Source organism: Pinus tabuliformis, chromosome 6, assembly GCF_031772625.1.
Source record: "Pinus tabuliformis cultivar Carrire ecotype Pingquan chromosome 6, CPIR1, whole genome shotgun sequence".
In the NCBI taxonomy this organism is placed as follows: domain Eukaryota; kingdom Viridiplantae; phylum Streptophyta; class Pinopsida; order Pinales; family Pinaceae; genus Pinus; species Pinus tabuliformis.
The window spans coordinates 1,880,208,184-1,880,352,362 of record NC_142292.1 but is presented as its reverse complement, the minus strand read 5'-3'; the positions used below and the strand labels follow the sequence as shown (position 1 = coordinate 1,880,352,362).

The 144,179-nt window shown below is 38.9% G+C and overlaps 1 protein-coding gene across 1 annotated transcript; it reads right to left on the bottom strand.

Moving 5' to 3' along the window:
* Positions 1–71,484: 71,484 nt before the first annotated feature.
* Positions 71,485–72,171, bottom strand: LOC149266682 (protein EDS1-like). Its single transcript, XM_089409022.1, has one exon. It carries the CDS (start codon positions 72,169–72,171, stop codon positions 71,485–71,487), a length of 687 nt encoding a protein of 228 aa, XP_089265148.1.
* Positions 72,172–144,179: the final 72,008 nt, after the last annotated feature.

Genomic DNA, 144,179 nt, shown 5'->3' with positions numbered 1-144,179 from the left:
TTCCAGATGCGGATGGCGATTGATTGCTATCGAGGTACCATTTTCAACTGGTGTGATGCTGTGTTGGCCAATGTAAAAGGCCAACTGACTAGAGCCAAAAACGGACAGCTAAAGACTTTTGGTTATGGGCCTTTAGTTGTGAGTTTTGGCTTAGAGAGGGTTCCGATGCTGATCCCACAACAGCTCACTGTTGGTGTTGGGCTTCCTCGAGAGCCCAAATTGATGCGATGGGTTGCGGTTATGGGCCGTCATCCTGATGAGGGAACGGAGGTTGTTCGATTTACTCCGGAGTACTTTCACTGGTTAGAAGACCAGGTCTTTTCTATACAGGATTTTCCTTATGCCGGAGTTGATTTTCGTGGAGATCCGGACATGGTTCTTCCACCGGGAGAACAATGGGATGATACAGGTAATTCATTTTCCATAAGTTTTTTAAACTATCTATTTTTTTTGTTTTATATTGTCTCAAAACTGATAGTAATAATTTTCAAAATGCAGATGTAGGCCCACGACGTCCAGCCAATCTCTGGCCTTACGAGAGGAGACTCCCAGTTGCACCGGCACCGGCTCCACAGGACGAGGCCACAGAGACTTTGGCTGAGTTGGAAAGTGACCTAGAGCGTCTTAAAGTAGATATACCAGAGACTACCATAGATGACATTCCAATTCGGCTTCAGCGCTATGTAGTCGGGGTCCCAGGACCTTTTAGGAGGTTCTTGTGTAGGGTGGCCCGTGCAGTGGTGTCATATAGAGATCATCACCAGTGATTGGATGGTCGTTTTGTAGACATATGTGACATTTGGTTTTTTTTACTTATCATTTTTGCCGATCATAAGGTGTTTTTCAACCTATGATCGAAGACGATGTATTTTTTGACACACTCCTATATATATATATATATATCATTATTACCGGCTTATCTTGTAAATCATGTTATGGAATGGTTTTAAATTTACATGTATGATTATTGCAAATGTCTATTTAACATTCGAGAAGCAATTGCATCTGCTAATGTATTTAAAGACCTTGGAATATGTTGATATTCAATGTAATCAAACTCACGTTCCAAGAGACGCACTCTCAAAAATAACCTTAATAACACTGGATTTCTAATGGCATACACTCTATTAAGCTGTAATACAACGAGTTCAGAATCTAACCTCACTATCAAACTCTGAATCCCAAATGAAATAGATTCAGACAATAACTCAATCACTGCACTATACTCGGCAATGTTGTTTGTTGTTTGACTGAGGCTTATCCCATGCATAGAAACTAACTCGTCAGAGGGTGAATAGATAACCCAAGATGTGGAAGAGATATTCCGTGTACTACGAAAAGCACCATCAGCGAAACCAATGTATGTTTGGAGAGGCATCGACATCTGCATCATCAAGAGTAAAACCAAGATAAGCCAGAATAATGACGAAAACACACTCTCTAAGCTAAGCACACTGTCTAAACTAACAAACACACCAGCTAGAAAGAAAAACTAACCTAACTAAAAAATTTTCCATACCCATATTTTAGGCATAATACCTCTTCAAGTAAATACCATTTCTGGGTTTACCTAAAGAGTCCCCGTCAAAGTCTACCAGCTCATAGGCCCCTTTTGCTAGCTTTCGCTTGACAATATAGGGCCCATGCCACATAGGAACAAATTTTCCAGCACCTAATTTATCATTAGCTTGATCATATAATAACACTAGGTCTCCTTCCGAAAAATTTCGAGGGGTCACATTTCGATCATACTGAGCTTTCATACGTTTTGCGTGAGTCTCGATTGCCAATGCAGCATCACGTCGATTCTCATCTAATTGAGCTAAGTATAATAAACTCTTTTTCTCTTCGGAAGTAGCTGGAAGTAACTCGATGGCCATTTGCAGTGATGGGATTTCGCATTCAATGGGTAGCACAGCTTCCAAACCATAAACTAGTTGGAAAGGAGTGAACCCTGTTGATCTTTTCACTGAGGTTCGGTACGCCCAAAGCGCTGAAAATAACATGTTGTGCCAATTCGACTGATGAATACCGATGATTCGTCGGATCATGATAACTAAAACTTTGTTGATGGACTCAACTAGACCATTCGCTTGTGGATAATAAGGAGTTGAACTATTGTGACGCAAACCAAGCTGGCCTGTAAGTTCTGTCATCATAACGTTTCAAAAATGGCGCCCATGGTCAGTGATTATCGCTTGTGGGACACCAAACCTAGCAATTATATGATTGAACATGAAAATTGCAGCTGTCTTGCCGTCTGCCTCGAATGTAGGCATCGCCTCGGCCCACTTAGTAAAATAATCTACCGCAAGGATGATATACGCATGCCCCCCGGCTGAGTGAGGGTTACATGTAATAAAATTGATACCCCATTTGGAAAAAGGACCAACGGAAATTATAGGGTGGAGAGGAGCAGGTGGAGTGCGCATCTTTCGATCAAACACTTGACAGTTGTGGCATTTTCGGACCGCAGTAATACAATCTTTAAACAAGGACGGCCAGAAGTAGCCAGCGCGCAATATCTTTTGGGTTGTGGCATACCCAGACATATGACCGCCACACACTCCAGAGTGATAGTCATTTAGAACCCGTTCAACCTCTTCGTGAGTTAAGCAACGTCGAAAAATAGAGTCTGCCCCATGGCGATAAAGAGTATCTCCAATTATTTTGTACTGTTGGGACTGGAATCGAACTTTCCAACGTTCTGACTTTGAAACTTCGGGCCGAAAGGATTGGGTCTGGAGATAGACGATGATATCCCCATACCACGGATCTAAAGTGCTGATTAGAAACAAAGATTCATCCGCAATGGGCTCCTCTGCCACAGTTTCCGTGTCAGCACGCGGGAAGTCACACATTAACTCCGCGAAAACTAAAGATTTCTTAGACTTAGATTTCTCAAACTCCAAGTCGAACTCCTGCAGGATAAAAATCCATTTAGAGTACTTGCCCCCTAGCAATTGTTTAGTCAAAATGTAGATCATAGGGTTGCAATCCGAAATGACTGTAGTTTTACGGAGTAGAATGTAATGAAGAAAACGTTGGACAACTTGAACAGCTGCCAATGCCAATTTCTCCACATGTGAGTATTTTAGCTCAGTTGGATTTAACGTCCAACTAAGGTAATATATCACATGTTCCGTTCCGAATTCGTCTTCCTGAACTAAGACCATCCCAATGGTGGAATGAGCGGCGGCGAGGTACAAAAAGTAATCCTGGTTGTAGTTGGGAGGATGCAACAACGGTGCATGGGTCAACGCGTGTTTGAGTGCATCAAAAGATTTCTGAGCTATCTCATCCCAAGAGAATTGAGCGTTCTATTTCAATAACTGTGTAAAACCCTTTGTAACCTCGGCGTAGTTAGGAATGAATCATCGTAAAAAGTTTGCTTTCCCCTGCAAACTTTGGAGTTGGCGAAGACTCGAAGGAGGAGGCAATTTGATGATAGCTTCTACCTTCGAGGGATCGACACGAATGTCGGCTTTCGAAACTACAAACCCCAGCAATCGACCCGTTTCTATACAGAAGACACATTTGTGTGGGTTCAACCGAATACGATAATGCCTACACCTCATGAAGATTACTCATAAATGGACAAGGTGATCAGCTCGATGTAACGAATGAGCAGGAAAATCATCGAGATACGGTTGCACAATGTGTTTGATGTCATGAAACGCATAAGACATCACCCTTTGAAAAGTTGCTCCGGCATTCTTAAGCCCAAAAGGTAATTTGCAGTAAGAAAATGTCCCCCATGGACAAATGAAAGCCGTTTTTGGTTGATCGGCAGGTAGAATATTGATTTGATTGTAACCGGAAAAACCGTCCATAAAGGAAAATATTTCGCTGCCGGCACAATCATCAATGATTTGATCGATATAGGGTGTTGGGTAGTTGTCCTTTGGACAAGCTTGATTAATGTCCCTATAATCGATGCATATTCTTATTGTTCCCTGCTTTTTGTTAACCGGAACAATATTCGATACCCAATCCGTTAACGGGATCGGATAAATGAAACCTGCTTTCAACAGTTTCTCAACTTCTGCTTTAATTGCAGCAGCTTTTCGTGGGTGAATCTGATGCAAACGTTGCCGGACGGGTTTAGCGTCCGGGTAAGTCTTGATCTCATGGACAACAATCGCGGGATCAATTCCTGGCATTTCCTCATAGGACCAAGCAAACACGTCTCGGAATTCTTGAAATAGGGCCTTGTATGTCTGAATTTCGTCATCTATACACGAGGCACCTATATGAATGTTCTCAACAATTCCAGGCTTAACCGAAATGTCAATGGGAATAGTTCGAGAGATATTTCCAAAATTCAGCTCTGAATCAGGATGTTTCATGGGATTCTGAGCTTCCTTGACATATTCAGCTGTAAAAATTGATGAGAAATCATTTTCAAGACGATCATCCTCAGGCAAAAACGAAGATCTGTGATGGAGATCTTCCCATGGTAAATCATCTACACACAGGACTTCACGAAGTTGCTCGTCAGATGAAACAACTTCGGGAAATGCTATTAACTCCGAGGTTGATGTGAAAAGTGATTCCTCACGGACCACATTCAGTTGGTCGATTTTGGTTGAACGCGGGTCGGTAAAAGACTGCATGGCTTCATAGGCAATTTCATATGGACTCAAAGGCATAGCATCACCAAATGAGTCTATCTCAGATTCAGAAGGAACGATCCAAGGATCATCATAAACAATGGTGTCTGATGTAATCATATGAATGGATGCAAACGAAGACAATGCGTTGATTGGAGGAAAAGGAAAAGTTCCCAGTAAACCGGCATCTTTAACTAATCCTACTCCAACATCCTTGTATGGGATAGTCGTTTTACCAACATGCTGAATACTCTCTGAAGAGGCTGGGTTGGATGAAAAGTAAGCCAGTTGGTCTATTGTTATGATCTTTCCATTATGTGGAAACTTTATTACTCGAAAGACCGATGAAACGACCGCTGTCATAGCGTAAGACCAACCTCGACCCAAGAGAAGGTTGTAGTCTAGAGGGGCATCAACCACTTCCACATCTAGACTAACGGTTTTTCCTTCAACCCCTATAGGCAAATCCTGTAGAATGCCAAAAGGATGAAACCCACGGCCATCAAAGGCCTTAAGAATTGTCGGGGATTGATTTAGTGAAGGAGAACCAAGCGATCTCCAACACTGTATCGACATAATACACGTGGAAGCTCCCTAATCAATTACAGTCCGATGAATAGGCCTGTTTTTGACTATCACTGGGATCTGGAAAGCCATTTGATGAGGCAAACGCAGTGTACTATTTTCTAGATCAAAGATTATTAGGTTTAGGTCCTGAACATCAACAGCTCCTATAGCCGACAAAAGTAATTTGCGTTGTGCTGGACACGATTGCAGCTCTTCCAAAGCCGACATTGCTGAGGGTGAAACAGCTAAGTCCTCAACAATGTTATAATTCTGGGCCGCTCTCGCATGTGGATTGAAAGCAAACTTTCGAAGTATACCCTTGGCGAGCGGTTTGATTAGTAAGTCCGGGTTAGGTTTCTCGATCTGTAGTGGATCGGAACCGGGAGCTGAGGTTGATGGATTAGAATGAGAAGATTCTGCTTCTTTGCCATCAACAGGACTTTTACTACCATAATCTTGTAATCGAGTCGCAATCCTTACATGGGACATCATCAATATGGGTTCTTCACTGGCACTCGAGGAAGAACCTATCATCTTACTATCCTGCTTTGGAAATGGATCCTTCAAGACAACAGGAGTTTGGGAACCTTTGACGATCTTCGCAACCTCCGCTCGATGAGGGCAGTCTCTTGTAAAGTATTCTTCTTCACAAATAAGACAAGGATAACAAGGTTTGCGCTTTTCGTCATTGGTTTCCGCCTTTTCAGTTTTCTCCTTTGGAGTTTTATCTGCTTTATTCTTCTTCTTCCCTTTCTTTTTCCCACTGGATTTTGATTTAGCTGGAGACGATTCTACAACGTGAATATCGGCGGAAACCTTAGCAGAAGAATCTCCTGTCGGGGAATCAGGCAAGGTTATGATAGGAGAAGAATTCATGGAGGATTTCTTCTTACTTTTAGTGTACACTGTACCAATCATACCATCAACGGCATGAGATCCCGAAGGAGCAGCAGCGATTTGATTTGACTTTGGAAGATCTGGGATCTTTTCGTGTAACGTACCTGACTGAGTATAAACTAAGTCAAGGTACTGTGCTTGAGCAATCACTTGCTCCTCAGTAACTACTCCGGCCTTAGCTACGTCTTCAGTAATCTTCGGTAACAATGATTTAACAAACCATTTAGCTAAGATCTGGTCCGGGATAAAAACTTTCACTAACCGCCTTCGACGTCTCCATTCATGAATATGATCGGAAATATAAGTGGACGTCGATTGTTTTAATGAAGTTAGTAACTCCGTGCCATTATCATATCTGACCGGCAACTGAAAATGAGTTAAAAACGAGGTAGCTAACTGACTAAAATTATAAAAAGAGGCCTGTGGTAACTCAATATACCACTTGGCCGCAAGACCAATGAGAGTGCGCTAGAAAAGACGTAAGCGGATCGAATCATCCGAGATGGAATTAGAGGCACACCAGAGGTGGTAAGTCATCACATGATTCGACGGGTCCTCTCCAGACTTACCCTCGAACTTGGGAATGTCACTGGGCAACTTATTCGGCATTGGCGGCCAAAACGGAAGATAATTTGTTGGATCGTTCGTTAGGCGCGACAAGTCTGGTAAGTCCAAAGTTGCGATAAACGGTAGCTGCCGATTAGGATCCCTAAAACTCTAAGTCACGAGACTAGTCCCAGGAGGAGGATATCTAGGATAACTTGGAATAGGAATCGCGTTCGGGATATTGTATCCTCCCGGAAAACTAGGATTAACCAGACCGTACTGGGGTTGCTGTGGTTGTTGATAAGTGTACCCAGGATACGGTTGATACTGGTAAACTGGCTGCTGGACAGCAGGACCGTATTGGTACTGTCCCTGGTACGGTTGATAAGTGAATTGTGGTTGACTAGTGACAACCGTACTTAAACCAGGTTGTCCTACAGGCATCTGAACCGTAGTTTGAATCGTAGATCCAGATGATGGTAAAGATGTCTGAGGAGTAGATACAAGAACAGTAGAAACCGGAGCTGTCGATACTCCAGAAGTAAGTGGGGTAGATTGAACAGATGTTGCGGCAGTTGCAGCAGTCATTTGGGATGGAGTACGAGGCGAAATAGGCCCAGACTGAGAAACTACCGAAGGTACAAAAGTTTGAATATTAGACTGGACTGGTTGATGGGGTGAACCAGAAACTAAGGGTTGTCCAGTTTGAGATGACAACTGTACATTTGGCTGCAACACTTGTTGAATTTGCGATGGATCCCACACTATGTTCATTCCGGGGTATTGACCCGTAACAGGTTGAGGATATTGAGATCCATAACCGGATTGAGGGTAGGATTGATAATTGAAAGGTACATTTCCCATACCTTGAAGATAAGATTGACCTTGGGGTGGTTGGAAACCTTGGTTCGAGTACTGACCTTGGGGTAGATACCCTTGAGGCATGTACTGATACTGGGGTTGACCTTGAGGTATAAATTGATACTGGGGTTGACCTTGGGGTACATATTGAGTCTGGGGTTGACCTTGAGGAATGTATTGTACCGTAGGCACGTACTGTCCTTGAGGTTGCCCCCCAGGCGTTAATTGAGGCTGCCCCCCAGGCGGTAACTGGCCACCTTGAGGTTGAGAATTGGGAATAGAACCTGACATCATAAGAATGCCTTCTACGCTCAACGACTTTGCACCATTGCTTCCAGTGAATAACCCATGTTCAATGGGTTGAGGAGATGCTCTCGAAAAAGTACCAGAAAGTGACTGATACCCAGAGGGAACAGAAGGACCACCGTACAAAAAAGATTCAGGCGATTGAGTAAACATGGACGACTGACCTGACATATTTACGGGAGTATAAATACCCCTAGGTGGATAAGGAGCACGAGGTGGTGAAAAACATAACCCTGAGTTGTCCAAATAATTAGTTAAAGAAAGATACCAAGTAGTACTTCTAGGCGGACTGTAAAAAATTGATTCACGCTCCCTTAGATCAATAGTAGGTTGATTTTCAGGGATCGGGATGCCTATTTCTTCTTTTGGAGCAAGTTATTCAATAGCTATCAAACCAGAAGGAAGATTTTCGGTGATGACTCTTTCTACCCTAGGTGAATCAGGAGCACTAGAAGTTGGAGAGACTAACCCCGATGTTGGAGTAACAGGTTCAGATATCTCAGGTTCTTCGCCTAAATCACTAGTAGATTAAAACTACCAGCAAGTTCGGAAACCGAAATAGCTTCAGGATTATAACCTGTTTCTAGAGTCTGGTAATCAAGATGAACAACCAACGAAGACTCTCCTTCTTCAGGTGACCCTACTTTACTGCCACTGGGAGTTACGAGGACTTTCAAACCTTCGTAATGACCCGGGACGTCTTCAGGAGGTTGGCCCCGAAGTCTATAGGACTTCCTCAACAAATCAGCCACGGTTACAACCTCAGGAGACTGACCCCGAAGTCTACGAGATTGTCTCGGTAGTTCAGCCACAGCTAAAAACTTTTAACTATTGCACACGCAAACAAAGTAAAATCTCAAAGCAAACCGCCTAAAGTCTCTAAAGAACCAAACAAATTCGAATCACACGCCTAAAGAATCTAGAGCGTCAAACCACACACAAACAGTAACTTTCCGGACCGAAAACACTAGTTGGTGATGAAATCCAACATCGCAGAATTCAGTACAGAAATGGCGGGTGGAACAGTTACCCCGGCAACCTGCTTAATGAATAGACTAGACCAAGTTCCTCCACTTTAACCGTCCCGAGTGAAGTGAACCCCCCAGAAAATCCAAGTGAGTCTAGCTGACGTCTGCTCCAGGTACAGTGGGATCTTCCCTCCACCGTCACCTTAGGTAGAATCCTAAAGATAATAGTCACTAAGGTCACCAACAGCAACAAATATACCTGGGGGAACAGTCTACGATCCGATAGCATGCAAGGGCAGAGTAACAAGCTCAATCCCCTTGCCGGCTCCTTGACAATAATCCAAGGTTTACCGACAAGTGACCTCGGGCTCCTCGACAATGGTTAATCCGAGGTTTACCGTTTGTAGTACGTGCATATCTGGCGTCGTTCCCAATGAAGGAGGATTGATCCCCTCACTGGTTCGGACACGATCTCGTGCTTCTCCTTTAAGAGGAGCTTTCCCAGAGCATAAATGTAACTATTGGATTTATCCTACCGCAAGATGAGCTACTTGTTTGTTTTTACTGTCTTGGAGAGTTAATTACTCTCCTACTCCAAGACACTCGCCTGATCTACGTTGGTGTTTCAGAGCCCTAGTAAATAAAAAGTTACTAAGTTAATTTTACTTTAAGCGTTAATTTTTATGGTTTTTCTTTAGGACAAAAGGTAGTGGAGATGAAACTGATGGTGTGTAGACTCGACTCAAATCCACTAAAAATATGCACCTAGGATGAAACAAAACAATCTTTCCTTTTCAATGAATTCCCTAGCTAAGAGAGTTGGAGAATGCAAAATTTATAAAGACAACTTTCTTCGCAATGAAAATCAAAGAAACAATCTCTTTATCTTTTCCAAAGCACACAACACATGACCACTAATTATTTCACGAAAACTTCCTTTCTCTTTTCAAAGACTTCAAATGCTACTAAAACGAACTTTCCTCAAAAGAGATTTTGTATTTTTCCTATTTTAACAAAGCATGTAAAACTACTTAACAAAAATCAATTTTAAGACCTATGAAAATCTAAGACAAATTTACCTAAAATCAAATCTAAGATAAATTTACCTAAAAGAAAATCTAATGAGGTAAAAGCCTACAAAATATAATTCCAGGTTGTTTTACTCAGTTACAATTCAACCAAGGACTAATTCATGCAGAATCATAAACTAGTCAAAAACAAAAATAAAAATCTTTTGTTCTTTTTCTTAAGAATGAAATTCACAGCTTAACAAACAAGCCTTCTCAAAATTCCGCAAAGAGACAACACAAAGGTAGGTTTCTCAAACAAAGGTGATTTTACGAAAGGCCTAACTCCTAAGAAGACTGAAAAGACCAGGGATATCCAAGGTTTTTACAACTTCTAAAGCCAGAGTCACTACAAGACTAATACAAAAATCAAACCTAGGGCTAGAATCTCTATGAACTTCACTAAAACCCTTGATGCTAACAAAACAAGATTAGATGAAAACTTTTGACAGGTAACCAGTGGATCTGGGCAGCAATAAATAAACTATAATCAAAATCTAATAGGCAAAAAAGGAAAAAATAGAAATTTTCTAAACTTTTGACAGGGTACGCAGGCAGCCTGTTTGCACAGGTGCGGCCACGCTCTGTGTACAAAGCAGAAGTGTGTACAGGTACACACTTGCTTAACGCAGAGGGTGCGTACTGCTCTCAAAAACAAGAAAAATAAAAAATTAACTGAATCCTAAGCTATTCCACCCAAATTCACAGTCAATCAGTCAAAAACCAGATAGAAATCAACTTTTCTCAAATCAAAGTATCAATCAAAAGAGAAATCAATCAAATCCATGGATTCCCCAGTGGAGTCGCCATTTTGTCATGCGGAAAGAGTCAATTTTGCGGACAAAACCGACCTCCCTAGAAGCTAAGGTTTCTAGTGACAAACAAAACAATCAAGCACTATCTTTCCCTAAATATGCATTAAAATAAAAGCAACCAGGTGTTTAAGGCTTACCTTTAGTCCAATGCTTGTTTGTAGCAGCCAAGCCTCGTCGATCCAGATGAGCTCCTTCTCCTTGAAGCCTGCATTCACTAACAAGCAAACGATTACATAGCACCTGAATAACTCATATAATAAAACATATTCATCATAAAGACCAAGGAGTTTATGAAACAAATTATATATAACAACTTGTTGAGAAAAATGAACTTAATTGTATTAATTGGAAACAAAAGAAACCATTACAACCAGTGCCTTGGTGTTGTGCAGGTCCCTCCCAGGGTCCAGCAAGAGTTCTCCTCTACTTTGATCAGCTCACCCACTTCCAAATGAAGCTAAGAAAGGATGGGAATCTCTCCTCTCAAGCTCTAAAAGGGAGTCCTAATTTCAGCAGCATCTACCCTTAGGAATGTTCAGCTTTCAACCTCCCCTCCCTCTGGCCCAATGCCTGTATTTATAGTGCTTTGGAGGAAGTTAATCAGGTCCACCATCAATGGGATAAGCCCCTCTTTCAAAGGGATGACTCCTCTCTTCATGGGATAAGTTCCTCTTTCATTGGGATGCATGAACCATCTGGAGGCGCTCAATCCACGTCAAACCATCTTCTAGAATGCTCTAGAATCGACCGCAAGTAAGTTTTTTGAAGTAAAACTTGTGCCTTTTGACCTTTACAGGAGTACGCACCCACCCCTTTATAGACAGAGCGTACAAGTACGCAGGTATTATGTACTTGAGGCGCATACACGCAAGTAAGAGTAAGAGAAACTGCGTAACCAGAGTTATATTGACTTTTAAAGACTTTCTCTCTTTTTTGGAGTTTGACATGAGGAGCAGAGGTATAAGATTTGCCAAGGAGGACAGTATGGTTATTGATGGAGCCATACTGACTGCAAATAGTCATGGTGACAAATTTTAGTGTAACAGTTACTTTGATTAAAATAAAATTAATTGATTGTGGATAACATCCTCCTCGCTCGCTTGTTAGTTGATCTTAGGTTGAAACATATGGCGAAAAATCTGGAGTCCACCGATCAAGGACTTTCTTTTGATGGGAATCCTAGTCCTTTTCCTCCTTTCAGAAATATTGGTGCTCCTTATATGGCTACATTGTCCCTTTTGGGATTTACCATTGGCTTGCCAGTATGGTTGTTTTCAACCTCCTTGGTTCAAAATGTCGTGATTTCTCCACAATCGAGTACACCTCCAACTGGACAAAATCAACCTCCAGTTGATCCTAAAGTTGACCCTTTGCCTTCTTCCTCGGTTGTTTCTTCCTCCCCTTCTTCCTCTTCGCCTGGTGAAAGTATTGGTACTACTAAATAGGTGGCTAAGAAGAAGAAGAAAGGGAAGAAGAAGAAGAAGAAGAAGAAAATTCAACAGAGGGGAAACCAAGAAACCATTGCTTTGAATGCAACATATGATGAGAAGCCATCCATCAAGCCTCACAAAGTTTGATATCCATGCAAAATTTGTGTGGGAGACCATATTCTTTGAAATTGTCGTGATATTCCTCAGAGCTTAGAAGAATGGTCTTCCTGTTCACATCATCCTGTGTCATCAACCTTTGGAGATCATGTTGGTGACACACCATAAACTAGTGGTAGTAAAGTTCATGGAAAGAAGGGTAAATTTAAGTTTCCATGTAGGTTATGTGAAGGGAATCACCCCATTCACCTTTGTCCCTATCTAGATGAAGCCAAGAAGGTGTTGCATAACCATCCTGCTTCACCACAATGACCTCCATCTGGTTACAGGAAACTCTCCCTAAATCCTTCACTAGTTGATGAATTGACTGACCAAAATCAATTGTTGGTCAAACCCACTCTCTCTTAAAGTGAATCCTATGAGTCTATACCCAACCCAAATCAATAGGTCGAGGTAATAGTTGACCTGATTTCACCTTCAGTAAATTGTACCCTTCCAGAAGAGAGTGAATATGATACTACTCAGGTTCTTTTTGTTTCTTAAAATTCTAATGAGCTTGGGGGTAGTCCTCCTGTTCCATCAAGACAGGAGGAAAATTCTCCAGTTCTCGTAACTCAAGGGGTTAATCCTCCCATTTCTACAGTACCCCCTCCAAGTAGTCTAGTCACTTCCTTTGATTGGAATCGACTGGCAGGATTTTTTCTTCCTTCTTATGTGCCCTTCCAAATCATAGTACAAGTTTGTAATATGATTGTACTAGACACTATTATAGATGAAGGTGCATCAGTGAGTATCCTTTCCTCAACTGCTTGGCAAGCGCCCGGTTCGACACTGCTTTTGCGTGTTATACAGAATCTATTGGGTTTTAACAGAGGAACTAGTCAACCATTATGGATCCTCCCTCAGTTGCCTATTACTTTGGGAGGAAAAATCATTTATCTAAACATGATGGTAGTCCCAGGCCCTTTAGATTACAACTTACTTCTGGGGCGAGACTATGTTTATGACATGGGAACTATTGTTTCAACACTCTTTCGAGTGATTCGTTTCCCGCATGAAGGCAGAATTGTCACCAGCTTTCATTTCCTGGTCCAAATATGTCTCCCAGTCAACCATCTTCCCTAAATGTTCCTTTTGTACCAATGGTATCATCCCCGCCATGGGTTAATTATGTGGCAACCTGTTTCATACCTACATCAACTAACAATCAATTTAGTGTTGTTGTACATCATGTACTGGGGGCATTGGAACCAGATCTCTCCTTCATGATCTCGTATGGGCCGTGAAACCAAGGAAGATGAGGATAGTTCTTTTACTGTGTCAACCTCATTAAAAAATGAAACAGGTCCACGACGATAGTTCCTGGTCTTGTGTCAACCTCGTTAAAAAATGAAACAAGGGTCTATGAGGATAGTTCTTTTACTGTGTCAACCTCGGTAAAAAATGAAACAGTTCCCATGAGGATAGTTATTTTACTATGTCAACCTCATTAAAAAAATGAAACAACTCCTATGAGGATAGTTCGTGGCCTTGTGTTAAAAGATGAAACAAGGAGTATGAGGATAGTTATTTTACTATGTTAACCTCGTTAATAAATGAAACAGGTCTATGAGCAGAGTTCCTTGTCTTGTGTCACGTGATGGGCCCCAGAAATGGGTAATTATATGGGCTAATTTTGCCTCTTAATTCAACTTAATCCACCATTCTCATTATTTTATTGCGTGTTTTTTATCATATTTATGCTAATAGAGTGAATTGGGTTAGTCATTTTGCCATGTAGTCTAATGTGTGCTTTATGCAGATTTTTTTGGTCAATTTTGGACGAAGTCAAAGGATTTATGGGCAAATGGCAGCAAATATTCGAGAAAAACAGGGAAGAGGATTTGTAGGGGAGTGTCTCCTTCATTTATGACCCCTTTCCTCAAATTCTCCATCAGCAACTCGGAGCACAAGTAGCCACCTTGATGCATCCAAGGGGCAGTCGATCAACTAAAGAAGGACTGTTGTTTATCTCTAGTTCTGGGAAGCTGAGCTCCTTAATTTTAAGTAGGCTGTTGGGGGAATCCATTTGTACAAATAAGGAGGCTTAGAGCCTTAGTAGGTTAGCAAGTCATTAGTAGAATTTTCGCACTTTTGTGCATCACTTGTTCAGCTCATTTTCGAGCTTCCTTTTTTAGAACAGTTTATGTAATGTGACTCTTACTTTTGATAATGGAGATGAAGCAGTTTTTGAGCCAGCACTGATCTCTTTCAGAGGGTTGAAGCTCTTGGGTTAGGTCCCAACCCAAGCTGCCCAGCACCTCTTGCTTTGTACTAATATCTTTTTGCTTCAGTTCATGAGTTAATTTCTGTTACATAGATTCATTTTACTTTGTTTAGTTTAGGTTGCTTTTGATGGTTTGCATAGCTGTTTTTGTTTTAGTTGCTCAATTAGGTTAATGCAGTGACAGACTAAGATTCAAAAAGGCCAACAACAAGCCCTGATATCCTTTCTCCCTTTCTAGGGCTATGATTTGAGGTCAAGGCACTACTGCTGCCACCAAAAACACAGTATTGTTCTCCCATGCAATTTCTAGTGTGATGACTTGATTTGGAAAGATTAATGTATTGCTTCAGATTTAGTTGCCTCAATCATTTCCTATTCCTCTACAAAAACCAATTCCATCTTCCTTCGCCACCAAACCTCTGCACAATCACAACTAGATAAATTACAAGCATAATAATTTCACATAAAAACACTCAAAAGCACAAAAAGATGTTTTCTTCTCACTTATTTTCAGAAGTAGCTTGAATAAATGTAATTTACCTTTTTCAGTAGTCAATGGCACTCATCACATTAGTTTCTATGTCTTTTTCTGCAAAAGTAGGGTTAGTTGGATAAATTAGGGTTTGCCTTACATTCCAGTCTTCTTTCTCTTTCGGCAAGTAGAATAGTCCTCGTAGAGTTAGCATTCTTTCGTCACAATTAAAATATTCTTCTGAGAATTCATAGAAGTTAGCTTAAGCTCCTAGTGATCTTGCGGTAGCTGACCAAGTGATAGCCTGCAGTAAGAGCTAGTACTTGTGCATATAGCACCATCACTTCCAAGTTTTTTACGAACTACCGGGTTGATAAAAATAAAGTAGGAAGCCCCAGGAGTTGCAGCATTATTGCTGCAATACTGGTGCTCACCACTTTTTGGCACTGTTGCTGGGGAAGCATCAGAGTATTTTGTGATTACTGCTTTCTTCTATTTTCTACTACAACATTCTGCTAAGTAGTTTATTTCAGCAAAAGTAGAGTAGTTGTTTCTTTCAATTTCTGCACTTCCTTGCTTTCATTTCAATTCTGCAATTTCCATTTCAGCAAAAGTAGATTAGTCATTTCCCTGCTTTCATTTCAATTCTGCAATTTCCATTTCAGCAAAAGTAGATTAGTCATTTCCTTGCTTTCATTTCAATTCTGCAATTTCCATTCCAGCAAAAGTAGATTAGTCATTTCCTTGCTTTCATTTCAATTCTGCAATTTCATTTCAGCAAGTTCATTTCAGTTAGTTGCAATTTGTTTGTTCAATCAATTTTAGTTTTGTAGGTACAAGAAGAAAAAAAACAAAAATCATCCAAAAAGAGATTTCCTTTCATGCCTCGTAGGAATAGAGATAATTCAAGGAAATTCCTACCCAACACCCCCAACACATCACAAAGTCACCCTTCTCTCTTCTTTGGTGGCAGTGATCCAGAAGAACCTATAGGTGAACAACCAGAAATATACGAGGATCCTATAACAGAAGAAGAGGAAGAAACCATCCCTCCTGAGACCATGGCTGAAAACGAAAACGTCAGAGGGAATGGGGAAAGATTAGAGGGTACCTCTCCCATCTGAGAGACCAATGGGGACACTAAAATGAAGAACATAAATTCTTCAGCCTTACCTCACTTCCATGGGTTGACTACCGAAGATCCTAATACCTTTTTGTTTGAATTTGTTGTTATCTGTCGAACCTATGACTATGCAGAAGATGAGCAGAAGTTGAAACTGTTTCCTTCTACCCTTAAGGATGCAGCATTGTGCTAGTTCATGGGGTTACCTGGCAACAACATCACAACTTGGGCTCAGATGGAACAAGCCTTTAATAAAAAATACCGGGACTACTATAGGTCAAAGGATACCAAGGAAGAAATCTTCCAAATGACCATGGGAAGCGATGAATCCTTGGAAGATTATGAAGAGAGGTTTCACCTTAGTTATTAAAGGGCTAGGTTCACACTTGACCCTGAATCTCAGAAGTTGGTCCTGCTTAGAGCAGTCCCGGAAGACCTTCTAGATACCCTCCATTTGCTAGCTGGGGGGGACATCTACCAACTACCTTATGAATACATAAAGACTGTGTTTAGAAACCATTCTAGGGTAGCCAGAAAGAGAGGTAGGGGAAGTCAACCCCTAGCCAGTACATCCTCATCTAGTTCATCCCTTAGAGGTGAATTTGGAAATCTGCTGGAAGATTTCAAGAGCGAGATGATGCAAACTCTTGCCATGCAAATGGATACCTTGCATATCAAAAGGAAACAAGAAGAAGCAGAAAGGGCCTTGGCCATTTTTTGTCCTAGGTGCACCAGAAGGCATCCTAGGAACAAATGTCCATTGAACTCTATAGAAGTGTGTTCAGTCTGTGAAGAAGACCATTCTACGAATCAGTGCCCTTCCTTGCCTGGACTTAAAGCTACATACCAAGGGGCTGAAGGAGCCACTGAACCACTCTATTTCATGAACCAAAGGAGGCCACATGGACCCAGACCTTACCAGTAGGGAATGCAAGGGACATCCCAGACTTATTACAACCCCAATCAAGCCACTTCCATGCCTTCTTGGGGTCCCCCTACTCATCCTTCCTGGTCCAAACCCCCTCCTTGGTCATATCCATCTCAATACCCTACTCAACCAGCTGCTCATTCATTTCATTCTTATGCTCAACCACAGCCTCAGTGGAATGCACCTCATCAGGGGTGGAGGCCCTAGTACAACTCTCCTCCCGCTCTTTTGCCTCCAACACCTACTCAACCACAACCATTACCTCCTGCTCCACCAAGGCAACCCCAAATACCTGCTCAACCGAACCCAAACCCGAATAACAAATAGGCCTAGCAGGTATATAGTGGAGAACCATTATGCCCGACCTATGCTATGGATATTCAGGAGATTAACCTATTATCTGGGAAGGTTCTCCTAGATAACCAGCCTCCCCCTAAGGAGGATGAGGAAGAAAAAGAGGAAAGTGAACCAAAAGCCATTCCACCCTTTCTTGAGAGATTATCTGGAACAACACAACCTACCCCAGAAGAAACTGAACTTTTGGAAGAATTGAAACAAGAATGTGTAAAGATACCACTTCTCCAAGCCATAAACGATGTGCCTATATGCAACAAGATGATCAAGGAGAAGTGCTTCAGGCATCCAGGTAGGCACAAAAGAGATGCTCCAACTATCAATGTCATAGGACAACAGTCCGACCTAATGTTGGGGTAGGTAATCTGTTTGAAATATCTAGACCCTGGAAGCCCTGTAGTTGATGTCCACATCAATGGCACCATAATCCCCCATACCTTGATTGATCTAGGGGCTGCCATTAATGTGATGACCAAGGACACTATGCTCAAGTTCAACCTTCAGGGCTCCCTGAGAAAGACCACAACAGTACTATAGTTAGAAGACCGCTCCACCGTGACCCCTGAAGGGATTGTGGAAGATGTAATGGTCTCCATCGATTCTTGGGAGTACCCTGTTGATTTCCTGGTTCTCCAACCAAAGGAAAAGCTCACTGGGTATCCTCTCATCCTGGGAAGACCTTGGTTGGCTACTGCAGATGCCTACATCAATTGTCGAGCTGGGAACATGACAATCAAGAATGGGCATATGTCCAAGCAGCTAGTCCTATATCCTCCTGCCCAACCTTTGTTAGAACATGATTTACCTCTCTGGTTGGAGGAGGAAGATGAGGATGAAGTCTATTCTGCACCACTGTGTGCAGTGGAAGCTACCATGGGGGGAAACCACAAACTGAGGATGATCTTATTGAAAACTTGATTCAGAATCCATCCCCCAGTGTGTTGCCATTAGAAGAGTTGGTTGAAGAAACCCAAGCCAATCCTTTAGTTTATCTTTGTGTGGCTGACCTGACCTCTCTCCAAGTTAAGAATATGGAATTCGGCCCAGAAATAACCTTGAAAATCACCTCATCCCTATCCACCTCTCAGGAGAAAGAACTGTGTAGCTTATTAAGAAACCACTTAGATGCTTTTGCTTGGAGCTATAAGGAGATAAAGGGAGTGCACCCTTCAGTCTATACTCATCACATTTACATTAAGGAAGATTGTAAACTAGTCAAGCAGCCTCAGAGGAGGATGAATCCAGCCCTTAAGGACATTGTCAAAGAAGAACTGCAAAAGTTATTGGATGGAGGTTTCATCTACCCCATCTCTGATAGTGAATGGGTCTCTCCTTTAGTGTTAGTGCCAAAGAAAAATGGGAAGTGGAGAATCTGTGTCGATTATCGGGAACTAAACAAGGCCACCAAGAAGGACCATTTTCCTTTGCCTTTCATAGATCAAGTGTTAGATGGCCTGGCAGGGAAGAATTTTTTCTCCTTCCTAGATGGGTTTAGCAAGTACAACCAGATCCAAATCAGCCCAGAAGACCAAGATAAGACCACTTTCACTTGTCCTTGGGGTACCTTTGCATATCAGGTCCTTCCTTTTGGATTGTGCAATGCTCCCGCCACTTTCCAGAGAGCAGTATTGAGTATATTTGTTGAACTGGTTCATGATGTAGTGGAAATCTATATGGATGACTTTACCCCTTATGGTTCTAACTTCCAGGAAGCTTTGTCTAACCTGGGAAAAGTTTTGGACAAGTGTATTGAAATGAACCTATCCCTCAGTCCTGAAAAATGTGAATTCCTGATGACTAAAGGGACCGTGCTAGGTCATGCAATCTCTCAGCAAGGATTACAAGTGGACCCCAACAAAATTGCCATCATCCAAAGGGTCCCACCTCCTCAAAAGGTAAGAGATGTTTGAAGTTTCCTAGGTTTAGCAGGGTATTATAGAAGATTCATTAAGGATTTCAATAAGCTAGCCTCTCCATTGTTTGGTCTTTTGGGGAAATATGCTGAGTTCATATGGACTGACAACTGTCAAGAAGCTCTGGATACCTTGAAAAGTAAACTGGTGGCTGCCCCAACTTTCAGAGGTCCAAACTAGGCCCTACCTTTCCACATTCATACAGATGCCTCGAACAAAGTGATACGAGCAGCCTTAGGGCAAGTTGATGAGAAGCTGCCTTACGCCATATATTTTGTAAGTAAAAACTTGTAGAAGGCAGAATTAAACTACACTGTAACCGAAAAGGAGCTCTTAGCTGTAGTCCATTCCCTAAATAAATTCAGACACTACATCACTAGCTATCAAACATTTGTACACACTAATCATGCTACAATTAGGTATTTAATGAACAAACCAGATGTAAATGCTTGCATTATTAAATGGTTTCTTTTATTGCAGCAATTTGATTTAACCATTGTTGATAAGCCGGGTAAGGAAAATGTTGTTGCTAATTTTTTGTCTAGATCTGCCTGCAGGTGAAGAAGGAATGGTGGATGATCAAATACCAGATGAACACCTATTTGCTATCTTAGTACTCTCTCCATGGTTTTCTAATATAGCAAATTACTTGGTTTCCGCACAGTTCCCGCCACACCTGTCCTCAAAAGAGAAGAGCAAGATCGTGAGGAAAAGTGCCCCTTTCACTTGGATTGGAGGCAATCTCTTCAAACTTGGCCCAGATCAGGTTTTGAGAAGATGTGTCATGGAGGAGGAAGTTTTTGACATTCTCCTGACCTGTCATGATGGGCCCTGTGGGGGCCTTTTTGTAGCAAAGAGGACTGCCTTCAACATTCTGCAAGCAGGTTACTATTGGCCCACTCTTCATCAAGATGTAAGGCGATATATCAGCCAATGTGACTGGTGTCAAAGGATGGGGAAACCTACTCCAAGGGATAAGATTCCCCCGCAACCTCAAGTGACTTTCGAGCCATTTGAGAAGTGGGGCATGGAATTTGTGGGTCCTGTCAACCCTCCTTCAAAGTAGAAATATTACATCATTGTGTGCACTGATTATATAACAAAATGGGCAGAAACAAAGGTGATCAAGGCAGCAACAGAAGAAAAAGTAGCTGAGTTTTTAAGAGAGAATATATTCTATAAGTTTGGATATCCAAGAGAATTAGTCTCATATCAAGGGAGTCAGTTTACCTCCAATATGATTGAAGACCTGCTCGCACATCACAAAATTAAGCATAAAACTTCCACCCCTTACCATCCACAAGCAAATGGATAGGTGGAAGTCACTAACAGAGCTTTGGAAGGGATTTTGACCAAGGTAGTGAGCAGCAGCAGAAAATATTGGGCAGATCGATTGGTTGAGGCCACCTGGGCCTATAACACCACCTGGAAGACCACCACAAGGTTCACACCCTATGAGCTAGTCTATGGGAAGAAGGCTTTGTTGTCAATAGAATTTGAATATAACACACTAAGGATGGCAGCTCAGCTGGACCTAGATCTCAGCCATGCACAAAAGGAAAGGTTACTCCAGCTAAATGGATTGGATGAACAAATATTGCAGGTCCTTCTCCACTCAGAGGTAGTCCAGCTTCAAAGGAAAATATGGCATGAAAGACACCTCAAAGAGAAACAATTCCAGGAAGGAGATTGGGTGCTGCTGTATGATTCAAGGTATAAAGATTTCAAGGGCAAACTGAGGACAAGATGGCTAGGACCGTACACAGTAGAAAGGTGCAATGACAATGGTTCAGTTCTGATCAGGACCATCGATGAAGAAGCCATCCCCATGCTTGTCAATGGGCATAGGTTGAAAATCTACAGGAAGCCCCTCTCCAAGCAAGAATTCATTGAAAATCTGAGTAAAACAGTGTTGGTAGTGGAGCAAGTCTCTGCCTCCACTCCACCCACACCCTAAAATAAAATAAAATAAAATGAGGAGAATAAAAGATCCCTGGGTGAAAACCTCCCCTTGGAGGCACCCAGGGTAGGCAGTTAGGGTGAAAACCTCTTGGAGGCGCCCTAACTATCTCTTAAAACAAAAAAAAAGAGAAAAAAAAAACAGGAACAAAAAAATTAACTTCTTTTGAATGCATTGCAAATTGCAGGAGGGCCACAGAAGAAAAAGGGACATGGCCAAGCCAAATACACCTTTGATAGACCATTTCTCCATCGCTATTGTCTTTTCCTAGTCCCTGGTCTCACTTGTTCTGGAAAACTATGCATCCTACAGGAGGCTCTGTGCATTCTACAGGAGGCTCCTGTAGAAATCACAGAGAGCTCGAAATCAAGTCAAGAAAAGGATCAAAGGGCTAGAAACTTGTCCAGAAGACCTGTGGACCCCCCTACCACCATTCATCCTCCTAACTCTCCATTCCATACCTGCACCACTGCATTTCCACTCGCTTCTTTCTTCCCTGCACAGAAAACACAGAAATCCTGTTTCTTTTGTTTTTTTTTTAAATGAAGAATAAACAAGAAACATCCTTAACTTAACTCTTACCTAGTGCATACCAACTGCTTTTCCTTGACTAACAGAACCTTCCTCAGCTACCTCTCCAATCCCTGCTCAAGCCTCAGCCAAAAGTTTTAGAGGGAGAAGCAATTACAAGAAATCCTGCAGGATTCCTGTAGCAGCTGATCCCCTTAAAAATCGAGCTCCAGAGGTAGGGTCAGTGTAGCCACAGATGTATAAAACGCGCAAGGAGCTTGGTCTTGATTGAAGATCACCAGTACAAGGTAGCCAAGCCACCAATTCAAAAGCCACGGGTGCCAACAACATAAATACATGGATAGAACGCCAAAGTCTGAGCATGAAACAACATGGTAGCACACAATTCTCGACTAACAGGTAAGTGACTAAACCCGTTCCTCTGTTGCATGGGTATAGTTTAAAAACTACATGGACAAGTGAGATGGTTGCAATCAGCACATGCGTTCAGTCAACTCAAAAAAATCTCAAAACAGGTAGTGGTGGAATCTAACGGGAATGATTGAAATAATTGCGGCAGGAGGGATAAAAGTTTCATCACGACACTGAAGTAGGGACCAACGGTCTGGATGAGGGTAATGTACCCTTCCTTCCACCTCACCTCATCACTGAAGAATGGTCCCGTAAGCTTAAGTACGCTACAATTGACTGCCTTCACCACCTTTGTTCTCATTTGTGTCGATGAGCTCTCGACTGTAGCAACCTACCTACCACCTCCAGAGCCTCGAAACAGTTGCTCTCTGTCAGTTTCAGAACCCTTCTGCTTATCGGGCTCTACAGGAGCATTATCGGACTCTACAGGAGCGAAAACACAGTCCTATAGAAGCCTTTCTACAGGAAGGCCAGTGAGTAGCACCGCAAAGGAAAACTCTGGATTTCATGACAAATTCGGGGTGAAAAAGGTAGGCTCAGTAAAACCCACTCTGCATTTGCACATATATACAAAAGGTGGTGTGATTCCAAGCGAGGTATTGAGTTGAAAAGGGAAGGAAAGTGAGAACAGAGTCTACCTGTGTTTTTAAAAAAATATATATACAGTTTCTCCATTTTCTCTTTGCACTGAAAGACTGTCTCCTTCTCCTCCATGGTATTCTCCTATGTAAAGATATGATGCAACTCTAGAAAATCAAGCCTATAAAGAGTGAACTTGCATTGGGTATATGCTTATTTTGAAAAAGAAAGAAACACAGTTCTGTATGTTCTCTTTTTTTAAGATATTGTTTCCCTCAAACAGACAGAGAAGTAATGTGAGTCTAAAGAACGAATTTTGGAAGGAATGAAAGTTGAAATTTGTTAAAAAAAAAAAAAAAAAACACAAAAACTCTCTCCCTGTTTCTTGAAAGAAAACCTCAGTTGTTCCTCTATTTTCGGGATTGAAACTTTCTGCCTCCCTCTTCAACTGAGATATTCCAGCAGAATCTGAAACATCATGACAGGGGGTTTTATGAGGAAGGAGCCTTTGAATTCAAATAAGTTGCATGAACGTCCAGAAGTGGTAGCCCTCTTCACTAGAGAAAATTGGATGCCTTTCCTTGAAAAGTTGCATGGGTATGATGATGAAGTCACAGAGGAATTTATATTGGCTTTAAAATCTCACTCAAAAACCCATGCCACTATCAGTTTCAGGGGTCTAACTATAGAAATCACCCCAGAGTTCATCATCAGGATTACAAGTCTCCCACTTGGACTACCCTGGAGCAAGGAAGAAAAACGACTGGGTCAAGTTGCCAAGAATACGTTTTTACAGCCTAATGAACATCTTGTGGAGGACTAGAATGGCATCAGGAGAACAAGTATACCTTACCCATGGGATGAGGCCAGTTATCAGATTATGAAATACATCTCCTGTGAAGGAAGATACAACATAGTTTATGGGTACCATTTCAGACTGTTACATGAACTCAGATATGGCATGGACCTTCCTGCATCTAGAAAACTCAGTATTCCATATTTTCTCCTCCAATCCTTAATAGAATCTAGCACCAAATTGAAGGCAGGGGTTTCGGACCAATTGGCTCACCATGGGCTAATTAAATTGCTCGTGGAGGATGCCCTCCACACTTTCACAATCCCCATAGCCTAGGATATTTCCAGAAACATGACTAAAGAGCATGATATAAAAACTCTCACCTATGACCTTAGTCTGTCTGAAAGTGAAGAGGAAGAACAAAAAGGAGAAGCTGAGAAGGGAATCCATGAAGAAGAAAAGAACACTCAAATGGAAGAAGAGGAACCCCACACAGAAAAAGAAGGAAACCAGATAGAAAAAGGGAAACATGACACCACCAAAGATGAGCCTAAAGCAGAGAAGAAGAAAGAATCAAAAGCAGAAAAGGGTAAAACCACAACAGAGAAAAAGAAGAGGCCAAGAACTGAAAGGAAGAAGCCTAAGATAGTTCAGAAAAAGGTTGCCACAGGAAAAGCAGAAGCTAAGCAAGTAGAGGAGCAAACAAAATCAGAAACAGTAGAAGCAAAACCAGTAGAAACAGGAAAAACAACAGATGAAGAAGAAGAAGCAAAGCAGGAAGAAGTGTCTCCTGAGACACTAGCAAGAGAGACAACAACTGTTCTTACTGCACTTAGTACTCCAGCCAAGCCCAAAGGAGAAAGGAAGAGACAAACATCTATGTACTTCAAGGCTCAAAAGAGCACCAAAATAAAGATGGGGAAGCCTCAGCCACCTTCAAAGGAGCCCATCATCATTGAAGATGTCCCTACTGCAAAAGAGGAGGAATCTCCATCCAAAACCCCCATTACCTATGAAAGGGGCAGCCCTAGAGCTTCTACTTGGAAAGAAAGGATCAAACTTATGGACTCTAAAACAGTCCTATAGGAGGCGCAAACCGCTCTACAGGAGACATTGACAAAGCTTCAAGAGACTGAGAATCTTGAAAAGAAGGTAGAAGAACAGACCCAGGAGAAAGATAAGGCAAAAGAGATACCAGAGCCTGACCCTCAACCTAATTTAGGCTCTTATTACAACCTTCTGGAAGGAGGGAAAATCATCCCACAAAATTTTGCAGTCCCTCTTTTCTTTGAGCTGGAAAAGGAAAGAGTAAGGACCCATACATGGATGCAGATTGCAAAATCAAAAGGGGTGGAAGACATTGGGCACATGGAAGACAAATTGAGAAAAATGGGCAAAGAATTGAGCATGGTCAGGCATACAGAAAGCATCAGAAGAGCTCAATTGGAGGTAGAAAATGAAATGTTAAAAAAGCAGCTACAAGAAAGGGAACCCCAGGCAGAAAATGAGTTGTTAATCTTAAAAAGACATTAGCAGGAAAAGGAACCCCAGGCAGAAGGTAAGATATTAATAAAACAACAACAGGAAAGGGAACCCTAGGTAGAAAATGAGGTATTAATCTTAAGAAGGCAGCTACAGGAAAGGGAAGCCCAATTAGCCTGCATGGCCAGCTAGGCTATGGAGGCACTATAGTGTAGGCAGCCAGCTAAATCATATGCAGTGTACCTCAAGGATCAGTGGCTCCAATTTCAAATCAAGACTCTGGCCTAGAGAGGCACCATACCTTTTCAGGATTATGGCCAATTCATGGATCTATGTGATCACAGTTCAGCTAAGGACAAAGCGAAGCTGGCAGAGTTTTACTTACACAACATGGCCCTTACTGATATGAACCTATGGGATCCCAATGCTGTGTTAGGAGACTTGCAGTTGATGGCCATGGCATCTTGGATGAGCCATGAAGAGAAAATGGCAGCAGAAATCCAAAAAATGATGGAAAAAACATTGAATGAACCTCTGATGATTAGAGCAGAGCCAACAAACCCCATGGCTCTCATCTATGCCCACCAACACCTTGCAGCTAATCCTCAAAGTGGCCCCACATATGTTGATGAGAAGGCCCAGGCTATTGCACATTTTGAGGACATGGAGAGATTGTTTGGAGATGATTTCATTCATGCCTGCATGAGAAGGTGGAACACATTACCACACAACCTACAGATCAGGGAGTATCACTCCACAAACAAGATGAGGGAAGCCATGAGGAGAGTGCCACTCTATAAGCACTCTATGCAAAGCTTGAAGGCCAATTGGATTGGCCTCAAATTTAGTCCTCCATTGCTGCTAGGACTGTTGGAAGGAGTAAAAGAGGAGGAAGAACAGAAACAGTCGGAAGAGGTGGATAGAAAGGCAAGATTCTATGATAAAGAGGAAGATATCACATCAGAAGCATGGGATGTCAGGGAATCTATCAGAGCCATCAAGAATGAAGAGTTGGACTAGTTGCTCAGAGGATGAGCAACCCATTCAGTAGGGGGCTGATGATGAGCCTCGGAAATGGGTAATTATATGGGCTCATTTTGCCTCTTAATTCGACATAATCCACCATTTTCATTAGTTTATTGCATGTTTTTTATTATATTTATGCTAATAGAGTGAATTGGGTTAGTCATTTTGCCATGTAGTCTAATGTGTGCTTTATGCAGATTTTTTTGGTCAATTTTGGACAAAGTCAAAGGATTTATGAGCAAATGGCAGCAAATATTCGAGGAAAACAGGGAAGAGGATTTGTAGGGGGGTGTCTCCTTCATTTATGACCCCTTTCCTTGAATTCTCCATCAGCAACTTGGAGCACAAGTAGCCACCTTGATGCATCCAAGGGGCAGCCGAGCAAGTAAAGAAGGACTGCTGTTTATCTCCAGTTCTGGGAAGCCAAGCTCCTTGATTTTAGGAAGGTTGTTGGGGGACTCCATTTGTATAAATAAGGGGGCTTAGAGCCTCAGTAGGTTAGCCAGTCATTAGTAGAATTTTCGCACTTTTGTGCAGCACTTGTTCAGCTCATTTTCGAGCTTCCTTTTTTAGAACAGTTTATGTAATGTGACTTTTACTTTTGATAATGGAGATGAAACAGTTTTTGAGCCAACACTAATCTCTTTTAGAGGGTTGAAGCTCTTGGGTTAGGGCCCAACCCAAGCTTCCCAGCACCTCTTGCTTTGTACTTATATGTTTTTGCTTTAGTTCATGAGTTAATTTCTGTTACATAGATTCATTTTACTTTGTTTAGATTAGGTTGCTTTTGATGGTTTGCATAGTTGTTTTTGTTTCAGTTGCTCAAGTAGGTTAATGCAGTGATAGACTAAGATTCAAAAAGGCCAACAGCAGGCCCTGATCTCCTTTCTCCCTTTCTGGGACTATGATTTGAGGTCAAGGCACTACTGCTACCACCAAAAACACAGTTTTGCTCTCTCATGCAATTTCTAGTGTGATGACTTGATTTGGAAAGATTAATGTATTGCTTCAGATTCAGTTTCCTAGATCATTTCCTATTCTTTTACAATATATCTCTCTGGATGCTTTTCTGTTCAAAGATTATCGTTCAGCATTTTCTGTTTATAGGTTAGAAATTAGGTTAAGCTAGAGAAATTTATGTTTTCATGGTATAGTTAGTCCTTTCTTTGATCCGTTTGTAGATGTGTAGATCACTTGCAGGACACCTCAGCTCACCATACATCCATAAAGAAGCCAACACGAGCTCACTTCAAATAGATTTCCCAAGTCATTGGCAACATTTCGCCAATCTGCCCTAACTTCTATGTTTCTCCATAAGTTGCCCTCTTTCCATTTGAACAAATCTAACCATCATGTTCCCTCTTTATCTTCCTTGACAAGCTCCAGACACCTCAAAACCTTCATCTAGCCTTCAGTTACCCTTTCCCATCATTTTTCCACCTTCAAAACTTCCAAAAATAGCTCTCAGCCTCCTCCTGTAGATCCCCTGCAGCCTCCTGTAGAATTCCCTGTAAGTGGTTTTTCGAAATCCGATTGCAATGGAAGTCTTCAGAAGGGTAATAGGGGCTTCTTAGGACCTCTCCACACCTTCCTCCACCTCTGCAAAAACCAAGTCCATCTTCCTTCACCACCAAACCTCTGCACAATCACAACCAAATAAATTACAAGCATAATAATTTCACATAAAAACACTCAAAAGCACAAAAAGATGTTTTCTTCTCATTTATTTTTAGAAGTAGCTTGAATAAATGTAATTTACCTTTTTCAGTAGTCAATGGCACTCATCGCATCAATTTCTATCTCTTTTTCTGCAAAAATACTATTAGTTGGATAAATTAGGGTTTGCTAGGGTTTGCCTTACATTCCAGTCTTCTTTCTCTTTCTGCAAGAAGAATAGTCCTCGTAGAGTTATCTTTCTTCCATCACAGTTAAAAGATTCTTTTGAGAATTCATAGAAGTTGGCTTAAGCTCCTAGCAATATTGCACCAACTGACCAAGTGACAGCCTGCAGTAAGAGCTAGTACTTGTGCATACAACACCGTCACTTCCAAGTTTGTTACGAACTACCGGGTTGATAAAAGTAAAGTAGGAAGCCCCAGGAGTTGAAGCATTATTGCTGCAATACTGGTGCTCACCATCAAGCTCATTAAAAAATGAAACAAGTTCCCAAGTTCTAAGTCGAGTCTTTGGTTAGATCTCGTAAAATGCCAGTCGAGTCTTTTACTTGATCTCGTAAATGAACCTTCATTCCATCCACCTGATAGCCATGAGTAGTCTACTTAAGTGAATGTAATGATCCTTGGGGGGAATGCACCTAATGGTAAAGTTAAGTTTCCCTATAGGTTATGTGAAGGGAATCACCCCATTCACCTTTGTCCCTATCTGGACGAAGCCAAAAAGGTGTTGGACAACTGTGCTGCTTCACCATAGCGACTTTCATCTGGTTACAAGAGACTCTCCCTTTCATCATGCTGGGGGCATGTAAACCAATCTCAAGCATAATTTTTCATTTCTAGCTTGTGTAAAAATGAAACTGAATCCAAGCATAGTTTTTCGTTTCGATCTTGTGTAAAAATGAAACTGAATCCAAGCATAGTTTTTTTGTTTCAAGCTTATGTAAACATTAAATTGAACCCAAGCATAGTTCCATATGGTTCAAGATTGTCTAAAAATGAACCCATTTCCAGTTTAACCCTCGTTATTTCCATTCGATCAGCCTCTTTTGTCAGATGAGCCTTGGTTGTTTTCATCCCATCACCACCATCTCTTTGGTCGATCATATGCTTTCACTTGGTTGTTTTACCCTTTTTTAGGAACAGTTGCAATGAGTGGTCTTATTAGCCAGCCTCTTCACATAAACAAACATGTTTTGAGAAGTTCCAACATCACCAAAACCAGTTGCTACCCTAGACACCACTCATTCCTCAAAATCGACTCTTCTTTAAGCTCTTTTCAGACTCTCTAAACATGAAAATATTGTCGAGTGCTTGTCCTTTCCAGCTTGTTAAAGGATTGGAAACGATATCTCTCTTGTATTATTTTATGCTTTTTCAGACTCCTGTAGCTTTCGCTTGCTCCTTATCTCCATTGATCAATTTTTTCACTCCTCTCCGTACTTAATCTGCTTGAAGAGTACCTACACAAAAATAGAATACAACAACCAATCAAAACATATGATAATGATCTATTGATTAAACATAGCATGGAATCAAGTACATGATACACATATGAAAGCATGAATGAATAACACAAGCATATGGAAAAATATTTGAACACTTTATTAGTAAAAGGAAGAGTTACAACCCATTGCTCGATTCAGCATCACTCCTCTAGTTCAATCCCATTCTCTCCTCATAACAGGCAATACATTTTGACATCCTTACAATACTTGGAATCAACTCAAGTCTCATACTAACAACATCTCCCTATAATTCAATGATTTCCAACCCTTGATCACTTAAATGAGTGGTCTTTTTATAGGTGAATGAAGGAAGCTATGCCATAGATAATGAATGCCCTCCCAAACTTATAATTTAGTTCCATGGAGGAAGGGATAAGGGATTGATGTTCCTTAACTCCCTTCATCATCCAAATACCAGCTCAAAAGAGTATATAGCCTTGAGAAACTTCTAGAGGTATCCAATGGATAAGGAATCTTTCAAACCCTCATGGAAATTCGCTCAAATTCGCCTAGCACAGGCCAAAGAGGGACCAAGTGCTTTGCATAGCACCCTATCAGTGTATAGTTTGCATTGCAGTGCACCCTAATGAAGGCCTACCTGCGTTGATCTTCTTAGAGGCAGATTCATGATGATTTTATTCATGAAACTTCTTGGGAAGCTAAGCATTCTGATGGTTGACTTCTTTAGGGCATGTAACAACTAAATTAGGGTTTGATGGGCCCTAATAGTACTGAACTGTAGGTTGGGGTTGATGTTCCCAAATGGATCTGTAACACCGCTGCGTTTGAGGCGGAATCTCAAGTAGGACTGAGTGCGGGGCCTGCATTGTGGTGCGCTATATGTCAGGTAGTAGGAAAACATGCCACATATAACTATCATCTGTTGCAGAAGTTTGTACAGACATCACAACAACTGTTCTGCAAATTTTGTAGGTCGGTAGGGCATGATGAGCGTAATTGTAGGAGTTATGAATTGATGATGGATAGAACTCCCACCTATAGGGTTCAGGCCGAAATGTAGCCCCCTGACCAGAGCACAGGGATGGCGTGAATAGGATTTCAGGGGCGCAGACGAGGCCAAGGCGGAGGAGGACCTGGCAGAGGTCAGGGACAGTTGATCTGCTACAATTGCGGAGGACCAGGACATTATTCCCGTGATTGTACTAACCCAACACATCCATCGTGCAATTATTGCACTCTGTTTGATCATGAAACGAAAGATTTTCCTACATTGATAGCAAGGATACGTGACAAAGGGGCGCTACCACCACAGCATACTCAGAACCTGCAAATGATGAGGTCTATGCCACGCGAAGAGGATCCAAATGTGAATATAGTGCTCCAAAGTGGAATCGAAATAGGAGATGATAAGGAGAAGCAGCCAGAAGACAGTACATGGGTTCACAAATCTCCAACAAAGGAAACTGAGTTTGATTTGGAGCATGCATGTGAAACCTTCATGGAAGTGAAGAAGAGCTTCGCTGAGGCCTCCACCTCAGGTTGCAAGGATATGCCTGATCAGGAGATAGACCCTTCTATTCCTACAACTTTCCTAGAGATCTGCATGAAGCTACTGCGCGACAACAAGGCTATGAAAGGGTTACAAGAGCTCATAAATAGATGCGCCGAAAACGCTCCGGGTGAGTCGTGCGTAGTGCGAAATATTGACAAGCATAAAACAAGAATGGGATAGGAAATGAGACTAACCACATAGGAGAGTATGAGATGTATTGGGTTATCTTGGACCTAGGGTCAGACGCGAACATCCTACCTAAACAAACTTGGGAACAGATGGGGAGACCCGCATACAATGGTCTCTGATTCAGCTAAGGATGGCGAATTAGCAGGAAATCATCCCCATGGGGTGGCTGTAGGGGGTGACTATGGATATTGAAGGTGCGAGCGCGCTAGCTGATTTTGAAGTAATAAAAATTGTGGACGACAACAACCCCTATCCTACACTCCTTGGAATTGATTGGGCTACTGATATGAACATGGTAATCAACCTAAAGAAGTGAAAGATATATTTGAAAAGAAACCGCTCTGCATAATAGTACCCCTAGATCTTGCTGAAGGTTCACGTTATACTGAACTAGTCCGTGATTATGAGAGTGATGACGATCTGGACTATATCTATAAGATAACAACATGAGACCAAGATTGGGTGAATCCAATAGTGAATGGACAAATTACATGGGATCATGATAGTTCATGCACCTCGGACTCTAATGAAGAACTAGAGCACTGGCAAAATCAATTACACGAAGTAACTACGCTGAGCTATAACATGATGACCCGGTCGCTATGTTGTGTGTCGTCAGAGGTAAGAAATCTGCCTACTTATGATGGCCTGGATGATGTAGATATTTTTTTTGGATGCATTTGAGAGGGAGGTACCAGAAAAGCAGCGCTTCTAGGCAATGGACTGGGCACTATCCGTTACGCCCGCAAGGTGGTGGGTTACACACAAAGGAAGCTTTGATGATTGGTGTGAATTTAGGAGAATGATGAGAACTCACTTTGGGAAGCTAAAGATGTGAATGATAGACAATTATGATGGGCAGGATGATCCACGCGTGCACTTGGCCAAATGGGCCCAAGCTTATGGAGAGAAGCCCCAACCTGAATGGGTGCACTTGTTCTGTTACACACTTGATATTGTCCCAATGAACTGTTATGTAGAAACAGAGCTCCGCCATACAGGTGAATGGGATATTCTGCACGGAGGATTCATATTGACATTCAGTTTTGAAGATGGGTTTGGAAGTTTTGATGAGGCACTACAAGAGGTGAAAGAAGCAATCATTAGGATACGACAAGATCCTTTAGACCTGATTCAGCCTGAATGGGCTACTTAGTTGAGTCATGCGCAAGAATGTTATAACGTAACTACTGAAGAAGCAGACGAGGATCCACGAAAGATTAACATTCCGGAAACAAAAGGTCACCACGAGGTTGAAGGTCTGCAGGTTGAGAATCGTGATATAACCATGCTGTTGAAAACTAAACAAGTAAACATTGGTACGGAGGCAGAGCCCAAATTCGCGAAGATTGGAGATTACTGGGACGATGCGATGGTGGGTAAGGTCGTTGAATTGCTTCGCAAATACCAGGATTTATTTGCTACCAAGTTTATGGATCTAAAAGGGATAATCAGGGACCTAGACATTATGAAAATCACATTGAAGCCCGACGCGAAGCTGGTTAAGCAAAGGCCTTACCGTCTCAATCTGAAGTACAAGGAAAAGGTTCGCTTAGAGCTAGATAAGATGCTCGCGGCAGGAATTATTGAGCCTATGGAAGAATCTGACTGGGTAAGCCCACTGGTGGTATAAGAGTAGAATAAAAAGGATGAAATAAGGATATGTCTGGACCTTAGAAAGCTAAATGACGCTTGCGTACATGAACCTTTCCCAACTCTGTTCACTGATGAAGTGTTGGAAAATGTGGGCGGCCAAGAAGCATATTCCTTCACTGATGGGTTCTCGGGGACCACCAGATCAAAATTGCGTCAGAAGATAGGAGAAAGACAACCTTCGCGACTGAGTGGGGTTGTTTACAGTACACTGTAATGTCGTTTGGATTGAAGAATGCACCTTCAATTTTCTCGCACGTAGTCATTGCAGCATTCAAGGAATTTATTCACAAGTTCCTGGAAGTATACTTTGATGATTGGACTGTGTTCGGGCTAGTGAAATGCCATGTAGCAAGCCTGCGCGTGATGCTGGATACCTATCGAAGATATCAGATCACGCTTAATATGAAGAAGTGCTTGTTTTGTGTTCCTTTTGGGACCTTGCTGGGTCATGTGGTTTGCAGACAAGGACTGATGGTAGACCCCACGAAGATCGCGGTGATACTGAACTTGGAAGCGCCAAGGAGTGTGAAACAATTGCATGCTACCCTAGGAAATACATGATATTATAAAAATTTCATCAAAGGCTATGCCCAGATCACTGTGCCCATGGAGAAATTATTGAAAAAGGATGTCACGTTCTGCTGAAACGAAGATTTTAAGAAGAGTCGGGATGTATTGAAAGAAAAGATGGTCACGACGCTGATCCTAGTCTTACCAAACTAGAAGAAGGAGTTTCATGTACATGTCGACACATCATGTATAGCGCTGGGAATAGTACTACCACAGGCCAGTGGAGAAGCCCTAGACCACCCTATCATGTTTGCAAGTAGGAGGTCATCTACGGTGGAGAAGAACTATTCCACCACCGAGCGCGAAGGGTTAGCCATGGTATATGCGCTCCATAAGTTTAGACATTACTTGTTGGGTGGCCATTTTAAAATGTATACAGATCACTCTGCGCTAAAATACTTGGTCAATAAGCCTGTGTTGGGGGGGAGAATCTACAGATGGCTGTTATTGTTCCAGGAGTATGATTTTGAAGTTATTGTGAAGCTTGGACGACTAGACGCGGGACCAGACCATCTGTTGCGCATCGAAACAGGGGAAGAGCCCACTAATTTGGAGGAAGGATTGCCTGACACGCAGCTATTTGCAGTGCGCATCATGGATGGTCATTTTGAGGATATAATACACTTCCTAATGACAGGGACTTCCTTAGAGGGATACATCGTCCAATAGAAGAAGGAATTAGTAGTGTGCGCAAAAGATTTTTCAGTCATTGCTAGGCATCTGTATAAAATGGGGTCTGATGAGATATTACGATGATATGTACCTCAGTTTGAAAGAAGCAGCATCCTCGTGAACGCTCATGGAGGCACCACAGGAGGAAATTATGCAGGGAGAGCGATTGCGCAGAAGATTCTACGTGTAGGGTTGTGGTGGCCAGCTCTCTATTAGGACTCAAAAGCGTATTGCAAGGCACGCGATGTATGTCAAAGGACTGGCAGGCCATCACGAAGGGGTGAGATGCCTTTGAATCCACAGATGACATCGCAACCCTTTGAGAAATGGGTGATATATTTTGTGGGACCCATTCAGCCCCAAGGAAAGATAGGAGCAAGGTACATTATCACTGTGACTCAGTATTTGACTCGTTGGGTGGAGGCATAGCCTGTGAAGGATTGCACAGGCACCACTATTGTGAAGTTCCTCTTTGAGCATGTATTAATGCAATTTGGTTTTCCAAAGGTCTTGATGAGTGATCGTGGTACACACTTTCTTAATGAGACGATTAGTGTGCTAACGGAGGAATTTTAGGTATACCATCAGAAGAGAGAGAGAGAGAGAGAGTATGATGAATTGTGGAGCCTTGGAGGAGAGGCTCGCACAGCTGGATGAGCTTGAGGAAGAGAGATTTCTAGCTAGATTTCACCAACAGGTCCAAATGCAACGCAAAAAGGCATGGCATGATCGACATATTACACTGCCCACCTTTAAGATAAATGACCTGGTTTTGTTATATGATAGTAAGTTTGATAAATTTCTACAGAAGTTCAGGATGCACTAGTTAGGGCCATATGTCATTAAGGAGATTACCGACGGAGGAGCAGTACAGCTGGTCAAATTGAATGGAGATCCCTTCCCAGAAAAGGTGAATGTTAGTTGATTGAAGCCATACACTGGCAGTCCGACCATGTGAATAGATGAAGGTAGCACAGTCTTAGCACCCCAGGCAGCTAAAAGGAGGTGCGAGACTATAAACTACATTGCCCGGGTTGGGGAGATGCACGATTGGAGGATGATGTGAAGCAAGGAAGTGTCATAGGGTCTGCGGTAGCGCGGAGGGAGCTGTGCTACCCAGGGAGAAATCACGCAAGTCAGGTGGAAAGTGACCATTAAGGTCACTGTTCATGATTTGACGGTTGAAATGCAACCAAATGGAGTGGGTGCCCTACAATTAAGACAATATTTATGGCTCAGATCCTTGAAAATATGTCGCCAATCCATCATTAATGAACCACATTTGGGGGGAACGGTCGGATTTGAATTCAAAATTCCCTATAAATTATAGAGTTATAGATGAGGTCCCAACCTTCAACTCTGCCAAAAATGAAGGAATAACAGGTGACCGCTGTCACAGAAGCAGTAGCAGCAGTGGATAGTGCAATAGCAGACTACACGCAACTATTTGAGCAGTCATTTGAGGTCCTAACAAGCTTGCAGGACCCCAATGTACAGAGGCTAGAGATGGAAGCGTGTGAGCTACAACATCGCTACGATGAGGTTAAGGGCACATTGTGAACCGTCGTGCTGATATAGAGACTAGCTAAGTTGTAGGAGGCCAAGCAACTGAAGGAACATGTGGACGCGGCGTTGCACAAGGAAGCAGTGCTCAAGGCGAGACTAAAGCGCTGGTTGGATGAGGCTTACGCAGTGATAGGGACTATCAAAGGCAAGCTTACGAATCTACAGGCAACGCAACAAAAGCTTCAGGCTGACCATGCACGAGTAGTGACCAAGCAGACAGTGGAAGACATGAAGCAGGCTGTAGATCAGTGCATGGCCGGGGTTGCGGTCATACAAGTCGAGCTGGAAGGGCTTCGCACAAAGATCTCCACGCCTACCAAGTGACTCGAGGGCGAGTCACAATGTTTGTGTTGGGGGCCTGTTGGGAACGAGATCCCCCAAAGGACAATTTTGGGGCTAAAAGCCCATATTTTGGTCAAATTTTTTAAGAAACTTGTAAAAACTCCACATTTTGTGGTCACGAAGTGCGTAGGTGTTATAAGTTATAAAGGGTTGTCCGCCCTTAGTTTTGTAAAGTAAAGTCGGCTGTAAGAGATCTACCCATGGTCCGCGAACCATGGGATTGTATAAAAAGAGCTAAGCTCTAAGTAGTTAGAAAAAAAAATGATGTAAGAGAGTCATAGCTCTGAAGTAAGAAGTCTAAGTTTCGGGTCGTAGTGTAGGTAGAGGCTCCGCAGTTGAGTGCACAGAGGCCTAAGGTAGAAATCTGTAGCTAAGTGTGCGGACCCCTGCAACTGTGTTCGTAGGGTGGATAGAGTATGTAATCACTTGGAAGAGATTGATAAAGAGAAGTATTCTACAATTTCTCTGTCTTTGTTCCGATTAATTCATCTTGTCATTCTATGTATGAATTTCCTTTACATTGCTTATATGGTGCCTGAACATGTATAATTATGTTGGATAACTGAACGCACATAAGAATATCTGTTTGCGTGGTGCTAACTGTGAGTATCTAATAAGACAAGTAAGATTCTTAAGATAACTTGACAATCTGTGTAATACATTGTCGTAGCAACGCGAAGGAGTCTACATCGAGGATTAGGGCTGCTCGAACGTCAGTCGTACCCTTTCGCGGAGGTATCGAAGGGAGGAATAAAGGGTTAGGTAGACAGAGCCCTAGGACTGAGTGACTTGCGCGAAGGCAAGAACAGAGGGAATAAACCGACATTACGACCATCTCAGGGTGCGGAAACTTGGTTCTAGCATCCCCCCATACTGCTTCGGGTGAGACTTTGGCCCACACTCTGCACGCTGATGCCAAAAGGGCGAGTAGTGTATGGATTTGTTTGGCTAATTAACGCTGAACCTAGGTTAGGCCCCTTTAAGCCAACAAGAAGTGCATGCAAATCCTCAACCAATGTTTGTAGGACACGAGGATGAACAAAGAGAAAATTAACGAAGTGGTTTTAGTAGGAGGTTCTTCTCACATTCTAAAGGTACAGGAACTCCTCCAGGATTTATTCCATGGAATTAAACTTTGAAAAAGTATAAATCCTGATGAATTTGTTGCACATGACACTACAATTTAGGCAGCTGTCTTGAATAATGAAGATATCCACTTAGTCCTTCTGGATGTCAGTCCTTTGAGCCTTGGAATTGAGGTTACAGGGGGTGTCATGTTTGTAGTTGTTCCAAGAAATACTCCCCTTCCAACTCGGACAGAGGTTTCTTACACTACAACGATTGACAATCAAGTAGAAGTGCCTTTTTGCAGTGTATGAAGGCGAGAGAGGAATGGTTACGGACAATAATATGCTGGCTAAATTTCCATTGAAGGGAATTTTGACAGCTCGTTGTGGAGTGCAAAACCTTCAAGTTGTCTTTGTTGTGGACACAAACAGAATTCTGCAGGTGTCAGCCTAGGACAAGGGAAGTGGAGTAAGAAATTTCATTACCATTTCGAATGATGGTGGTCGGTTGAGCAAAGAGGAGATCGAAAGAATGATCGGTGATGCCGGGAGATTTAGAAGGGAGGACGAAGAGGTACAGAAGAAGCATATTGCCAAAGATAAATTGGACAATTATGTTTATAACATGAGAAGCAGAGTGAAAGAGGCCCAGATCTAGGGAAAGATGAATGCCAAAATGGCAGGAGATATTGTCCAAATGCTGAATGGTGTAGAGGAATGGTTAGATGAGAATGAGTGTGCACATCTTCACGAGTTTGGAGATAAATTGACAGGTTTGACAAGCAGATGCAGCCTTTGACACACTAAGCACAACATAAATTTAGTGAAGCTTTTGAAAATGTCATAGCATGCTGATTTAGGACTTATAAGTTATGGTATATAGTTCCTATTTCATAATGCAGTAAACATTATATTCCATACTGACATAATGTTGTCTCTTTTGTCTATCTGCAAACAATACAAGCAATTTTAGCCCTTTTCTAATGGGAGGCTATGTTATTTATCCAAATTAGGATAAATTAAGATGGTTGTGAGTGCCAAATCATAAAACTCCAAGGAATGCTTGTATGCCCTTAAATTAACCTGGCAAAAATTATATTTCTGAATTTTTAAGTGACAGGGACTCTGGTTTACCAACTTGAATTTTAAAGTGGTAGGGATTTTTGTTTTTGATTTTTAAAGAGAAATGTTAGATGGCTTGTTTAGTTTCTGCATCAACTTTGCATGCTGCATGTTGTTTGTTTCTCTGAGTGAAATTTTATATTTTTTGTTTTCTTCCAAAAAAAAAAATGCTAATGTATAAAATTACCTTTTGTACTTACATGACAAACATGTATATACTTGTATATCAGTATATGGAACCACAAGAAACTCATCAAAAAAGAAAAAGTCGTATACGGCTTGTTACATATATAATGACCTCCAACCAATTGAAACAAAAATCAAATGAGGCACAAAACTTTAATGGCGAAATGACACAAGTATAAATGCATGGTAACAGTAAAAGGTCTCACGAAGTGTGATATAGTGAGCCAAAAGAAACACTGTCAAAACAGATCAGCTTTATCTATGACATAGTGAGCCAAAAGAAAGACTATCAAAACCGATCAACTCTATCTATCAAATATCTATGATAAAATTCAATTTGAGCCAATGCAATTTTCTACAAATTTGTGGTTCATTTGAGCCAATGCAATTTTCTACAAATTTGTGGTTCATTTTATAATCTGGTTTTCGTGGTTCATTTCAGCCAATGTTCATTTTATAATCTGTTGTGCTAGCTTGTGAGTTGTAGTTTTAACAAATCTCTTTTAAGGAAGAGGGGCCTTCCTCTTTAGTAGGGATCATTGTGTATATAGAGGTAGTATGATTACTTTAATTAATTTGCTAGTAAGTTGTGATGTTTTAAATCTTGTGATTTTAGTTTACTTTAGTTTAAAATTTCTTGTTTCATAAATTGTTGTTACTGACTAGTTGAGCTAGATTGTAGAATAATGGAATACAAATCGCTCATATTCCCTGATAATTATCATTGTGTCAATCCCTATTAATTGTGTGCTTCTACGGTTATCTAATTGTTGCTATAAATTTATAATTCATTGCTGTTACAAAATGTTAATTAGCTTCTAATATAAACTGATACAATTTATTATGCATTTCTATTACAAAATATTAATTAGTTTCTAATATAAACTGATACAATTTATTACGCAGTTGATTAATTAGCTTCTAATATAAACTGATACAATTTATTATGCATTGTTGTTACAAAATATTAATTAGTTTCTAATATAAATTGATAGAATTTATTATGCAGTTGATTAATTGATTTTATTTTTGATTGTTAGCCTAAGGCATTATAATTCTGTGTGGTTGAATGATTTTCGGCAAGTGAGAAATCAATTTCAAGGAGTGCTACTTCCTTTTTTGCAAAAGTTGTCCTTGAGTAGATAAATGTTTTTTCATTTTTGTAAGTGTGATTTCCATTTCTATAGTTTGCACATAGATTCATTTTTAGTGAAAATTTAAATTTGATTGTGAGATATTTATTTGAATTGATTTTCATTTTTCAAGTATGTATAATTACAGTAACATTTTGTTATAATTGAGGGCCAATTTTTTGTAGAAGGAAAACACATTGATAATTAGGAACTAGTCAATGTTAATTGGTAATGGTTGCTTGTTTATACTGTGCATGATACCCATGAAATAAACATACCTACCTTAGTTGATAATTTATGTGTAAGGGAATAAGTTTTTATTAAGACAATTAATTTTCCCAATAGGGTTGTCTATTTCAAAATAAGTCTTTCACAAATTTAATTTAATTATCAATCATTTTTAGGTGATGGTAGAGATTTAAGCTCCATAAAATATGATATAATGTTCATAGTAATATCTATAGATCAAGGTTTATACTTATCTCTAGTTTTTTTTTTGTTGATCAAGTTCATTATATTAGTTTTTTAGAAAAGAAGTACATATGAACATAAATTTCTTAGCTCTTCCAGCCTCACTCTGACCGGATTTTTTGGCTGAGAGAGCTATGCAGTGCCTTGAGAAAAGTTGCTTCTACAAAACATTAGAAAATAATCAGGCTCTAATGCCCAAAACACTATCAGAACCAAAAATCTACCAACTGCCATCAAAATTACATAGGAGGATTTGGGCTTTGGAAAAGACCCTCATTCGCTGGCAGACCTTCACCCTTGTGGACATGAAAATCTATGTGTGCTAATATGGCCTCTATCTTGTCCAAACACTCATAAACTTAGTTTTGGTGCGACAGAAAAAGGTAAGGTGTTCTAGAATTTCTTCTTTAGAAAGTTGTAAATCATATATGAAATTACCTCATTCTGGCCTTCATATCACTCTCTCTGAGAATGTCTAGGCTCTTTTGGATGCTCCACAACTGCTCTATAATGATCTTCATTTTTGGAGGTTGTTCTACATGATAAGGCAATTGAGGAGCTCCTTTGCCACCTCCTCTTCCATCAAGGCACCCTTCTCCTTGCGATCGTCCCTTTGCACAACCCTTCCTTCCAACTGGCCCTGGTGTCGAGTTTCGCATCTCAGCTTACCCCTTTGTAGTTACATTACTGCTCTGCTAAGGATGGTCGACCTTGATGTGCGTCAATCCCCACTCACCCACTGCGCCCCTATTCCAACTCTACCTAGAATCGTTGGGCTTGCTTGCCTCAATGAGGCTATCATCACCCACTACTAGACAAAATTCGTTGGGTCCCTAGCTTGCAACTCCCACTCGACGCTTCTCTTCACTTCTATATATCTCCTACACGATTCAATTCACCACCCCCCCCCCCCCCCCCCGTCTCTCAGGTGTTAGTAGTTGGGTAGCTTGAACTTGCATGCACGGGAGAGGAGTTCCTATGCACACACTACTTTGTCCCCTCTACACCTTACTCCCATAATCAACTAGTGCAAAATGAAAATCAAACTCCAACAACCGTATAAAACTCTCCAAGCCTCCTTCTCAATTGTTCTTGGTTTCCTCCACTTGGGGATCTCTACCCTTGTAACATTAACACACGTCCCTTCCATCGATCCTCCCTTCAGTGGAGTTGTGTGCTGAATTGTACCTCCAATCTATTCCCTGGTGTGATTGTTGAGCACTCACCCCCATCAAGGAATGCTTATTTACACATTAGTTATGTTTTTTTGATAAATTTATTTTGAATTGATTAATTAAAGATCATATCAACACGTCATGTTGGGCATGTAGTATTGATAAGCCATGGTATTGTAACAAAAATTATTTACAAATTAAAAATTTCCATAGTAAAGTAGAGGTAAATATATGTGATTAACAATATTGTTTCATGTTTTTTAAAATGTTTATATATTTTACAATTTAAAATAAATTAACATTTAATTAATTTTTATATATTTTTTTAAATCTAGAAAATGTAAAATGTATCACGAGATAAACATTTTAATATTTATTATGAATTAATACCTCATTTACTAATCATTTAATTTATATAATTATATTAATTTAAAACTTTTAATTACGTCGATAGGTGTTCCCTTTGTTAGCTTTGGGTGGGAAAAAACTCTTGATCAGGTGGTTAGTATTTAGCTCAAAAATCAAAGTTCTCAGAATGGTTCGAAACCTAAACGACCGCGTCCGTCTCGGAAAAATGATCCTAATGCAACTCATTTCATCGAAAACCGAGTTTGTATGAGAAATTTATTATGTTCTAATCACTTTGCTAAACAAGCGAAATTTGCGAAAAAAATGCCCAGTCACTGCACAGTCAATAGTTTATATTGTTGATGTGGCAGGTGACTAGGCATGGTCAACTCTGGCCAACGGTGAATCAGATGAACAAATGGCAATGTTTGGTTGGTTTGTACAGTGGTGTGTTGGGGCATTTCTATTGGTCCATTTCTAGAGCAAAGGAAGAATGCTACGTGACAAGCCCAGAGTCTACCACATGGCACCTCCCAAAGGTTAGCTGTCTACCCAGTGGAGCAAAATATATGGCGGAATTCGATGTCAAGCCCATGACCTCCTACACACAAACTTTATGCCTTAACCGCTTGCTCTACTGGATGGTTCTTAACCATTACGTTCTCCGTTTATATTTGAAGTTTAATGAAAATGGGGTTGGTGGTTAGGGGAGGGCCAGCGCACAGACCAGCCCTCGCCCCATGTGAACGCAAACATATAACTGCAATGTTTTTTGTTAACCCTGACAGCTATCCAAACCACACCACTCTACGACTCTACATGTGAATGATACCATAACTCTAACGGTGAGCTCCAATGGTTCCATAGAGCTCTGTAAAACAACATTTTTCCACATTGATCTAATACAGAGGCCCAAACCATGGAAGTTGGACCAAGGAGATGTAGCCCAGGAGGGGTGAACTCCTTCATCAAAATACTGTGTTAAAGTGTCTCTTTGATGGTTTTATATACTTTGAATGTTTGTTGTTCAATATTTGTTTCTAAAGCTATTTTTCTCATGAATGCCTTTTCAAACTTAAGGAAATTTACCTAATTGTATGCAAAAAAAACCAAGGAAACCTCAACACAAGAAGCAATAAGTAAGCATATGTTTATAAATTTGTAATTGTTATTAGCACAACAAAACTAATAATACAAAAACAGATCACGTTGGTATCAGAGCAAAGGTTGAATTGCTTGATTTCTTGAGTTTGTGCAATTAGGATTTTGATTGTTGAAAATTTGTGATGCTTGCAAGGTTAAAGTTGCAGAAAGGAGAAGGGAAGTTGTTGGTTGCAACTCTCGGGGTAATGCCTAGAAGAAGGAGAGCCAAAATGCCACAATCTCCACCACCCAAAGTTCCAATTCCAGCTACACTTGAAACTCCTCAATTTTTTCCTTCAACTGAGATTGAAGAGGTACAAGAAGCCCCAATTTCTGAACCTGAATCCATAGCCATTATGTCTAGAGAAAGAAAGCATGAAGGTCCCTCTTCAGAAGAGGAAGAATTCAAGAAACCTTTCTATACTTTGACTGAGTTGGTTAAAGTCCTCTATGAAGAGATGAACACTAGAATGGTTGGAGAGAGTTCTAAACCTCCACATGTAGAAGGAAGCTCAGAGGAAAAAAAAGATGAGAAGAAGGATTCCAAAGGGAATGGTGGAAATCCACCTCCATCTCCACCATCCCCATCATCTTCCTCATCATCTCCATCATCTCACACAACATCATCTTCCACTACCACCACTGAAACTGCCCGTACTCATTCAAAAACCCCAAAAGGAAAGACTCCATTACTGAAATTAGACATAAAATTCGAACTTCCCATGTACAATGGAGAGGTGAATGTAGAAAATTTGGAAAATTGGATCTGACAGTTGGAGGTATACTACAGAATTCAGAACCTTTAGGAAGACGACATAAAGATCCAGTTGGCTTCACTGAGGCTAGAAGGAGCTACATTAGTTTGGTGGGAAGCAAAGACTCAAGAGGAAATGAGAATCCATGGTAAGATATCCATCACTTAGGTTGAATTTTTTTCTGTAATTAAAATAAATTTTTATCCTTTATCCTATATTTAAAAAGATATTATGAGTTGGAAGAATTTTAGGCAACATAAAGGCCAAACAGTCCAAGATTATACACAGGAGTTTAGAAAAAGAGCTTTGTTATTAGGAGTGAATTTGAATTCCCAAGATACTATTCTTATGTTCAATTCAAATAACTTAGATGAAGTATGTGTGCAAGCCACACACCTTGAATCTAGAGGAAAGAACATTCAGGAAGAGCATAGTAAGAGGAAGCCATTCAAGGGTAAGGAGAATGAAAATGGTGGAAAATGGAAGGGAAAGAAAAATGCAAGTGTGAACAAAGAAGGGGATAAAATCACTTGCAAACACTGTTCCAAAGAGGGGCATGATGAAGCCCACTGCTGGAAATTGCATCCTGAATTAAGGCCTAAGGAACAAAACAATAAGGGAAAACAAAAGATGACTGCTACCACACAACATGACCCTGGTTTAGATTCTGGTGATGAGACCAAGATTTCAGCCATTGTTACAAAAGGATAAGAAATTGTTGCAAGAACTAGTTCATCACATAGTCAAAACAACACTCAAAATGAAGAGTCAAGAATAGAGTTGTTTCATGTAAGAGTGATTTCAAATCATACAAAGATTGATGCATTATTTGATAGTGGGTCACAATCAAGCTTTATTTCAGAAGACTTGGTTAAAAAAATAAACCTTGAAACTATACCTCATCATAAGCCATATCCATTGGGTTGGATAGTTAACAATGCAAACTTACAGGTTACAAGGAAGTGTTTATTCAAGTTCGCCATTACTGAAAGGTTAATTGATGAAGTTGAGTTAGATGTAGTTCCACTTGACATCTCAGGAATAATTTTGGGTAGTCCTTATTTGTATGATAGGAAAGCAGTATTTTATCCCCATGACAACAAATAAATATTTCTCAAGAATGGGGTGGTGTACATAGTGAGAGCCCATCGCAAAAAACTGAACATTTATTTGGTTAATGCAGGGCAGATGAAGAGACTAGTAAATGCAAGTAAAAATTTTGTGCTTCTCATGATCAAGAAAAATAACTATATTGATTATGAATCTTTTGAAGGTTGTGATGATAAATTGAAATATGATTTGTTCGATGTCGTAAGCAACCATGGCGATATGTTTTAGGAACCAAAGGGGTTACCTCCCAATAGGGGAATTCAACATGAGATTCAGTTGCAACACGATGTTCCACTTCCAAACATTGGCATGTAATGCATATAGATTATGGAAATTTTGGAAATAAAAAATCAAATTCAAGAATTGCTGAACAAAGGTATCATATGCCCATCTACTTCACCATGTTGTTTGCCCATTATCTTGGTGCCAAAGAAGGATGGAACTTGGTGCATGTGTGTGGATTTCCGTGCATTGAACAAAACCATGGTAAAGAATTGTTATCCACTCCCAAGAATTGATGCTTTTCTTGATCATTTTAGGTATGAAAAGTATTTCACGAAGTTAGATTTACGAAGTGGTTATCATCAATTTAGGATAGCTGAAGAAGACATTTGGAAAACTGCATTTACAACTAAACAAGGATTGTTTGAGTGGCTTGTTATGCCTTTCATCCTTACAAATTCTCTAGCTACTTTCATGAAGGCAATGAATGATGTATTGATACCATTTCTAGATGATTTTTTCATCATCTACTTAGATGATATCCTCATATTCAGCAAGTCAAGAGATGAAAATGTCATGCATGTAAACAAAGTACTTGATGTCTTGAGAAAAGAACAATTGTTTTCAAATATGTCAAAGTGTGAATTTGGCAAGACTTATTTAGTGTATTTGGGACACATTGTTGGAGGAGGTGAGTTGAAGATAGACCCCTCTAAGGTTGAGGTCATTCTGAATTGGCCCAAGCCTAATACAGTTACAGAGGTAAGAGGATTTTGAGGGGAAACACAATATTGGAGAAAATTTATTGCTAATTTTTCTTCCATTGCAGCTCCAATAGATGCATTGACAAGTGTCAAGAAAGTCTTCCATTGGCGAGATGTATAGTGGAAATAATTTGATGCAGCAAAAGATAATTTTATCACCAGTATTGGCACTTCTGGATCTTAGAAAACCATTCGAGATTCAAATGGATGCAAGTGATTATGCCATGGGAGCAGTTCTATTCCAACATGGTAAGCCCATTTCATTTCATTCTGAAATATTTAATGGAGTTGTAACCAACAATCCCACCTATGACAAAGAACTTTATGCATTAGTACAAAGTGTTAAGAAATGGAATCACTATTTGATGGGGAAGGAGACCATCATCCATACCGACCATCAACCATTGTAGTACTTACAATCACAGTCAAAGTTGCAGCAGTCACGACATTTCAGATGGATGGGTTTTCTACAACAATTTCATTTGGTTATCAAGTATAAAAAGGGAATCTACAATAAGGTAGCTAATACTATTTCAAGGCCTATTGTAAATTCCTCTGTTATGCTGAAGCATAATTCTGTTTTGCATGAAATTTACATAAACAATATGCAAATGATAGTGACTTTCAAGAAGTATATGCAAGCTTGAGTCAAGGAAATCAAATTAAAGAGTTGGATTATCATGTACATAAGAGTCTGTTGTATCACTTGGGAAAGTTGTGTATTCCACAAGGAGAAAGAAATAGTATCATAAGGGAGGCACACACTTCATTGATTGCTAGACACTTTGACGTAGGCAAGATAGTAGGAATCTTCAAAGGTATTGTTATTGGCCACACATGTTGGATAACGTTTGTCATTTCATAAGAGGATGTTCTTTATGTGCTACAAGCCTAGCAATAGGAAACTTGATTATACACTCCACTTCCGGTACCTTCATGTCCATGGGAGAGTATCTCAATGGATTTTGTAGGAGGTCTTCCATTGTCAAGGAAAGGTCACGATTACTTGTATGTAGTTGTAGATAGATTCCGCAAGATGTGCATACTAACACCATGTAAAAATAAAATTACAGCTGAACAAACAACTCATCTTTTCCAACAAAACATTTGGGTTTTGGTCTTCCCACTTCTATTGTAAGTGATCGAGATTCTCGATTTGTTAGGAATTTTTGGTCAAATTTGTGGGACATGATAGACACAAAGTTAAAGAAGAGTACAACCTTTCATCCACAAACAGATGAACAAATCGAGGTGGTCAATCGAACAGTTATTCATATTCCTAGAGGATATTGCAGAAAACATCCCAAGTTGTGGGATGAACAATTGCATTACATACAACATGCATATAACATGGCAAAGCATTCTTCCACAAATACATCGCCATTTGAGACATGTTATGGGTACTTTCCAAGATCACCATTGGACTTCATCTTTGAGAAAGATGTTGCCATCGATGGTCACAGTGACATAGATAAGGTAAGGAAGTTCATAGAGAAAATTCAGTTGATACATCATACAATGCATGAATAGCTTGAGAGAAATCAAAGAAGCTACAAGGCAAGGCATGACAAACACCGGGTTGATCACAAATTTCAAGTTGGCGACAAAATTTGGTTATATATTAGCAAAGAGAGACTTCAAGGGGAAGGTAAAAGGATTAAGCTAATCTGTTATGGTGCTTTTAAAATTCTGGAAAATATTGGTAACAATGCATTTAAACCTGATTTTCCTCCTTATATGCAAATATACTCTGTTGTTAATGCTGAGAATTTGAGATTGTTTGAGCCCCATTTGATTGATGATCAAGGAGAGCATGTTCAACTTCCATTAATAGATGATTTATTTCCATAATATCTAGATGAGATTCAGCAAGATCTCATACTTGAAAAAAGAACTAGGACTTCGAAGAGAGGGGATGTTGAATACCTTAGAGTGGGACTTGTTGGATACCTATACCAATAGGTTTCATATTTCATGATTGGCAAGAGAAAGTCCAAATATGCTCTGCTTTGAGTTCACAAAGATCCCATATTTCCTAAAGAGCAAGAAGGTGTGTAAAGTGTTTCAAACGTTGATGACCCTATTACAAATTTTGATGGATGATCCAACAGTTTAACCTGGATCGTGCCATGTTTCAATTTTGTGTTATAGAATAGAGAAAGAAGTCTGTCCAAACAGCCTAATCTTGGCAAACAAGTAGTTTAGGTAGAGAAGAAAAGGTTTCCAACAGCTCAATCTGGGACCTTGGAAGAGATAAGGTTAGAAGTAGATAGAAAAGAATAAACAAAAAGCCAAAGAAAAGAAAAGGCAAGTAAGGGTTTGCAAGTCCAAGTGCACCCTCCAAGGAGAAACAAAAAATGCTAGGTAAGCAGCTGGGTAGGTAGTTGGGGTTGCAGAAAGGTATCCCTATCATTGCAAGGTGGTGATGGTGGGCAGCAAGGCAAGAGATTAACAGCTGGGAGCATGACTAACCTCCCTCTCCCCCTTCATTTCATTACTAACATTCCCTTTCTTTTAGCTGAGATTTATGGAGAAAGATCATGGTTTTTAGGTGGTTCTGGTTCATTCAGAAGCCACATTTCTTGTCTAAAATCTTTTCATTTTGATCTACTCTCAAACCTAAATCAATTTCATATAAACTCAGTGAGACCCCCTTCATTTGCTCCCTTCATTCATATTAACACTAATTCTATTGTATAAATCCTCATATCGCCTCTTCCCCTAATATTACTAACACCAAGGTGTATAAATCCCAAAATCTTATAAATACCCACCCCTTTGGCATTATAGCCAATAAAGTCTCGAGTCAGGGATCAAATGACACCAGGTCATGTTGATGAGCCTAGGCCAGCTACCCCCTCTCCTTCATGAGCTAAATTCCCCTATTTTTACCCCTTTGCACATAAAAACCCCATAAAGATCCTAAATCCCCACCTTACCCGCTTCAAAGGGCAAATAAGCATGAAAACCCACTTTTCCGCCCTATAGCCAAGGTTAGCGCATATAATGTTTTTTAAAATTACATTGGAAAATCATATAAAACCCGATTATATACCCCCGCCAGCTTCCGTATACAGCGCACATGTCAGCTCATCCGATGACCGTTAGATCAGACCCTCCAGATCTGACGGCCCTGGTCGTGTCAGAGTCTGTCCGACGCCTGACAGTTAAACGTACTATCCCCCTGTCATCTCATTCGTCCGATCACCGTCCGATTATCCGCTGCAGATCCAACGGTTATCCTGATGTCGGAGCTCATCCGCTGTACGAGACTTATCTCCCGACGTCCGTATTTGAAGGACGTCATCCCACTGCTACGTGTCCTCACCACCACGCGTCGGAGGTACAGCCGATAGATACCGCCCCCGTACAAGAGGCGGTACGATATGAAACCATTAGCGGTTTCCGGATTCCCTCATCCCGCCTACCCACGTCATCACCGCATCAGCAACGCGTCAGCGCCACGTCACCCGATGACGTCAGCATGACGTCATCCGACCTTGACCCCACCAATGACGTCATGCTGACGTCAGCACGAATTCGCGCCAAAAACATAAAAAGGTCTATTTTAGCCAAAAGTTCGCGTTTTTTGGTCATTTTGTGTATTCGTCGTTATTCTGCTCTGCATGCAATCAACGTCCAAATTGTTTACCAACCTGCTAAACTGACCAGAAGACCTCCAGCGCACCAGTTCAACCTGCGGTCACGACCTCTGCTAGCTGTTTTACCAGGTATTCCTCATCATTCATCCTCTGTGCGCCTGCAATTATCTATTTAACGCTTTAAGAAGCTTAAAGGAAGCCGAAAATCAGAAATTTACTACTGAATTCCTCAGTAAAGCATTGAAGTTCCAATTATCACTTCGGAAAACACCAGCCGAGCCTTTTCCCAGTGGCATTCTGCTAAGAAACCAGGCCCTGTCTGCGCAATCGTGGCAGGCGCATTTGAAACCAAATTTTACCATTGAAAGGTGCCAGAAAAGCTAAGCTTCGCTATTAATTGCCATAAAGCAACATTTCAACTGCTGCAGACCCTGCATTCACCTTTTCTCAGGCACTTTCACCCTTCTCTGCAAAGAAACTCTGTTGTTATTGATCTACATAAGTGACACAATCCCTAAGCAAAACAGAAACCTCAAAGGAAAGTCATGGACCCCCCTGTAGCTCCCATAGCCCTCAATGTGGCTCCCCTAAATGTTCCTAATAGAACATTTGACACCAGAGCATTGGCAGACCTGGACTACAAGATAGTAGAGGAAATGATGAGCAGAAGCAGGTTCCATCTGCAAATATTAAACGAGATAAAGATCAAACATGAGAGGGGGACAGACATCCTGGGAATTTGGGAGTCATTCCTCCCAATATTCAAACTTCCTCAGGTTAATCAATTCCCTGAGCTTGTGCACATAGTTGCTGAACACTATGATGCATCCCAGAGAGCAGTGCTAGATGCTGAAGGTTCAATCCTGTTCCTCATTACCCCTGAAGCCATCAGGGAGATGTTGCAATTCCAGACAGAGCATAAGTTGGTCCCTCTGTCACTAGCTGATTTAATAGTACAGGGAGCCAGAACCACAGAGGCCCAAATCACTAAGGTCAACCAGCTCTTCATCAAGGCTGACACTTTGCAGACTCCTCCCATCAACTGCGTTTACCTCAATCAATTGGGCCAAGACCTGGTTGACATGATCAGTCCCATCCTGGGATATGATTCAATAGAACATATTGATGAAACAGTTATACAAATGATGCTTATGTTCTCCCCAGGAAGGAAACCAATCCACTATGATTATGCAACATACATATCAGACAAAATGCATGAACAGTTGATGAATTTGCCAAGAGAAAGAGTGTTTAGGTACACCTCCTACCTATATCATCTGCTCATATACTTCCAGCATGATAAATTCTCCTTCCCAAAGAAGAGAGTAGATGCACAGGGCAATCTGAGATCAGTAGTGTATTGGACATCTGTTTTCCACGTATCATGCTACTCTCCATACACCTACTGTGAGTTTATTGATCTTTTCATCCATCCAGCCTTGACTCTACTGATTGGTTCACCTCCTCCTAGACTGACAGAGGACATGAAAAGGTGCCTACATTTGTCAAAAGTATACAGTATTGGGGACTGGTATCTTTACCAACACCACACCGTCATCAGAATATATGGGTGTGAGTTACCCCCATTTAGACTACCCAAATTTGTGCCCATGAGGCTATTTGCCTTAGAATACTTCAGGCAGTTTGGCTATGTGGATATGTTCCACTTCTCAGGCAGAGGCAAGAAAGCACAGCTGAAAATCAAGAGCCAACTTGGCCATTTAGTCTACAATGAAAGGGATGAAGGGTGGAAGGAGGCAGATAGAATACTGGTGGGATTTGGTTTGAAGTACAGTTTTATATGGAAACCCTATGACCCCAACAACTTCATCACAATGAGGAGACTCAAATATAAACTGTCTGCTTACGGTCATCATAGCCTCCCCCAAATTGAAAAATATGCCAATCAAAGCAAGTGGAAAAGGGGAACTCTAGAAGAAGATATAACTCAAAAAGAGCTTGATCAAAGAGCTCTGAACAATCAAAAGAAGATGGCTGACCTTGAGTTTTATGCACAGGTCCCCTCACTGCCAAGCACACAAATTGGAGCAGCAGCCTCCTCTTCAACTACTCCACAGCAAACTACAAAAGTTGCTGGAAAGGTATCAGAAAAAGGAAAGGAAAAGGAAATGGAGGCAGAGCAAGAGCAACAGCAGGAACAGCAGCAAAAACAAAGTCAGCAAGCACAAGAACAAGCAGAAGGGTTACAGCAAGGGCAACAAGAAGACATAGGACAGCAAGAGGAACAGCAGCAAGAAAAACAAGGGCAGGAGCAGCCTGCCCAGCAAAAGGAAACAGTGGATACTCCTCAGACCACTGAACAAGTCATGCCTACAAGACAAGACTCTACATTTGATGCCTCGGTCCTCCAAACCCCTCAAAAGGAGGACACATTTGTCTTTAGGAAAAGGGAAAGAGAAACTCCCTTGACATCCTCTATCAATCAAGGAGAGAAAAGGCAAAGACTCAACGATTTTCCAGAAGAGGATATAGCCATCAGAGAAGCATTGGGCATGGGCCCACCAAGTCAAGAACTTTCAGCAAGTTCCTCCCAGCAGGAACTAGACAGGACAATGGGAGGGGAAGTCAGCTCCTCCAGCCAGCAGAAAGAGGAAAGAGTGAGCATAAAGCAGCAGTTCATAGACATTAAGAGTAGGAGTGACCCAATCAAAGTTCAATTATACAATCACCTACTTAACATGGCTCCTTCCAATCAGCAGAGACTCATGTCTGCTTTTGATGTAGGTGAGGGCAAACTGACATTGAGTCATTTTATGCCTACGGCACTCAAGCCACAGTCTTCTGCTGATTATCTCAGGACCAATTTAGAGGTCCTTGCCAAAGACATACACCCCATGGACAAAATTGAGTTGCATAAACAAACAGGGGAAATGGTGTATGCTTCATTGGCCGATAAGACCTTGGACAACTACAAGTTAACAAGCAGTCTGAATGCTACAGCTTCCCAGCTGGAGCTAGAGAGAGCCTCTTCTCAGGCCAAAGACAACAGGATCAAAACCCTGGAAGAAATCATCATAGAGATTGGGCACAATCCCAATGATATTAAAGGGATACAAGAGATCTTAAAAATCAGAGATGCTGATATGGCTGCACTAAGGAAGAAGGTTAAACTTCCAGCCACTATCCATCCACAGACCGATGAAGTGGCAAAACAAAGGTATGAGCAGGATTCCACTGCTCTGTTAATTTCTGTTTACAAAGAACTTCTGAAGGCACAAGAAAAATTGGGGCAATATGAGGCCACACAAGCACCTCTGAAAGGATCATCAACACAAGCGCAAGAGGGGCAAACATCTCAGCCCCCTCCACAGGTCATTAATCTTGAGGAGACTGCTCCTACTACTGCACCTCCACCTCAGCAGGTTGAACAACCAGCCACATCTACTTCAGCAGCACCCACCAGCACAGATCAGAGCTTAGACATGCAAAAGCTAAAAAGCGAAATACAAGCTTTAGAAGCACAAATGATGCAGCTGAATGAAACTAAGGAGCAGCTGGCCAAGGTGAATGAAAGGCATGACAAAACAAAAAGAGAAGTAGGAGAGAAGGCCAAAGAAATCAAAGCTCTTAAAGACAAAATCAAGGAGCTTGAGAAAGAGCTAAAGCTAGATAAAATCATAGCCGAAATCAGAGCAATGATATGGTCCAATATTGGTAAGTCCATCAATAACCAGTGGCCATACATTGAGACAATCCATGAGCAACTGGAGCTCATTCCAAAAGCGCAGAGGGAAATCAAAACATCAAGGGCCTTATTGGGGAACATGCCTGAAATTGCAACAAAAATGATCAATGTGCTCAATCATAAGACAAGTTCTCAGTTGACCATCATGGGAATCGCAAACAGAACTGATACTATCCAAATGATCAAGAGGGTTCTTACTCTTAGAAGTCTGGTGCAAACGTTAGACAGAAGAACCCAGGATATGCAAACTGAGGTAAACAGGTTCTTTGAGAGGTTTCGGGTATTGGAAAGTAAAGGACTCCCTAGCTTGCTGAACAATGGAGGGAGATTATTCACCCATGAAGAATATGCCAAGAGAGTGAATGTTTTTGCCTCATCACAGGTAAATGAGAAGGCCAGCACCTCAGAAGATACAGGGCCTATCACAGGACAGATTTTCTATGGTAAGATAGAAAATCTACTTTTTATAATGAATGAAATGAATCATCTATTTGATGTAGCCCCCAACTTTTTCAAGTATACAGAAGCTGAAGAGACAATGCAGGCCATCCTCGGGCATCAGCTTCCTACACAGGAATGGTGGACAGATGCCATCCAGAGAATTTTGTAAACATTAAGCCATGCATCAATTTCTGTTTTTTCTATAAATTTTGATGGAAAGAACAGTCAGCAAAATCAGCAGGCATCATAAAGTCAAAGCTGAGCCAACTCAGCAGATGGAGCAGCCAACAAAGCAGGAAAGACAAACGCAGCTGGCAAAGCCGAGAAATTCATTGCGCAGGCAAAAGTAAATGCGTACCTACAGGATCGATACATAGTAATGTAACCGACTCAGTGACTCCTTAAAGTCAAAACAATCATCTGACAGACATAAAGGGCATTTACTCTGCATTTAACGTTGTAATAACTCCCTGCCTACTTTCTGAACACTACTGAAGATATTTTCTCTCTCTCAGATGACTCAATGCCTGAGATATTTTGTATACTTATTTCTATATAAACCCCTGCGCATGATAGAGCAGAGGTTGTTGTAATTTTCCTTGAAGAGCTCTCGCTTGCTGTAAGATTCTCAGAGAAATAATACAAAGGGAGAATGGAATTTCCAAAGCTTGGTGTACTTTGATGCGTTGTGGTGAATGGTGAATGTTGCAGGATTCCAGACTGTTTTCATAAAACAATAAGTTTTCTCAAATCTCTGTATTACATGTTTTCGAGTCTTTTGTTCTCTTTTATTGTTCAGATGTTTTACACTTAATAGCAAAGTAGAAGAATAGTTCCAGGACTTAACCCATGATTACCCTGAACTCAAACTGAGCTATTATCCATGTTTTCCTCAAATACAGTAACAGAAGTGTAATTCTTAGTTGCTGCACTTTGAAACTGTATCTTTCGCTGTGATAGTCATTCCCAGGGATTCAAGTTTGCCCCTGTGACATCTGTCTTTTCTCATAACCAGTCGGTGGAAACATTTAAAAAAGTGAGTGAAAACTCTTGAATGCTTTCATTGTTTTTGTTTGTCTTACCTGTTTCCTGTTATTAATCAAAATTTGTTCTATAAAACATCTAAATGGCCCTGTAAGTTTCACCGGTTCATCTCAAAGTTTCTGGACACCTACAGCCACAGACTCCATTGCCCAATGACACTTAACTCTTTGAGGACTACATCACAGAGACCTGAAAGGAATTCTTCAACCAAAATATAAACAAAACCTGTGCTCAATACCTAGCCTAAAACATTATCATTACAGATACAAATCATAAAGAGAGAGCCCTCTCTGATCACAGTTTGGCTAGAAACAGTGATTAAAAGATTGGTTAGTGGTTACCCCGGCCGTATTCCCTTGGGAGTCATAGGGAACAACCTGGGTGTTAACATAATTGGCGACTCCGCTGGGGATATCAAGATTTTCTCAATTACTATCTATCTTCCAAAGCTACCATCAAGCCTGAAACTAGCCAAGAGGCCTTAGGACTGTTTCTGCAAAACACAGGGACAGCTTTAGGGAAGAGCTAACTAGGGAATCTTCATCCTAGCTTTGAAACATATATAGTCATTCCAGAATCCTTACCTAGTCCTTGTACATATATAACCTCCTGTATAAAGTTCTAAAAGAATACTTAGAAGCTGGCTCCCAAAAGAAACCCAAGGCACACTAGGGCAAACCCTGACCCTAATCAACCCATCGTTGTTGATAACCCAAATATCATTCCAAAGAACATAAGGAGACAGCAAAAGCAGGAGAAGCCTGCTGATTCAGATATAAGTTCAGACCAACCTATCCTCATTCCAACTCCTTGCAAAGTCCTTTTCCGTTCCACACCTAATTCCCCTAGTTCATCATCAACCCCTCAAAGTCCTCCTCCCCCATTCTCACCATCTGCACATACTCCCTCAAACAGTTCCCCGCTTATTACCCATCCTATTAACCCTGTTACACCTGTAATCCCTGCTGTCCCATTTGTTCCTATTAACCCCATAAACCCCATAAACATGGCTAACAGATATGCACCTCTGCAGATACCAGCCAATGCACCGGCTCTACCCCAAGACTACCAAACCAAAATTTCATTTTTTGACTCCCATGGCCCTTTGACAGCTGTCCAGCATGCTAAGAAGATGCAAGATCACTTTGAGACCTATGAAATAGATGATGACAGTGTCAGGATGAGAATTTTTGTTCAAAGCTTAACCGGGGATGTCAGAACTTGGTTTAGATCCCTGAATGCAAATTCCATTGCAACCCCTGAGGTCCTGTACCAAGAGTTTACCAACAGATGGGAGAAGAAGAAAGATCCTCTACACATACTCGGTGAATATAACACTATTAAAAGAGGTCCCCAAGAAACAGTTTTGGAATATTGTGCTAGGTTTAACAATGTATATAATGCTATCCCCCAGAACTTAAGACCCCCTCCTGATTTGGCCCTATATAACTTCCCTGATGGTTTTGATTCTGATATGGCCTATCAGCTGAAAGAAAGAGATCCCCCAACCCTTGCAGAGGCTCAAAGAGTTGCAGTCACTGTAGAGGCCAACCTAATTGCTAAGAGAAACAGGGCAAAGCTGGAAAAGAAGGCTGGCTTCAGAGAAGAGCCCTCAGGTTTTGATCAAAAGTTGGATGCTATACTAAACAGCATGAAGAGACTGGGTGAAAGAGTGGAATCAGTTGAAAGAAAGTCATCATGGGAGGCATCACAAAGCAATCCTCCTAGAAACCCAAATTTTAGGAGAACACAGAACCCAAACGTAGGAAAAACAAGTGCTGACCAAGACATTAGACCCCCTTTTCAAGAAAACTATGCAGAAACTTCCTCAGCCAATCAGCTCAATGAAGATCCTGAAATCAACTTAATGGGTCTGGACGGTAAAAGCCATGTTTTCTTAACACAAGAAGACCATGAGGAGGATGAAAGCAAAACATTCCAAACGAAATCAGGAGAATCCTTTGACTTTAAACAAGGATATGATACTGCTGTCTATGAAGTCCATAAACAATACAAACTAAGGAGTAGGACTGTAAATGTAAATCAGCCCGAAAAGATAAAGGAGAAACAGCAATCTAAAGAAACCTTAGTCACTGAACCTAATGACAACGCAAACGTGCCTACAAAAGAATTAGTGGTTGAGGAGGTTACTGAACTACTGTCCCCACTACAACAGCCCATGGCAACCCCGTCCTCTCACCCTAACCCAAACATCACCCCTCAAGACATGAGTATAAGGGGCAGGTTTCAGAATCAAGATGAAATCCAACAAGAAGATTTAATGAACAAAGAAAGAACTGCTACCCGTGACTCCAAAACCCAAGTTGACAAACCCTTTGACCTAGGAGCAGAGATTGGCAAGTTAAAGGTAGCAATTCCCCTCTCAGAGCTAGCCAAGCATGACGTATACAAGCAACAGATAAAGAAATCCCTACAGCTCACCAATAGTAAAGATGATGTAAATGTGCTAGATGACACTCCAGAATTACTGTTTGGCCCAGAGGTAGATGGAAAAACAGTAGTCACAGGGGTTTTACCTTTTTATGTCAGCCTGCATGTACATGATAAAATACTGCACAATGCAATGTTTGACTCAGGTGCCTCTCACAACCTTATGCCAAAAGCTGTCATGGAAAGATTAAACTTGGATATAACAAGACCATACAAAGACCTGTTTTCTTTTGATTCTAGTCAAGTCAAATGTTTGGGCCTAATAAAAGATTTATGTGTGTCCCTGGTTCAATTTCCCAACAAAACCATACTAATGGATGTTGTAGTTGCTGATATCCCACCCAAATACGGGATGCTCTTATCAAGATCATGGGGAGCCAAGCTCCAAGGCTCCCTGCAATTAGATATGTCATATGCAACCATCTCTGTCTTTGGGCAACCAAAAAGACTTTATAGGGAAACACTCATGAAGTATATGGTCAGCAGTGAAGAAAAGCCTCAAAATTTTCCAATATATGCTGTCCATTCGGACATAGACTCCTTCATCCTCTTCAATGACAGCGCAAGCCTCTCAAACAATGACATTAAGACCGAAACACTCATACAAGAACAAAACATTGATCAAACAAGTAGCACCTGCCAAACTTCAATCAGCCCAATAATACACATTAACCCTCCTCTAGTTGTTAAAGATTGTCAAACAAATGATGAAATTGTCCTAGGAAACAAATGGGAAAAGAAACCCCAACTCATGCTCACATTGCCATCCCATGAACAGAATTTTAAATCTCCTGTTCAGCAAGATATTCTGTGGGTTCTAGAGTTTGATGGCTCAGTCAACAAGTTAGGGGCAGGGGCTGGAGTATGGATACATAATAAAGAGAAAGATTATGCAGAAGGTAGGGCTTACAGATTGAAATTTAGATGCACTAACAACATGGCAGAATATGAAGCTCTGCTGTTGGGCCTAAAGCTAGCAAAATCACTACAGGCTCCTAAACTCTCCATCATGGGAGACTCTGATCTAGTAATTCAACAAGTGAAAGGAAATTTTGTTACCAATGACAAAAGATTGAGGTCCTATAGGTCTGCTGTAATTGAAATATTAGAGACTTTCTCCGAGTTTGTTATCACAAAAATTCCAAGGGGCCACAATCTCCATGCACACAGCTTGGCAACATTTGCCAGCACCTTCAAATTCCCATTGGAACCCAACAATTGTTTCACGGCAGAGGTCAAATATAGGCCTTCTATTCCAAACAATGTCAAAGAGTGGCAAGTATTTGAGAATGACATGCAAATAAACAACTTTTTAACCTTGCAACAAGAGTTCACAGGATTAAATATTGACCTTGAGACAGCAAGTCAATCACAAATGCTTGAGACAGCAAGTCAATCACAAATATTTGATGGAGCAAGTCCATCACAATTACAGTTTCAACAGTCTGCCCACCCAATGTCACCTAGAACAGCCAAACAATTACTCAGTCCAACCATTTTCAACAAAGAAAACATTCAGCAAATTAACCAAATTGACTGTGAAGAGATGAGTAGCATTGAGGCTGAAATCATACAACTCAAAGACAATTTCCTTCCTGTGGGCCTTACCCCACTAGAGGATATTTTTGACTCAAATGACATCCCTAGAAAGCCAAAGATGCAGCCATTGGATGCAAGAGTTGAAGAATGCAACATTGGTACTGTTGACAAGCCTAAAATAATAAAGCTATCTGCCTCTTTGCCCCCTGATCAAAAGCCCAAATACATTGATCTCTTTAAAGAATTTCAAGATGTTTTTGCTTGGGGTTATGAGGACTTGAAGTCTTATGATACCTCTGTCATCCAGCATACCATTCCCCTCAAGCCTAATCAAAAACCATTCAAACAAAAACTGAGAAGAATCAATCCTGTGCTCCTTCCTTCCATTGAAAAAGAGTTGCATAAAATGTTCAAAGCTGGTATCATAGCACCAATTAGGTTCTCTGAATGGATTTCAAATTTGGTCCCTACAAGAAAGAAAACTGGTGAGATTAGACTTTGTGTAGACTTAAGAAATTTAAATCAAGTGTCACTCAAAGACAACTACCCCTTACCCAAAATGGATCACATTCTTCAAAGAGTAGTAGGGGCTTCAAGGATATCATTGCTTGATGGATTCTCAGGCTTCAATCAAATCCTAGTACACCCTGATGATCAAGACAAAACTGCATTTACAACCCCATGGGGAACTTTCAAGTATGTGAAAATGCCATTTGGATTGAAAAATGCAGGGGCAACGTTTCAAAGAGCAATGGACATTGCTTTTGCAAAAGAGATTCATGACTTCTTGGTCATTTACTTAGATGATCTTACACCCTTTTCAAAATCTGACCAAGAACACTTGAAACATTTAAGACAGATTTTCATAACATGCAGGAAATATGGTATTTCCTTAAACCCCAAGAAGTCATTATTTGGCTTGGAAGAAGGGAAACTTCTAGGGCATATTATTTCAAAAAATGGCATAAGAATTGATCCAGATAGGATACAAGCTATCCTACAAATGCCTCACCCAAGGAATGTCAAGGAATTGCAAGGATTCTTAGGGAAAATCAATTTTTTAAGGAGGTTTATCCCAAATTTAGCAGAGTTAATCAGATTACTAAACAATATGCTAAAGAAAGATTCAAAGGTCAAATGGACTGTTGAAGCAAAACAAGCCTTTGAAAGTATAAAGTTGGCCTTGACTCAAACCCCAGTGTTAACCAATCCGCAGTTTGACAGAGACTTCATCATTTTCTCCTTTGCCTCCCAACATACTATTGCTGCTGTTTTATTACAGAAAGATGACCAAGGGAATGAGAAACCTATTGCCTTTTTCAGCAGAGCTCTTAGAGATGCTCCTCTAAAGTACCAAATAATGGAAAAACAAGCCTATGCCTTGATCAAAGCTATTAAAGACTTTAGGATTTACATCCTTTACTCCCATGTTGTGGCTTATGTACCAAGTCCTATTGTCAAAGACATTCTCACCCAAGAAAACTTAGAGGGTAGGAGAGGAAAATGGATTGCCAATATACTAGAATTTGACATTGAAATAAAGCCTACAAAGCTGATAAAAGGGCAAGGTTTGGCCAAATTAATGACAGAAGCAAATTTCCAAGCCTTAGATATCAACCAACTGGACAGTGAAACAGAGCTGGCGACTCCAAAGATCAATGTAGCCTTTGAACAATCTCCTTGGTACTCTGATATCTGTTATGTGTTACAAAACCTGTGTGCTCCCTCAGGACTGTCCAGAACTAAGTGTAGGTTCCTAAAAATGAAAACAGCTAGATTTTGTGTGATGGATGGAAATCTACTTTGGAAAAACCATGAAGGTATATTGCTGCACTGTCTAATAGAGAATGAAACTAACCATATCATGCAAGAATTCCATGCTGGAGACTGTGGTGGACATTTGTACTGGAAGTCCACTGTGGACAAGATATTGAGAGCTGGTTATTACTGGCCTACTATGTTCTCTGATGTGAAGAAATTCACAGCCTCATGCCACAAATGCCAACTGTTTGAAGGCAAAAGACAGCTGCTGCCACTTCCTTTGAAGCCCATTGCAACAGAGAGACCTTTTCAACAATGGGGCTTGGATTTCATTGGGGAAATTCATCCCTCATCTTCAGGGCAACACAGATGGATTCTAACAGCAACAGACTACTTCACCAAGTGGATTGAAGCTGCCCCATGCAGACAAGCAAATGATTCAGTAATCATTCAATTTTTGGAAAACAATATACTGGCTAGATTTGGCTGCCCAGACAAGATAATAACAGACAATGCTGCTGCCTTCAGATCCAAGAAAATGGTGAACTTCTGCCATAAATTTCACATTACTTTGGGCCATTCTACAGCTTACTATCCTCAAGGAAATGGCCTTGCTGAATCATCAAACAAAAGTTTGATAAATATCATAAAGAAAGTGCTGGAAGAGAACAAAAAGAACTGGCACAAGAAACTAGTAAACGCTTTATGGGCAGACAGACTAACAACTAAAAGATCAATTGGGACCAGCCCATATGAGTTAGTCTATGGATTAGAGGCCAGATTTCCTTCATCACTAGGAGTGCCGGTTATGAAACTTCTACAAGAAAGCCAAGCAGAGCCAAATGACATGCAAAGAAGGATTAACCAGATAATTTGTTTACAGCAGACCAGAGAACAAGTTTTCAGCAGAGTGCAGATACTACAAGAGAAACTGAAAAAGGCCTTTGATAGAAGAACCAAAGCAGAAGATTTCAATGTAGGGGACAAAGTTCTAAAGTGGGATGCAAGAAGAGAAGAGAAAGGGAAGCATGGAAAGTTTGACTCTTTATGGATAGGACCATTTGCTGTCCAAGCAGTGCAAGGTAATAACACCTACTTCCTCAAAAGTTTGACCGAAACTGACTTGGATGAAGGTCCTGTCAATGGCAGGATGCTGAAGCACTACTTTGACTATTCCCCATGAGTGGAACCTAAAGATTCATTGTATATATACAGATGTACATATTATCTTCTGTTTTAGATTGTAAAGAGCAGTTTTCCCAAGTAATTCACCAAGCAGCAAGAGGCTGATAGAATCAGAGGTCTTCCAAGAAAGAAGCACACCATTTTGACACATTGAGGCAGCTAGTTTCAAAGATTGGTATGGGCAGCTAAGGAGCAAGGCAATCTGACCTGCTGTTCTTGGTCTTTCAAAAGAAAAACCATCCCCATGTGGAGCCACTGTTGGATACCTATACCAATAGGTTTCATATTTCATGATTGGCAAGAGAAAGTCCAAATATGCTCTGCTTTGAGTTCACAAAGATCCCATATTTCCTAAAGAGCAAGAAGGTGTGTAAAGTGTTTCAAACGTTGATGACCCTATTACAAATTTTGATGGATGATCCAACAGTTTAACCTGGATCATGCCATGTTTCAATTTTGTGTTATAGAATAGAGAAAGAAGTCTGTCCAAACAGCCTAATCTTGGCAGACAAGTAGTTTAGGTAGAGAAGAAAAGGTTTCCAACAGCTCAATCTGGGACCTTGGAAGAGATAAGGTTAGAAGTAGATAGAAAAGAATAAACAAAAAGCCAAAGAAAAGAAAAGGCAAGTAAGGGTTTGCAAGTCCAAGTGCACCCTCCAAGGAGAAACAAAAAATGCTAGGTAAGCAGCTGGGTAGGTAGTTGGGGTTGCAGAAAGGTATCCCTATCATTGCAAGGTGGTGATGGTGGGCAGCAAGGCAAGAGATTAACAGCTGGGAGCATGACTAACCTCCCTCTCCCCCTTCATTTCATTACTAACATTCCCTTTCTTTTAGCTGAGATTTATGGAGAAAGATCATGGTTTTTAGGTGGTTCTGGTTCATTCAGAAGCCACATTTCTTGTCTAAAATCTTTTCATTTTGATCTACTCTCAAAACTAAATCAATTTCATATAAACTCAGTGAGACCCCCTTCATTTGCTCCCTTCATTCATATTAACACTAATTCTATTGTATAAATCCTCATATCGCCTCTTCCCCTAATATTACTAACACCAAGGTGTATAAATCCCAAAATCTTATAAATACCCACCCCTTTGGCATTATAGCCAATAAAGTCTCGAGTCAGGGATCAAATGACACCAGGTCATGTTGATGAGCCTAGGCCAGCTACCCCCTCTCCTTCATGAGCTAAATTCCCCTATTTTTACCCCTTTGCACATAAAAACCCCATAAAGATCCTAAATCCCCACCTTACCCGCTTCAAAGGGCAAATAAGCATGAAAACCCACTTTTCCGCCCTATAGCCAAGGTTAGCGCATATAATGTTTTTTAAAATTACATTGGAAAATCATATAAAACCCGATTATATACCCCCGCCAGCTTCCGTATACAGCGCACATGTCAGCTCATCCGATGACCGTTAGATCAGACCCTCCAGATCTGACGGCCCTGGTCGTGTCAGAGTCTGTCCGACGCCTGACAGTTAAACGTACTATCCCCCTGTCATCTCATTCGTCCGATCACCGTCCGATTATCCGCTGCAGATCCAACGGTTATCCTGATGTCGGAGCTCATCCGCTGTACGAGACTTATCTCCCGACGTCCGTATTTGAAGGACGTCATCCCACTGCTACGTGTCCTCACCACCACGCGTCGGAGGTACAGCCGATGGATACCGCCCCCGTACAAGAGGCGGTACGATATGAAACCATTAGCGGTTTCCGGATTCCCTCATCCCGCCTACCCACGTCATCACCGCATCAGCAACGCGTCAGCGCCCCGTCACCCGATGACGTCAGCATGACGTCATCCGACCTTGACCCCACCAATGACGTCATGCTGACGTCAGCACGAATTCGCGCCAAAAACATAAAAAGGTCTATTTTAGCCAAAAGTTCGCGTTTTTTGGTCATTTTGTGTATTCGTCGTTATTCTGCTCTGCATGCAATCAACGTCCAAATTGTTTACCAACCTGCTAAACTGACCAGAAGACCTCCAGCGCACCAGTTCAACCTGCGGTCACGACCTCTAATAGCTGTTTTACCAGGTATTCCTCATCATTCATCCTCTGTGCGCCTGCAATTATCTATTTAACGCTTTAAGAAGCTTAAAGGAAGCCGAAAATCAGAAATTTACTACTGAATTCCTCAGTAAAGCATTGAAGTTCCAATTATCACTTCGGAAAACACCAGCCGAGCCTTTTCCCAGTGGCATTCTGCTAAGAAACCAGGCCCTGTCTGCGCAATCGTGGCAGGCGCATTTGAAACCAAATTTTACCATTGAAAGGTGCCAGAAAAGCTAAGCTTCGCTATTAATTGCCATAAAGCAACATTTCAACTGCTGCAGACCCTGCATTCACCTTTTCTCAGGCACTTTCACCCTTCTCTGCAAAGAAACTCTGTTGTTATTGATCTACATAAGTGACACAATCCCTAAGCAAAACAGAAACCTCAAAGGAAAGTCATGGACCCCCCTGTAGCTCCCATAGCCCTCAATGTGGCTCCCCTAAATGTTCCTAATAGAACATTTGACACCAGAGCATTGGCAGACCTGGACTACAAGATAGTAGAGGAAATGATGAGCAGAAGCAGGTTCCATCTGCAAATATTAAACGAGATAAAGATCAAACATGAGAGGGGGACAGACATCCTGGGAATTTGGGAGTCATTCCTCCCAATATTCAAACTTCCTCAGGTTAATCAATTCCCTGAGCTTGTGCACATAGTTGCTGAACACTATGATGCATCCCAGAGAGCAGTGCTAGATGCTGAAGGTTCAATCCTGTTCCTCATTACCCCTGAAGCCATCAGGGAGATGTTGCAATTCCAGACAGAGCATAAGTTGGTCCCTCTGTCACTAGCTGATTTAATAGTACAGGGAGCCAGAACCACAGAGGCCCAAATCACTAAGGTCAACCAGCTCTTCATCAAGGCTGACACTTTGCAGACTCCTCCCATCAACTGCGTTTACCTCAATCAATTGGGCCAAGACCTGGTTGACATGATCAGTCCCATCCTGGGATATGATTCAATAGAACATATTGATGAAACAGTTATACAAATGATGCTTATGTTCTCCCCAGGAAGGAAACCAATCCACTATGATTATGCAACATACATATCAGACAAAATGCATGAACAGTTGATGAATTTGCCAAGAGAAAGAGTGTTTAGGTACACCTCCTACCTATATCATCTGCTCATATACTTCCAGCATGATAAATTCTCCTTCCCAAAGAAGAGAGTAGATGCACAGGGCAATCTGAGATCAGTAGTGTATTGGACATCTGTTTTCCACGTATCATGCTACTCTCCATACACCTACTGTGAGTTTATTGATCTTTTCATCCATCCAGCCTTGACTCTACTGATTGGTTCACCTCCTCCTAGACTGACAGAGGACATGAAAAGGTGCCTACATTTGTCAAAAGTATACAGTATTGGGGACTGGTATCTTTACCAACACCACACCGTCATCAGAATATATGGGTGTGAGTTACCCCCATTTAGACTACCCAAATTTGTGCCCATGAGGCTATTTGCCTTAGAATACTTCAGGCAGTTTGGCTATGTGGATATGTTCCACTTCTCAGGCAGAGGCAAGAAAGCACAGCTGAAAATCAAGAGCCAACTTGGCCATTTAGTCTACAATGAAAGGGATGAAGGGTGGAAGGAGGCAGATAGAATACTGGTGGGATTTGGTTTGAAGTACAGTTTTATATGGAAACCCTATGACCCCAACAACTTCATCACAATGAGGAGACTCAAATATAAACTGTCTGCTTACGGTCATCATAGCCTCCCCCAAATTGAAAAATATGCCAATCAAAGCAAGTGGAAAAGGGGAACTCTAGAAGAAGATATAACTCAAAAAGAGCTTGATCAAAGAGCTCTGAACAATCAAAAGAAGATGGCTGACCTTGAGTTTTATGCACAGGTCCCCTCACTGCCAAGCACACAAATTGGAGCAGCAGCCTCCTCTTCAACTACTCCACAGCAAACTACAAAAGTTGCTGGAAAGGTATCAGAAAAAGGAAAGGAAAAGGAAATGGAGGCAGAGCAAGAGCAACAGCAGGAACAGCAGCAAAAACAAAGTCAGCAAGCACAAGAACAAGCAGAAGGGTTACAGCAAGGGCAACAAGAAGACATAGGACAGCAAGAGGAACAGCAGCAAGAAAAACAAGGGCAGGAGCAGCCTGCCCAGCAAAAGGAAACAGTGGATACTCCTCAGACCACTGAACAAGTCATGCCTACAAGACAAGACTCTACATTTGATGCCTCGGTCCTCCAAACCCCTCAAAAGGAGGACACATTTGTCTTTAGGAAAAGGGAAAGAGAAACTCCCTTGACATCCTCTATCAATCAAGGAGAGAAAAGGCAAAGACTCAACGATTTTCCAGAAGAGGATATAGCCATCAGAGAAGCATTGGGCATGGGCCCACCAAGTCAAGAACTTTCAGCAAGTTCCTCCCAGCAGGAACTAGACAGGACAATGGGAGGGGAAGTCAGCTCCTCCAGCCAGCAGAAAGAGGAAAGAGTGAGCATAAAGCAGCAGTTCATAGACATTAAGAGTAGGAGTGACCCAATCAAAGTTCAATTATACAATCACCTACTTAACATGGCTCCTTCCAATCAGCAGAGACTCATGTCTGCTTTTGATGTAGGTGAGGGCAAACTGACATTGAGTCATTTTATGCCTACGACACTCAAGCCACAGTCTTCTGCTGATTATCTCAGGACCAATTTAGAGGTCCTTGCCAAAGACATACACCCCATGGACAAAATTGAGTTGCATAAACAAACAGGGGAAATGGTGTATGCTTCATTGGCCGATAAGACCTTGGACAACTACAAGTTAACAAGCAGTCTGAATGCTACAGCTTCCCAGCTGGAGCTAGAGAGAGCCTCTTCTCAGGCCAAAGACAACAGGATCAAAACCCTGGAAGAAATCATCATAGAGATTGGGCACAATCCCAATGATATTAAAGGGATACAAGAGATCTTAAAAATCAGAGATGCTGATATGGCTGCACTAAGGAAGAAGGTTAAACTTCCAGCCACTATCCATCCACAGACCGATGAAGTGGCAAAACAAAGGTATGAGCAGGATTCCACTGCTCTGTTAATTTCTGTTTACAAAGAACTTCTGAAGGCACAAGAAAAATTGGGGCAATATGAGGCCACACAAGCACCTCTGAAAGGATCATCAACACAAGCGCAAGAGGGGCAAACATCTCAGCCCCCTCCACAGGTCATTAATCTTGAGGAGACTGCTCCTACTACTGCACCTCCACCTCAGCAGGTTGAACAACCAGCCACATCTACTTCAGCAGCACCCACCAGCACAGATCAGAGCTTAGACATGCAAAAGTTAAAAAGCGAAATACAAGCTTTAGAAGCACAAATGATGCAGCTGAATGAAACTAAGGAGCAGCTGGCCAAGGTGAATGAAAGGCATGACAAAACAAAAAGAGAAGTAGGAGAGAAGGCCAAAGAAATCAAAGCTCTTAAAGACAAAATCAAGGAGCTTGAGAAAGAGCTAAAGCTAGATAAAATCATAGCCGAAATCAGAGCAATGATATGGTCCAATATTGGTAAGTCCATCAATAACCAGTGGCCATACATTGAGACAATCCATGAGCAACTGGAGCTCATTCCAAAAGCGCAGAGGGAAATCAAAACATCAAGGGCCTTATTGGGGAACATGCCTGAAATTGCAACAAAAATGATCAATGTGCTCAATCATAAGACAAGTTCTCAGTTGACCATCATGGGAATCGCAAACAGAACTGATACTATCCAAATGATCAAGAGGGTTCTTACTCTTAGAAGTCTGGTGCAAACGTTAGACAGAAGAACCCAGGATATGCAAACTGAGGTAAACAGGTTCTTTGAGAGGTTTCGGGTATTGGAAAGTAAAGGACTCCCTAGCTTGCTGAACAATGGAGGGAGATTATTCACCCATGAAGAATATGCCAAGAGAGTGAATGTTTTTGCCTCATCACAGGTAAATGAGAAGGCCAGCACCTCAGAAGATACAGGGCCTATCACAGGACAGATTTTCTATGGTAAGATAGAAAATCTACTTTTTATAATGAATGAAATGAATCATCTATTTGATGTAGCCCCCAACTTTTTCAAGTATACAGAAGCTGAAGAGACAATGCAGGCCATCCTCAGGCATCAGCTTCCTACACAGGAATGGTGGACAGATGCCATCCAGAGAATTTTGTAAACATTAAGCCATGCATCAATTTCTGTTTTTTCTATAAATTTTGATGGAAAGAACAGTCAGCAAAATCAGCAGGCATCATAAAGTCAAAGCTGAGCCAACTCAGCAGATGGAGCAGCCAACAAAGCAGGAAAGACAAACGCAGCTGGCAAAGCCGAGAAATTCATTGCGCAGGCAAAAGTAAATGCGTACCTACAGGATCGATACATAGTAATGTAACCGACTCAGTGACTCCTTAAAGTCAAAACAATCATCTGACAGACATAAAGGGCATTTACTCTGCATTTAACGTTGTAATAACTCCCTGCCTACTTTCTGAACACTACTGAAGATATTTTCTCTCTCTCAGATGACTCAATGCCTGAGATATTTTGTATACTTATTTCTATATAAACCCCTGCGCATGATAGAGCAGAGGTTGTTGTAATTTTCCTTGAAGAGCTCTCGCTTGCTGTAAGATTCTCAGAGAAATAATACAAAGGGAGAATGGAATTTCCAAAGCTTGGTGTACTTTGATGCGTTGTGGTGAATGGTGAATGTTGCAGGATTCCAGACTGTTTTCATAAAACAATAAGTTTTCTCAAATCTCTGTATTACATGTTTTCGAGTCTTTTGTTCTCTTTTATTGTTCAGATGTTTTACACTTAATAGCAAAGTAGAAGAATAGTTCCAGGACTTAACCCATGATTACCCTGAACTCAAACTGAGCTATTATCCATGTTTTCCTCAAATACAGTAACAGAAGTGTAATTCTTAGTTGCTGCACTTTGAAACTGTATCTTTCGCTGTGATAGTCATTCCCAGGGATTCAAGTTTGCCCCTGTGACATCTGTCTTTTCTCATAACCAGTCGGTGGAAACATTTAAAAAAGTGAGTGAAAACTCTTGAATGCTTTCATTGTTTTTGTTTGTCTTACCTGTTTCCTGTTATTAATCAAAATTTGTTCTATAAAACATCTAAATGGCCCTGTAAGTTTCACCGGTTCATCTCAAAGTTTCTGGACACCTACAGCCACAGACTCCATTGCCCAATGACACTTAACTCTTTGAGGACTACATCACAGAGACCTGAAAGGAATTCTTCAACCAAAATATAAACAAAACCTGTGCTCAATACCTAGCCTAAAACATTATCATTACAGATACAAATCATAAAGAGAGAGCCCTCTCTGATCACAGTTTGGCTAGAAACAGTGATTAAAAGATTGGTTAGTGGTTACCCCGGCCGTATTCCCTTGGGAGTCATAGGGAACAACCTGGGTGTTAACAGGACTCAAGGGACAAAAGCTTTCTCAAGCTAAATGGTTGCAAACCGAGAAGGTGAGGGAGTTGTACCCTCACTTTCTAAACAATTGACAGTATCTTTTGGGGTCTAAAAGGCTTCTAATGGGTACAAATGATCAGGTGCTCAGTATTTAGCTCAAAAATCAAAGTTCTTAGAATGGCTCGAAACCTAAATGACCGCATACGTCTCAGAAAAACATCCTAACGCAACTTGTTTTGTCGAAAACCTAGTTCATATGAGAAATTTATTGTGTTCTGATCGCTTTGCTAAACAAGCAAAATTTGCAAAAAAATTCCCAGTCACTACACAGTCAGCAATCCGTATTGTTGACATGGTAGGTGACTAGGCATGGTCAACGTTGGTTAATGACAAATCAAGGATGGATAAGTGGCAATGTTTGGTTGGTTTGTACAGTGGTGTGTTAGTGTGTTTCTATTGGTTCATTTCTAGACCAATGGAAGAATGCCACGTGGCAAGCCCTAAGGCCACCACGTGGCACCTCCCAAAGGCTGGGTTAGCTATCTACACAGTGGAGCAAAATATATGGCAGAAGTTGGGGTCGAACCCACAACCTCCTACACATAAACCTTATGCCTTAACCGATTTCTCTACCAGATGGTTCTTAACCATTACATTCTTCGTTTATATTTGAAGTTTAATGGAAATGGGGTTGGAAGTTAGGGGAGGGTCAGCCCCCCCCATGTGAACAGAAACATATAATGACAACATTTTTTCTTAACCCCGACAGCTATCCAAACCACACCACTCCGCAACTCCGAATGTGAACGATACCATAACTGTAATGGTCAGCTCCAAAGGTTCCAGTTCTGACTTACCATAACACCAAACCGTTTGCATGTGTCCAGTCCGCCGGAGGTTACGGTTGTGCTCAATTAACTCCGTGGTTTTCGCATTAATCACGAGGTTTAAAACTAATTCAGGTTCAACTCTAATTAATCGCAGTGCAACCTTGAGTTTAAAACGACGACAGATTTGGCTCCAAATTCGGGGCTGCCTCCAAAATTAGCATGCTAACTGCAGTCATTCCAGATTTAGCAGAGCTTTTCTAAGAAAAGGCTAACTGAGCTCAAAAAGAGGTGTTCTTAGCTAATTTGGACATTCTTAACACATTCATGTAGGTATCAAGATCCATAGAGTTTTAAAATAAAATTTTGCCACATTAAGCTAATACAGAGACCCAAGCCATGGAAGTTGGACCAAGGAGATGTAGCCCAGGAGGGGTGAACTCATTCATCAAAACATTGTGCTAAAGTGTCTCTTTGATGGTTTGTTTTACTTTGAATGTCTGTTGTTTAGTATTTGTTTCTGAAGATATTTTTCTCATGAATGTCTTTTTAAACTTAAGTAAATTTACCTGATTATATGCACAAACAACTAAGGAAACCTCAACACAAGAATCAATAAGAAAGCATATGTTTATAAATATGTAATTGTTATTAGCACAAAAAACTAATCATACAAAAACAAATCAACTGTTCGCCTAGCCAATGGGAGAGCTTGAATTTCTCCCTTCCAACCAGTTAAATTTTACCATATGTTTGAGTCATGTGACTAATGGAACTTTTCCATGTGTACAGATGGCTTTCAATGTAGTTTTTCCTATTGCTAGTTTCTACAGCTCCTGCCTCTTTCTGCAACTCTATTGACATTTCTTCCTCCGCCATAACTATTCTTTTCCCCCGGTTGTTGTACCCTTCTCCTTCCGGCTAGTTAGTGGAGCCCACCTGCCATACCTCTCACATTAAATTTCACTAAACCCTTCATTTCTATTCATTTCCCCCAAAGAGTGAGTGCCTGCTCAAGCACCTATAGCTCATTAAATGAACATCAGAAAAAATCTAAACTTCACTTTGGAGCCTTTACTATTCCTCTGTTATGCTACAGAGGATTTCATCTTAACATCAAGGGCTTGTTCATCAGGACTCTTAACTCTTGCAGCTATTGAAGTAACATGTTCATCGGGAGACTTTCGACAAAGTCGGGATGCAGGTAGGGCACATACATTTGTATTATAGAGTGAAAGCAATAAGATATGTTTTTTATGATAGGAAATTTATTTAAGATTTTTAATCTCCTTAAATATTAGTACCATGGCAGTATTTGGCAGTGGATCCAAAGGCCAATCTATGATGATAGGAGTTTTCCGGAAGTAGAACCTTGTTTAGGCAATCCTGCAAGAGGCACCATTTCTTCTCCTTCGGAAGCCTGTAAGTCTCACACGATAGTGTATTCAATAGCCAAGTTGATTGTCGTTTCGATAACCCTGTTTTTTCTCCAATATAACTTGATTATTTAGAAGTTGATCAGGACTACAGAACTACAGATAAAGACCCTACTCCATTAAAACCTAATATCAAATATTACACCGTAAGAAACTAACATGACTTCTAGGCAAGCTGAGAGGATAGCCTCGTATTCTTATCAAAGATTAAGGCCATATATTGCTTTTTCTATTCTGTTAAAGCTCTAAAAGTCCTGGACTTAAAAAGAAAAACAAGATTCACATATTTGCAATCTTTTTGCATATAGAGAAGCTGTATGCTTTACATCGTAGGTGGAGGACTTGAAAATAAAAAAGATTCATAGAATTGCAATTTTGTTGTATGTAGAGAAGCTAGATGTTTTACATCCTAGGTGGAGGAAATTTTTGTATGTCTTTCTCTTTATAACTAAAAAACCCATTATCAATATGAACCAGAGATGTATTAAGCTTCGAGTACTTAAAAGTTTTGTTTTTCTTTTGGTTCTTAATAGATTTAGGGTTAACATTCATCTATGCTTTTTTATCTCTTAGTGCTTAATAGATCTAAGATTAACAACCTTATATTAGAATCCATAATACCATAATGCTTTAAAGGCCTTTACTAGTATAGAAACTAATAGCAAATCAAGAAACATTAAATATATATATATATATATATATATATATATATATATATATATATATATATATATATATATATATATATATATATATATATATATTGGAAAGAAATTGAGTATTACCTAGACCCCAACACCAATAGCTTCTAGCTGCAATGCAATTCCCATCTCATAAAATGAAGTTGATTCAGGATTTGCAAATATTTTCCCACTAAAGGAATTTTCTATGACATTTTTCAAAACAGAACCATACCATATATGCTCTAAAAAACAGTGATGTATAATCTCACCAGAAGAAGCTTTTTGTCTTTGCATTGTCCAACTAAGAATTTTCAAAATTGTTTTAGAGTTTTCAATACAAGCTGCATCATTGCTTGAGAAAAACATGTAACTGCCAAAAGGCCTGTATGGCCTTTTCACATCTGATTCCCTTAGAGAATCAAGGACCATATTGAAAAGTTTCCTACAAGCGTCTTGAATAGAAGAATATTTCACTTTTCCTTGCCAGTAATGAAAAATAGTAGACAAAACCCCAACAATTGATTCAAATGGTGCAAGGAGCATCTGAGGAACAATATCATCCTTGGAAACCACATGACAAAAGTTGCGAGCCCAATTTTCATGGCCAACAACTTTAACAATATTTTCATCGCCCACTAAAGGGCAACCAAATGTGATACAGAAGGGAGAGCTTTGTCTTAACCTCTTTTCAAGTACCCATACTATGGCTAAGGTTGCAACTACCCCTCCTAAGGAATGAACTACAAATATAATGGGTTTAAGCTTGCTTTGTGTCAAGTACGTATACATCTACAACTGATTGGTCATAGAATAATACATGAACAAGATGTTACTTTCATATGAAATTTCAAAAAAATCATCTCTGATAAATGAAGAAGCAAACCCTCCTTTTATGAAACTAAGGTCACTTTGTCCTAACAACTATAGTAGATAAATCAATTTACCTTTGTTTTAAAATTTGTTTTCTCCAAACTATGCAAGAACAACTTAAGAGTTCCCTGATGTACAAGGGTCGGTTGATCATCATTACCCTTGATGCAATCAGAGAAGACCTTGTTTTCGGGTTGTATATTGCCATCTCCATATTTTCTACCTTTGACAATGAAGTCTTTGATATTATGAAATGAAGGGAAGGAAACATATGCAATGCCTTCATACTCATTCAGAGTAAAACTCTCTGAGTTACTTGCCAGACGTGACTCTTCCCAAGCCTTCGACAATACTCCACATGAAAGAAGGAAAGTTACCATCTCCTAACCAACATTGATCTTGCAACAACGTTTATGCTAATTAGCACCAGATGGGCAGCCAAGAATGGGTAATGTCAATTTTTATTTATGTGCATTAAATATGATTAAATCTTGAAGTTTTGCTCATCAAGAGATGAGGAAAATGGTGAAGTGAGCTCTAGTTCCTTCACAATTCAGATTTATGTGGATTAAATATGTCACTTATGCATAATTTTTGTAGATCAGGAGACATGAAGGAGATGACCAGATTAAAAAAAAAATACAACCATACCTTCATTACCTGAGATGAAGATGACAAGATATCACTAACGAAAAACCAATGTAGAAAAATATAGATACTCACAAGCTTCTAAATAGGAAAACTATGCCCACCTCCCTGAAACCATTTAGCTTGCCAAAAGTTGTAGGTCAAAGACCAGACTATTGGATCTGCCATTACTAAGCTAAATCAAACCCCTATTACTAATTATATATCAGATTACTACCACACCCCATTCAAAATTACAAATTAAATATCAACCTTTTGTTACTTAGTAAACAACATACATACAGAGGCGACCACACTCGAAATACCAATATATTAGTCTTTCCATTTGGATAACTTCTAAAATTAATATTTTTCTCCTTAGATTTATCCGTGCAAAGGGGTATTCACATCAAAAATAAAGAAAACTTGAGTAAACCCATCAAAATTCACACCACCATCTCGAATAAAACCCATCAAAATTCACACCAACAATAAATAAAACAACACCCAAAAATATTCTTCTTCTTTCTTTCCTATTCCAACACAATTCCATCAAACGTCAAACTCAATGCCTACAACTGCATAGTGCAAAAACCCTATACCATGATAATTACAGTACTATCTTGGTTGAAAACTTTAAATGGAAAGAGCCACATGCGGTTTTCAAAATGCCTAGCTTCATTCACAGGTGAGGTAATTGTTTTTGTTTTAATTTTTCAAAGTACTTAGATAATTCTTTGAGCAAGATGCATAAATCACCTGGAACTTGCATTTGACCTCATCCATGACCAGCTTAGTTTCATATCTACTTTTATTTCTATGACCAACTTCATTTCATGTTGTGCTGCTTCAATGAGGGTGCATGTGTAGCTCATAAGCCCCATGAGAATTACCACCCTATCACAGTTGAACACTTCTAATGTAAAGACACACGAGGATATCCATCTTCCCACCATTTATTGAAAGTGGCATGAGATGTCTCCTATGACTAGGCCTGGCTAAAGTCATCGACTGATTGAGCTTATATGTAGGGTCTTATAAGTTCTTCCAAATTTTGATCAGTAGACTCGATGTAATTTAGTTCTGAATGCCAAATTGACTAAATTCAGCCTTCTGATGTTCGCTTTTATCTATTTGGGTGTGGCTACTTTGGAAAAGTAATGGTTTAAGCAAGCATTTATGTGCTGGATACCATGGAAAATTCTAGTTTAAGAAGCATATCTTTGTTCCTTGTTCTTTTAATATTATCCCTGTTCAGCTGAAATCTTGGTCCAAAGGCTATTGTTTTTTAGATGATATTATATATCCCATTGCAGAGGCATCTTCTCTTTTTAAGATTAGGGTTAGAAACGTTGGATTTGAACACTTAGGAATTTTCCTCTTCTCCAAGTTCCTTCTACTGATTCCAATTATGGTTGCTTTAAAATATTTTAACTATGCCCCTTATGTGTTGGAAGAAAATTGCTAGAAACTCATTTGGTCCTACGTTTACATTTATATAAAATGAGCATCAACTCTTCTAGTGCTGAAGTTGGTGCCATATGTTTGATGTTGAGATGCTTAGAGATCACCTTTAGGACAGAGGAAGTAGGAATTTTTGTCTATATCTTTTACAGACTTCAGGGTTTCTCAAAGGTCTTTGTTTCTTTATTTTAGACATGGTCTTCCACCAAGGTCATGTTGCTTGAAAAAATCTATACACTTTGTTCGGGATTCTCTTCAGGTTCTATAGAATAATGTTGTGTTCTTGTCACCCTCTTTTAACAATTGCATTCTTGATTTGTGTTAAGAAGGTTTCCTCTATTTTAATTTTTCTTTTGTAATAGTTACTTCCAACTTTTGTTAAGTGTTGATTTTCTATGAGTCAATTTGTTTCCTAATCTCTGGAGCTGTGTAAGTAGTTTGAAGTTCTTGTTGCCCTTTTGTTTTGCGTCCTTTTTTTGAGACTTGCAAATTCTTAGCAGGAGATGGAAAAGAAAATAAAGTTTGTAATAACTTAAGCAACCTTTAGTTTTGAGATTGATTTAGTAGGAAATATTGAAGTTTTGACTCTAAAGTCTGATGCAGTTTCATCATGAAAGTGGCACATCCTCTTACCTGGATGAGGCTACCCTCTCGAGGAAGAGGGATCTCTGTTGTGCCTGGACGTCCTGGATCTGAACATGATACTACCACAAGGGCCTCACAGGTGGAGACTGGATGACTCCTCGTGGTCTCACGGATCTAGTCGCTGAGGTGTAGTTGTTTTGTGTGTTTTTGGGTGTCTCTGTCTGTAAGAACCAAGAGGTCATCATCTTGGTGGTGGTGGGGGTGGTTTTAGTGAAGAAGATCCAAGTCGAAGGACCTTCCTCATGTATGAGGCTAAGCATTGCCGATGTCGACATCTGAAGAAGATGGGAAGGGGGGTTTGGGACTCCTTGAGGAGACAATGATAATGAGTTGACTTACCATAACTATTGAAAATGGTTAATTTACCTTTTCATATTTCATTCCCTAGTTTTAGGTTATCAATATTTTTTGAGCTATCTATGCATTAATGCATGGGACAATATATGCTACTAATAGATTTAAGAAAAATCCAAAAAATATTGGCTGCCCTAGTTTTACATAATAATGAATTTACTAACAATAACTGTTGAAGTTTTAAAAAATTATTAATTTTCCATTTCATCTCTGGGACTTCATTCCCTACTTTTACTTTTTTTATTTTATTTTAGGTTTTTATAATTCTTTCTATATTGTCTTTCATATTTCTTTTACTAGTTTTAAAGAATATTTGTAAGCTATCAAAAATATTAAATGTGATTCTTTCAGTGTTTATTTGTATTTCTAGTTGTTTCATATCTTATATTTGGTGAGATATTTTCGCCAACCTCTAAATTATGGTTGTGTGGTCTTTTAGGTGCCAATAGTCGTCCTGATAATATCAACACCAATTTAAAGAGGGGACTGACAAAGGCTGCAGTTTGTCTTTCGTTAATTTAGGTACCTAGGCTCAATTATTTAAGCCTTTGTTAAAGATGGTGGAGGGACAGGAAGCTGATAAGAACATTTAGATATGGAAGATCAAGAAGTTAGTCAAGGCCCTGGAGGCAGCCAGGGGCAATGGTACAAGTATGACTTCTTTGGTAATACCGCCAACGGATCAAATATCATGTGTCACTAAAATGCTAGGTGATGAGTTTGGGACCGCATCAAACATTAAGAGTCATGTGAACCGGCAATCGGTTTTGGGAGCAATAACTTCTGCTCAGTAAAGGTTGAAGCTCTACAGCAAGGTTTCGCCTAATGGCTTGGTGCTGTACACCGGAACTATTGTCACAGAAGACGGAAAAGAGAAGAAGGTTACTATTGATTTTGAGCCTTTCAAGCCTATTAATAAGTTCCATACAGAGGCACTGAGTGAACTTCTAGAGTCTGATGATAAATGCTACCCATTTTGGTACTCTGAGTGGTAACACTCGTGAAGTGCTTCACAAGTTTACTGTAGGGGAGGGCAGTCAGCCCTGCGGTTTGCACGTTTTCGGATGGAGAATAAGGAGGGAAAAGAAAACTCCTCCAAAAAAACCCACCCAGTTAATAAATATGACCTTTAATACGTTAATAAGCCTGACATTAATAATATTTTGTTATTTTAAACAATACTGATAAATGAATTTTTATTCACCGTTTAAGGATAGCAAATAAAATCAATGGAGAGCTAAAAGAAAACTCCTCCAAAAAACCAACTCATTTGATTCTTCATTTAAATGCAATTTTAAGATTTATGTGAAGAAAAAATATAATAAAAATAAACCATAAAATTGTTAGGTAAAATTTTGGATATAAACTCATTGATAACATAATTTACTTAAGTTTACAATTTTCATTCAAAATGTTATTTTAGGATTTACATTAGGTGCAACTTAATTATTTGAAGTTATTGTTTTTTTTCTAGAACTTGATGGCAAATTTATTATGATATTGTGAATCTTCCTTGCTTAAAATGAACTTTTTAAACCAGATGGACTCAAGGCCTTCAAAAAACCTAGGGCACTCACTTTACATAGATTTCCAATGGGATTTTCTACGAATAAACAAGCTAATAGACAAATTAAGCTTTTACATTATTAATATAATGTGAAAACGTTAAATGGATATAAATAATATTTCAAAAAAAAAAGGTACAAATAAACTCCTACACCACTTGCAAAAAAGCATATATCTTTCTTGAGTGTCAACATAAAAATGGCTCTTAAAAGGTTATCAAATGTGTCATGGAAAAGCAAACAAGTTACCATATTATCATTTTATAATTAATAAGCATAACCATTAAAAAATCAAATTGTAACAAAAATTATTAGTCCCTCTTAGTTAGGGAATATAGTGTTTTGTACAAAGAGAATGTTTGTGTTTTTTGTAAGTTCAACATTGGTGAGGCTACATCATGGTTATGTCCAAGAATAACACTTGAGTAGGGTAAGGAATTGAACCAATGACTTAACATGTAGGAGCCCCTTAATAACACACCCGATCACAGTATATCCAAGACCCATGGACACAACGTGAATGATTGTTGAATTTGTATTAATTACTAATTTTTTGAAACTTTTTAAAGTTTTGTAAAATTATATATTAATCTCATTTTTATGTAAAGAAAAAATATTTATTGAATTTTAAACTTATATATTTAATTTTTTATTGGTTTAACTATTATGATGGTATTTAATTTTCACATTAAGACAACTCACATATTGCAACATTTTAGATACTCTATGCAACTTTAAATGAGTTGTTGTCCATGTAAATTGTTTGTATAATTATTATTATCTAAAGTGATCACTCTAAACAATGGTGTAATCCAAACTCTAATGGCCCTACTACCTCACCATTTTTTTTTTGCGAGCGTGGTTCACGGACACCTTCGGTCAACGGGTGGCGCTATGTCCACTGGAAAAATTTGGGCTTGACGCCCCATGGCCTACTGCAAGACCTGACCCCAAGAGCTTTCGCGAATTGATCCTGTGACCTCCCATCTAGCGAGGCCCCGTCTTGACCAATTGGGCTAACTCTTGGGGCTCCTACTACCTCACCACTTGTTCTTATACTAGATTGAATATCTTTCATATGTGATGACCACCATTTTTGTTCACTTTTTACTATCCATCTTTATTTTCTTTCTTGGCATTGGAGCAAAGGAAATGACGCAATGACATCATGCATAGTCTTTCGGCACACTGGACTTTTGAAGAGATACTTTCCCTCCAATCTCTTTTGACCTGTTGATCCCCTACCTCGAGTAAGACATCGGCAACCTTTCTATTTTAAATGTCATTTCATATATTCAAAAGATGTAAAAACCCCAAAACACTACACCTCTTGTGCAATGCTAGTTCTTAACTCTATTCTATTATTCTATTATTTGCTAGTAAGAAGAACAAACATAATTAAAAGAAGAAAAAAAAAAAAAAACACACTCTATTCTATTCTGTTATTCTTTTACCAAACCTATTATTTACTAATAAGAAGAACGAACATAAAAAAATTCAAACAACATGAAATAGTTGCATAGCATCGGGGGTAGCCTCCAAATAAAAGGAAAAAATAAAAATAACCACAGATAAGAGATGGAATTCAAGCCATAAGTAAATGTTTGTTTACATTGCAGCTGGTGAAAAAGGAGATAAGTGTCAAATGTGTTTTGACAAAACTTCCGTTTAAAGGTGGAAATGTGAAGTTTATGGAAATTTGAAATTCTAAAGTTTGATATAAAGGTTGCGAAGATGTGGCGCTGAAAATTTTAATAGTGAAAATTTATATTAAAGTGTAGAAATTTTAGTAAAATTTGTTAGATTTTTTTGGGTGTAGTTTAATGTACAGATGGAATAGAGTTTTTCAAAGGAATCTGACAAAATAATTTTTAAAAAATGTGATTTTTTATTGTTTAAAATGCTTTTTGGAATGCATAAATGGAATCAACAGCTTGGAAAACCCGGAAACACTTAACTTTACAGATTAAACAATTTAAATTCAAGTTTTTAAAAATCTTTGCCAAATTTTAAAAAAAATGTGATTTTTTATTGTTTAAAATGCATTTTGGAATGCGTAAATGGAATCAATAGCTTGGAAAACCCCGAGACACTTAATTTTACAGATTAAACAATTTAAACTCAAGTTCTTAAAAATCTTTGCCAGATTTTGATTAAAATTAATTAGAAAAATGTCGTGAAAAAATAACTATATCATTTTCTTATCTGTAAATTATAAAATTTTGATAATATTTAAAAAAAAAAAATTCAAATTTCTCATAATTATAAATAATTTTATAAAATTTTGACAATTTAATATGATAATATTATAATATCAAGTTTGGTTTTACAAAATGTGTGCCCCAAGACACATATGGCCACATCATCCATATAAAAGCTACATGCAAAACATCTAAGTAGACAAATTAGTGGTGCTCATGATAAAACGACACTGCACGAGCTATCTTGCGTAGTAATCGACCAATACGACTAGGCTCTATGATTGTGTGTTGTTGAAGTCACAATGGAAGTTGATCCACCATGGTCTCATCAATCTTGTGTATCAGTCCTTCCATGTGGCACTCCACCTCTAATAGGATCTTATCTACCTCAACATCTCGTAGCATATCTCGTCCTACCGCAACGGTATGTACCGGTACCATTGCCTCCTATTGTCGTTGTCTCTCTATGCGACATAGATATGTAGCACCTACTGGTCGAACCTGTCCCATATTTGCATGAAAACATCAAATAGTTTAGCCTCGAGAACATCGAAAAACACAAAATTTCAAAAACTTAATGGTTGAAGTATCTTACCTAAAGCATCCCATTTCTCACCCTTAGAAAACTCAAGCTCAGGATCATCACAGAAATCCATCCCTATGTAAGGATAATCATTAATAATGATGAAATGTCTGTGCAGACACCCAAATAAGGTTGGTGAAAAGTTGATCGTTGATGGGCCTACATGTCAGCTCATATGGTCTATCCACCTCCTCATCCGTGGGGTCCTCAGATTGATTGGCTCAAGTACAATCTGTTGAGGCTACATTAATGGTACCCGCTTTAGAGCAAAAGAGACTAAGATCACAACATATTCGAAGTTCTTCAACTTCCCCTCCTTTGCTTTTGTAAGTTGTTCCTTTAAATTAACCAAGACACCCTCACTTCACTTTAATATTGTTGGCTCTAGACACTCAATCCCATACTGTATGTACGATTTTATTTCTACATGTAGTGTTGAGCTACCTTCCAATCCTGCAATAATGAACAAGATTATTCTCAGAGGTAATTAGGTTACATCCTTTATGATGATCTTTCCATCCCTAGTAGGAATGGCTCAAGGTCTGCAATAGGTAGCAATATAGTCTTTCACCATCTCACCGCCACTTCTTCAACCTAGAAGAGAGATGGGAGAACTTCGCTTTGACAATCTTGTCATAAAGTAAATATCCTCTACCTATATCTCGAGTAGATTCTCCCCAAGCCTGAACGCCTGTGGTTGAATGTCCCATAAACGGAAAACGTATTTCAACAACTCCATCTGTTGCCTCATACCAGCAAGCTAGAAAAATTTCAATAACCCACAATTTTGAGTGCCTAGATGGTAGCAGGGTCATTTACTGCATTCAAATATTGTTCCTCATGTTCTCTTTCTCTCCAAATGAATGCCATTTTGTGCTAATGGGTACCTGGAACATCAACAAGGAATCCATTAAGCTCTTTCTCATGCAAAAAACCTAACAAAATTTGAGGCAAAACTGAAATCAAACTTAGAGAAATGTGCCCAATGCACCCTAACAGTGTTTACCAGAGCACTGCACCTCTTCCTGCAAGGTTCCTTTGCCTAGGTGCAATGTAGTTTTTGATAGATCGCAGGTGCATTGGCCTTAGGACATTTTTTATGAACCCCAAGGGCCTCAAAACCTTAAAAATTTTGCATGAAAACACAAAAATGGATTGTAGAAAGATAGAGAAAGGTTTCAGTTCCTACCTAGAAGCGACAACACTCGAAATGGTTCCCTAGATTGGCCACAATCAGCTGTAGAAGATCAAGGGGAAAATGGCTCCAAATACTCACTGTTGAAGTTAAAATGTGAAATGGTAAAAATGACAAGTCATTTTGAATATTTATGGTCATTTTCCCATTATTTTATTGATTTTTAGTATTTTGACCTAGATATGTTTCATTTTTACTATGAAACAGGTATGCTTAATCCTTCTTGTGGTGTTAGCAGGTTTTCATTATGTTTGAACATGTTACTTTGACCATAGAGTACACTTTTATCTCTTTTTCAGGCTCTTTAAGCCTACGAAAAAGGAACCCTCCTGGAGTCCTCTTTCAACTATTTTCTAACTCCCAAAATATGAAAATATTGTCGAGCGCTTGTCTTTCCAAACTCGTAAAAGTAAATGAAAATACATCTACTCAGTATAATTTAAACCCTTTTCCATACTGAGATAGACTAACTACAAAAAAGGAATATATTAGTCGAACATGGCTAAGAGGTTCTCTTGGGTATTGTTTTATACCTTTTCGGACATAAGGGACTACCTACAAAAAGGGACATTTGGAGTTTTCCTTTTCACCTCTTTTTCAAACTCTCTAAACATGAAAAAGATGTCGAGTTTTACCTTCACTAGACTCGTTAAAACATCAAATAGTGATGGACTTGTCGAACATGATGAGGCTAAACCACTCCTTCTCAGGGTTTGTTAAATATACTCAGAGGGATTCATCTGAAGGATGAACTTACAGATCAAGCATATGTTATCCTCCTCAAGCTTGTTAAAAAATAAAGAGGTACTAACTAGTATGGTTGGGGAAATTGGGAAAACAAGGGATTCCATTTTTCTAATGGAAACGAGTCGCTCTTGAACATGATACTCTTCCACTTCATCTTCGTGGTTGTTGGGTTGGATAATTTTCTTCTCTTTTGGTTATCATACCATTTTTCAGAGACTCCATTTCGGTTTTGGGTCAATGCTACCAACTCCATTCAGTGTTGTCAGTGTGTTCAAGAGAAATCATTCAGTTGATCTCTGTCAAAATACTCTTAATCCTTCATTTCATGTTTTCCTTTCTTGATCCAGTTCCATGTTTGCATCATTCTAATTATTTTGTCTCAATCATGATACTTGTTTCATGTCATTGATGGGGGATACATCAAGGCCCTCCTATGATGGGTCGCTTCCTGTCGACATCAGCACATCATCTAGGAAGTTCAATTAGAAAGACACCTTTGGTACCTTGGTGCTTGCACACATCAATGGCAAGTTTCCTTGCTCTTGGTGATAGGTTTACATCAATGACCTTTGACCAAAAGATTATGGCTTGTGTTAGACATCAATTCATACATTCACACCATACATATTGTACTATAGTACCTTGAGAACCATTAACATCATTGATCCAGGTGGCTCCAGAGAGACACACAGGACAAAGAGGGCTTATGAACGCTCGAAAATCAAAGCGCTTAGAATGACTTTGACCCAGGACCAGAGCGTAGATCTCGTCGTCCTGTTCCCGGAGGTGCGAATGGTTCATCAATCCGAGCTCATATGAGGGAGAAGTGGTCATTAAAGATCCACTTGTTGGAAGCTCCATCCAGAGCAACGCCTTAAAGACAAAACGTTGGTGCGTGAACCAGGTGAAGCAGGTGTTCGACAAGCAAAACCACTTCAAGGAGGTGACCCATTCACATTGATAAGTGAAAAATGGTTTCTAGACATGTTTTCATTTCATGGTCATTCTTTTGTAAATCATTTGTTGCATTTTAAAATGTAAAAGTGATGATGTGTTTTCCATCACTTGTTCAGTAACAATGATGTCTAGTCGTATGTTGAGTTGCATTTTACACTCTGAAAGTGATGTTATGTTTCCATCACTTGTCAAAACAATAGTATTTGGCCTTATGTATGTAAATCATGTGTTGCAGTGATGATGTGTTTTCCATCACTTGTTGAAACAACAATGATAGGTTGGCCTTGTTGTCATAGCCGAGGTCTTGTGTCCATCTTGATGTAAACTTGACTACCGAGTATGTGTTATAAACTCGTGGCAAGTGTGGGATGTTTGGGTCATTAGTTGGTCATGAAAGTCAAGCATGTAATGTTCAAAACAATGTACTACAGGTTGCAGAGGTAGCAGGTGTCGGCTCATCGCTTAAGGCTCCGAAGAACAAAGGTGAAAGAGATGGAAGCGAGACCTTTTCAGGACGCTTGTGATGCAAATAGGGTATAAAGAAGTTCCAGGTTATTGTTCATGCTTTTGGAGGACCAAAAGCTCCTTAGTGGGGAGGATTGATCCAGGTGGCTCCAGAGAGACACATAGGACAAAGAGGGCTTATGAACGCTCGAAAATCAAAGTGCTCAGAATGACTTCGACCTAGGACCAGAGCGTAGATATCGTCTTCCTAATCGCGAAGGTGCAAATGGTTCGTCAATCCGAGCTCGTATGAGGGAGAACGGGCCAGTCAAAGTTTTAGTCAAAGTTGGGCTGTGGGCCAAGTTTAAGTGTCCTACAATTTGACCGACCCTAAGGCATAAACCTAGTTCCTAGAATCAGTTGAAATTGTGGCCTCGTTAATTTGCCCAATGACCCTTATTTTCTAAAAGTTTAAAACCCACCTCTATGTTATAAAAAATCAAAAAAATTATAAGTGAGGTGGCGAGCCACCACCCCCGCCACCCCAAAAACGACATAACAAAGATATATTAAAAAGGGGGCAGGCGGCCATGACCCCGCTGCCCCCGGAACCGCAACAAATGTCTGTTTTAAAACATGGCTCGGCGGTCATCGCCCCACCGAGCCCTCCACCATATGCGCCACATATCGCCATGTATTATGGGGGTGGGCACAGGCCATCACTAGTGGACTCAGCCCATGCCCCAACCACCATATTTAATGTGCCAGCACATGGAGTACGGGACCGACGAGGGTCGAACCCGCCCGGCCCACATGGTCGGCCCCCAAGCGGGCGGCCCCAAAAATATAATGCGCCCAATGTTATACGCCCAAAATTAAAACATTACCATATACAACCAATGGCCCTATTAAATATTGGATTCGGTTTTAACAAAAAAAAATTATATATGGAGGGGGCAGGATTTGACCACCCGACCCCCCCTCCAACCAACCAACAGTGATACCAATCCACCCAACGAGTTTTTTGAAAACTCTGCTACAGAACTTATATAAACCCTTCATTTTTCCAATGCACTGGAAAGGAGGCAAATGGAGGAACCAGGAGTGGGCACGCAAATCGAGGCAAATTAATTAATTTTTAATGCAAGAACCATGAATTTTGTAGGAGGGCCAAATTTCCACTTTGTTAGATTTTGACAAATTTTATATGGATTCAGCACTTCTCGTCACCATGAACACAATGGCGATGTCTATGTCTCCATTGAAGTTCTGCATTTTTCGGTCATTTTTTAGAATGCACGTGGAACCATGATCGCTGCAAAAACAAGGAGCGGAACCATGAGCCTTGAAATTTTCCCGAGGAGGTAAAATTTTGCCATGTCGGAATATAGTCAAGTTTATACTTGTTTTTCATGGTTTTTTGCAGGGATCGCAATGGCGAGATCAGATTCGCCATCTGAGTTGCAGATTTCCAGTCCACCCATGGAGCAGAATCTTTGAGGAATCCCGGGGGAATCTAAAAGATTCCTTGAGCCCCAGATTCTCAATTTCTCAGAATTCAGATTTTGGACAGTCGATTTTGCACTACTCGATGCCACAAATCTGATGGTGCATTCAGATTTGTCATTCTCTCATTTCATTTTCTAGCCACTTTTCTAAGTGCCAGTGCAGATGTCCACATTCATGTGCGAGCAGTCATTTTCATGTGATCAATGCCGTGAGATCGATGGTCCAAATAGCTTCATCAATTTGACATCCTCTTCTTTAGATGGCCCTTTGTTGTGAGGTATATGATGTGTTCATGTACTTCTTCTTTATGCATTATGCTGCACAAATCCTTGATTGATGTTGATGCAGGATCTTGCTTCTTACATGTTTTCATGATTCCTTGCTTAATGTGATGCAGAATCTTCTATGTGATGTATTTGTTGTCATGATTCATCATGTTATGTGTTAAGATCCCTTTGTTGTACGTTTATGGGATACTCATGTTGTCATCATGCATGTTTTGCATTGAGATGCCTTTGTGCCATGTTGGCGGGATGCTCATCATGCATAAGTTTGTGTCATACTGATAGGAATCTTTTGATTGAGAGTTCCTGTAGCGGAACATCTCTTATAGCCACTCCTGCGTGAGGGAATTTTTCCTTGTATGATATCAACGTCACCTCTATGTACATCATCACTATTGACAGCACTTAATGCAGCGGCCTACACCATCTTGACACCGGGGCCTGAAGACGTAGTCCCTCCTGGATGAACTCCATTATCAACGTCTTATGTTTTCATGTGCTTGTGTTCCTCTTCTTTACAGCATGCATATGTATTCATTAATTTTCTTTTAAAATTTAATTTAACACATCACAAAAGTAAAAGGTCTTGGAAGGGTCCTTCGTCACACCCAGATTTGTGTCATACTGATAGGAGTCTTTTGATTGAGAGTTCCTGTAGCAGAACATCTCTTAGAGCCACTCCTGTGTGAGGGCATTTTTCCTTGTATGATATCGACATCACCTCTATGTACATCATCACTATTGACAGCACTTAATGCAGTGACCTACACCATCTTGACACTGGGGCCCGGAGAAGTAGTCCCTCCTGGACGAACTCCGTTATCAACGTCTTATGTTTTCATGTGCTAATGATTGTCATGTTCCTCTTCTTTACAGCATGCATATGTATTCATTAATGTTCTTTTAAAATGCAATTTAACACATCACGAAATTAAAAGGTCTTGGAAGGGTCCTTCGTCACACCCAGACCTGGATCAATCATCAGTGGTTTCTCTCACGTCCGTTAACGACTACCATGTTTGATGCAAGATCATTGATTCACATAGTTAGAATTGTACATTGGTTGGTTGTGTGAACAAGATAGAAGACCCCAGATCTAGTTTCATCCATCACGGCTAGGATTTCATGAGTTGTACAAAGATCACAATGTATGATGGTCGTCATCATATAGATAACCATCCAGTCATGAGTCCACCAATTACATTTGTGGACGCATCTTTTGATAATTATACATGTTATGTTAGCTTATGTGTTGATTATGAGTATGCCTCCCTCATCAAACAAAGATGTCATGTTGTAAATGTATTGTAACAAATGAAGCTTGTTGGTTGTCCATGATCCTGACATGTCACAAGGTAAAGCACTTCAGACATCATTCATCATCTCTCACTTTGCACTTTAGGGGGCATTCTATTATAGGCCATTTTGTCACATTTGATCAATGAGCCTCCTAATCGGATCAATGAACATCCTTTTCCCCCTTGTCACCATATTGCACAAATCCCTAAGCATGTTCCCTTCATCCCCCATTGTTTCATCCCTAAACTGCTTCATCTGAGCCAGTTTAAGGACCAATGCTCCATATAAGCCTACTTGGGTGTGTTCACCAGCAGGTTCCTCAACTATGGTCTGTGTTTGTCACCAATAGGTTGCTCCCCTTTGCACCTGTGTTGGTTCAATAAATACGAGAGAATGATTGGGATTTCCGAAGCTTCCTCATCTAGTAGTTTCTAGAAGTTGTTTCAACTTCTTACCTTGGATAATACATTCGGATCCTATCCTTCCCTACTTTGGAGCTTTCACCACTTATCCTTTGATCCTATCCCTCCATCAAAGGTGGATCTCTTACCCTATATTGGTAATTGGATAAGAACTCCCAACTTACCCTACTTCTCAATATATTCCCAACCTTCTATGAAGTTGGGGGTTGGCTTATAGAGAGTGATTTTGCCCTTATGCTCCTGTAGTGAGTGGTCATCATCTCATGCATTTAAGGTGATTGGAGGTTCATATTGTGACAAGGAAAGGACAAGTCAACAACTTGGAGGAGCCCTTCTAGAAGATCAATTGCTACTTATAGTTGTAACCTCCTTCCCTTTATATTAATCCAAATAATTCATTGTTTTCCTATATGTGATGTTGTTATTTCACTTATTTCAATAATATGTTGATCTATTTAATGATGTGCTTTGATGATACTGCACATATATCATATTTTATTGGCTTGTATTATCTGACTGTGCAAGTTCTAATTTTCGCATTTGGAGCTGGATTTGGAGCTTCCAAGCTATATAAGGATGAAAGTCTACAAATGATTCTAGGTAGGCCTCACTCTGTCATCTATTTACTTTAAGGAAAAGAATTGTGTTCCTTGTCTCTCTATTGTTCTAGGTTAGCCACCGAACCAGGGGAGATACTTTTGTCCACAATCGTAAATCTCGTATAACATTACCTATAGATGACTTGTATGTAACTCTATCAGCCCATAATACATACACAAGAGCTTTATGCTAGATTTTCTGATTGTCATCTATGGTTCTCTTAATAATTCTTAAAAGGTTCTTATTGGTTTATTCAACAAAACCATTACCCTTAGTATAATAGTTAGATGAATATTTTAGTTTAAATCCCTTTTGCACAAAAAATTCAGTAAGTTCATCAAAAGAAAAATAACTATCATTATCGCTTATCAATGTGCTCAGGAGACCAAACCTATTATTTATAAATTGTTGAATAAAGGAAATTACTTGTTCAGTGGTGACAATTTTGAGAGGTATGGCCTCCACCCATTTTTTGAAATAATCAATGGTGGTGAGAATGAACTTATGTTATTTAGAACAGTTAAAAATGGTCTCACCAATAACATCAAGGCCCCATTTCTCAAAACCTTGATTAATGATGACATGTTGCAAGGGTAATGTTTCTTTATTATCACTTTAAAAAGAAGTCATGTATATTCTTCATCTATGGACGTATGAATGAAAACATTCAAAACACGTAGGCCCTTAATATCCTAAATGGAGTATCTTATGAGATATTGTGTCACCTCCATAGTGACCACCAACTGGACCATCGTGTTGTTCCTGCAAAACCTTGTTAGCTTCAGATTTTTCTAAACACCTTAAAAGCATGGAATCATAATTTTTCCTAAACAAAACCCCTTTAATAAGTTGGTATTTATTTTATTTTAGTCTCAAAACATATTTTTTCTTTGAGTCTAAATGAAGAGGGTTGTGTCATGAGTCAAAAAATAAATTAAGTTTGCATATTGAGAGTTAGAAGTGTCAGCAATAGCACATACCTAATGTAAATCTTCAGATAATTGATCTTTTAAACTATTTTTTGATTTTGAATCTAAATATTGCATAACCAGGTTACATAGACCTTGGCCTCAAACAATATTAGCAAGAATAATTTCCAAATCATATTATTGTAATGTAGAGACCCAATGAACTCTCTTTCAACCAAGATCTCTTTGAACTAAGAGATTTATGACAACATAATTGGGTACAATTAACTTAGTGTGTGATTTGATCAGGAAGGGTCTAAAATGATTAATCAATTTGAATACATCATAGGCCCGATTTTCAACATGTATATAATTCAATTTAGCTCCTTTCAATCCTGAACTAAAGACTACAATTGGTACCTCTACATCTTAATCATTTTTTTGTGTCAGAATAACTGCACAAGATTGATCAAAGGAAAAATCATATAAAATAAACTATTTGAGAAAAAGGAGGGATCTTGTAAAATGGATTATTTGATGTAATCATGGCCCTTTTTTTTTATCACACTCGATTTTATTGTTGCATTCCTTTTAATCATATTTTGCAGAGATAATAATATATCTGCAAAATCAGGGATGAAATGCCTTCTAAAATTAATTTGACCTAAGAATACCTGCATGGATTTCTTGTTGTGTGGAAGTGGAATTTCTGATATAGCTTTAACTCTATCTAGATATATTATTATTCCATTTTTTGAAACAATGAATCCTAAAATTTTCCTTCTGATAAACCAAAAAATGACTTCTTAGGATTCAAAGAAATACCATATTTTCTGCAACGTTCAAAGATTTGTTTTAAATAATGAATATGATCTTTTATTCATTTAGAAAATATAGTCATATCGTCAAGACTAAAAACAAAAATTTTATTAGTTAATCCCCATAAAGAAATATCCATCACTCTCTGAAAAGTTTCCCCAACATTTATGATACCAAATGGCATCTTCTGGTGGGCGTATGTTCCCATTTAGTCTTAAAAGTGGTTTTCAATCTATCACTGGGATGAACAAGGATTTTATTGTATCCTAAAAATACATCAGTAAAATACTTCAATTTAAATCCAACAACAACTTGCGAGATCTGTTCCATGGGAGGAAATGGAAAATTATATTTTTTAGAAGTCTTGTTAAGGTTTATGAAGTTAATGGAGATTCTAGTACCTCCATTTTTCTTGCACACTGGAACATGATTTTTTACCCACTTTGAATTATTGACTGGAAAAATAATCTTGGCATTTAAAAATTCATTTAATTCAACTTTGATATGAGTCTCAAGATTAGGGTGAATCTTCCTTAGTTTCTACTGAATAGGCTTCTCATTGCGTAGCATTGGTATGGTGTGTTGAATTATCAAAGTATCATATGTATTGAGATCATCGTACTTCCAGGAAAAGACATCTTTTTATATTTTGAATAAGTGAATAAAATCAAGTCTTTCATCTGGAGAAATCCCTAGACCAAAATTGACATTTTGGGGATTTTTGTGTGAGCTAAGTTTGATGACTCAAATCTTAAAGATGAACTAATGATTTTACAATTGGTAGGTCTTTTAAATCTATCTTTTAGATCATAGAAGTCCTCTAATTTTACTACAAATTTAGGGATTGAGTTTCCAAATTTTCTTTCAATGGAGGATTTATTTAATTCTCTATCATGGGAATCTTCATCAATCACTTGATCATCATATGTTCCCTTATAACTAAGGAAATTTATGACGTATTCATCATTGTTAAGGACTCTCCAATTAGTAATTTTATCAAGTATGAATATTCAAAATATTAACTCAATTGAAAAGTGATCAGGACTAAAGTCCTCAGGTGGTATTAACATAGAAGCAATGTTTGTTAGAAGATTGGAACTTTCATTTTGTAACCTGGAATGGGACTAATATTGATTGTAAGGAAATGACTAGTCAATTCTTGAACAAGTGATTGATAATTCTTCAAGTGACTAGAGACATAGTCGATAGTGTTTCTTACCTGTTTAATGACAATTTCTGAGTCACCAAAGACTTTAAGTTATTTGACATGTAGGCTTATTGCTTTTCTTATCCCTTAAATAAGTGTTTCATATTCCGCAATGTTATTCGTGCATTCAAATTCTAATTTGCAAGTGAGCATAATATTTTCCTTGTTAGGGTTAATGAGGATGCATCCTGCACCTGCACCGTCACTAGCTTTTGATCCATCAAAATACAATGTCCAAAAAATATTATCTACAAGTTTATTTACACATGAATCTATAATATTTACACAATGAGAAGTATCATTCTATGAAAAAAATCAATTTCTAAAAGGAAGAATCAAATGAATAGAGAGATAATTACGCAGAAAAAAAAATCGTAAAATAAGATTCTAAAAAATAGTTACCCAAAATATTATTAGTAAAGGTAATAGGTTCATTCTCTTCTTCCAAATAAATGATAATATATTTCATGTGTTTTTCCTGATCAAATCTGAACTAATTAAGATTACCATTGTATGGAAGCCAAAGATGTGATCAGACAGTTGCAAAATATCCCTTTAATTTTTCTAACCAATCTCTGCTCAAAATAAGACCATAAAATTTAGGAATATTAGCTATTAAAATGTCAATGATTTGAAAGACCTTAGGTTGAGATGATAACCTAATTAAGACTTCTTTTATTTCACCTAAAACCTTAACTTTTGATCTATCAAGTTGCACTATTTGAGTGGTTGATTCTTTTGGTCTAACATTCAATTTTAAGTAGACAAAATAAGGCATAATGTTGGATGAAGCACCGGAATGGACTAAACAATTATTCACATTATTATTAAAAAAATCAAAAACTAGAAGGAAAGGTGGTGTATGAGAGTTGGATCTATCACCTATAAGGATTACATCTACATGCTTCATTTTGTCAAAAGATGAAGGAGACTTTGACTTGGTTTTGGTCTTTTTAGTCTTAGTAGTTACAACAGTCATCGAAAGAGGAGAGTTTGGAGTAGCATTGAAATCATTTAATAAAATTTTATGTTTTTTCTTAAGAATACTAACCTCATAAAGTGAAATATTAGCCTTTGTTGTCTTCATATTTTCTACAATATTATACTCTATGCTATCAGAAATCATGAAAATTTTGGGTGTGGACTTATCTGAAGTAGCACTTTTAGTAGCAGGAGGAATAGATCCATTGGTTGATGTAGAATATTTCTTTGTCGGAGCAGAGGAACTTGCAAGAGTAGTTTTATTTGATGAAGTAGCACTTGTAGAACATTAGTTGGTTGTAAATGTGTTAGAATGTTTTTTCTTCTGGTAATAAAAGGAAGGGATTATTCTTCATGATCATTTTCTTAAAGTGAACCTATAAAATCTAAAGAAGCATCTACATATGTTACTTCCTCTTCTTCTTCTTCCTCTTCAGTTTGTTATGCTTCCTCGTTCTTGTTAGAAGCCAGGGTCACTGCTGAGAAGGGGGGAGGTGAATCAAAAGTGAACACCTTCGATACCTTTTCACCAACACTAAAAAAACATTACATATCATTAAAAAATTTAAGCTTACAAACCATTATAAAATATAAACATAAGCATCAAATCAAGAAACCATAAGGACATAAAGATATCTCGTGGAAACCCTCAAGAGGAGAAAAAACACCATTTTTTTATTTCTTTGTTGCTATTATTTTATTATTCATCAATAAATTTTATTTACATTATTTAGTTCTCCTCTACTAGCTAAGAGACGCAACCCCTTCTACAGATTGTTGGTCAGCACCAGCTAGGAAGCGACCACTCCCGTAAACTATGTAGGTCACCACCCTCACTAGTTTTCCATTAACCACTAGAAGGAAGCCTCTACTCCATATGCATGTTATATAACCTCTACTTGAAGGAGCCACCACCCCTATCTAGTTCAACCACCACTGAACAGAGGCCACTACCTCCTCAATCTCTCTAGGGCCACATTTCAGAATGTTTCAAACTGGACCCAAAATACACATCAAAATAAACACATCACTGCAATGCAACACTCTCCAAACAAAACTATTCTCTCACATCAACTCAACAATGAACATATGCAAGATTTTCAAAAAATACATCAACAACATCATAACATCATTATGCTATTATAAACCATCACTTTAAATACTCAAAAGACTCATCCATATAAACATATGACAACAACACAATTATGATCAGTCTACAACAGCCTTGCACACACAAAAAAAATATAATTTTTCAATCAACATGTACAACAATCATTGAAGCATGCCACTTGCATGAACAAACTATTAGCTATCAATCTATGCCCATAATTGATCTTCTACAAGTATTCGCTATGCACTCTATCTCCCTTCATTCACACTCTTCGGCTCACACTTTGTATCTCTACAATATCACTCTTTTTCACTTTGTATCCTACCATATTTGTCATGATATATGAAAAATGAATCAATTACTCATCACTGAAACAAGACACCTATCTGCCATGATCTGTACAAATAAATACAAATCACTCCATCTCTTACTCTCTACATGGTTTCTCCTCTCTAGTAGGAGAATGTGTTCTTCCATCAACCCTACTTTTGTTCAAGAATTGGATATAAATATATGCAACCTCCCATTATAGAATAAACAAAGAAAATCAAAGTAGACTAAATCAACAACTCTCCTCGAACCTTTTTTTGAATACCATAGGCAAAAAAATTGGTTTTCCTGAGTTGTTTCTCTTTTTCTCACCCAACAAACCATAATTGACCCTCTGCCTTCGGGAAAATAATTATATTAGGGGAAATGAAATCATTACTTACAAAACATATGTTACTAATGCAAGATTCATTTAGATAACCTTTGTTACCTTTTCCAAGCATCCTTTTCTTCAATCTCATTAGCTCCAACCTTCCAAAACTTGTTCATGTGGGTCTTCACTCACCTCTTCATCTTGTAGGACCTCTACAAACCCATGTCAAGTCTCTAATGATCATGATAAAGCCTCAAAACATGTTCAATCAGATAATCATGTCAATCCTCTAGGCTTATTCAACTTCCTCTGCAAGTAACAAGACATCATCATAGGCCTTCACCTATCAATTTACAACTTGACTTTAGGATAAGGACATGAAAATTTGAGACATTGTTTCATACACACGGAACTCCTTTGCAAATATAAATGGAATCAACATAAGACACTAACATCATCAAATTAGTCAGGATAAGGAAAGCCTGAGTACCCAAACCTCTACATGGATCATGAGGGCCTAGTTGGCCAACCACCTCTGCATCAAGTCAATGGTAGATCATCTTTAGTAGATCCTCACTTGGACCATGAACCATAAGGATAATGAGGGCCTCCATAAGAAAGTTGACATAAATTCCAACAAATTTAACCTACCATCATTCCAACACTCCTTTTATTCTTCGTCTTCTTCTTCATCAGTAGAAATTTGCACTGGAGGAGGAGTTTATTGTATCCTTCTCAAAGGTCTGAAAGGTCTTTTGGAATAACATTACTCTACAACTTGTTTCTTAAGATAAACTACTTCATTGGACATATTTTTGATCTATTTATATAATCATTTCATATCAAATGCATGAAAAATAATCTTAGCCTTTAACAATTTGTTTAATTCAACTTTGATCTGAGCTCAATATGGTGTGTTGAATGGTTGAATTATCATAGGTATTGAGAGCATTATAGTTCCAGACAAAGAAAACTTTATACCTTCTAAGTAAATGAATAAAATAAAGACCTCCATCTCAAGAAAGCCTTAGACCTAGATTAAGATTTTGGGGATTTATTTTGAGCCATGGTTGATGACTTCAAATATTAAATATGAACTAACAGTTTTAGAATTGGTAGGTCTGTTAAATCTATCTTTTAGATCTTAGAAGTCCTCTAATTTCATTACAGATTTAGGGATTGAGTTTTCAACTTTTCTTTCATTGGAGGATATATTTAATTCTCTATCATTGGAATCTTCATCAATCACGTAATCATCATACATTCCCAATTTGTTGAAATCTTCGTGAAAGAATAATGTGAGGGTAAAGAAATAAAATGTCCCAACTTGATTAGAGAATGGAGAAGTGACCCAAATAAGCACAAGAGTCCTCTGGCCTATATTCCATTCGATCATTAGCTATCAATATATTAATAAAATTAAGGACTTTCCTTGAGTTTATTAAAGAAACATTAATGCAAATACAACACTAAAAATTTAAAGGGTCCCCATTTTTTATTAGGATGTTAATATAAAATGGAGGGGTTTTTGTTTTCCACGATAGCCTACTATATTCAAATTTACACTTTAGATCATCTTTGTCAATTTGTGAATAAATGTAATTATTTTGATATAACTAATGACAATGAAATTTGCAGGTTATTTCACTCTCACATTCTAAGGGCAGATTCCCAAATGGTTCAAAATGTTAGGACCAACTCAGTCCATGCATTCATGCAACCATTTTATGAAGGTTTTTCTTTTAACCCATCATAACTAAAATTATGAATATTTGTGTTTAGAAATTGAGACTCTTTCTATGCATGGTGACAAATATTCTAATGAATTTTATGATAGGTTTATCTCATATTGTTTTAGATTCCATCTTGAAAATATTCCCTCAAAAATTGATTTGATTGAATGGCTTACTACTCTTGTACTTAACAAGCACAATGAAACAAATAGTTATCAGTAGGAAATGCAAGAACCTTCATTCATTATTATTTATTCTAATTCTATTCATCCTATTGATGAACGTGAAATTATATCACCACCATAGACTTTAGGAGTTTGTTTTACGCATTTTCATACTTCAGAAAATAATTATAAAGATCCATATATGAAATATGAAAATTTCCCTTAAACATATTTTGCTGCTTGGATACCAGAACTAAGCTAAATAAAATTAGAAACACAAAATTTCACTAATGGACAACTAAATAATTTTATTTCTTCTAAAACTAATCTTCAAATTATTCAAACTAGCTTTTTACTCAAGATTTTCCTAATAATCAATATTCTCCTATAGAAGACGTTTCGTATTTCAATGATGAAAATCATTGAATATTTATTGAAGCATCTAATCCTTTATATTCTGGAAATCATTACTACATGTATCTAGTTTTTTTGGATTTGAATACATATAAAAATGATTTAGGTATTTTTGATGTTCAAAATCATATTTCAGACTCTAGTAAAAAAGAAATTTGTAAGAATGAAGTATGTTGTGCATTTTATGTTGGCTTAATTCCAGGTCAATCTGAAAATGATATTTGTATGGAATAGCTTGCTATATAATCACATAAATTTCATGATTTGCAAGAGGAGAAGGTAGTCTTGGATGATTATCATGATTTTAACAATATTTAATTAGTTCCCACACAAAGTAACATTCACTGATTTCTATATTCTCATGTTGCCTCTTGATTACATTTTCCTAAGAACAAATCTCATTATGTCAATTATGTTTTGAATAACTTGATTCACCACAAGTTTATGACGAGATTCATGAGGATTTTCGATTAGGAACTTGTTGTGATCCATATTTAACAAAACGATGTGCCTTCCCTCTTAATGGTTCTGTCGTTGTTGATTATTTTGGGCATTCGACAATTACCTTGAAGAATCATTACCCCTTTTCCCTCACTCATTTTAGAGTTAATAAAGGATTATTTTGGGCATTTGACAATTACCTCGAAGAATCATAATCCTTTTTCCCTCTCGTATATCTATCATTATCATTCATTAGAAAAGCGTAGTCTCTTAAAACATTTGAGGGATAACACAAATTATTTTGATCTTCTAAAGTCTTCGGAAGAAAATCTTAATCATATTATTCAAGATATTTTTACTAATTCTTTCAATTATACATATCAAGATAGAATTGAATTATGGCTAAAGGAATCTTACAATAAGAAATTTCTTGTAAATAGGTTTCTTTTATTGTCCTTATTAGGGACGGATATATAAAACTTTGTTTTAAATTTACATAACATAATATTGGTTTTATTATTATAACATAATATTGGTTTTATTATTATTACTAACTTATGTTGTATATATGACTACATGATTAAAAGAGCTTGATTGGATCCATTAGAAGTATGATTTCAGTTAGTTTTAATTGTTGTGTTAAAGTAGGAGTAGGAGTAGGAGTAGCTTAACTTGTTTTTCTTTTACTTTTATACGATAGAGTAATTATTGAATGAGAAAATGACAAGAATTTTACAAAAAAGACACCTCAATTTTCTAGTAAAGATTGGAAAGAATTGAAAGTATATCTTTAAAAAATTTCAAACATACCACAATATTCATAGTGATGTTTTACAAATATGCTTGTTATGAATTATTGATTTCCCTCTTTTGTAGGCTTGACACCTACCCTATTTTAGTTTCAATAAATTTGATTATCTGAAGGCATCAATCTTGATCATGAGAAGAGGTTACTTCTTTAAAACACAAACTTCGGAGAAAATCAAGACCTATAAGGTAAATTATAATGAAATTCTCCAAGGTAAGTTTCATATGTTTACTTTTATCCTCTAGTATTCTTTTCATTTTGATTTTATTTTTTAGCCTTATTTAATATTTTCTAATCTAACATTTGGTTTTGTAGGTCTTTGTTGAAGGTTTGATTTTATTGTTAGCTTGGATAAGATATCCCTTGATTTACTTTGCAGATTCTCTAGTTAGATAAAACAATTATAATCACACTTTACATTCAAGGAGTCTATTTTACTTTAGTATTTTGTTTAGATTTATTTCATTAAAATGAAGCCTTATCCTTAGTATCTGAACATTAAGAATTTTGCAATTAATCTAAAAGAAGAAAACGTGAAAAGAAAAATGCCTTGATAAAACTCTCTTTTTTAGAATTTTGGATCATAACTATGCTTTTGATTTAGGATTTTGTTTTTTAATAAAATTCCTAAATGATGTGAGAAAAAATTGTATTGTTCCTATCATTAAAAAATAATGTGAAAATATCTATATTATTTATATTAACATGATTCTTCTACCTTTTATACCTTGAGGCCTATTTATCACATGGTTTCTCTTTTTATCTCTCGTTCTCTCGATATTGTGATATTTCTTATAATTTATAGTGTTTTGCTTTTAGCCTTGATTGGTTTTCTTTGCTACGATTTTACTTTGGCCTTGGATTTGATTTGATTTCCTGATATTTTCCAAAATATATATGGGCGAAATATTTCCTATGCAACACGAGTTGGTTTACATGGGAAAATATTTACTCTATATTTTCAATAGGATTTCATTTATCTAAAGATCATCCTTACAAAGTTTTCACTTTCTCGTACATCAACCATGATCCATGGGGAACATTAAGATACCATCTAAGTGTTACAAGTTCATCCATATAAAGGAACAAATTTACTCTAGTCTTTGCTTTGAATCTCTCCCACACCCCTCCAAAATTAAATCCTCTACTTTGTTAAATGAAGAGAAGGATAGTGGGGTCAAACTTAACTAGTATCACATCTATTTCTTCAAATAGAAACCTCTTGTATCACCCCTCTCTTCATCCAATTTTCAAAAGACATTCTCCAAATATGATAATCAAAATGATGACATGTAAGAGAACTAAAAGAACATATGTGTGGGAAGTACAAGTAAACCGATCAAGGTTATGAACACTCATTGGTAACAGGTCCATGCTTGTATTGCACTGAAACAACTTCATCTAGGCTATGGATGCTTGCGGGGAACGAATCAAAAAAAATGCAATTTTATATTAAATAGATATTACATATTAATCCTCAAAAAAAAGAAAAAAAAAATCTCCTATCTATCTTCTCTATCCAATCGTAGAGAGAAGATAAAATAATAGTTATCCCCTATATTTTGGATTCATTGTTTTAGAATTGGACATTCAAGTACTTTAATTTCCTAAGAACTATCTTATGTTGATTCATCTTCTGTGGGACCTTTCGAAATGGTATCATGTGTGAAAATATTTCAAAAAAATTATTTCAATTTTTAATAAATTTAAAACTATTATCTAAACTAGAGATAACTACTTTGTCTCCCATATTGACAATTTTTAAGACCTAAAAAACTCTTTTTCAAAATTATGGGGCCCTTCATATGATTTTTTTAATGTCATCTTTTGATTTCTTTGCTCTACGTCCTTTTGGGTAATTTCAATTTTCCTTTATTTTGATTTTAATGTGCCATTTGCCCTTCTTTTCCTACCGTTTTTGCACCATTGACTCTGTTTCTTCGACAACTTTTAAACAATATGAAGTGTGTCTGATTCTGTGCTCATGATTGAAATTTATGATCTCTTAAAATTTTGTTATTTTTTAATGATTTGGTGATAATGTGGCAACTTCTTGTCTATTTCATTTCAACCTAGAGTACCTTGTAGCATTCCCATAATTCTTTATAAAGAGGAAGAAAACATGTGTATATAGCAGTAATAACTATATATATATATAGAACTTATGTATAGTTTTAAACCTAACATGTATATAACTAATGATGTAAATATATATAAACCTTGGGAAAAGTGCAATAACACGTTTAAATTTGCAACGAAAACATAAAACGTAAAACAAAGGTTTTCATGGCTTCTGTGCCCAAAATAAAGTAGCAAGTAATTGTGTACATCACACGAAATGCTTGGATCATGTGCATTTTTTTTTTACCAATATTTGAGTTACTAGAAAATTCCACCAAGCTCTTGCACTAATACATGACCTGTATATTTCCAAACAACAGATTTTTTGGCAAAGTTTCATGCTGGCAGAATGGATCCAAGATATAGTGTTAACTCACCTCTCGCATGAATCTCTATTTTTTTTCGTGAGTCAAAGCATACTAGCAAGTTGAGCTCAGTAGAGGAGGTTTCCCAAGGAATTGAATTGGTTAAATGAATTATCAATTACCATACGAGATAAAACCCGAAAGAGTTTATGAAAGTGCACATATTCCTTTTGAAAGGTGCATGATTCTAATATTAGCATTTTACCAAAGTAAAAACTCCAAAATAATTGTGTACCAATCCTCGAAATGCAAACTCCACCAAACGAATGTGCCAATACAATACATGCCTAAGGTGCACAATTTCCCTCAACGATTTGCATCAACATATGGTGGGATTACGAACGATACTTTCACACAGGGTATTTCAATCAACAACCCACATTCATCCACTGATTCAATCAACGATGGATATCAACAATCCACACTCATCCACTGATTCAATCAATGATGGATGTCAACAACCCAAGCTTCCAAAACATTGCTCATATCTCAAGGAACAATATCAGCACATGCAACTTGTTGGAGAAAAGGAAAACAAATCAGATCATTATTTTTGGTGGAATGAGTTATGAGTCAGTTTTGGAAAAATGCTTAAAATAGTTTTTCTAAAGATTCCCAGGTACCATTACAAAATGTTGTATGAAAATGGAGGAAAAGGGGGATCCGGATATGAACACTATAGCAGAGGGAATTGATTGCACTATTGTAAACAAGGAACCTATTTTGTAGCTTGTCAAAGGGGAATTTTTTTAAGAAAGAAACCTTTAATTGCACTTTTGTAATAGGGATATTTCTCTATGGAATTGTGGAGTTTAGACCTCTGAGAGGAAAAGGATTCTGCACTATTCAAAGGTTTCTTCCTCAAATAGTTCGAGATTCACGCAAATCTACAAGAGAAAACATTTGGAGCTAATAATAAGTCTTAATTTTTTATGCATTGTTGTATTATATTTGCAGGTTTGTTGTTGCGACTTTCATTATTGTTAAATTATGAATTGATTATATTCTAATTAGTATATGAATAATTGATGTAAGCATTGTTGTTGATCTCATTTCAAGTTATTCTAATTGATATTCTGTAAAGTTATCTTTGCAGGGTTGAACATGTTCTAATGAGAGTTTCATACCGAGTTTGAAGAGATTTTCTTGCATTTATTGATAAGTACTTAGCAGTAAACCAGAATCTTGTCTTACATAAATTGTTATTGTGTTATAAGAACTACTTATTTAATATGATAATAGATCTAATATCAAATCCATTTGTTAATAATTGAGTTTAATTATATGCATGTAGTGTTAATAACTATTTATTGAGATCATCTCATAACATATCTTTCTGAATTGCCACAAACTATATGAAATATTTCTATAATTTCCTAGCACATCTTAACCTTAAATTCAATTACAGTCATTCCCTCTTTTATATCTTGCTCTCCAGAAGGACAAGTACTATTCATTTTCCTAATCAAGATGGAATAGGTTTTGTATTGCTTGCATGGTATATCAGAAGTGCATCTGCATTTAGGAATGTATTCTGGAAAGTTTCTTTTCATAGGAAGAAATTTCCATATGCCCTAGTTGGGTCCTCATTTCAGCTAGGAAAATAGACAACCTCTTGCAAGAATTTAGAGAGAAATCAAGTATTTTCCATTGGCTTACGGATGACAACAAGCAATATCATATTTTTGTAGGAAAAGGGAATTGTTAGACACACACACACTGTAAGGCCCCTATAATACTAGTGATTCCCCCATTACTATTGTCATTGTATCCCTTATTGTTATTATTGTGCCCCTATTGTCCGCATATTGTTATTAGTATGTCCCATAGAAACCCACTATTGTTATTTTTGTGCCCTTATGTTATTACTGTTATGTCGACTTGATTATATTGTGACCCTTTAGAGTCCTATATATAGAAGGGAGGTTTATTCATTTGTATCATCGAAGAATTGTTCATTTGTGCAATGTAAAGTAGGTTGCCCCCTCGTAGAGGCTGAATTCTAAGGCGTTGATCTATCTTTTCTATCTTTTTGTGAGCTGGTTTCCTAACATTTAGTATCAGAGCTTTGGATTCTAGGGTTTCGCTACTCCAAATAGGTCATCGTGGACTTTTCGCTATAACATTTTTTCTGCGATGTTTCAGAAGCTACAAAAAAAAAACCATTTGAGCTTAAATCGTTCTGAACTTCAGGTCTGAATTTCAGAGCTTGTCTCACTATATTTGTGGAGATATGATATGAGGACATTAGGGCTTTTGCAGACTCCCGAATTACATTCCAAACAGGTGACCTGGGGAAAATCATCATAACGTTTGTTTTGAGCATCAGATTGAAATTTCATAAGATGTTTCAGAAATAGGATGGCCTGTAGTTTTCTGTGTATCAGTTTCAGGTACTAAGGTCGAAACAGTGACACGTGGCACGTCGTACAAGTTCGCTCTACTGAACTAGTTTATAATCAGGTCACCGTGGGAGATTTGGCATAACTCTTCCTTGGAGAATCCAATCTTGATCAGACTTGTGGGGTTAGAAAGAGGACTCAAAGGGCTACCGCAGGACGAGATTTCAGATATTCGAGATTCGCAGTTACAGAGATACAACAGATTCAATATCGAGCTCTTACAAAGTGAAAAAAAAAGGTGTGTAGTTTTTTTAAAATTTTGCATAAGATTGGTTTGAAAAATTAGTTTGAAGGAATTCAAAGGGAATAGTGAATAATTATTAGCATTAATTAATTCCCTGAATAAAGAAATTGGAAACACCTAGTAACCAACTTGAAAGCTCTAGCATGACTCGTGAAGAAGAGGAAGAAATGCAACATGATATATCAAAATTACAAGCCCAAGTACAACAAATTTCACTCTCACTAAAGGTAAATGAAGCCAAGATGAATGGCATGGAAGCTAATATGACTGGAATTCAAGTTAATATGGATGGCATGGAAGCTAAGATGAATGGCATGAATGCTAAGATGAATGGCATGGACGATAAGATGGAAGAATTGAAGATAAATTTGAATAAGTTGCTACAAGAAATGGTTACTAATGGTGAAAGGGTAGTAAAGGAAACTCATGATGAGAACAAAATAAATGTTAATCATGATTTCATAGACTCTAATGTTGGATTGAAGACCCACCATGTTCCAAAAATCGATATGAGTAAGTTTGATGGCAAGGATCCCGGAACATGGATACTACAAATGGAGCAATTTTTCGATCTCCATAATGTGCAAAACACAAAAAAGGTATGTATTGCAACTTTAAATTTGGAACCAAATTAGTTTGTATGGTATCGATGGCTTTGCTCTCGTAAACAAATTGTCACTTGGGCAATTTTTACAGAAGAAATGATAGCACATTATGAGGATACAAAAAGCAACACCATTTTTAGCCAATTGATAAATCTCAAACAAAAGGGTTCAATGATGGAGCACATTGAGGACTTCCAAAAATTGAACATAAGGGTAAAAGATATTCCAGAGGAGCATAGGATTGATGTGTTTATAGGGACTTTAAAGGATAATATCCAACGTGAGGTTCTCCTTTGGGAACCTGATTCATTAGAGAAGACATTCAAGTTAGCATGAAAAATGGAAAGCAAAATTATGGCAACCAGGAAGCCTACCACTCACAACTATAAAGATGGAAGTGTTGTTGCCCCTAGCCTTCCACAAACTACAAGGTTGACACCACAACAATTGGAAGAAAAAAGAGCAAAAGTTCTTTGTTACAGTTGTGATAGCAAATACACTAAAGGTCATAAGTGTGCTGAGAAGAAATTATTTTACATAGATTGTGAAGAGGAGGAAGAAAAGTAACAAGAAATGTCAAAAGAAGAGGATATACTCCAGGAACAAAGCCTAGATAAAGAATAAATGAATCCGACCATATCTTGTAATGAATTGGCTAGAATTACCACTCCTCAAACTATCAAGATAGAAGGACATATCAAGAAGAAAAAGGTAATAGTGTAGATTGATTCGGGAAGTACCCATAATTTTATTCATTGTAAGATAAAAAAGGAATTGAATTGCTTCCTATATCCAGCACCAGAGTGTCAAGTGATGGTTGCAAGTGGAGGAACCATAAATTGTTCAGGAAACTTCCATAATATCAAACTATCCATGGGATAATATGTATTGAACAGCCCATTGCTTTCCATTCCAATGGGTGGTTCTGATGTTATACTAGGAGTCCAATGGCTACAATCCTTGGGTACAATAGCTTTTAATTTTCAATAACTTTTCATGAAATTTTGTGTGGAAGTAAAGGAAGTTGAATTAAGGGGTATTGCAGGGAAACCAAGAAAGATAATCAGCTCTAACGGTATGACAAAGCTTCTAAAGAAGGAACAACGAGGTGTAATTGCACAATTATGTTCACTAGAGGTTCCCACATCGAAATCATCTATTTCTCCAGATCTCCAAAAAGTCTTGGAAAACCATTCCAAGGTATTTGAGACTCCGAAAGGTCTCCCACCTATTCATGATCATGATCATGCTATTCATTTGATTCTAGGAAGGTTGAATTATACCAGCCTCTAGAATTTCTACAACCATACACTCAATTTCACTCTTTTGGGCATAGGGATATCTGTACAGCCTGATGTTTGGAGGAACACTTCTAGGAAGTGTCCCAATACATCTAATACATTTAGCTGAAAAAATGATTCGTTATGGTACAAAGATTGTTTATAACTATGTAATAATTCCCAACTCAAACAAAAGATTCTTATGGAATTTCACACTTCTCCCTTAGGACGGCACTCAGGATTTTTTAAAACTTACCACAAGGTTAAGAAGGGATTTTTTCGGGATGGCCTTAAATCAGATATTCAAAAGTTTGTGGTGGAATTTTTGGTTTTACAACAAAATAAAGTTGAAACAATTAAGACCCCAGGTCTATTACAACCTTTATCCATTCCAAGCCAACGTTGGGAGGAGGTTTCAATGGATTTTATCACAGGTTTACCCAAGTCCGAAGGAAAGGGTGTCATCATGGTGGTAGTTGACAGACTTACCAAGTATGCACACTTTTGTGCATTATCACATCCATTTAAAGCCAATATAGTTTCTACTGCATTTATGGAAACAATTCAAAAGCTACATGGAAACCCAAAGATTATTGTAAGTGATAGAGATCCCATTCTCACTGGAAACTTTTGGATAGAATTATTTTCTTGTCTCGGTACTCAGTTAGCTCATAGCTCATCTTATCATCCTCAATCTGATGGGAAAACTAAGATAGTAAACAAATGTTTGGAAGGATATATTCATTGCTTTGTATCTGATAAATAGACACAATGGGTCAAATGGTTGCCTATGGCTCAATGGTGGTATAACACTTCCTTCCATACTGCAGCAAAAATGACCCCATTTATGGCACTTTATGGATATCATCCACCATCCATCACATCATATTTAAGAGAAAATTCTAAGGTTCAAGCAGTGGAACATCACATCGAACATCAACAACAAGTTCTCCAACTCTTAAAGGATAATCTCACGTTGGCGCAAAATAGAATGAAACAATAGGCAGATCAACATCACAGCGAAAGAAGTTTTGATGTAGGTGACTGGGTATTCCTATGGCTACAACCATATAAAAAAATGTCCCTCAAGTAAGCTAAGAAGGATAATAAATTATCACCAAAGTATTATGGTCCATACAAGGTGTTGCAAAAGATTGGTACTATGGCATACAAATTGGAGCTTCCTGCAGCTTCCCGAGTGCACCCAATTTTCCATGTTTCATGTTTAAAGAAGGTTATAGGTGAAAAGATCCTAGTTCAAACAATATTGCCAGAACTTGACGAGGAATGAAAAATCATATTAGAACCAGAAGCAGTCACAGAAACAAGAACTCGATAGCTACAAAATCTATCAATTTCGGAGTATCTCATCAAGTGGAAGAACTTATCCACTGAAGATTCCACATGGGAGGATGAGAATTTTATACAGAAACATCCAGAACTACTCAAGCGTTGAGGACAACACTTTTTGAGAGAGGGGCATGTTAGGCCCCTATAATAATAGTGATTCCGCCATTACTATTGTCATTGTATCCCTTATTGATATTATTGTGCCCCTATTGTGCGCATATTGTTATTAGTATGCCCCATAGAAACCCATTATTGTTATTTTTGTTCCCTTATGTTATTACTGTTATGTCGGCTTGATTATATTGTGACCCCTTGGACTCCTATATATAGAAGGGAGGTTTATTCATTTGTATCATTGAATAATTGTTCATTTATGTAATGTAAAGGAGGTCGCCCCTATCTTTTTGTGAGCTAGTTTCCTAACACACACACACAGATATATATATATATATATATATATATATATATATATATATATATATATATATATATATATATATATATAGATATATATATATATATATATATATATATATATATATATATATATATATATATATATATATATATATATTAGTTTAGATAATATTAACATTAGCAATATATTAGTTTTAGGAATATGGTAACTATACCCATTTGAAACCAGTTGGAATCACTAGTCCAAATGAAAAAAAAAAATTCTAATTAGGGCTCTAATGGTGCGATTTTCCAAATCTTGATGAGGTCATTTTTGGAAATAAAAAATCCCATATTTATGCTATGAGAGTGGAAACATGGGAAGAATTAGCTCACTGGGCCATTTCTAGTAGGACCAAGATTGGTGAATTAGGGTTTTAAACCTTCTAGAGGCAGTTTGAGGAATTTTTTGAAGTTTTTAGGGTTGAACAACTATTTATTGTGCCAGACCCCTTGGTACTATTATACACTAAAATTCAATTCCAATGAAATAATAAAGACTTCAAATGGCATTTGTATGCATAATTTATGTCACCCAGAAGTTGACCACCGTGATTTGAGAGGATGTCACATCAACACCATCACACATAGAGAATGGGTTAGCCATGTCACAATGATGACAAATAATTTAGAATATTTAACTTTACCTCAAATTATGATTTGAATGACTAAAATTTAACCCCTGGTTGGCTATCAAGTTGTGTTATAACATGTCCACTAGAAGGAAAATGGTTTCAATTCTATTCTAGTGGCTATTTTTTCATAGTTGAGAAAAGTAGCCAAGAATGGATAAAGAGAGGATAAAATAGATATGGTTTGTGTTATGTAGTATCCCATGGGCCATACGTATCACTCTATATTTTCACAATTTTTCCATTTAGAGAAAGAGAAAGATCAGTAGCCTCACCATCTAGCTGTGCTTTCTCAAGAAAGAGTTTCCCAGATCATATCTTGGTGACCTATGGTTTATGTGTGATTGTTTTTATCTATTCTCTATTTTCCACATTTTTATGTTTTGTATGGTTAATAAAATCATAATAACTTAGTAATATAGAAAGTATAAGGAAAATTAACCCTCATAGTATAGATTTTTGGATTTCAATAAATTTTTATTATATTTTTTGTGATGAACTATCCAGTGGAATATCCACAACAATTTATAGATGATATTGGTATTAGAGCATGTTTATTTAGGTATATTGTGGGGACTTTCAAGGGATCCATATTAATTAAGTTGCATGTAAGAAAACCCCAACCATGGCTGAAAAATCTATTAAGAACCCTCAAGATCTGGCAAAGGAGAGATTCATAAAGGTGGAAGAGTAGGCCACAGATATCAATTATAATATAAACCTTCTCATGGAAAATATGGAAAATAATATTGAATCAAATAAGGCAGGAGTTCTAAATTGGAATTCCGATAAGAAGGAACAAGGGATCAAGAAAAGCTAGAAAATGAGGCTAAGAGAGAACATGAAAGAGAACAACCCAGTTCAAGTTTCATGAACCATTCACATCTCATGTTCAATATGAAAGAAAAGGTATAAATTAATCCATATCAAGGTGGGATTTATGCTTTGCAATTAATTCACTCATTACAAAAGTTATAGGTTTCTTTTAGTTTTCATCACATAGAGGAAAAAATGGAAAAATTCTTTCACCCATTTGAAACTAGAGGACCATGCCCTAACCTAGTGGTTAATCCATATGCTAAGGCTAGAGGGTGGTCATCTAATGGCTACATAGGAGGATTTTAAAAGTATATAAATTCCTATTTCTACGCCATTAGATATGTAGATGACTAGTGGATTTAGTGGCATTACTTTAGACATAGATAGGGGGTAAAGTGTATAGGAGTAGGAGATATATTTCTTGAAGAGAGAAATAATGATGGGCATTTCTCCCAAGAAGTTTGATGATATATATTGTATCGTTGCATTATATTTCATATATGTATGTGCTTTTAGAGTAGAAAAATTGGAGGAATCAACCCACAAGATGATTTTTATTAGTAAATATCACTTTGGGAAATTGGGGTCTGAAACCTTTTGGAAGCAGTTTGAAGCATAAAATGTTGTTTTGGAGGGGTAATTTTGTTTTCTTAAATGTTTCAGCCCCAATGATATTATACAAATAGATAACTTTCCAAAACACAAGAATCACCTCAAACGAAATATATATATGAAGGTTATGTCACCTAGAAATTGAACTTCCTATTTTGACCACCACGATTTGAGATGATGCCACATCTAACCCCATTATTCATGGAAATGGGGCTAGCCACATGATCATGATGAATAATACTATAAAATATATTTTAACTCTAAGTAAAAGTGGAAGGAGTCAAAATTAACCACTAGTAGGTTATTCAGTTATGTTATAACCAAGTCACTAGGATGAAAAGGGGTTCCATTCTATCTAAGTGTTTTTTGTTCCATAGATGAGGAGAGTAGTTGAGAGTGGACAGAGACAGAGAAAATAGATAGGGTTTATGTAATATGATAGCCCATGGGCCATAGGTTTCATTTATTTGTACTTGCATCCATTTTAGTTTAGAGAAAACGACTATGGGTTTCCTAGATCATAACTTGTGAGTTTTATTTAATTGTTCTATCTTTCCAATATTTGATATATTGCATGAAAAATCATAACATGGTAATTAAAAAATCATAAATATAAGGAAATATTTACCCTCATAATGTATATTTATAATTTTTCAAATATATTTTAGTAGATCTATTATGACAAACTATCTAGTGGAATATCAACAATTTACAAATTGTCGGACATACTCCTCAAGTATATGGAGGGTCTACATAGTTATCTATAGAAGAAATTTACGTTATTCAAATCAAAAATGATGGATGAGGCTTGTATATAGGCATAATAAATGGAAAGCATAAAGCATAGGAAAAAAGAAAGGGACTTAAAGTAGGTCAAAGAAGAACGAACATCGGGAAGCTTCCAAATAAGGGAAGAAGAAGTGGAAAGGAGGGAAGGAAAAAAAAGAAAACTATCATAGAACACAAGCGAAAAGATCCAAACAACCGCTATAACTATTTTAAAATCGATGGTCATACATAAGAGAAGTGTTGGAAACTACATATAAAACGTAAACCAAAGAACCAAAAAGAGTATGGGAAGAAAAGAAATCTCATGGCCATAGATTCAAGTAATTAGGAAGAAAGAAGCTCAAATGTGGATTACAATATTTTTTACACATCAATGTAAAGGAGGTTGAATATAAGTATCCTTTAGAAATAGGAAGAAAAGGATATGTTGGACATGGAATCACCCCACAGCATGGTTTAGGGCTCAAAGCCGAAGTTTTGTGTAATATTGTGGTAAAGACTCTGCGAATTGCGAGCACGGAGCGCGAGTTGTATGTTAGAGTCATAGGGATGTCCGCCCTAAGTTTTAAATGTAGTGTTGGCCTACCCATGGTCCATGGACCATGGGATTGTATAAATAGAGTGGGGCTCTAAGTTGTAAAGCAGTTAGTTACCCAACGGATGGAGTCGGAAAGATAACGAAGCATAGAGCAAGAGTCTAAGTATCTTGGGTCGTAGTAGTAGGGAGAGGCTTTGCATCTGAGTGCACAGAGGCCTAGTAGAGTCTACAACTAAGTGCACGGACCCCTGTAGCTGAGTGCGCAGGGTAGAGTCGAGTCTATAATAAAAGGAAGACAATAATAAAGAGAAGTTTTATCTGAATCTTGTGTATTTGTTCTTGTGTTATTACCTGTTTGATATCATTTGCAATTATACTGTTTATTTACTGCATGCATTTGTATGAATGGTGAATATTGTTAAGTATAACTGAAAGCATAGAGATAAGCTAAGTTAATCAACTAATATCGGGTTACTAGTAAGGATTTGGGTAATAACACTGTTTGGCCCCCGAGTAGGGTTGTGCGAAGGCAACATCCCAGGCTGCGAGGTACTGATAAGCGCGCGTAGCGACGTGCACACAGGGTCAAACCGCGGACCACTGGAACCCATATGACATCCCTAGGGTGCGAAAACCTGGTTCTAGCACCCTCCCATACTACTTCGAGTGAGACCTCAGTCCGCACTCAGCGGACTGTTACCGAAAGGGCCAGTAGTACTGGGATTTGTTTGGCTAAATCATCTTCGAACATGGATCAGGCCCCAACAAGCCAACAAATGGTTCTGTTGCTTGGGCTGGGATCTGCATAAGGGATGTTTGATGTCATGTCACTGGAATCCAACGAAGAAATAAATTGAAGGGTGGTTAGACAGAAAGATTGACAAGTTCACGGTGCAGTCGCGAGTATCAAAGGAACAGTGGTTGGAGCACTACTTATATATGGAAATACACAAAATTTTCTTTGCATCCTTTCCCTCTGAGTTGTATGAGTGGATTGCGAAGCTAGCAGATAGTCATGGAAGGTGTAGGCTCGACAAACCGATTGTATGGACTCTAGAATTAGTGTGTAGACTAGAAGCATCAGAAGATAATATCACGTGTGTTGCGGACCATTGGCTTGATCGAATTATAGGAGGGTTTATCATCGAGTTCACGGTAGACACGACAGTCAGCTACAACAAGGCAGAACGACGCTTCCTCAAAGGACCATGAGGTAAGTACATTAAATATTTGAACACTTGGATTAAGATGTTATTGTGTGAAAAGCGGGTTATGCGAATAAATTGATGTTTGGGGCTACGCGAAGTGGGAGGATCTATAGAAATGAAGGTAGCGCAGAGATAGAAAATAGCCTCTTGATTTCGGCACGGAGGGAAAGCGAGGAAGAGCTCACGGAAGTTTCTCCGAGGAGCATGATTAGTTTGGTAAGGCAGCGAATTTTGCGCCTACCACCCCCACCTACACCACCACCGGTTTCACCATCGTCACCTCCATCTCTGCCCACACCACCTCTGCCACCACCACAGTTCGGCATGGCGAGCGCGATAAAATTGCCGGTATTCAGGGGAGTAGGGAACGAAGATCCGGACCAATTTTGGTTCATGGTCAGGACCATATGGGAAGCACAAGGAGTCATGGATGACAATATAAAGAAGGCAACGTTGGTAAGTGTGTTGCAAGATTACGCACTAACATGGTACATTAATCATTCTAATGATCATCCAAACGCAGGGATTGCAGATATCCAGGTCACGCTAAACAGGGAATTTATCAGGCCAAAGTCGAAGACACAATCGATTATCAGGTTTAAGGAGATCGTGATGCTTCCAAGTGAGACCCCATGGGATCTGGATCAGAGAATAAAGAGTATGATTCGCGAAGCCAACATGACCTTGACAGATGGGCAACACCCCACATGGTTTGTAGCGTCCCTAACACCGCATTTAAGGATGGCACTGTCGTAGAAGAAGTTATTCACCCAGGCCGAAGCTTTGGAAATTGCAATGAGACTGCATGAGACCCCAATACAAGATCATGGCCTGGGATTCCAACAAATCCACGCGCAACTGAAAAATTTGTGTTTGGAAATGCAAAGTTTGAAACAGGACAAGACAACTCGGCCAGAGGCGCGTGAGGAGGTATGGTGCATAAAATGCAAAGGCCAGGGGCATGACAAGGACCATTGTCCAGTCTTCACAAATTACTTGGTGGGAGGAGGTTTGATTCCATTAAGACCAGAGGCACAAGTAGGACCGAGCGCGGTGCCTGCATTATGGTGCGCGATTTGTCAGATAGGAGGAAAACTCGCTACGGATAATTTTCATCTATTGTATAAGTATACACAGACATCCCAGCAATTGTTTTGTAATTTTTGCAGGTCGATAGGCCATGATGAGCGCACCTGCAGAAGTTACAAGCTGATGATGGATCATAATCCTAATTATAGAGTACAAACCAAAACATGAGCCCTCGATCGAAATGCAGGAATGACATGCGCTGGATTTCAGGGGCACGGACGAGGTCGAGGTGGAATGGGACTAGGAAGGGGTCACAGACAACTAATTTGTTACAATTGCGGAGGACTAGGAACTATGCCTACAATTGTACGAATCCAACGAGAGCATCATGTTTATATTGTACTTAGTTTGATCATGAGATAGAGGACTACCCTACATTGATAGCGAGGTTGCGCGATAGAGGGGTACTCCAGCCTCCCTCGACTCAAAATTTGCAAATGATGAGGTCCGAGCCGCCCAAAGAGGACCTGAATGTAAACATAGTGCTCAGAAGCAGTATCACGACACGAGATGACAAAGGTAAGCAACCTGAAGAAACTGCGTGGGTTCTCAAGGCTCCTACAAATGAACTTGAATTTGATTTGGAGTGCGCAAAGGAGACATTCATGGAAGCTAAGAAGAGCTTCATGGAGGTCTCCACTTCAGGTAGTAAGGATCAACTAGAACCAGGGATGGATTCTTCAATGCTCACTACCTTTCTGGAGACATGTATGAAACTGCTGCGCAACAGCAAGGCTGTAAAAGGACTGAAGGAACTGATCACTAGGTGCGTAGGGTTAGGAGAACCACGCGTAGTCTGAAAACTTGGAAAGCATGCATTGCGAATAGGAAGGGAAATGAGATTTACTGCGCAAATTGGAGAGTATGAAATGGATTAAGTAATTCTAGATCTCGGATCAGACACAAATGTACTGCCAAACAAACATGGGAATGCATGGGCAGGCCTGCATTGCAATGGTACCCTATTCAAGTACGAATGGCGGACCAACAGAGGATCTTACCCATGGGAATATTTCAAGGAGTAATGGTGGATATTGAAGGTGTGGGCGCGCTGGCGGATTTCGAAATGATAGAGATTGTCGATGATAGCAATCCCTATCCCACACTACTGGGCATAGACTGGGCCATTGATATGAACAGAGTCATAAACCTGAAGAAGCACAAAATGATTTTTGAGAAAAAGTCACTACGCGTAGTAGTACTACTAGATCCTGCCGAAGGAGCGCGATACACAGAACCAGTGCGCGATGATGATAGTGATGATGATCTTGATTGTATTTATAAGATAACCGCACGAGAGAAAGATTGGGTGAATCCAACTGCAAATGGTAGGATTTCATGGGACTGCGAAAGCTCCTACACATCAAATTCGAATGAGGAAATAGAACAATGGCAAAACCGGTTACACGAGGTAACCACGCTCAATTGCAACATGATGGTTAGATCATTGCACTGCATGAAAACAAAGGTAAGGGATCTGCCTATGTATGACAGGTTGACAGTGGTGGATGAATTCCTAAAAAAATTTGAAAGCACATTGCCAGAACAATAGCAGTTCGATGCTCTTAAATGGGCAATGCGTGCGACGCCCGCAAGGTGGTGGGGTATGCATCAGAGAAGTGTTGAGAGCTGGTGCGAATGCAGAAGGGTGATGCTTATACGATTTGGAAATCCTCAGCTACAGATGAGAGCCGGTTATGAGGGGTGAAACAGCTTACATGCCCACTTTTCCAGATGGGTACAGGCATATGGTACGCAGCCCACACGAACGCACACCGCTATCACGATAGGAAACAGGAACAACAAGCAGAAGTAGGCAAGGCAAGTGCATGAACGATGAAGCATGATAAAACCTAGCATGCCAAAAATCACACACAGGGAAGCCTTTGACAAGGTGTATGAAGTGTCGAACAAGGTCCACCATGTGAGACGCACTGACTGGTACATGTGTGTACCAGTCATTGTATGGGCTTATAGGACCATGTGCAAAACTCTGACCGCGCAAACGCTTCCGAAGCTGAAGTATGAAGTAGGGGTTGTAGTCCCTATGGAACATGCAAAGACGAGTCCGCGCATAACAGCACCCGTAGACATGATGTTCTGCGGAGACCGGAACGAAGAAATCACATAGTTGCACGAAACAAAACATATAAGACTTGAGGAAGAAATCTGACAGGGAAACTTTAGACTTTGCGAACTTGAAAAAGACTAGGTACGGCTAAGGGAGAAAAGTGCTTTAGTAGACGCAGAGGTCAAGAAGCTGGAAAACGAAATAAAGGAAGCATTTCTCGTCGAAAAATCAAGGATGGCAAGGCAAGGTGTGTACAGTCATACTGACAAATTGGAAAGCTATCGTTGTGAATTGGTTAGTCTGCTGCCGTGGCTGAGACCGCATCTCACCAAACGTAGTGACCAAGGTAGTGCAATGCAAATAGTAGAGTGCGCAATGCCGATCACTACAATGGAATATGGGGATTCTCCGCGAACCATGGTGGAGGACGAGATGAAGCCCCACACGGGTGGTGCGCCCACCTGACTAGCCGTAGGAAGGATAGTCTTAGCGCTCCAGGCAGTTGAAAGGGAGCGCGGGACTATAAAATATTATGCCTGGGGGCTACGCGATATGAGAGATGTGCACAAGAGCAGGACATCATAGGGTTCACGACCATGCATGGAGGGTTGCGCTACCGCGCGGGTTGGCTGGGAAGTGACCGTTGGTGTCACTATTCATGATGAGATTTATGGGCAAGATTTGGGAAAATCTGCCACCAAGAAAGCATTAATGGCCCAAAATTGGGGGGAACAGTCAAATTTGAATTCAAAAGGTGCTATAAAACTCAAAGGGCTAGCCAACAGACAACACTTGGTCATTTGAGCATTGAGCAGTTGAGCAGAGCACAGAGTGTTGAGAGCCGAGTGATAATAGAGCCCCTGAGTTCGTGACAGACAACATACAGTGTAGAGATGATGACGGCCACTAAGGATGGGTTGGGAATTGAAGAAGGAACCGTCGATAAGGCCGCGCAGACCCACATGGTACAGGATGTTCCCAAAGTTGTTGGGACAATCACAAAAATCCCCAAATCACCACGGATGCTACGGCTGAAGAAGGATAAGTAGGCAATGGGACCAGTATGCATGTCCCCGAGGAATCCGCGGCACAACAAGTTATCAATGGAAAAAAAAGGGAAGGCAGTCACGATTGAAACAGATGAGGAGGAAGAAGATTTGCAGGCCCTGATTTCCACCATAGAAGAAGAAGAAGACATGGAGGAGGACATCCAACCGTTGTGCTCTGCAGTGAAACTGCCTGCGTATGTCCCTCTACGGAAAGGGAAAGCCAAAGTACCAAAGGATCTAGATGCAACAAATAGTTCACTCCAGACCCCGCTCCTCCCCGATGGTATTGTATTTGAGGGCTCGCACCTAGGCCGCGTGCCCACCATGAAATTTGAAGGCTAGGATCTCGTGGATAGCGAGAAGTTCCTGCACCTAGAGATGGTGAATCTGATGAAGCAGAATATGGAGGGGGCGGTGATAATGTTAGAGCCGCGAAAATGGCTGCACATGTGGAAAAGGTCGGGTTGTTGCATTTGTTATGGATACCACATTTCCACTGCGCGCCCATCACCATTTTCGTCATCAGACAACTGCTCTGCTTGGTGCATGATGGGTATCTATGGCTGGAGGAGCCTATTCCCATCACAGCGACCTCATCCACCAAATTTCTCGGCTTCCCTGTAAGGGAAAGGACCCCGCGACGATAGCCGAAAAAAGTAGTGATTTGGCTCTCACAGAGGCCATGAAGGCAAAGTATAAGTTGGAGAAAAAGAAGAGGGGCTACGCCATCTCCAACATCAAGGATAAGGGGGTGTGCATAGCCACCCAACTCCTGGCCAGTAAAGTGATGAGAAAATGTTGCGCCGATGAGGTACCAGTGCCAGTGGTCGCGTTGGCCGAACAATGTGCAGAGGGGGTCTAGTTCAACTGGGCCGAGTTCCTCTGCGAGGAGTTTTTGTTAAATTGTCACGAGGCCCAGGAGCAGGGTAAGACCTTCCACTATGCATGGTTGCTCTTATCCATATTGCTGGTAGTAGGTGAATTGCTAGAGGATAGTCAGTTCCCGAACATTGACCGAGACTTACCAGAGGCCACGAAGTACGCTTCGCTCTGGGCCACCAAGGACGCGAAACGGATTCGCGATATAAAAATTTTCTGGGTGCTCATGGAGGTGAGCATCTGAATGTGGATAATTAGGAGGCCACGCTTGTCACCTATGGTGCATAGTCTGCAGAGTTTTGTAGACTTCAAGGCAAATATGCAAAACATATACATCAGGGTGCAAGAGGACTCGACAAAGCAGTTGACAAAGCTACCATTTGTAGCCACTGACGACGCAATCTTCACTGTATTGGAGACATGGCCCCCCAAGTGGTGCACCCCAGATTTGTTGGAACTGGAGAAAGAGGCAACTCAGAAATAGAAGGAGGATGCCAAGCTGCGAGTCACCAAACTAGCTGCGAGAAGGTGGAACAAAAATGCGGTAGCTGAGTAAGAGCAGTCCGCGAAGCGGCACAGGAATCTGTGGAGCAGAAGAAGGTCGCATAAGCAGTAGCAACAGCGTAGACAGCAAAGGTCGCAACGGTATAGGAAAAGGAGGCCCAAGCAACTTCCTCATGGAAGGTGGCATAGGAAACAGATATAGCAGAAGAGACCGTGGACCCAGGGACCACGTCCACACAGCTCAAAAGGTCACGCATCACAAAGAGATCGGGTCCAAGGAAGAAGGTCAAGGCCTCGAAGCTAGCCATTGACCCAATCACCTTAACTAAAGGTGATCTCCATGACATCGGTGAGATGGTCTACGATGTCACCAACGAAGCGCTTCAAGAATTTATGACGGAGCACCAGACTATGTTGGGGGCCCTCAGGGTGCAGCTACAGGAGTTACAAGTGTGGCCCCCTCAAGAAGGTACCCTGTCTACCCACGTTGCAGTAGGCACTTTAGCAGCAAAGCAGATGCTGCGCGCGAGGATGGCCAACACAATAGTGTTGCCAGAGGGAGCGTTAGTATCATCAGATGCGATGGATTGAATGTCGGTTAGCATGATGAAAGGCCTTGGCCTTAATCTAGCTACCCTTCCCCGAGAAACACTCTATCAGCTACAGGATGGAATAATAGCAGAGTTGCATGCTAGGGAGAACCACGCGATCCAAGTTCTTAGTGAACAGAAGATCAATATGGAGCAACTCAGCTTGCAACGTGACAAGTTGGTGTCACAAAACCAAAGGTTAGTTCAGACAGTAGATGACGCTTGTTGACACATCCGAGAGTTGGCTATCGCAACAGATCTACCAGTAGAAGAGTGGATTCATAGTTTGGCAAGTGGAGTCCGCGATGCGAGAGAAGAGACAAAAAAGGTTTAGCTAGAGCTGAACCTTCATATTGTCGAGCTACGGTTGAAGGCGCAACCTTCCACTCCCCCAGAGATTAGAGAACAGCACACCAGTGCTATTACAACAGGGTTGGAAGAGATTGGAGGTGCAGTGCGCTACTGTACCAACATGTTGGAACAGGCACTTGATGTCCTCACGACATTGTAGGAGGACCCCAACATCCATTGGCTGGAGATAGTGACACACGAACTCCAACAACAATACAACAACATCAGAGGGATTGTGCAAAGAGTAGTCCTTACTCAGCGGCTTGCAAGAATGCAGCAAGCCAAGGCATTAAAGGAGTGGGTGGATGCGGCGCGCCATAAGGAAGCAGTTCTCAAAGCGTACATCCAGCCATGGATTGATGAAGCCTTCACAATCACGGTAGATATTGAAGGAAAGCTCGCGCAGATTCAGGGGATGCATGCACAGATGCAGTGCAGCACACTGGAAACAGAGGTCTCAGAAGGGAGAATGCAGCAGGTTTAGCAAGTAGCATCTTAGTGCATTGCAGACATTAGCACCGCATGGGAACAGTTGGAGGGACTCCGTGCCAAGATCATTGTGGTGATAGAGTGACTCGAGGGCGAGTCACGATGTTTTTTTTGGGGGCCTGTTGGGTATGGAATCCCCCCACAGCATGCTTTGGGGCTCAAAGCCCAAGTTTTGAGTAATATTGTGGTAAAGACTCCGCGAATTGCAGGCGCATAGCATGAATTGTATGTTAGAGTCATAGGGTTGTCCACCTTATGTTTTTAATGTAGTGTCAGCCTACCCATGGTCCGCGGACCACGGGATTGTATAAACAGAGTGAGGTTTTAAGTTGTAAAGCAGTTAGTTACCCAACGGATGGAGTCAGAAAGATAGCGAAGTATAGAGCAAGAGTCTAAGTATCTTGGGTCGTAGTAGTAGGAAGAGGCTCTGCAGATGAGTGCGCAGAGGCCTAGTAGAGTCCGCAGCTAAGTGCGCGGACCCCTGCAGCTGAGCGCGCAGGGTAGTGTCAAGTCTGTAACAGAAGGAAGACAATGATAAAGAGAAGTTTTATCTGAATCCTGTGTATTTGTTCTTGTGTTATTACCTGTTTGATATCATTTGAAATTATACTATTTATTTATTGTGCACATTTGTATGAATGGTGAATATTGTTAAGTATAACTAAAAGCATACAGATAAGCTAAGTTAATCAACTAATATCGGGTTACTAGTAAGGATTTGGGTAATAACACTGTTTGGCCCTTGAGTAGGGCTGCGCGAAGGCAACATCCTAGGCTGCGAGGTACTGATAAGCGCACGTAGCGACGTGCGCACAGGGTCAAATTGTGGACCACTGAAACCCATTAGACATCCCTAGGGTGCGGAAACCTGGTTCTAGCACCCTCCCATACTACTTCAGGTAAGACCTCAATTCGTGCTCCACGGACTGTTGCCGAAAGATCCAGTAGTACTGGGATTTTTTTTGGCTAAATCATCTCCAAACCTGGGTCAGGCCCAAACAAGCCAATAGGAAATGACCAAACTCTTCCATATAAAGATATAGGTCAAGAAGATAAAAATTGATGCTATGTTCATACCAATATCATAGGAGAATCTCATTTTAAACAGAGTTGGTCATTAAATTGGGATTGTGGGCTCATGATTATAAAATACAATATCCAATAGGATGGGTAAATAAATATTCATAAATAAACATAACCAAATAATGAAAAATTGGATTTTCTATGAGTGTTGATTTTATTAATGAAGTAGAAATGGATGTACTTCCACTTGAAGAATGTGTAGTGGTGTTTGGAAGTCCCTATATGGATATGTGGATGAAATAGTCATGCATATAATTAACCAATAACACCCCATCAATGATGGAAAATCCTTCACCATCAAAGTGCACAAGAGCAAGCACAAAGTTTTGCTAGCAAGTTCCAACCAAGCCATGAAGCTAATAAGATCTAGAAAGATGTTAGTGAGAGTAAATTCATCCATAGAGGGATGCACTAAGGAGTAGAGACAAGAAATAGAAGATTTTTTATAAGCATAGAGGGGAGTGTTATAGGAGCCTAAAGGGATACCACCCAAAAGAGAAGTGGAGCCAGAGATTTAACTATTTCCAAACTCTTAATTTCCAAACATTGGCATATACAAGATGTCTATTATCGAAGAAAACAAAGTGAAGAATTAGTTACACCAACTATTGGAATAGAGTCTCATTCAAACAAAAGCGTCACCATGTTGGTCAACCATCACGATTGTGGGAGAGAAGGATGTCACTTGGTAGATATGTATTTATTATCGGGCATCAAACAAAATTACACTTTGTTGTAGTGTTTTCTTCTCAAAGATGTGCGAAAATAATCCACTTAAGATTGTGGATGACAAACAATCTCAACAATATAAATGGCTGCTAAAAATTGTAGATATGCAACAACTAATAGAAACAAACCTGCCAAAGTCCTGATCTATGCCACACTCATAGTTAAACAGCAAAAAAACAGTAATAACTCCAATCATCCAATGGAAACCAGATATACAAAGAATAGATTTGATGATAACACCTGTGAAGGGAAAAAATAAATGTTACCAATCCCCCTCTATGGGATGGGTTCTTGGCTATCCTCAAACGTCTTCAGCTTGGGTAGAGTCTCTCTCCTCTATAATGTGTAAAACCAGCAAATAATGGTGTGCGACAATGAAAATAATTCGAGTTACAACAGTGAGTGCAACAATGAAAATAATCAAAAGTGAATAATGAGTGGAAAACCCTTCTATTTATAACAAAACATTGAGTTATCCTCGAATAATGAGAAATAATAAAATATTATTGATCCCATTCTTGGAATAATCACTTGGAATATTTTATTATATTTGGTTAGGAGGGAAAAAGTATTTAAACTTTTATTTAGAAATAATAAATAAATAAATGATTTATTTATCATCTCAAGAAATTAGTTAAGAAATAATAAACAAATAAGGATTTATTTAATTATTCCTAAGGGATTTAGTCAAATTTGACAAAGAATAATAATTAATTAGTGATTAATTAATTATTATTAGATAAAAATAAGATAATTAATGATTTATCTGTTTATTTTTCATGATTGGGTCAAATATGACAAGGAATAATAATTGAACAATGGTTTAATTAATTATTCCTAAAAGAAAATCAATTAAATAGTGATTTATTTAATCATTCTTCATGGGTTTAGCTATAAATTACTTAACAAAGGTGGTTTATTAAGTAATTTCTCATAGTGAAAACAATTTTAGTATGGTAAAATTTGCATTACATGGTGTACTTCGATCCATCTAGTAAGTAAGGCTTGATGATCAATTTTTTGGTGATAACAAATTCCCCCCCAACGTACGAGTGTTAGGAGCAAAATGTATGACCGAAGTACGTTGTAAAGACACAATCACTAGACAACATAGGGGAGTCATAAAGAGAGAGAGAGAGAGAGAGACCAATGAAGCTGAATTGAAAGAGGATAGGGACATAGGAGGCGAGACTAAGGCAAGTCTCCTTTTATGTTGGGGTACCAGACCTCACTGAGGTGGGGGAGGCACACCCATTTCCACCAAGATAACTTAGTACAAAAATAATGGTTCGCCTAGAAATATAAATTGAGCAATGAAGTACATGCTGAATGGTACATGACATGCTGGCGTAACATAGCCCAAAAATAATACACTGTGTCCCATATACATAATGAACCTGGAAAAACATGAGCTAGGACTGAATACAATAATATCTTAGTACATGAGATACAAAGGCCCTTCCCTCAAAAAATGGGTGGGAGGGAGGGTAAAACAACTGAAGAAGCATATTGAAAAGGGAAGGGCTATGCAAAACTAAATGTATCATTTGAAGGAGACATGCATGATATGAACACTGCGATTAGTAGGAACCAAACCCATCCACTCTGTAGAACTGCATTTGAGGTTATATCATAATATGAATGCATCCAGGCATGTGGGGAGCTACTTGAAGGGCCACCCCCTCATGAGGTCTGAAACATCTCACACATACCCAAGAATCGTTGGTACAATCGCTGCATCACTGGACCATCAAGTGTATGAATCACGAACATGAAACAGCCAAGTCAAAGGGCAATAATGAGTCGCTCTACTTGATCCAAGGTGCTGAACAAGAATGGAAGTTGGAACCAAGATACACCACCCTCTAGGACGTTCTTCTAGAATAAATGAGCTGATGTCGAAAAATAGGGCCTGTGATAGGTGAGGAAATCAGGATCCTCTACTAAGGAATGAGGGAAAATAGTAATGTGATTGATGGACTGACACCAGGGATAATAGAAAACGTGGGACTGAGGGACAAACAGATGACTTCCCTTGTCAGAGCATACACTGAATGGTTGACGTGGCAGCGATTGACTCAACTCCGGAGGGGGTGGGGACAGTATGACTGGAGGCCAAAATGGGGACCACAGGATGTACGGTATGCAAATATGGATGGAATATTGTGACATGGTATATTGGGACATGAAATAGAATCCAAGGATGCAAGGGTGAATCATCGTGGATGCTCTGAGCAAGGGTGACTTGATGACGCTGCCACATAGAATAGGCTCAATGGGGACCATGAAAGCATGAGTAAATGATGGTTACTCATGACGCAAATCGACACATGGTACGACAAGTATTAAGAGGAGGTGGACCTAAAAGTACAAGTGTCGCTTTATGAAGAAATTCAATTTTGAGAGGCAATGAAGTCACCTTTCTTGGAAAAATGGCTTCCTGGTGAAGTGTCAAATCATCAAATGAAATGATGCAGCCTACCTAAATGCATGACAGAAATAAATCTGTTCAACTCAATGGGAAATGCTATGGGTAAAATTTCTTAAGGTAGAGTGCATTACGAGGATTAGGAAGGAGTTTGCCTTCAAAATCGTCCAAGCGATATGCCCCCTTATGTAAGCCCTTACGAATGATGTAAGGTCCTAGCCATAATGATTGGAACTTCCCATGCCCCAGGGTATCATGGGCCTGGTCATACACCAGAACAAGATCACCTTCGTGGAAGGCACGGAGGTTGAATTTTTGGTCATACTAAGATTTGGTGTGCTTTTTGCCGCTTCAATGGTTTGCAAGGAAACACGACAGTCTTCAGAGACGTGTTCAAGAATGACAAGTCTTTGTTCTAATGTTTGGGTTTCAGGGAGAAGTTCAATAGCTAGGTGGAGGGAAGGGATCTTACACTCGATTGGCAAGACTACCTCCTCGCCAAAAACAAGGTGGAAAGGAGTAAACCTAGTGGCAGTTTTAATAGAAGTCCTATAGGCCCACAAAGATGAGAAGAGCATAAGGTGTTAGTTGGTCTTGTGCTTATTCACCCTCCTCTAAAGCATCGTTCTGAGAACATTGTTGACTGCTTCAACTTTTTCATTACCTTGGGGGTAATAAGAAGATGAGTATTGGTTCTAGAAGCCCAATAGTGAGGATAGCTCATGCCATACCTCATCTTCAAAATGTCGGCCATGGTCAGAGACCAATTTTTCGGAACCCTGAATCGAGCGATAACAAGGTTAAAAAATAAAAGGGTCGTGGTAGTCATATTGTTATTAAATGTTGGCATGGCCTCAGTCGATTTGGTAAAATAATCGACTACCACGATAATATACTTATGGTTATTAACAAATGATGGTCGACACTCCATAAATTCAATGGCCCATTTACAAAAAGGACCAGCAACGATGACATGATGGAGGGGAGATTGTGGGACACTTGCCTTTGGGGCAAAATGTTGGCAATTAGGATAGTGTTTGACTACCTCAATGCAATCACTAAAGAGAGAAGGCCAAAATTAACCAGCACGCATGACTTTCTGGGCAGTGGCCATACCGAAGAGGTGACCACCACAAGCGCCACTGTGACAGGAATTTATCACTTTCTCTACTTTAGGATGGGTGAGACAATGACAAAGGATAGAATCCACACCACGATGATAAAGGTCGTCACCGATGAGGAGGTAGCGAGGGGCCTGGTATCGAATCCATTGTTGATCATCACAGGTAAGATGGGGAGAAAACTTTTGGGTTCGCAAATATGTGAGAATATCTCCGTACCAAGGATCATCTGAAGTGATGACAAACAAGTGTTCATCTAGGAGCTCATCATTAACTGGAGGGTCACATGCACCAATGCGTAATTCAAAAATTATTTCGGTGAGGACCAAACCTTTCTTACTCTTAGGTGTAACAAACTCGAGATCAAATTCTTGGAGGATGACGATCCAATGTGCATACTTCCCATTAATGATCAGTCGACTCAATAGGAAGGTCATGGGGTTGGATTTTTTTATGACCCTAGTGGTATGCGTGAGGATATAATGACGGAGATTTTGGATAGAGAACACGAAATCCAGTGCCAACTTCTCTTCGTGAGAGTAGTTCACAGGGGGACCTACCAAGTTCTTACTAACACAATAGATAACATGCTCATTTCGATCATCATATTCTTGAATAAGGACCCCAACGATCGAATGGGTGGAAGCTGAGATGTACAAGATGAAACCCTTGGTGAATTCGGGGGGACTAATCAAGGGTGCAGAGGTGAGGGCATCAAAATACTGTTGAGCATGGTCATCCAAAAAAAATGGAATGGTGGAGTGAAGGAGTCTAAGAAATCCATGCACGGTGGTCGCATAGTCAGGCACAAACGTGCGAAGGAAGTTAGCTTTGCCTTGAAGGCTTTCTAACTGGTGCAAGGTACATGGAGGTGGCAGCGCAAGAATGGATTGAACTTTCAAGGGGTCAAGAGTGATACCGTATTTCGACATAATGAAGCCTAACAGATGGATGGTAGGAACACAAAATAAACATTTCAATGGATTAAGACGAATGTTATACTTGCAACATCGGAGAAAAATGGTGCGCAAATCATGAATACGTTGTGCCCGAGACCTAGAATGAGCCATGAGATCGTCAAGGTAAGCAAGGATAAGGTGCGCCAAGTCATCAAAATAGTATGACATGGCTCGTTGAAATGTGGCTCTAGTATTTTTTAAGCCAAATGGCATGAACCAATATGCAAAGGTTCCCCACGGACTAATGAATGTTGTCTTTAACTAATTGGCTCGACAGATACTAATCTGGTTGTACCTAGAGAATCCATCCATAAAGGATTGAACCTCGTGCCCCGCACACTCATCAATGATCTGGTCAATAAAGGGTGTGGGAAAGTTGTCTTTGGGACAAGCTTTTTTCAAGTCGCGAAAATCCGTGCAGACACGAATGGTGCCTTGCTTCTTGAGAACAAGAACCGGGATGGATACCCATGTGGTATACTCAATGGGATAGATGAAATCAGCCTGCTTGAGCTTTTCGATATTGTCTTTTATGGCCTCACTTTGAGAAGGGTGGATGAGTCTCAACTTATGACAAATAGGAGTGGAATCAGACCATGTGTCGATATGGTGTTCAACAATGGCGGGATCAAGTCTGGGCATCTCAGAATAGGACTAGGCGAAAACATCACTGAATTATTTGAAGAGATTGGTGTAAGCTTCAATTTCTTCTAGGGTGAAATTTTCCCCCAACGTAATGTTTTCTTTGACCCTTGGTTTATCTGAAATGTTGATTTTGATAGTAGGAGAGATGTTGGCCATATTCCCTTCTTCGAAAGCATCTGGGGCAGGTATGGATTTCGGAACCAATTGATTTCACCGTGGATGAAGTCTTTTGATTCCAAAACATTCTAGTCATGGGACTGTTGTGGCAGGAAGTATGCACGGTGGTGCATATCATCCCAAGGGTAATCAGGGTAGACATGGCTTCCATGATGTCCTCATCGGAATGGAAGATCGGCGGATGGAAGGAATACTGACTACATGATGCGACGACATTACCTGGTGCATCAACTTGAGAAATAAGGTTCACATACACATCATCTTGAATGGTAGACGACGAGCTGGTAGATGGAGGATCTACAGATGTTGAGACCTAGGATTTTGTCGAAAGAGGTTTGATAGAAGTGTGCGTAGAAACCTTAGAAAGGTTTTCCTGTGAGGAACTCAAGGATGACGATAGGTAAAATATATGGCCTATGTTTTCCATCATCTTGACATCAGGGGGAGTGGTCACGATGGTGGGACTAGAGTCCCCCTATTCTGGTTGACTAGGGGTACCATAATCCATGGGTAGAGGAGTATGGGTTCCACTACGAGTGGCCTCGTATTCACGAAGCGCTTCAAGGCAATCACAAAATTCATCGAGACAAGGGAAACAATGGGAATAGTGACCATGATGATCACACAAGTCACAAGGGTGGTTTTAGTGCAACGTTCTTATTTTCTTGGGTGGACCTGGCAAGTTAACATGGACTTCAGGGATATTTGACTCAGGGAACATTTCATGAACCAAAGGTTTGAGATGAGGAAGCTTGGGACAATTATTGGTGGTGTGCCCAAAAACTTTACAAAAAGTGCACAGAGGTGACGGCTTTGGGGCCTTAGGGGTTGGAGGAGCTTGGAGAGCCTTGTCCATAGGTTCTTTCCTTTTAGCTTTTCCCCCCTATCTATATGCTTTCGCAACATGAGTGGGTTCCTGTTGAGGTTATGATGGAACTCAAGCAGTGTCACCAGTTGTAGGGACCAATTGAACCAGGGTCAAATCATGATAAGGTCTTAGTTGAAAAGGAGGAATGCTTGCAAGGGGGTCGATGTACCATATCGGGATCCCCAGAGTCATGTTAGGAAGGACCAGCGAAGCCATGAGAGGGAAAAAAATACTCCCAAAGGGGGGAATAAGAAAGGTATCTAGCCTGTAGGGTAATGTCCTGGTGGAATAGCTCCTGGATGGTTGAGACTTGGAGGAATAGTTCCTAGTGGAAACATAGGAGAGGCACCCACAAACAGAGGAGGTCCTTGGGGGGTGGATCTAGAGGGCTCAGTTGGGATGGCAATAGCTAGGTGCTGACGAGCTGGTTGTTGATCGGATGTACCAGACTACTTGAGAGCAGCCCGTGACACTTGTAACATGGAAACACTCATAGAGTTAGGCTCTGATATGGGGGGGGGGGACCAGGGAAAGCACCTAACAATGAGGAATATTTATAGACTCCAGGTGAAATACCGGTGAGGGGAGTTGAAGACTACTTATCTGACATTGACGAGATAATGGACTCGGGGGAGGTCACAGATGTTGGCTCATAGTAAGTCAATTGATCGATGACAACGATCCTCCCTTCATGGGGGAAGCACATCTTGCGGAACACGTAGATGCGATGACTGACATGGCGTATGTGTAACTACGACCTAGGAGAATGTTGTAATCCAAAGGGGCATCAATAACGTCAATGTCGATGTGGACTTTCTTTCCCGCAAGGGTCACTCGATAGTTGCATTAAAAGCTAAGAGGTTGGGAGGATTGTCTGTCCCAAGCACGCAAAGTGATGGTGGAGGGGGACAACTCAGGTGACTTAAGTTGTTTCCAAATGGTAGTGAACATCACACAGGTGGATGCACCTTCGTCAATAATGCATCGAGAGATGATGGCATTACGAACTTTGACTAGTATCTGGAAAGCAACGGATGAAGACAATGGGGGATGTTCTTATGTATTAACTAGGAAGACAACCAAACAATAGTCTGAAGGATCTACCGTGCCCAAAGTAGTTAGTAGAGATTTATTTTGAGATGGGTACGACAGGGGGACTTCCAGCATCGACATGGCAGCAGGTGATTGCACTAAGTCATCTACTGTATTGTATGTATGAGCAGCTCTGTTGGAAGCTAGATTATGGTGTAATGGTCCCTTTGGGATCTTGGGAATGACCTCAACTTTCGGTTGAGGGATTTGTAATAGACCATTTGGTGTCATAAGAGGCTCAGTTGATGCTTTGGTTTTGGACTCAGTGGTGGATGAAGTCAATGGCTTGTCATATTGACACGACCGAGTTTCCAAGTTGATATTGGAGGGGTTAACTTCATAAGAATTAATCATAATGATATGGTAGTCACCAGTACCAGAAGGTTGGGGGGGATGGGCTGCTTGACCTGGCTGAGGTTGAGCAACAACAAATCCTTGTTGAGGGAAAGGATTTGTGAGCACTTCCATTTGAGATGGCACAGGATTCTGAGGTGATTGTCGACCTCTAGAAGCTACTTGAGCTTCTGTTGGGTAGTGAAGGCCCCGCGTAACGGGTTTGGGGCTCAAAGCTCGTAATTTTGGGTAAAGGTATGGTAAACACCCCGCGAGATGCACAGAGTGTGAAGTGTAATGAGTCAAGTCAAAGGGTTTTCCGCCCAAAAATAATGTAAAATGATTTGGCCTGTCCATGGTCCGTGGACCATGGAAATGTATAAATAGAGCAAGGCTCTATGGTTAGAAGTCAGTTTTTGGTAAGTATTCTTTTGATCTGGAATGTAATGGGTTTATGAGGCAAGAAGTCTTGGAGCATCTGTAAGTCTGAGTCAAGGGAGTTGGTAGAGAGATAGAGGCTCTGCAGCTGTGTGCACAGAGGCCTGGTAGAGTCCGCAGCTGTGTGCGCGGACCCCTGCAGCTGAGTGCACAGGGCAGATCTAGTTGTACTGAAGAGAAGATCAATAAAGATAAGAATTTCTAAATCATTGTGTGGTTTCTTGCAAATCTGTCTGTTGCTTATGTTCTGAATTTATGCATGATCTGTTATATGGGTTTAGATCTTTCTTTATAATTGCACACACAGGGTTTTAAGTTTAAATGTTTGCTTAAAGACTGTAAAGAGTAGATCTGATCTATAACAAACTCATAAATAATAACTCTTAAAGAAGTGCCTTGTCTCAGATTTACGCGGAAGGGAAGTAGCGTGAAGCTACAGAATGTTTCGCAAACGCTCCAGAACACATCTAGACATCCCAAGGGTGTGGAAACCTGGTTCCAACACCCTCCCCTACTACCTCGGGTGAGACCTCAGTCCATGCTCCGTGAGCTGTTGCCGAAAGGGTCGGTAGCTGCGGGATTTGTTTGGCTAATAACTCTTCCGAACCTAGGTCAGGGCCCAATAAGCCAACAACTTCCCAAATTTGGCGCATTTGGGGTAAGAGAGGACACTCGTGTGTATAATGGCCATGCACACCACAACATGCACAAATCTTGTTCGTATGAATAGGCTTATTCTGCTTGGGCTGGCTGCCCTGTTGTTGGTTGTTGGTGTTAGGCTTGTTCCCATGGGGTTCACTAGGTTGATTACCTTGACTACCCTGGTTACCCTTGTTACCCTTCCCCTTATTTTTTTTTCTTTGAAATTTGTGGATTGGTCGCACTCTATTGCACAAACACCTGACCCTGAGGGGGTGGTGGCTGTTGGGGATGAGGATGCATGGGAGGTTGTGGCGCTAATGCTTGAGGGGCTGGAGCACTCGGCTATGCATAAGGAGGAGCAACAGTTTGGTCGACAGGTTGGGCCCCTGAAAACATGTTTCTAGCAAGAGGGGCATGAGGGTTAGAGGAAATGGTGACCCCCCTGCGAATATCCATAACTTTGTTGAGTATATGGTGATGGGTGTGAAAGGGTTCCAATGATACCGTCGGTGGCGTGAGATGCCCCCGGTGCATTGGCAGAGACGAGGGAGGTCTAGAATGATGGTATAGACATAGCCAGATTGCGCATAAATCAAGTCATATCCCAGAGAGGTTTGGAGATTATGGATGACAAAAAATATCAACAATATAAATGGCTGTTAAACATTGTAGATCTGTAGAAACTGATAGAAACAAAACCTGCCAAAGTCTTGATCTATGCCACAATCATAGTTAAACAACAAAAAGAAACAGTAATAACTCCAATCATCTAATGGAAACCAGATATACAAAGAATATATTTTATTATAACACCTGTGAAGGGAACAAATAAATGTTACCAGTCCCACTGTATGGGATGGGTTCTTGGCTATCCTCAAACATCTTCAGCTTGTGTAGAGTCTCTCTCCTCTATATTTTTTAAAGCCAGCAAATAATGATGTGTGACAATGAAAATAACCAGAGTTACAACAATGCGTGCAACAATGAAAATAATCAAAAGTTAATAATGACTGGAAAACCCTTCTATTTATAACAAAATATTGAGTTATCCTTGAATCATGAGCAATAATAGAATATTATTGATCCCATTCTTGAAATAAACACTTGGAATATTTTATTATATTTGGTTAGGAGGGAAAAAGTATTTAAACTTTTATTTAGAAATAATAAATAAATAAATGATTTATTTATCATCTCAAGAAATTAGGTAAGGAATAATAAACAAATAAGGATTTATTTAATTATTCCTAAGGGATGTAGTCAAATTTGACAAAGAATAGTAATTAATTAGTGATTAGTTAATTATTCTTAGAGAAAAATAAGATAATTAATGATTTATCTGTTTATTTTTCATGATTGAGTCAAATATGACAAGGAATAATAATTTAACGATGGTTTAATTAATTATTCCTAGTAGAACTTCAGATAAATAGTGATTTATTTAATTATTCTTCATGGGTTTAACTATAAATTACTTAACAAAGTTGGTTTATTAAGTAATTTCTCATAGTGAAAGCAATTTTACTATGGTAAAATTGGCTTTATATGGTGTACTTCAATCCATATAGTAAGTTAGGTTGGATGATCAATGTTTTGGCGATAACACACTTAAGCATAGGTACCAACTTCTGAGGATAGATGATTTGTTGGACCAGTTGGAGCAAGAAGAATACTTCACCAATCTAGGCTTAATGTCAGGGTATCACTAAGTTCAAGTTAGAGAAAACTATACTTGAAAATACACCTTTGAAAGAATACAAGGTTTTTATGAGTGGTTAGTTATGTTGTTTGGCTTGTGCAATGCACTAGCTATCATAATATTAATGAATGATATACTCTACCCTTTTATAGGTTATTTTTTTTATTTTTGATTTGGATAATAAACTGGTATACAGTGCTACTTGATATGAGAATCACTCATATTTGATGTGAGTTGTAGAAACATTGAAGAAGCACCATTTGTATTAAAATCACAAGAAGTGTGAGTTTATATAGAAATATTTAGTGTATTTATGATATGTGGTAGGTGTAGGAGTGTTGCAGATAGATCCTCCCAATATGGAGGTAATCATGAAGTGTTCATTTCCTTCCAATGTTTCTAAGGTTAGGATATTCATTAGGGTATCACAGTGCTTGAGGAAACTCATAGCCTTATTTTTAGTAGTAGTACCACCACTCCATGACATGAAAGGGAATGCAGAGAATTTCCTATGGAGAAAGGATCAATAGAAGGCCTTTGAGGAGTTAAGGACGAAATCAGTCAAGAATCGATTATTGCATTAGTGAACTTGCAGGAGACCGTTGAAGTGGAGACATATGACATTGGGTATGCTATGGTAGTGGTGTTGATGTACGGATGAAGATATATATGCTGCCAATTTGAAGTATTTCATTAGGTGTTCCTTAACTACCCTACCTAGGACATGGACCTCTATGCTCTAGTGCAAGCCATGACAAGGTAAAAAAACTATCTAATGGGAAAGGAGATAATAATCTACATATATCATCAACCACTATAGTACATACAAGAATAGATTAAGTTACAACAAGTAGATGGGTTTTTTATATCAAATTCATTTAGTGGTTAAGTACAAGAAGGGAAAAATAACAAAGTTGTTTGACATGCTTTCAAGGCCACCCACATAAAAAATACACAATTTTGGTAACCTTGATGCACATTGAGCCTTTCACCCATGATCGATATAGAGAAGGGTATACAAAGGATGGGAACTTCAAGGAGGTTTTTTAGTAATTATAGAGCGAGAGTCATGTGCACAATGGTGAGAACATAGTTTACTATCATCTCTGGAATTGGTTACTGTACAAGTTGAATAAGTTATGTGTTCCTAAAGGTGAGTGACTACAACTAATAAAAGATCCTTACACCTCCAAGGTTGCAGGGAATATTGGTGTAGGGAAGAGAATGACCAACTTACAGAGGTATGCATACTAACCCAAGATGCAAGAAGATGTAGCTAGGTTCATAAGAGGATGTATTCTTTGTTTTACTAACAAGGCTGGTAATAGGAAGCAAGATCTATACCATCCCTTAATTCTACCCAATCATCCTTATTAAAGAATTTACATGGACTTTGTTGGGGGTTTACAAACAACCAAGAAATGACATGACTGCATGTTCACGCTATTTGATAGGTTCAATAAGATGTGTGTTCTTATGAACTATAAAAGACCATTAATAGGAAATAAGAAACAAAATTGATCATTGGATAGTTGTGGGTGCACTTTAGAATCCAAAGGAGCATCATTTCAGATAAGGACATAATATTTCTTAGTAAATTTTGGTTTACATTGTGCACGAATATGGACACGAAGTTGAAGAGGTATACAACATTCCATCCACAAACATAGCTGCAAACAAAAGTAGTCAATTGGACTTTGGTGTAGCTTTTGAGGGGTTACAATAATAAGTGTTTAATGACTTGGGATAAAATTTCTGCTATATGCAACACTTGTATAATAGAGTAGTCCACACTCATATTGGCAAGTCCCATTTCTAAACTTGTTTTAGGCATTTTCCACCTTCTTGCATATGGAAAAGAAGGAGGTGTAAGGGAAGATCTTATAGGGGATTCTTTACGGGTAAACAGATATGTTGATAGGAATAGGAAATTCCATATGCACGTCTAGGAGATGTTACAGAAGTAATGGAAAAAGTGCAAGGCTAGACATGATCAACATACAACAAAAAATTCATTTAGAATTGGAGATAGAGTATGGTTACAATTGAACTAGGTAAGGCTACAAGGTCCTTGTAAGAAAATAAAGGCCCCACAATATGGTCCCTTTGAGATACTATAAAAGTGGGATATAACACTTACACATTTACTCAGTGGTGAAGGCAGAGAATATGAAACTCTATGACCCTTCCATGTTATATTAGGAAAAGGAATGGGTTCTATCTTTTGTAGAGTATTTTTGGGCACCAGATGCTCAGGAAGAGATAACAAAGGCTACAATTCTGCAAAAGAGGTATAGAACTACAAGACATGGAAAACATGACATTTGGAAGTGATATTTTTTTGTATGATTATATTTTTTGTTCTAATAACAATACATATTTCTAAACATATGCTTTCTTATTGCTTCTTGTACAGAGATTTCATTAGCTGTTTGTGTATGCAATTAGATAAATTTCCTTAAGTTTAAAATGGCATTCATGAGAAAAATAGCTTCAAACACAGATACTAAATAAAAGACATTCAAAGTACAACAAACCATCAAAGAGACACTTTTACACAGTGTTTTGATGAAGGATTTCACCCCTCCTGGGCTACATATCCTTGGTCCAGCTTCCACGTCTTGGGCCTATGTATTAGATCAATGTGGAAAAATGTTGTTTTACAAAGATCTGTGGATCCTGATACCCACACCAATGTGTTCAGAATGTCCAAATTAGCCCTGAACACCTCTTCCTGAGCTCAATTTCATCGTAAATTTCTCTATGACTCTGTCGATCTTTTCTTACAAAAGTTTCGCTAAATCTGGAATGACTCTAGTTAGCGCGTTAAATTTTGAGGTAGGTCCAAATTTGGGGGAACCTCCAAACTTTCGCTAAAATAAACTCAAATTTAACTAGTGTTAAACCGCGCTTATCAGCTTTAAACCTAGATTAATTAATATAATCCCACAATTAGCGTTAATAGAAACCGTAACATCCGGCGGTTTTGATGTAGTGTTCACATGTAATGTTAATATTGCATTAACCACTGGAGCCAGAGCCGTCGGAGTGGTTAACCATTAGGGTTTGTGGAAATTGCATTCACATGCAGTGTTACAAATGTTAACATTTGGAACTGTCTATCGGAGTTAACTAACTGTGGCATTAATGCAACCTTGTTCACATATGGTTAGCACTTACCATTGCAATTATGTTTGTGGGTTGGAGCCGCCGGAGTTTCATAAATGTAACCGTGTTGTGTTGTTGCGATCACATGCGGAACCGTTTGTGGTAGCTAGAACGTTGAAGATGTCGGTATATAAAACTTTCTGCGGTTAACAATAATGCGTTCACATGGGGAGGGATGGCCCTCCCCTAACTGCCAACCCCATAATTGTTACACTTTAAATTAAGGCGGAGAACTGATATGGTAAGAAACATGGTGTAGTGGAGGTGGTTAGGACATGTGGATGGTATGCCGGAGGTCGATGGTTCAACCCTGACCTCCACCATAAAATTTTGTTCCACTCCCGAGACTGTGAAGGCCTTTGGGAGGTGCCATGTGGGATTTTTCCATTGGCCGAAAATGAATCAATAGAAACGTGCCAACACACCACCTAAAACCCAATTAAACGATGCCACTAGTCCACCTGTGATTTTCTGCTGACCACCGTTGACCATGCCTATTCACCTGCCATGTCATCAGTACAGATTGCTGACTGTGTAGTGACTGGGCATCTTGTTTTTGCAAATTTTGCATGCTTAGCAAAGTGATCAGAATACAATAAATTTCCCATACTAACTTGGTTTTTTACGAAATGAGTTGTGTTAGTATCATTTTTCTAAGATAGATGCGGTCGTTCAGGTTTCGAGCCATTGTGAGAACTTTTATTTTTGAGCTAAATACTGAGCACCTAATCATTCCTCCCAACTAGAAGCCTTTTGGAACGCAAAAGATACTATCAATTATTCAATAGGTGAGGGTACAACTCCCTCGCCTTCTCGATCTGCAACCATTTTGCTTGAGAAGGCTTTTTTCCCCTGAGTCCCACTCTAAGGTATTCAACATTCCCACTCTTCAAAGTCCTGGTTCTTCTGTCAAGTTTAAGATTTTGTTGAAGCTCATCTAGATATTTTGGTGAGAAATCATATATTGATGGAAGTTGAAAATGCTATCCTTCATCATCAATCAAAGGAGGCTCAAACAATCTCAAATTCTCATCATTAACAACAGAGTATATTTGCATATAAGGAGGAAAATCAAGCTTAAAAGCATTGTTACCAATCTTTTCCAGAATTTTAAAAGGACCATAATGGATTGGTTTAAGCTTTTTACCTTCCCCTTGAAGTCTCTCTTTGCTAATATATATCCAAATTTCATCGCCAACTTCAAATTTATGATCAACCCGGTATTTGTGATGCCTTGCCTTGTAGCTTCTCTGACTTTTCTCAAGTTGTTCCTGCACTGTATGATGTATCAACTAAATTTTCTCTATGAAATTCCTTTCCTTATCGATGTCACTGTGACCATCGATGGTGACATATTTCTCAAAGATGAAGTCCAATGGCGATCTTGGCAAGTACTCATAACATGCCTCAAATGGCGATGTGTTTGTGGAAGAATGCTTTGCCTTGTTGTATACATGTTGTATGTAATGCAACTGTTCATCCCACAACTTGGGATGTTTGTTGCAATATCCTCTAAGAAGATGTATAACTGTTCTGTTGACCACCTTGGTTTGTCCATCTATTTTTGGATGAAAGGTTGTACTCTTCTTCAACATTGTGTCCATCATGTCCCACAAATTCGACCAAAATTCCCAACAAATCGAGAATCTCGATCACTTACAATAGAAGTAGGAAGACCAAAATGAACCCAAATGTTTTGGAAGAAAATATGAGTTGTTTGTTCAACTGCAATTTTCTTTTTACATGGTGTCAGTATGCACATCTTGTTGAACCTGTCTACAACTACATATAAGTAATCATGACCTTTCCTTGACAATGGAAGACCTCCTACAAAATCCATCGAGATACTCTCCCATGGATGTGAAGGTATTGGAAGAGGAGTGTATAAACTGAGTTTCCTATTGCTAGGCTTATTTGTATCACATAAAGAACATCCTCTTATGAAACTAGAAACAATATCCAACATGTGTGGCCAATAACAATACCTTTGAACATTCGCTACTGTCTTGCCTACACCAAAATGTCCAGCAATCAATGAAGTGTGCGCCTCCCTTATGATATTGTTTCTTTCTCACTATGGAATACACAACTTGCCCAAGTGATACAACAAACTATTATGTACATGATAATCCAACTCTTCAATTTGATTTCCTTGAATCAAGCGTGCATATACTTCTTGAAAGTCACTATCATCTGCATATTGTTCTATGTAAATTTCATGCGAAACAAAATTATGCTTGAGTATAACAGATGAATTTACAATAGGCCTTGAAAGAATATCAACTACCTTATTGTAGATTCCCTTTTTTATACCTGATAACCAAATGAAATTGTTGTAGAAAACCCATCCATCTAAAATGTCGTGACTGCTGCAAATTTGAATGTGATTTTAAATATTGTAGTGGTTGATGGTCGGTATGGATGATGGTCTCCTTCCCCATCAAATAGTGTTTCCATTTCTTAACACTTTGTACCAATGCATAAAGTTATTTTTCATAGGCGGGATAGTTAGTTACAGCTCCATTAAATATTTCAAAAATGAAATGTAATGGGCTTACCATGTTGCAATAGAACTGGTCCCATGGCATAATTGCTTACATCCGTTTGAATCTTGAATGGTTGTCTAAGATCCGGAAGTGCCAATACTGGTGCTGAATTTATCTTTTGCTTCAAAGAATCAAATGCTTTCTGCTATACATCTCCCCAATGGAAGATTTTCTTGACACTTGTTAATGCATGTAATGGAGCTGCAATGGAAGAAAAATTAGCAAGAAACTTTCTCCAATATTGTGTTGCCCCTAAAAAGCTTCTTACCTCTATAAATGTATTGGGGTTGGGCCAATTCAGAATGACCTCAACCTTAGAGGGATCGATCTTCATCTCACCTCCTCCAACAATGTGTCCCAAATACACTAAAGAAGTCTTAACAAATTCACATTTCGACATCTTTAAAAACAGTTGTTCTTTTCTCATGACATCAAGTACTTTGTTTACATGCATGACATGTTCATCTCTTGACCTGTTGAATATGAGGATATCGTCTAAGTAGACAATGACAAATTCATCTAGAAATGGTCTCAATACATCATTCATTACCCTCATGAAAGTAGTTGGAGCATTTGTAAGACCGAAAGGCATAACAAGCCACTCAAACAATCCTTGTTTAGTTTTAAATGTGGTTTTCCAAATGTCTTCTTTAGCTATCCTAACTTGATGATAACCACTTCGTAAGTCTAACTTAGTGACATACTTTGCATGCCACAAATGATCAAGAAAATCATCAATCCTTGGGAGTGGATAACGATTCTTTACCGTGTTTTTGTTTAGTGCATGAAAATCCACACACATGCACCAAGTTCCATCCTTCTTTGGCACCAAGACAATGGGAAAACCACATGGCGAAGTAGATGGGCGTATGATACCTTTGTTCAGCAATTCTTGAATTTTCTTTTTTATTTCTATGTTGTCCATAATCGACATGTGATACATGCCAATGTTCGGAAGTGGAACATCCTATTGCAACTGAATGTCATGCCAAATTCCCCTCTTGGGAGGTAACCCCTTTGGTTCTTGAAACGTCTCTCCATGCTTTCTTACCACATCAAACAAATATGATTTCAATTTATCATCACAACCTTCAAAAGATTCATAATCAATATCATTATTTTTCTTGATCATGAGAAGAAAAAAAAATTACTTGCATTTACTAGTCTCTTCATCTGCCCTGCATTAACCAAAGAAATATTCAGCTTTTTGCGATGGGCTCTCACAATGTACTCCACCCCATTCTTGAGCAATATGTATTTGTTTTCATGGCGATACAATAATTCTTTCCTATCACACAAATAATGACTACCCAAAATGATTCCTGAGATTTCAAGTGGAACTACATCTAACTCAACTTCATCAATGAACTTTTTATTAATGGCGAACTTGAATAAGAACTTCCTTGTAACCTGTAAGTTTTCATTTCTAACTATCCAACCCAATGGATATGGCTTATGATGAGGTACAGTTTCAAGGTTTACTTTTCTTACCAAGCCTTCTAAAATCAAGTTTGGTTGTGACCCACTATCAAATAATGCATCAATCTTTGTATGATTTGAAATCACTCTTACATGAAACAACTCTATTCTTGACTCTTCATTTGGACTGTTGTTTTGACTATGTGATGAAGTAGTGCTTGTAATTGTTTCTTTCCTTTTGTAACCATTGCTGAAATCTTGGTCTCATCACCAGAATCTAAGCCAAGGTCATGTTGTGTGGTAGCGACCGTCTATTATTTTCCCTTATTGTTTTGTTTCTTAGGATTTAATTCGGTATGCAATTTCTAGCAGTGGGCTTCATCATGCCCCTCTTTGGAACAATGTTTGCATGTGATTTTCTCCCCTTCTTTCTTCACACTTGCATTCTTCTTTCCCTTCCATTTTCCACCCTTCTCTTTTTCCTTACCCTTGAATGGCTTCCTCTTACTACCCTCTTCCTGAATGTTCTTTCATCTAGAATTAAGGTGTGTGGCTTGCACGCATACCTCATCCAAATTGTTTGGATTGAACACAAGGATAGTATGTTTCAAATAGTAATGTAAATCCCCAATATATTTCAGCAGTGTATATTGGGAATTCAAATTCACTCCTAATAACAAAGCCCTTTTCCTAAACTCCTATGTATAATCTTGGATTGTTTTCCCTTTAAGTTGCCTAAAATTCTACCAACTCGTAATGGATTTTTGAATATAGGCTAAAGGATAAAACTGAATTTTAATTGTAGAAATAAATTCAACCCAAGTGATGGATATCTTACCATGGATTTGCATTTCCTCTTCAATATTTTCTTCCCACCAAACTAATGCAGCTCCTTCTAGCCTCAGTGAAGCCAACTGGATTTTTATGTCGTCTTCTTGAAGGTTATGAATTCTGCAGTATGCCTCCAATTGTTGAATCCAATTGTCCAACTTTTCTACATTCACCTACCCATTGTACATGGGAAGTTCGAATTTTATGTCCAATTTAAGTAAACGAGTCTTTCCTTTTGGGGTTTTTGAATGAGTATGGGAAGTTTCAGTGGTGGTAGTGGTAGATGATGCTGTGTGAGATGATTAAGATGATGAAGAAGATTATGAGGATGGTGGAGATGGAGGTGACTTTTCACCATTCCCTTTGGAATCCTTCTACTCATCTTTTTTGTCCTCTGGCTTCCTTCTCCATGTGGAGGTTTAGAACTCTCTCCAACCATTCTAGTGTTCCTCTCTTCAGAGAGGACTTTAACCATCTCAATCAAAGTATAGAACGTTTTATTGAATTCTTCCTCATCTGAAGAAGGATCTTTAGGTTCTCTTTCTCCAGGCATAAGGGATGTGGATTCAGGCTCAGAAACTGGTATTACTTGTACCTCTTCAATCTCAGTTGAAGGAAAAACTTGAGGAGTTTCAAGTGCATCTGGAATTTGAACTTTGGGTGGTGGAGATTGTGGCCTTGTGGCTCTCCTTCTTCTGGGCATTACCTCAAGAGTCCCACCAATAACTTCCCTTCTCCTTTCTGCAACTTTAACCTTGTAAGCATCACAATTTTGCAACCATTAAAACCCTAATTGCACAAACTCAAGCAATCAAGCAATTCAACCTTTGCTATGATACCAACTTGATCTATTTTTGTATGATTGGTTTTGTTGTTCTAATAAAAATTAAAAATTTCTAAACATATGCTTTCGTATTGCTTCTTGTACTGAGGTTTCATTAGTTGTTTGTGTATGCAATCAGGTAAATTTCCTTAAGTTTAAAATGACATTCATGAGAAAAATAGCTTCAAACACAAATACTGAATAGAAGACATTCAAAGTACATAAAACCATCAAAGAGACACTTTAACACAGTGTTTTGATGAAGGAGTTCACCCCTCCTGGGCTACATCTCCTTTGTCTAGCTTCCATGGCTTGGGCCTCTATATTAGTTCAATGTGGAAAAATGTTATTTTACAAAGCTCTATGGCTCTTGATACCTACACCAATGTGTTCAAAATGTCCAAATTAGCCAAAAACACCTCTTCCTGAGCTCAATTTGGTCGAAAATTTCCTTCTCTATGACTCAGTCAATCTTTTCCTAGAAAAGTTCCGCTAAATCTAGAATGACTCCAGTTAGCGCGATAAATTTGGAGGCAGGTCCGAATTTGGGGGCACCCCCAAACTTTTGCCAAACTAAAATCTGAGTTAACTAGTGTTAAACTGCGCTTATTAGCTTTAAACTCAGATTAATTAATATAATCCCACAATTAGCGCTAATCAAAACCATAACATCTGGCGATTTTGATGTAGCGTTCACATGCGATGTTAATATCGCTTTAACCACTGGAGTCGGAGCCGTCAAAGTGGTTAACCGTTAGGGGTTATGGCAATTGCGTTCACATGCGGTGTTACAAATGTTAACGTTTGGAACTATTCGTTGGAGTTAACTAACTCTAGAAATAACCACTTGTTCACATATGGTTAGCACTTACCGTTGCAGTTTTGTTTGGGGGTTGAGGTCATCATAGTTTCATAACCGTAACCGTGTTGTGTTGTTGCGATCACATGCGGAACTGTTTGTGGTAGTTGGAACGTTGAAGCTGTCAGTATATAAAACTATTTGCGGTTAACAATAATGAGTTCACATGGGGGAGGGCTGGTCCACGGGCTAGCCCTCCCCTAACTGCTAAACCCATAACTATTACACTTTAAATTAATGTGGAGAACTGATATGGTAAGAAACACGGTGTATTGAAGGTGGTTAGGAATTGTGGATGGTATGTCGGAGGTCGCCGGTTCGACCCCGACCTCCACCATATTCCACTGCCGAGACTATGAAGGCCTTTGGGAGGTGCCACGTGGCGGCCTTCGGGCTTGCAAGGTGGCATTCTTCCATTGGCCCAAAATGAACCAATAGAAACATGTCAAAACACCACTTGAAACCCAATGAAATGATGCCACTTCTCCATCTGTGATTCACCATTTGACAACTGTTGACCATGCCTAGTCACTTGCCATGTCAACAATACAAACTGCTGACTATGTAGTGACTAGGCATTTTTTTTTTGCAAATTTCATCTATTTAACAAAGTGATTAGAACATAATAACTTTCTCATATGAACTCGGTTTTCGACAAAAATGAGTTGTGTTAGGATCGTTTGTCTAAGATGGACGCTGTCATTCAGGTTTCGATCCATTTTGAGATTTTTGATTTTTGAGCTAAATACTTAGCACCTAATAAGGAAGATCAGGTTGAAAGGATAGCTTCCAAGCAAGGCTAGTACTCATGGGAGAAGGTTGAGGAAAATTTTCCTCATCTTATTTAGTAGAATATTTTGTGAACCAAAATCCTACCAAAATGGGGACGCATGGTTTTTATTGTATCATTATATTACTTTTCATCCATATTTATCCTTGTAGAGTGGAAAGATAGGAGGAATCAACTCATAGGACCATTTTTACCAATAGGCCCTAGTTTGGCGAACTGGGGGTTCAAACCTTTTAGAGGTAATTTAAGTAATTTCTTAAAGTTTTTTGGGGCCTAAAAACTCTCACTTATTCTAAACTGCTTGGTTATATTCTACAGTAATTTTTTTTCCAACATAAGAAAAAACTCAAATGGAGTTCTTATGCAAAAGATATTTCCACCTAGAAGTTGACCTTATTATTTTGACCACCATGGTTTGAGAGGATGTCACATTAGTCCCATTACTAATGGAGAATGGGCTAGCCACGTGATTGTGATGAAGAAGACTCTAGAAGATTCTAGTTGTAACTCATATTAAGGGTTGAGTGGGTCATATTTAACCCCTAGTTGACTATCGGGTTGTGTTATAATTGGGGCACTAGGAGGAAAATATGTGTGTTCTATTTTAGTGCATTTTGTTCCATAGTTGAGGAGAGTAGATGAGATTGGAGAGAGACAAGGAATAACATAGAATTTTTTTGTTCCATATAAGCCCATGGGTGAAAGATCTCACTCCTTTATATTTGCACCATTTTGCCATTAAGAGAATGATAAATTAGAGCAAGCTCACCTTCCAGTTGGGTATTATCCAAAAAGGGTTTACCATATCATATGTTGGTGTATTATGGTTTGTGAGTGATTGTTTATATCTTATTCTACCTTTTTTGAATTTTAATATTTTGTATGCATAATAAGAACACAATAAATTAATAGTGAAAAATTATATGCAAAATTATCCCTCAAACTATAGATTTTCATATTTCGGTAAATTCGTATCAGATATGTTGTAACAAAATATCCAGTGAAATATCCATGGCAGTTTACAGATTAGCTCGTGACCTTAGTGATAAAAAATATACCATAGGTTATGTTTTTAGTCATGGTTTTGGACCTATCACTTGAGCTTGTGAGAAGCAATAACTTCTTTCTCTTTCTTTAGTAGAAGTAGAGTATCAAGGAATAATTAATTCAAGTCAAGAAGTTGTTGTGGGAAGATGCTTTCAAATTTTGATTTGTAGAAAGAGCATCCAACCACACTTTGGTGTGAAAATTAAAGTGTCATCAAGCTCATCAATGATCTAGTTCAACATTAACACAACAAAAACATTATGTTACATACACTCCATCAAACAAAGTAAAGAATGTGTTATCAAAGTGCTCGTTTGTGCTATATATTAGAACATTGTTTACATTTTCACAATCTCTTATAAAACTAATGTATTTCAAGATTCAATCTATGTTAGAGTTTAGGAAGTTTCAATTAAGGAGGAATAAGTTATGATACCATATTCCTTCTCCTATAGTGTCACATTTGTAAACCCTTCATCCTATCTTATGTTGCTCTTAGTGTGGGGTGTTAGGATATTTAGAAATTTAAGAGTTAGTTAAGATCAATTGGGTATAATGTGCCTTTAGGTCATTATGTTTCTCTAGTGTGTTTCCTTTGTATACATTTGTAGTTTTGTAATTTGATAGTCACAATATGTTCTAGACATAAAGTGTTTTGATAATTTATATTCTACTAGATATTAATGACTATATTGATTTGTGGCTTAGCATTCAATTGGTCAATGATTTCTAGTTAAAAAACATGAAGATTCATTAGCTCTCAATAGATTATGAGAAACTCATACGTGAAAAAATATTTTGCATTGATATATTGTCTCAAGTGGCCCTGTTAGCTAGGAAAAAGGACTATTTCCTTCTTTAAGAGTTTTAACCACATAATATAGTAGTCATTGATCTTTGATTTACTTATTTGAAGGTCACATAGAGTGTTTTACCTATGTAGAAATACCTTGAACATCTACTCTTTAGGTTATTAAAATATCACATCTTCTTTGATCCCAGGCTTCACCCAAATTTCTCCAATGAGTTATTGATTCATCATAGTTAAAAACAAATCGTGTTTTATATATCTACAGTTTCAGTTTATAACATTTTTTATTTAAATACATTAAAAGGAAACTTATTATTTAATACTTAACTACTTTTTATCCCCTTTTTCATTGACAAATCTACTTTAATTATTACTATCTTATCTTATATACTACTCATTTCTAGAAGACTAAGGTTGTATTTTGGTTTTGTTAGAACATATTTTTTGGTAATTAGGTTGAACCTAAGCCATGGCCAACCCATCTATTAGATAAAAGAAGAATCTACCTATCATGAGACGCTATTATAAAATTCTTTGAAGCTAGTTTAAGCTTAAATATCCTTTAAGATGGTTCAATTCCCCTAAAATGATTTCTATCCTCAACCTTTCCTATAAAATTTAAACGAAATACATAATAAATACAAAACCTCATTCAAACCACCTAATCTATACCTTATAAATTTATTTACATTTAAATATAATATAATTTAAAAATAATAATAATAATTATATTAAAATGTAATACATGTATATGAATGAGGTGTTAATGCTCATGCCCGACCATTTAATACTTAGTCAACCTTTATCTCACTTTAATACGCAACTTTTAATTCGATTGAGTAACTTGATTGCAATTGCTAACTTCATATCTAGTCTTTCTAAGTGATAGAGTAGCACTAGCACCTATTGTGATCATAGTATGACATTTTCTATTTACGATTTAACATAAATATCACACCCTCTTTTCTCTGCATTCCATTTATATACTCCTCTTTTTCTTTTTCAATTTTTATATTGCCTTTTATGCATATATATTTTTCCAATATCATATTATTTTTTAATAATTTCGTTAAATTAGAATAATCATCATTTAATTATTGGGATAATTATAATTTAACTCTGATTTGAATAAATTGATTCATCACTTTTATTTTAAAGAAAATCAAATAATCTAAAACAACCTAATAACAATTTAGAGTAGGATAATTTTTTACTTATCAAATAACTTTACATTTTAGAACACTATCCTATTTCCTTAAATTCAAAAAAAATCTTAACTAAACAAAAAATACTTACATTTTTTTATATTTACTTGCACCTCTTATATCATTACATTTCGTTTTTATTTTATATTTACTTGCACCTCTTATATCATTACATTTCGTTTTTATAAATAATTATAATCTTTTTTATCTGCAAGTGTTTTAAAAACTTAATTTTATGAACATAGAATATTAATTTAGTAAATAACTACCTACACTTTTACAACCAATAAAGAAATATATAAACATATTGTGGTCCAAATATAATACATTTTCTATCGACACTTTACCTTATTGACACTTTACCTTCCGTGTACACTTGTGTAAGTGTCATGATCCATGTTATATCCACTCCCTTTTTAAAGGATCACATCTTCTTTTATATCCACTTTTTAAGCTCTCAATTTTAATAAAATGTATTACCATTTAAAATAAATCATATATATAATTTTAAAAAAGTAAATATTTAAATATATGTAATAGTTATATATATATATATATATATATATATATGTGTGTGTGAGGGTCTGGGGTTGGAACAAACAGCTTTGTTGAACTGATTACACTTCGTCACCTTCTACACTTTGCATTGAGGCACCATTGCATTAGCATCAATATTTTTGGAGATTCACAGATCATTATTAATTGGATTAATGGCACAGCTACTTGTCACATGCACTCTCTCAGCACTATATTACAAGAAGCACTCGATCTCAAAGCAGCTTTTAACTATATTTCTATCTCTCATATATACAGGGAACACAATAAGGGTGCCGACAAACTTTCCAAGGAGGCAGCGCTGATGGACAGAGGACTATGGGAGATTACAGAGATCACTGATCAACAGGAGCAAAAATTTTACCACCGGCCATATATAGATCCAGGATACCCAACCCTGGATCAGCAAATAGCACATTAAATATATTTATTGTTGACAGCTCTCCACAGAAATATACTGTTATTTTGGTTTTTTGTTAGGATGAACAGCATAATGCAATGAACTGATAGCATACCCTGCGTGGTAATGCAACAAACAGCAATTGAAGATACTCTGTATATAACAGACTCTTATGTAAAAAACTGCTTATTATTGAAATATATAATGATTTTTCCAGAGGAAAAAAATATATATATGTGTGTGAGAGAGAGAAGGAGTTTAATTGCTTAAGTTTTTAGAGGCACGTATATTTTATTTTTTCAAATTTAAATTGTGATTATTTAAAAGAAAATCCATGCTCTAAGCATTAAGCATATTTAATAAATATTATATATATATATATATATATATATATATATATATATATATATATATATATATTATTAACATTTACTTAAAAAAATTATGGTTTATAAGAATTTAATAAGGTAATAGATTAATTATAATTTTTTAATATTTTATTTAGATGTTCAAAAAGATGTGAGAGAAGTCTTTTGTGATCACCATAATTTTGTTGAGTTTAAAGGTCAAGAAGGTTGGTAGTGTGATTTGTATTTTGAAATTTCAATCAAATATGAGTATAAAGTGGCAATGTATGAGAAAAATGATTTTCATCTTCAATCCTCTTAAGATCACACAAAGGACAAACTCT

Coding starts and splice junctions, on each gene's coding strand:
- LOC149266682 (XM_089409022.1), bottom strand. CDS start 72,171: ATGTATACGTACTTGACACAAAGCAAGCTTAAACCCATTATATTTGTA.